Source organism: Peromyscus leucopus, chromosome 6 (genome assembly GCF_004664715.2).
Source record: "Peromyscus leucopus breed LL Stock chromosome 6, UCI_PerLeu_2.1, whole genome shotgun sequence".
In the NCBI taxonomy this organism is placed as follows: Eukaryota; Metazoa; Chordata; class Mammalia; order Rodentia; family Cricetidae; genus Peromyscus; species Peromyscus leucopus.
Window position 1 is genome coordinate 116030859 of NC_051068.1, and position 127854 is coordinate 116158712.

The window sequence follows — 127854 nt, forward strand, 5'->3', positions numbered from 1 at the left end:
GAATCTCTGAGTTTGAGGCCAGTCTGGTCTACAGAGTGAGTTCCAGCACAGCCAGGACTACAAAGAGAAACCCTGTTTCAAAAAAGGAAAAAAAAAAAACAAACAAACAACAAAACACGAATTGGTGATGGACTCCAAATTAGAAAACTCTTGAATGCTTAATAAACAGTATCAAATGTTCTAAGTATGTTGAAGTTAGAGATAATTATTTATTTTTATTTACTTGAGACAGGATCTCACATTTCCCATGCTGTCCTCAGCATGGTCTAGCCAAAGATGATCTTGAAAGTCTGATCCTTGTGCCTCTATCTCCCAAAGGCTAAGACAACATATATCAAAGATTTTTTTCTGTGTATTTTGTCCTGAGCCTTTTAAGATTAATTATGTATAAATTAGGAGGCAAGTAAGAACAATAGCACCTCACAAGTTAATGCCCTAAAAGCAAAACAAAGAACAAAATACATTTGCAGTAGATTTTCACCTCAAATGCAGCTCGGATTCCAGAGCAGATGGAAGTCCCTCCATTGGCCACTGTAGGCAAGGCTTCCAGAAGCTGGCTTCTCTCGGCATCACTGTTTATTTGGATCAGCTGACTTTTAATACTGGCCTGATGATTAAAGTGAACCATTCCTACCTGGGACCCATTTTCAATGATCTGCATTAGAAAATACTGTGCTGCTTGGTTCATTCGATTGAGGCGATCAGAAACCTGAGTAAAAAAGGATAAGAAAGAAAAAAACCCTTGATATTCAACTGGAAGATAAGAGCAGATCTCATAAAAGGAGTGCATGAAGTTTATTGGCAAGAATTGTCTACAACTATTCATCTGTACTATCGAAGAAAGCAATTGTGATTTTTTTAAAAACTAGTAAGTATATAAAGTGTGGTCATATATAATATGGGACACACTCGAAGGAGCGATTCCCAGTTGCTAAGTACCCAAGTTAGAGCTGGAGTTTGCATTGCAACCAAGGCAGAGATTCACACTGTAGTGGACAATTCACACACTAATCACTCCTGTTAAGGTTCATTCATAACCTAGGGTTCAAAACCCAACCTGGTCTCCAAACACAGTTGAACTGACCAACTCCTCAAAGGGGAAGCTTACTTGAGTTCCAGTTAACTCTGAGAAGGCCAGCCTACCCCACCCCCTCCTATGACCCTCTCCTCACTGCTTCTCCACCGTGGACGAACTGCCCTGGCTTTCTGGCAACTCACCAGCAACCATGTCTCTCTTAACTAGATGAATGCCCAGGAGGTACACTTCATGCATTTATTTTCTCTAGGTCCTCCCTGCAACCCATACCCCAATTTATTTGCTTGTGAACTTCTTGAACCAAATCACAACAAAAACTCCTACGTATCTCCAGCTTTGCTTTGCCTGCTTCTCTGCTGTTATCTTCTTTCTCTGCTGGTTTTATTGCATTTGTTCTGTGTGGTGAGTGTGTGGGTGTTCAAGGATACTTGTGCCCCAGCACACATGTCACGGCACACATGTAGAAGTGAGAGGACAACTTGCCTTCCACCATTTGAATTCCAGAGTCTGAACTCAAGTCATTAGGCATTGCTGCAAGTGCCTTTACCCACTGATTTGTCTTCTGCCTTCATTATTATTATTTATTATCTCTGTCTGTCTGTCTGTCTGTCTGCCTTTCCTCTGTGTGTGTGCGTGTGCGTGCTTACGCCATGGTATCCATGTGGAGGTCAGAGACAACTTTGAGGAGTCAATTCTCTTCTGATAATTGGACTCATATAGTTAGGTTAGTGTGGCAAATGCTTTTGCCTGCTGAGCATCCCACCAGCCCTGCTTTGCCTTTAAATATGGATCTGCCAGTACGCTGCCTGGGGTAGGCTTCTCATCTCTAAACCAGCAATCTCTTCTCTCCTCAGTGACATTTCTTGGCCCACTTGTTCTTCTGTCTTCCAGAAACTCTTGTGCTATGGTGGTTCACTTCACCAATCTCTGTTATTCTGTCAATAACCACCTCCCCTCACTGCTGAAGCTTTAATCTCTGTGGCAGCACGTCTGTTCCACTGCCACTGTGCAGACATTCTGAATGCTTTATCACATTACACCTGCTTATTTGTGGTTTATATCCATTTCAGCAGCTATCTGTTGGTCACACATATGTTATGAACTCTGGATTGGATGAGGTTCAGGATCCTAGAGGAACTCTTCATCTGATTGGGAGAGGCACAGGCAGTATCAATAAAATATACAGAAGCAGGGATATACAAAAGGCAGTGTTTGGAACTGGCCAAGGGTTAGCACCTACACAGCACTCACAAGCCCAGCCCTTCTCCTGGCAGAAATGAGTATCTCTCCTAAGTTCTGGAGGACAGGACTGACTTGTAGGTAGGTAATAGTGAGAGGGAGAGACAGCATTGATGGACTATAAAATATTTCCTTTTTTTGGTTTGTTTTATGAGACAGGCTGTCACTATGCCACCAAACCGGCTTTGAACTCGCCTAGTCTCCCAAATGCCATTTTGACAGGAACATACTTCCACAGTTCAGCCTAAGGGAACCAAGAACTTCTCAAGCACATGCACCTCTGCTCTCAAAGTCTAGCACAATGCCTGCAGTTCGCTGGATGATAAGAGAATGAAGGAATGACTGCATACAGCCATTTGTTCTTCACGGAGATGCTTTTCTTTTTATGTCTAAGGAGATCACTTGAACACTTGAGAAAGAAAATGATACCATGTTAGGCATTCTGCCAATCAATCCTGTTGCTTGAGCTAAAATGGAGTTTAAGCATACACTAATATAACCCTTCTCATTTTTTGTTATGTGGAGGATTCATGGTTGAAAACAATTTCATTTCAGTATCTTGTTCTCACTAAAGGGTATCAGAGTGCTTCTCATTCAGCCATACATTTTCTGGAACAAAATGGATACCCTTAGGTTAGCTATTCTTAGATATCTTTCTCTAAGTATATATTTTTTTTTCCAATATATTTCAGGTCATGATCTTAGGAAGTAATAGTACTTTATGACATCATACAATTTTTAAAAATCCACATAACAAGTAGTGTTTAGGGGGTTTATTTTTTGCCATTCGGTTATCTCTATTCCTACATTCAAAAAAAAAATGAGCCATGAACTTACAGTCATACTCCCAGACACATCAAGAACTAGGCATGTGATCCTTTCACTGATTCTCAGCAATGAGAAGGTGGGTGGAGAGGGTAGAGTCTCCATGGGCATGCTGGTAATAAAATCCTCAGAACTGCTAATTACATCCCATGTGCTTCTGTAATTGCACTTCAGATTATGTAGAGTTGGAGCTTCTCGATTGTGGTTTTCTTCTTTACAGAATTCAGTCACCTAAAAGTATAGTAAAATGTAGAAAATTACTATGCCATGTATTAAAAAATGAGCTGAAAAACAAAGTGAAAGTATATTCAGTGCTAGAATATAAAAGTAATTACGCTAGTCTAGCAAAGTGGCAGTATTCATTTCCTTGCTAAGCTCCATGACCTCACTAGCCATGGAAGCTGGCTATGTCAACAGTGCCAGGTATGACTCAAACCCAATTAGACAGCTGTTGCTTGCCACCAACATGTGAGTACCATTATTGCACCTTTATGCATTTCTTGCCATGCTGGTCTTTATCAGGGTTCACAGGTGTTGCAGCTGGAGAATTGTTTCCTTCCCTTGGCAGCTTGCATAGTATTTTCTGCAACCATGGAAGCTAGACTACAGGAGGGAGGCTCTTAGGTCAGATCCAGCTGGGCCATCTGATTCCTGTACCCTAAACGTGTGGTGTATTCAGCAATAGAGGCTAATTCTCAAGCCATGAAACAAAATCAAGGGCTATATCAATAATATATTGATTGGACTACCCTGACCAACCATTTTAAAGGAGGTTTATTCCACATGGTACTAGAATTTTTGTTATTCTGTGGTTCTTGTGTGGGGCACTGCTAGCCCAAGTGTCTTAACTTCTCTCTCTCTCTCTCTCTCTCTCTCTCTCTCTCTCTCTTTCTCTCTGTGTGTGTGTGTGTGTTGTGTGTGTGCATGTGTGTTGTGTGTGCATGTGTGTTGTGTGTGCATGTGTGTTGTGTGCATAGAATCCTATGTAAATAAAAATATAAAATAATATGATTTCTTGAGGCTCACTTAAACAACTATGATGTTGCTTATCTCTTGTCCCTCATCCTTACATACACAGATAAGTGTAGCTGCCACTCCTCAGCAAAGAAGCCTCTTTTTACAGAAAATGGAGTCCATTACAGAAAACCACAACTGGACACAATGCAGAGGTCAACAGATCATGTGGAGCTTAGCCCCAATGGATACATCTACATTACAGTTCCTATATCTATTGTAGAATATTTAACTATGTAAAAGTGTGTTACATTTATTTATGCTGTGGAATATTACTTTAACTGTGTAGAGATGTGTTACATTTGTTTATGATGCATTTGTTTAATTCTGTAAAGATGTGTTGCATTTGTTTCACTTTGCCTGCCTAAGGCACCTGATTGGTCTAATAAAGAGCTGAACGACCAATAGCTAGGCATAGAGAAGGATTGGGGGGCGGTTTCAGATAGAGACAATAAATAGGAGGAGAAATCTAGAAGAATGAGAGAGAAGAAGGAGAAGAGAACAAGGGAGAGGGACATGCCTGGGGCCAGAAGCCAGGCAGTTGCCAGCCAGACATGGAGACAGCAGGAAAGTAAAATATACAAAAAGAAAGATTAAGAAGTCCTAAGGCAAAATGTAGATAAAGAGAAACAAGTTAAGTTATAAGAGCTAGCAAGAAATGAGCCTAAGCTAAGGCTGAGCATTCATAACTAATAATAAGTCTCCATGTCATGATTTGGGAGCTGGTTTGTGGTCCAAAAGAAAAAGCTTTCTATGATCTATGACTCAGGAAACATCACGTAAAGGGGGTGGGAATATTGTAAGAGCAAGAATACCAGGAAGTCTGCTGTGAAACAGTCTGCTAGAGATGGCTGCATAAATAAGTCCTAAACAATGGCCACTTCAATGGACATGTTAATGTGGAAGAGGCAGACTTTCAAGGGGTCCTACCCCTAGTCAAAGAATTAATTTTTTCCCTAGGATGAGCCCCCGTATCAGTTGTCCAATGCAGAATGGTGTTCCTTGAATGACATCATCAACAAAAACAGACTCAGCAGGTTGTATTTAAATATATTTGTGCACAAACACACATGCATATACACATAATTATGTATGTATCAACAGTAATCAAAGACAAAGAGGCGATTAACTTGGGAATGGTTTGAAGGAGGTTTTTAGCTGGGAGGTTCAATTTCAATGGAAAACATTTAAACCAAATAAGCTGGGCGGTGGTGGCACACATCTTTAATCCCAACACTTGGGAGACAGAGCCAGGCAGATCTCTGTGAGTTCAAGGCCAGCCTGGTCTACAGAGCAAGTTTCAGGACAGGCTCCAAAGCTACACAGAGAAACTCCATCTCAAAAAAAAAAAAAAAAAAAAAAAAAGAAAGAAAGAAAATGAAAAAAAATGAGAGAAAGAGCAAAATGTGTTTAAAAAATATGCTTTGTTCAAGTGAAATATAATTAACACTTAAGTAGATTTAATATTATAATAGTTAACAATAATTATCTAGTTATTAATACACAGTAATGTGAATAAGATATAATAGTAGATGAGTACTTAACTTACTGTGTGTCAGCCAATGTTCAATGAACTCTACATTAACAGATTTAATCCTCATGTCATATTTAAGTTTAACTGGACCTCAGGTGAGTGTTTGCCTAGCATTGTATAATGCCTTACTTTCATCTACATCATCATAACTTTAAAATTAGTGAAATTAGACAAGCAACTGGCATACTTACAGAATCGATACTTTGCATGTACATTATGGATGCCTTTTCTGATTGGACTTTGTCAGGGAAAAATTGACAACTGTTTTCATATAATTTTGTGGTGGAATTAGTTCTGCAACTTCTGCTTGTACAGCTGTCTCCTTGGCATCTGTAGACTCTATTCACACCTGTGATACCTGCAGAACACCTGAAAATATGGAAGTGAATCTTAGAGACAGAAGGCATTTATTTGAAAAATGTTTATGGTACAGTATTTCTTGTGTCTACGCCATGACCTTTCCACGATGATGGCAAAGGCTAAGCGGGCAATCAGAGTAATCATCTGCTTTTCAAAAAATTGTAATGAAAAAAACCTAAAGGGAGGGCTCCAGATATACACAATGGGGTTCTCAGCTGGAATTAAAGCTGTGGGTCTTTTCTTTAGACATCCTCTGCTGGCCTTGTAACTGCTCACAGGAACCTGGATGAGAGAGCTTGTGAACCATTTATTCCAGATAGCTTGGTGTTCAGTGTAGTGTTCTTCTTTTTTTTTTTTTTTAAAGAAGATATCCTCTAAAGAGCAGAGCATCACAAAACTACATGTTCTGTGATTATTCATGAAGTATCTTTTTATCCAGAGGAAAATGTGGCTGGAATCAGAGTGAGGTACTGCCGAGAAAGGCAATGGAATAAAGAATGATGGGTTTGTGTGTTATTGCATGGGATGGGCATAGGCAGTGATCATAACAGATATACCAGGCTTTAATTGCAACTCATCTCATTGACTTGCAGTTCAAATTCAGCAGGTGAATTATAGATTTGATCTAGTCATTTAGGGAAGCTCATAAATACATCCATGATACTATTGTTCCCAAACTGAGGAACATAATGATACCATCTATATGACCAGTTGTAATAATATTCTGTGGCAGAAACGACATTTAGCAGCAGCATGACAGAAACAGAATGCACACAATCCCTTTTAAGACTTGGCAACAAGGCTCGTGCGGCAGTTAGTTTTGTGCCGCCGTTCACTCCACCTTGTGGCAAGTGCCCCAAACCAGGAGGATCTGAACACTGATGAGGCTGCTAACACCAAGTTTTAAATTAATTTCTCCCAACTGTTCTGGTCTCTTAATTTCAGAATTGAGATAGTGGTCTGTTATTGGCTATGATGCTACACTGATATTTTAAAATGATCTTTATAAATCTCCAAGAAGTTCTGAATTGGCTCCTTGCAGTTGCTTGAGTTCTTACCCGGCTAACGTTTAATAGTACTTAGCCACTTCCACCCATTATGCAATGTGAATGAGTTTGATGTCTCAGCATATACCTGGTCTAAGTGAGTTCAGGCCTCCATGGGAGAGATATGTCAATAAAATATGTCAAATAGCCAAACAAATGCTTGACATTGAAACTATGTATATTTTAGAGACAGTCATCGTCTTCAAGGATAATGGTCTAAAATAAGCATAAAATAGGCCTGTGATATTGCATTTGTTATTTGCTTTGGGAGAAAAATGAATGCTTGTCATTGGAAAGTAATATAGGGCAGTTAAAAGCCTATTTTTAAGGTCATTTCAGGATACTTAGGAGTCATGCCTTGTTGCTTCAATTTTCTTTGATGATGCGCTGTAGAATGGCTGGTCTTCACTGTACTCATCAAATACTCCCCAGCGAAGATGGGCCCATTCATGGACAAACACTTTTCCTATAAGAAATTTTTCAAATACATGATCATAATTCAAGTGGAGAATTAATTAATTAATTTATTTTGGTTTTTCGAGACAGGGTTTCTCTGTGTGTAGCTTTGTGCCTTTCCTGGAACTCATTTGGTAGCCCAGGCTGACCTCAAACTCACAGAGATCCGCCTATCTCTGCCTCCCGAGTGCTGGGATTAAAGGCATGCGCCACCACCACCCAGCTCAAGTGGAGAATTTTATAGCTCAAAAATTTCTGGGCCAGTGAGATGGCTCAGTGGGTAAAGGTGCTTGCCACCAAGCCTGAAGACCTGAGTTCAATCCTTGGACCCCATGTGTTAAGGGGAGTGACCTTACAAGTTGTCCTCTGATCCCCCTCCCCAAATGTGCACCACCCACCCACACACCCACACACACACACACACCACAGAGATTACATTTAGGTTTAGATTTTCTGTAACTCTTAAAGTTTATATTTTGTTTATAAAAGGCTTTTGTATTAGATGATATTACATTTCTGTATAGGATATTAATTTTTAATTCCATAGCATGTGAAATCAATGGAACATTTATGGAATGTGTGCTACAGTCACATTAACTAGGATTTGGTTTTCAGTTCTTGGGGAGCCAAAGGTCTCACATATTATAATGGTTTATGGCTTTCTAAATACCAAACCTGTCAATAGCCTAGTCATATATGCAGTAACTGTAGATATTTTGAGAGTGCAATGTTGGGAATAACAGCCTGAAGGGGATGATAATGAAAAAAGATTGACATATGTTATTATAGACTATATAGAAAAGAAAAGCCTTCATACTGGCTACTGCGTCAAGAATTTGGCAAATTTTGAGACTATTTAAACTTCCTGGAATAAGCACAGAGAAAGAAAACCACTTGTTTAATGCCACACAGGTAATAAATAAAGAAATCTGGATTCCGATCTAAGAACTTCTGTTCCAACGTCTGTTTAGTTCATCTGAGTATAGAGTTGCTTGCTGCAAGCATGTAATATTTTAACCAAACTCCTCACCTGAAGGTCCATATTCATTTTCTTTTTTCCCCAGTATGAAGTCGGGAGTCAAATGGATATATTCTGCTTTCTCTTCACACTCTGTGAACTGTCGGGTGTATGGCTCATCTCTGCCTGGGAGGGCAGGAGGTGCAACTTTAACATCTGCCTGAGAATGTTAAAAAGATCATTAAACTTGAAGAATCGAAGAAACATGTTAGAAAGACTCTGAATCAATCAATTTGCGGCAAAACTTGCAAGCACCAGAAAACATTCTGTTTTTTATTTTTGTTTTGTTTTGTTTGTACGAGAAAAGGTTGACACTTACATGTTTGTAGCTCTCCTGCTTTGGCCTCCCGTACTGAGGTCCCCCTTTCCAGCTCTCCGGAATTAATATAGATATATTTTTGAAAAAGAATCTTTTTTCTGTAGCTTCAAACAGGTATGTAGATGCTGTAGTCACCATTTCCTGTTGTCAGTGGGAAGAAGAATAGGTAGAAATGGCCAAGCAAGAATGGTGCCATGCCGCAAGCATTCATCTCAGGCATTCTCCCTCAAGTAGTTACTACCAAAGGAGCCATTCATCAAGACCATTCATCAGTGGTCCCTTCCCACACTTCTAATCTGCCAATTCAAAATTGGCTTCACCCTGCACTTGGAAAGGCTTCCAAATCCTCTGTCCTCTTATCTCAAAAGATGGCTAGCTGCTTTGTACCTGGTGATTATAGTAATTGATTCATAAGAACATATACTTTTGAGTCATTTATTTGTTTCTAATATTTGTATTACCACTTTCTGGTTGACTTATAGAATGCTCTGAAGCCCAGTTACCCTACTTTATTTAATGGACCCTACTTTATTTATTTAATGGACATAAATCTGGAATGAACTAAGAGGTATTCTAAGACTGCTTGATGTCATTCCTGATTTCAAGAAACTTGAGTCAAAAACAGCTTTAGCGAATGCAAGCTAAGGAGAATAGCCCAGAGGAGTCACTATCAGGGCGGGGCTTTCTTTCTTCACTCGTAAAAGAGGTAGGAAGAGTGGACACGTAGTGATGGGTAGAGTGGAAAATTCTATAGCACAGAATTGTTGCTCTGCTCCCAACGTGAAAATACCCAATTATCTCCAGGATCTTGAATTCAAAGTTATTGTAATTTGTAAGAGAATTTCTCTTTCCAGAGTTCCTGTCTAAGAAAGGTAAACAATGGGTGAAAAGCACTTAAGACTAGTTCCTTATAATCAGGGCTCTCAGAGGTAAGTAAAATATAAATAAATATAAAATAAAGGAAAATAACTAAAAGTAATAATATCTTCTCTCAGGAGTCATCTCAGTTTCCACTGCTGTATCTCTCAGGACAGATCCCTTTGAATCCCACATCAGAACTGCTCCTCAAGGCCTCCATCTTTCCCCCTGATCCACTCTGGAGTCTAGTGTTCTGACTCATATGTGTTGCAAGAAGTCAGCAAATTGATTAGTGAGAAGTCATGAGATTAGTCAGAAGGCCAGAGTCCAGAGAAATGAAAGTCCAGTGCAAGAAGGCTTTTAAGAACTCTAAAGCAATTTGGAAGTTGTTGAGCACACACAGAAGAAGGATAAAAGAATTCTCTCTTTCCCTGTACATACCCTCCCATTTTTAAAGAGAGCTATTTAGTCTGTCATGTTCTGCTGGAAAAGAGGGCTCTGTGTACATATGAGATAACAGTGTTCTGATGGTTCAAACTGAGTTATGGATTGAACCAGTAGGCTTGCTGTGTACAACTGTACAGGTTGTATATTAGCTAACTCTAAAGACTGCATTTCCTTTAGTCTCCATGGTCCGCCTGCTATCTAGCTTAGATAGCAATGTGTTCTTAGGTCATGAAGAGATGTCAGAGACTCTGTAGACAAAACCAGATTTAAACAATACCTACTCACAAATCCAGTCCTACAGAGAGTACTAGAAGGAAAACTCCAACCCAAGGAAATTAGCTGCACCCACAAAAACACAGGCAATAGGTAATCTCACGCCTGCAAATCCCCCCCAAAAAAAGGAAACACAAACACACTACTACCACCACCACCAAAACCAAAAATAACAGGAATTAACAATCACTGGTCATTAATATCTCTTAGTATCAATGGACTCAATTCACTTATAAAATGACACAGGCTAACACTAGTGGAAGCCCATGAACTGTGGACTGGTGGCTGTGGATACCCCATGGGACTGGACTAGGCCCTCTGGATACAGAAGATAGTTGTTTGGTTCAAACTATTTGGGGGCACCAAGGCAGGGGGATCAGGATCTGTTCCTGGTCTATGGGCAGGCTTCTGGAACCTCGTGCCTGTGGTGTGACACCTTGCACAGTCTTGGTGCAGTGGGAAGGGGCTTGGACCTGCCTAGGCTCAGTGTGCTGGGCTCTGCTGACTCCCCATGGGAGACCTTGATTTGAGGGGTGTGGGGTTGCAGGGTGGCTTGGGAAATAGGGCTGGGAGTGGGAGGAGGGAGGAGGGGGGTTGTGGATAGTATGTGAAGTAAGTAGAAAATTTCTTAATAAAGGAAAAAAAATGACACAGGCTAACGGAATAGATATGAAAACAAGATTCAGCCTTCTGCTGCATATAAGAAACACATCTCAACCTCAAAGACAGACATTACCTCAGAGCTAAGAATTGGGAAAAGATTTTCCAGTCAAATGGATCTCAGAAACAAGCTGGTATAGCTATTCTAATATCTGATTTTTATCTAAGCACACATTTTACATTTCAAGCTGGATTCAGATCCCTGTCTCTTCATCCTGGATGTCTAAAAAGCACCTCAATCTGAAACTACACTAAGCTAATTCCTCCCCACTACCCCAGACTGGTCCATCTCTTTACTTAGAGTTTTCCTTTCCAGCTGATAAAAATTCTACCCAAGTATTTAAGCCAAAGTTGTGAAGCTTTATTTTTTTTCCACTTAACATGTTCTCTCTACCTTTACCTTTCCCACACATGACTAAGTCAACAAAAAAAAATTGTCTTTGATACTTTCAAAATACATTCAGAATCATACACTTTAATCATTACTGCTACCTCATTGTTCTAATCAACATCCCTATTCACCAGCTACAGCCTGGGTTGTTCTGCACCCCTACACTACAACATATGGTGCATGGGATAAGTGCAAGCCTTCTATAGTTTAGGTCCTAGAATAGGCAGCAAAGTGTACATAACCTCTGCTAAGATCTCTTTTGTGGAGTCTCACATCACTCAGAGAAAAAGTGAAAATGTCTTTTATGGCGGTCTGGGCTCTGCCGCTGCATGTGGCCTTATCCCAGCTTCGTTTAAGACTCTCTCCCTTCTGCTTAATCACTGTTGTTTCTTTGACCACATAAGATGCTATCACCCCTATGAAGCTCTCATCGTTTCTCTTACTCATCTTGGGGTCTGCTCAGATGTCACACCATGAGGGAAGGCTTCTCTGGGTATCCTGTAGGAAACAGTTACTTATACTCTTGTTTATTGCAGCCACACTCTGCTCAGTCACCCTTTCCTGACTCTGCATACTCCACAGCAACCTACTAACATCACGTCTGCTATTCCATTCATTTTGATATCAGTGATGACTCTAAAAAAGAATACAAACCCTTATAGTTCTTTTTTATTTTAATTTACTAGTCCTTCCTCAAGGATATAATAAACATATAAACACACACAATAAAGAAATAGATTACAAAATCAGAATGAATCCAACTTCTAAATTATGCATAAGGAAACAAGATCAGAAAGGCCTCTGCTTGGTCTTAGATCTTATGACTAGAAGGTAGAATCCCTTCCAGAACCTCTAGAACCTTCATCTAGAGCATTGCCTGGTCTTGGATCTCATGACTAGAAGGTAGAATCCCTTCTAGAACCTCTATCTAAAGCATTTTAGAGACTTCCTCTCACTCTATGCATTCCAAAACTGTCTACATGGTTTTTAAAACTTCCCAAAGCATTCAGAGATTTCTATAGTAACTCTTACAATTGCTATTAACCTTTTTATTCTTCATAACTCAAGCAGAAGAAAGCCCATTTTTTTCTTACCTTTATTCGTTCAATTATTGTTTCATCTTCTGGCACAGCAGGATCAATAGCAATGATAACGTCTTCATAGCCATTCTCACTCAGCCTCACCAGGGAAGTGTCTGACTCCTGAAGCAGGTACAGGAGTAGGAGGAAAGCAAAACCCCTGGGGAGTCCCATCACTTCCTCCTGGTTGCTCACAGGCTTTTCTTTCTCTGTGTCTATTTCCAGGTCTATATATACTTCTCCAAATCACCTGCTGGCTGATTTAGAAATGCTGACTGTGTAAAGGTCAATGTTCAAATATGGGAAAATACCTGGCCAGATTATACAGCAGCTTTATTGTTTGGTAATGGTTAAAGTGATCAGAAGTATTATAAAACACAACACATTTTCTTCCTGAGACTTAATATATTGCTTCCCAATTTAATTTAATTTCCTAAATATACACATAGACTTTGTACTTTCTATAGAATGGGGTCTGGAAATAAAACCATAATAGAATGGATAATAGTGCTAAAGCTCTCCCTCCGTATTAAAGGGTAATTTAATTATTATCTAGACTGTCACCTAAGAAATAATGGTATAAATAGAAAGTTAGGGAGGATGTGATGAACTTGAAACTCAAAGACTGTAAAGGGTTTGATAAATTTAAGAAAATCTGATAAAGTCAAGTTATTAGAATAAGCAAAGAAATAACATTCCTAGCAATAAAGGAATAGAATTTTTTGTTTTTTTTATATCATACTTTGCCAGTCACTGTTGAGGGAGAGTAAACCATAGAAACTTTTAATTAACTAAGTTAGTTCTTTGGAAGTTTCATAATGTACATAATACACTTTTTACTCTTACCACATCTTCTTTTATCTCTCATCCACTCCTGTCAACCCCACCTCACCCCTCCCTACAAGTCCCTTTGCCACATGCTTATCTTTTCATTGCTTTAAGACCTGCTCAGTTTAACCGGGGCTATCTATGTGACCATGGCTTTGGAACTGTCCGTTGGAGGTTGGTGGGCTCATCAGTGGCACACAACTGAAGACAGTGACTGCCGAGGACAATTTCAAGAGCCATGCCATATTGCCTGCCTGAGCTAAGTTTCTGTTGTCCAGGATTTAGGCACTAACCAGGAACTTTTGACATGCCTGGACAAGTCCTGAATTATTAGAAAATAGCTTAACATTTCCTTACTAATGCTACAGTGACCACAATGTTTTGTGGTTAGGTTGCTTGGCAACTCAACAGTCCCCTGATCTTTTCCCAAAGAAAGTTTTCTGGTCTGCTTCTATAAAACCCACCTGAGAAAAATAAAATTTTGCAGCTTGATCAGTATACTGTCTTGCTGTCAATTCTTTGTGTCTCTTGTCCCTTTCATTCACCACTCCCCCTTCTAGGGTCTCTGCTGAAGATCCTGCTGGCCAGGACAAATGACTGCTTCTCGCTGAGAATTCAGCAATAGCCAGTAGCTAAGCTGGGAAGCATTGGGCCCCGTGAACCTCTCCCTGATCCCTGATTGACTGTTAACAGGCTTAGTCTTGTGTGGCCCTGTGCAGATAGCCACATCTGCTGGTAGATCGTAATTGCCATGACTGTGCCATGCTCTGAAGCCACTATTTCTTAACCATTTTACCTCTCTATCAGCGCTTTTATTCCTTCTGCCCCCTCTTTGATGTTCTCTGACTCTTTGAGGGGTCAATATAAACATCTTATTTAGGTCAGAACCATCAACCATCGTGTATTCTCAGCACCTTAAGTAGCCATGAGTCTCTGCATTCTCTCCATTCGCTGTAAAGGGAGGCTTCGATGCATATGGCTGAGGGTATTATTTGTCCATGGGTATACATAGATATTTAAAAGGCAGCTTCATACTGTGCCAATTTCACTAAACAACGTATCTTTACTTTGTTAATAATTCTCCATTCTGCTCACTTTGTATCTCAGACATTTTATTGAATCAATACTATTTTTCTTTGAAGAACCAACCATAAAGGAAGTGGAATTTTACTTTCCCATGTCTAATTTATCATGAAAAAGTTCCTTATATCTTCCTTCTAGAAAAAAAAATGCCAGGAGCGAACTGTAAAGGCTGAAAGCTCACCTGTAGGCCCCACTTGCCCAAGGAGAGATGGCTTCCCGGGGCCAGTTCATGTTTTCACTTCAGTGAACGAGATTGGTTGTCTCACAACATTGGTTGTACAGGATGTGCTTAATCACGTGGAGGCGGGAGATACATAGGCAGGAAGTATGTTAGGATGTGTGATTGCCTGCGATTGGACAAGAGGGAGAAGACCATAGCCTGTGGGTTCTGCCTTTATGAACACCTGACTAACATAATTCAGTGCCATTCTCTGGGAATCCTGGGTATGGACCTGGCCAGTGTCCATCTTCCCGACCAGTATTCAATAAAACTTGCTTTAACTGGGCAATTGTGGATTTGGTCTCTCTTGAAATTTTCAAGTTTAACAATACAATGGGGTATTAGTTTTTAGATTAAAAAAAATCTTTTTAAAGTTTTTTTAAAAGAGATTTTATTTATTTATTATGTATACAGCATTCTGCCTCCATGTATGCCTGCAGGCCAGGAGAGGGCACCAAATCTCATTACAGATGGTTGTGAGCCATCATGTGATTGCTGGGAATTGAACTCATGACCTCTGGAAGAACAGCCAGTGTTCTTAACTTCTGAGTCATCTCTCCAGCCCAGTTTTTAGATTTTTTAAAACATTTCATTCTGGGTTTTTCATTGTTACTTAAGGTGAGCAACATCAAGTTCTTTTTTTTTTTATTTAATTTTTTCATACAATATATTTTGATCATATTCTTCCCCTCCCCCAATTCCTCCTAGACCTCCTCCCCCAACCAACTTTATTCTCTCTCTCTCAAAACAAAACATGAAAATAAAAAACAAAGTCGGTCAATATCCAAAACAGATCTCATGTGTTTTTGTTGTTTGTTTTCTTTTTTTGTGGGTTTGCTGTTGTTATTGTTTCATTCTGGTATTTTTTGTTAACTGAATTCTTGAGGGAGAGTCAGAACTGTTGATTACCATGTTTGGGTAGAGGATCTCCCACCTTGACTTTTAAAGATAAAGGTTAGTTACATGTTAAGAGAGAAATAGCAAGAAATTTCGAATTATAGTTTAGGTCTCTACAATTTCATTTTTATTTCCTGGAAGATTTTTTTCTTTCTTGAAAGGGGTGCTGGATTTTAGCTATCATAACTTAATCACCATTAACACGTAATTTGGGTCGTAAGTAGGTCAGGCTTTACTGTGTGAGGCTTAGCTTCCTCACTAAGGAAGCTATCATGAAAATGTCCCCCTTCTTTTTATTTAATGTCCAGATTGCCCTCCTCTCTTCCCTTTGCTCTCTTCTCTTTGTTGCATTTTTAAGTCCTTTCATTTATGAACTCCAATCATTTTCTGTGCTACGAGGTAGTACAGAAGTTCTTTCTTTACCCTTCTCTCAAACCCACGAACTCACCCCCACCAATGTGAGGAGAATAAATTTCCAGAGCTCTAGAGTCTGATACAAGCACAGGGAGACTTTTCCTATGGGTCTAAGTGAGGATGGAATGCTGGAGGTGATTCCAGTTCCTCTTCCTGTTAGAGCTCTGTGCTCTATCAACTGTTCTATAGTGTTAGTCAAGTGGCACAAACACCCCAACCTGCAAGGTTTTTTTTTTTTTTTTTTTTTTTTTTTTTTTTTTTTTTTTTTTTTTTTTCTGTATACAATTGGGCAGGGTGGTGTATCTTCTGGTCTGTTTGTCTCACACCTCAGGAAATCCCCTTATTACAGTATTGCTTCTCCTTTTTCAAATTCTTCAAGAGTTTACCTGTACTTTGGCTTGGCACAGGTTGTACTCACTATTCAGACTCTTTGCAATTGGTTCTAACTCACAACTTCTAGTCTTATTCCCTAATATTACCAATAAGAAATTTCTCCTTCTGTTGAAACAGTCTATTTACATTTTATGAAAAGTTACTTTTGCCATTCTTGTTGGCTTAAATACACTTTTTAAAATATTCAGTTTTTTTAAATTTAATGTACAAGAATTTTTTGCCTGACTGTATGTATGTGGCTGGTTTCTGCAGAGGTCAGAAAAGGGAGTTGGATCTCCTGGAACTGGAATTGCAAATGTGAGTCCTGGGTCCTGAACCCAGGTCTTCTGCAAGAGCAGCTATATGCTTAACCTCTGAGCCATCTCTCCAGCCCTGTGCACACTCATTTTTCTAATCAGCTTCCTCATTTACTTCTGATGGAGGTTGGTTTTGTTGTGAAGTCTTTGGAGCAACTGGCCTGTCATTTCCCTTCTTTGTATTTCTCTATCTTGTGTATGACAAAGGGAATCTGTCCCCCCTCCCCCGCACCCCCATAGGAGGTTGTCAAGAGTTGGGATTTAAATGAGGGTCTGGAGATGTCCACAGTAAAAACATAGTGCTAGAAGCTGGTTTAGCGATCAGCTAGTGCAGCTAAAACTGATTTGAAGTTGAGAACACCGAGGTCTAAGAATGACAGCTGACTTAATGGTGAGACAGATGGGAGAGCCTGTATTTTATCCCAGGGTGACCCCATTTCACGTTTTTTTGTTGTTGCTATTGTTGAGGAAGCCTTCACTTCTCCTGATTCTCCCTGGCTGCTCCATTGCTGTCCCCTAAACACAGGGCACCCATTTCTTCTTAGAAGCTGGGAACTCAGTGGCTGCTACAGAAATATTCTAGCATGACTCTTAGATTCGTTTTATATAATTGGAAGAATGAAAAGACTGTAAGACCTATCCTAGACCAAAGTTGCCTGAAATAGGGTTTGTGTGAAGGGTTTCATTGTCCTCACGATCTGCACAATGCATTCTTTGTAGACCTTGGTAATCCTGCAAGGATTAGAGAGAACAAATATTTGTTGAGCTTTCCCCAGTCTAAAAGTTCTCAGAAAGTTAGTTTACATAAACTCACTCACTTTTCAGTTATTCTTTGAAGTACATATTACTATTTACCTTCTCAAATGTGAAACAGACGTGAAATGTGCCCACGTTTGCCTGTTTCTACACTGGGTATAATTGGGTATATCGTGCCCTGTTAGTTATATCTTGAGATGTGGTGTTCTACCCAATGCTCTTCAAATCTCTTTCATGCTCCAGTATGTAGCCTCTTCTCTCTGCCCATACCTGCAACTCTTTAGGGACTAGGGCTTTCATTCTTCTATGGGGAATGGATCTTGTGCTAATGAAGCTGCTTTATTCAAAGAACCAGAAAAATAGCTCCTATCTGCAGAACTGGTCTTCTGCAGTGCTCAGGTGTGGAATATGAGTGCCCTTGTCTCTGGCTAAAACGACTTAAGTGTAATAGCATTCCCTGAGGGTCAGCCTGGTGTGACCTGTGTGGGACTCTGCCTGTCATCTATTCCTGCTTGCTACTTCTCTTTGGCTGTTCTGTTTCTTCTACCCACTTACCATTTTTTTTCCCTCTGATAAATTCCTTAGTAAATTGGTTTTATATAAAGCTTTGTCTCAGCTTGCTTATGGTAAATCCAGAATAAGATAGGATGTCAAACTTTAATTATCAAATGATATTCATTAAGCACCTCTTATATACCACACAGTATGTGAAGTGCTTCACACACTAGCTTAGTCCTCAGAACAGCAATGCCCGTAGGTACCATCTCTCACTTTACAAATGAGAAAATTGAGCCTTCATTTCTTGTTCAGTCACACACCCAATAGGATTGAGAATTTAATGGGTGCCCTCATCTGACTCTAAGTCATCTTGTAACCTTTATGTTGCATTCCTCGAGAGTTCATCATGTTCTCTGTGAGAAATCCAGTTCATAGCTGGTCAAATCCTCTATCTGAAGAAGGCTATTAAAAGCAATGATAAAAATTCCAGTTAAAAAAAGTATTACATGTTTTTTTTTACATATGTGATACATTTATTTAATGTCTTATTTTCTGCAGTATTAATTTTGAAAATATTTCTATGAATGTTTCCTGCTTATTTTATTTTACTTTTTTTAAATTTTATTTCACAATACTATTCAGTTCTACATAATAGCCACAGATTCCCTTATTCTCTCCCTTCCTGCCCCATCCCCTTCCCCCCAGACCACCCCCCATTCCCACCTCCTCCAGATCAAGGTCACTCCCAAGGACTGGGATCGACCTGATAGACTCAGTCAGGCAGGTCCAGTCCCCGCCTCCCAGATTGAGCCAAGCGTCCCTGCATAAGTCCCAGGTTTCAAACAGCTAACTGGTACCACTGCCCAAATGCCTCCCAAACAGATCAAGCCAATCAACTGTCTCACCTATTCAGAGGGCCTGATCCAGTTGGGGGCCCCTCAGCCTTTGGTTCATAGTTCATGTGTTTCCATTCATTTGGTTATTTGTCCCTGTGCTTTATCCAACCTTGGTTTCAACAATTCTCGCTCATATAAACCCTCCTCTTTCTCACTAATTAGACTCCCAGTGCTCCACCCGGGCCTAGCCTTGGATGTCTGCATCCAGATTCCTCAGTCCTTGGATGGGGTTTATGGCACAACTATTAGGTGTTTGGCCATCCCATCACCAGAGTAGGTCAGTCCCGGCTGTCTCTCCACCATTGCCAGCAGTCTTTTGTGGGGGTATCTTTGTGGATTTCTGTGGGCCTCTTTAGCTCTTTGTTTCTTCCTTTTCTCATGTGGTCTTCATTTACCATGGTCTCCTATTTCTTGTTCTCCCTCTCTTTTCTTGATCCAGCTAGGATCTCCTGCTCTCTTTCCGTTGACCCTCGCCCTACATTGCTCCCACTCATGTCCAGGCTGTTCATGTAGATTTCATCCATTTCTCCGTGTCTTTCTTGGGGTCCTGTTTTCCAGATAGCTTCACTGGTGATGTGAGGAATTACTCAACTCTGAGATACCACCTTACGCCTGTCAGAATAGCTAAGATCAAAAACACTGAAGACACTTTATGCTGGAGAGGATGTGGAACTAGGGGAACTCTCCTCCACTGCTGGTGGGAATGCAAGCTTGTACAACCACTTTGGAAATCAATATGGTGCTTTCTTAGAAAATTGGGAATCAATCTCCCCCAAGATCCAGCTATACCACTCTTGGGCATATACCCAAAAAATGCTCAATCATACTACAAGAGCACTTGCTCAGCTATGTTCATATCAGCATTGTTTGTAATAGCCAAAACCTGGAAACAACCTAGATGCCCTTCAACTGAAGAATGGATAAATAAATTGTGGCACATATACACAATGGAATACTACTCAGCAGAGAAAAACAATGACATTTGCAGGCAAATGGATGGATCTAGAAAAAATCATCCTGAGTGAGGTGACCCAGACTCAGAAAGACAAACATGGTATGTACTCACTCATAGGAGGATGCTAGATGTGGAACAAGGATGTTTTATACTTATATTTTCGTCAAGATTTCTGAAACTGGTGAGAAAGCAGAATTTCTGTCTGAGGAATTCTACCAGACTTGGTCATGAAGTCCTCATAGTGATCCCTTAAGTATGTGTGGAGCATATGCTTTGTGATAAGCTCAGATGATAGGATGGCCTTTTCCACAAGGGTCATGGATGTTAGTGAAGAAGACTGACCTGTGAAGGCTATCATACAGGTGGATGAGTATCTTAATAAAAATGAATGGTATCAAGGAGGATGAAGCTAGAAAACACACCCGGTTATTTCCTGGGTGAGTCAGGGCTAGTGAGTTGGGGAGTGAGGACATTTAGGCTGGGCCATAAAAAGAGTGCAGGAGTTAGATTATTCTATTAACCCATTCCATTCTATTCTATTCTATTCTGGAAGGTACCAGAATTGTGCTTGAAAGAGAGGCCAGACTGTCACAGATGAAGAGACAGCCGACATCTCTACTTCTCCTAGTTAAATTTCAAACAAAGATCTAGATCCCCAAGCATGTACTCTGGTGGGCAGAGTACCATGAATTCCCTCTGATTGGTAACTAGAGTGAGTGGGGTTACTGTAGTCAATTATTAAAATAGTGCAGAATTATTTTGTTACTAAAATATTTTTCTCCATCCCATCAAAAGGATACATGAGTTATGAAAGATGATAAAAAATGGATATCGTTTTTGTTTCTAGTTTCAACAGTGTCGAAGATTTTTTTCCTGTGGTATTTATGTGAATTCAACTTTTTGCGTAGTGAAGTAGCAAGAACCATACTTTCATTACAAAAGAATCCAGTGTGGGTTCCTCCTTTGACGCAATGATTGTGACACTGGACCTGCTTTTTAATTCCAGTGTCCACTAGTGCATTAGGGACTAGACAGGAGTACTCACTACATACACTTGTTACAGACTCACTCAGAAAAAGTGATTTTAAAAAATACATTTGTTTTGGTATGGGAGAGGTTCTTGCAGATGTCAACGGCAACACTCTTTAAAGAAGAGTGCTCTGGCACTGGGGCTGAGAGTACAGACTGCTGTCTGAGGTTACCCCCATCTTTGCAGCACGGTTCTTCTCTTTACCCTCTCTGTACTTCCATTTCCTGGACAATAGGGCAGGGATAATAAAATCTGACTCAGAATGTGGCAAGACAAAAGTGAATTGAAGACAGGACTCTAAAGACGTGCCGGCATGGTGTTCAATGAGTAGAGGTTTGTCTCCTGCCATTGGGAACAGAGGAGCGCCATGTCAGGAAGACCTAACTCTACTGGTAAATTCTTGGAGGCTCAGTGTTGACTCAGGGTGATCCAGTCATGGGGAACCCACAGAAGCCTGACCAAGTGCTCACAGAAGATGCTGGTGATGATCACCCCATTCTTCCAGAAGCGGGAAGGAAAACAATTATTTCTGAAATAGTTGTCCTTATAAAATCTGCCCTCAGGAGAAGCTAGTAAACTGAGTGTAACCCGCGGGAGTTTATCAGGGCCCATGTGACCCGGATGAAGAAGAGGCCGCTCCATCACATCTAGGCTTCCACATGGTGAAGGAATTACTCAAGTTAGTTCACTCCAGCTGTCCTGTCCTCTGAAGGAGTGAGAACGGTTCTGAGGTCACATGAGGCACTCATAGGTCAGAGGCATTGGCTCACTAATAGAGACTGACTTCACAGGATCATAGCTTGCTCTCTTCCTGTGCACACGCTTTTTTAGAATGTGGTAGACATTCTAAATGTATTTTAGTTCCTTTTATCCAGTTCATGTCTGGCCTTGAAGAAAAAAAAACGAAAAACACAAAGCATACTGAAAGTCAAGAAACAATGTGAAGAGATGAGGAAGCATAAGAAACAGATGTAACAGGATGCAGCCTCCTGATCAGACCAAAATTCATTTATTTTTATTGAAAAAAATTTCATATAGATTTTGATCATGCTTCCCCCTCCCCACCTCTCAACTTTGTTTTTTCTCTCTCTTTCAGAAGAAGCAAAAATGAAAGCACAAGATACCCCAGAAATCCCCACAAAACACAAAAAGTAGAAATCAAAACAAACAAGCAAAAGATCAATAAGACAAAAAATGCAAAACAAAACAAAATTAAATAAAATGTCCACAAAATTACCATTGTGTTCATTTTGTGTTGGCCAACTGCTCATGGTCATGAGGCCTGCCCTGGAGTGTGGTTGCTAGGCCCAAACACTTTATTGAAGTTTTCCCTTTGTCTGATGATGTCAGTTTCAGAGAGCTTCTTGGTCAGTGGTGGACCCCATGTCCACTTCCGCCTCTTAGTGCTGGACTCCATCTGGCTTGAACCTGTGCTGTTGTGACTTCCTCCTTGGGACTTTGTGTTCACTTTCCCTTCTTCCTGATTGATTTCTTTTTTTTTTCTGATTTGAACTCGTGCAGGACTTACACAAGCTTTGGGTCTCTGTGAGCTCATTTGCATGTCAGTTTTGCTGTGTCTGGAAGGAAGTTTTCTGAAAGAGTTGTCCTTGGGGTCATCCACCACCCTCTGGCTCTTTTTTCTCGTTCCCTCACCCTGACTTTGTTCTGTTCTGTACAAGACTAATAACCTTAGTAAAAACAGATACATCACTATCATCTGGTTAATTATCTATGCCCGCTTTTTTTATTAAATGTTTTTTCTTACACTATATTTTCATCCTGTTTTCCCTCCCCCAGATTCTCCCTTGAGCCTGCCCACTTCCTTACATGGTGGTATAGGATGTAGTTGCAGCACTGTCCCCGATTATTTTGTGACACATTCATATATGTGTAGTTTAGGAAGCTTCTATAGAAGGTTTCCATACAATTTTTCACATGACCTTGGTTGTTCCTCCCCATATTCACCCCTCTTCCCTTCTCTTTCATCCCCCTCCCTATTTGAGCCTCCAATTCTAGTTCCCCTTTGTCTCTACATAATACTAAATTCTATTCCCCCTTCCTTGGGAGATTCCTCCTCCCCTGCTGGCCCCTTAGAATGTGCCATATCCATGTGGTTATTTACATCAAAGCACACATTTTGAAAGCTTAAGTGTTAACATCACATATAAGGGGAAAATATATAACATTTGTCTTTGGGGGCCTGGGCCTCACTTTTCGGCTTACACTTTACCCAAATAATGGTGTCCTTTGCTGTGCAGAAGCTTTTTAGCTTCAGGGGGTCCCATTTATTAACTGTTGGTCATAATGATTATGCTATCAGTGTCCTGTTCAGAAAGTCTTTTCCTGTGCCGATGAGTTTAAGCCTTCTAAATTCTTCACCCGTGTGCGCACGCTTTATCCAGCACTCACAGAGCAGGAGATTCTGTATTAATGACTACAAGTGATCAGAAAGCAAAGCTAACAAAAAAAAAAAAAAAAAAAAAAAAAAAAAAAAGATTCAGGGTGTCTGGTTTTATGTTGGGGTACTAGTCCATCTGGAGTTGAGTTTTGTACAAGGTGGTAGATATGAATCTATTTTCATTCTTCTACATGCTGCTATCCAATTTGACTGCACCATTTGTTGAAGATACTCAGACCAGAAAGTTAAAGCAATGATAAATATGCTAAACATAGTCCTGGAGAAAGTAATAAGTATGAACAGATGGTCAATATACTCAAAGTAATGGAAATTCTAAGAAATATTAAAAAGGAAATACTACAGGTAAAAGTTATTGTAAATGAAATTAAACATGCCTTTCATGAGCTTATTGGTAGATTGAACTATATCAGTGCAGATCTCACACAGAAAACTGAAGATATCAAACTGAAAAAAAATATATCCAAGGCATTATGACAGCTACAAGAGGCATACACCCTGCAGAATCCCAACTGATATTCTTGAAGAAGTAAAATTTTGGAGACAATGAAAAGATGAATGGCTTTTAGGGTTTGGGTTGGGGGAAGGATTAACAGAGCTCAGAGATTGTTTACGACAGTGACAATTTCCCATAGGATAGTACATTGACACGATGCACTTGTTAAACCAATAGGATGCAGAGCACCAAAAGTGAGCTCAAGTGCCAATTGTGGGCCCTGAGTGATGATGATGCCCTTGGATGTCAGCAGTGATCCCAAATGTTCCATTCTGGTGGAAAATGCTAGCAGCGAGGTTGCAAGCAGGGGTACATTGGAAACCTCTGGATATTCTTCTTGATTTTGGTGTGAACCTAAAGTTGCCTTTCATAAGGATCTATGGCTATGGATCACTGTTCTACAGAGAATGCTAATTCACTCTGAGTGATTTCCGTTTTGAAATCTGATTAACAGTAGTTCAATCAAATGCTGATTTCTTTTCCTTACAAGCAGTCCAGGGTTGATACAGTGGCTTAATGACACACCAGGGCAGGTTCTTTCCATATTTCTTAGGTTGGTGGCTTTTCACTCACGATGGTAACACGGATGCTATGCCTGGGGCCTCAGACCTACAGTATTATTCCGAGGAATGTGATGGCCCCAACAGTGCTAGTTCTTTTGGTAGAAGTTTTACCAAAATCCTTAAAGGATTTCAAATGTCAGCAAATATAATAGCGTGTATATTATGCTGTCGAGGTATAATTTGTGTATCAGCTGTAATGGACGATCACCTTGAGAACTTGTTAGAAATGCAGACTCGAAGGCATTAGCCCAGACCTAATGAACCACAGCTTTTATTTTAACAAGATTCCATTAATCACATTGAATTTTAATGTTGCTGGTGTTCACCATACTGATGGAATTGTCACACATCAGCTTTGTCAGTTTCACACGTGTGCATGTTCCTGATTACCAGTGTCAGCTCTGGGGAGAAATAATCCTTCATGCTTGGCCTCTTTTCTTTGCACGGTGTTCACATCTTTACATTTTTTAGTAGTCATGAGCTTGGTTGTTGGGACAGTGAGCTTGTGTATTTGTGTTTTATTATACTCAGATGCCTCTCATTCTCCTGGCTGATCCTTGCCACCTGATCCTTGCCACCTGTGAAGAAGTTTTATACATTGCTCCTCTTTCAGTGAACTAGTAGCCCAACTATTTGCTAATTATTGGTTGGGTTGCTTGTTTCTAAGCACTTTTAGCCCTCCCCCTCAATTTTTTTACACATGCTTCAAGGCAACACAATTTAAAGTCATCGTTGAGCTTATTTATAAGTGATAAAGCTTCACTGAGTCTAATGTGCACAGTTAGAGAAGACAAAGGCTACCTTAGGTTAACAGGAAAAAAGGGTGGTTTTGTTTGTGAAACAAGACATGACAAGTATTTTAGCAGCTCCACAACAGTCCATGAATGAACAGGTCATTCTGTGTAAAGTGTTCTCCATTCAGGAAACATAAAGGAAATCTCAGTTCAGGATTTAGGAATGGTAGGACCAGACCTGCACCAACAAGCCTGAAAGGGCCCTGGCACCCTGAAGTTCTGTCAGATAGAGTTAATAAGCTCCCTCCTGTGACTTGACAGCTCCTAATGCATGGTAGCCGATTCCTCCATGCTCCTTGTCACATAAAATATACTGAACTAAATTACACGATGTGAAGCTTCCCACTATTCCTGAAAGACAATAAAAAGTCAGGCATTGTCTTGTTCTGGGGATTGGTCTGGGACTCCCTAGGGAGAGTGCTTGGTTGGTCTGGAGATGAAGGCTGCTCTCTGAAGAGGCTTTCCTGGCCTCTACCTCCCACCCCTCTCACGGCACCCTCCCTTTTTCTCTCTCTCATTATCACTTTTAATGGAGCTCATGCTCAGACATTAAAGGAAGCCTCTCCTTCCCTCTGAGGCTCTATCATGTTTAGATAGCTCCATAACCTGCACTGTTTCTGTCTATGAGCTCCCTTCCACCCAAGGCCCACTCACGGCCTGGAGGCTTTTTCTTCATAGTAAACCTCATTAAAGTGAATTGTGCCAGTGACCTTAGTGAGTTGACTACCACTTTATCACCTGTCATAACAAATATGAAGTTTGAAAAGAATTCAGAGTTTCTAAAAGCTAAAATTAAAAGCTTTACAATGAGGTACTTTGTTCACAGCTATTAGAATAGCTGCCTATCGAAAACAAAATAAAGGGCTGTAACCCTGGATCAGTGGGGAAATAAAGGGCTGTAGCCCTGGATCAGTGGGGAAATAAAGGGCTGTAGCTCCTAGATCACTGGGGAAGTGCTTTCCTTGCAAGGCATGGTACCAGAGTTTAATGACCCCAGGACAATTGAACAAGCAACAAACAAACACTCTATCTGCAGTGGCATGCACTTGTAATCTCAGTGTTAGGAATGAGGAGGAGACAGATCTTTGGGACTCACTGGCTGGGCAGCCCAGTCTACTTGGCAAGTTCCAGGCCAATGAGAGACACTGCCTCAAACAAAACAAAACATAAAACAAAGGTGAAAAACCAACACCTGTCTTTGTCTCAGGCCTCCATCTACATGTATATGCACATATATGTATCTATCTGCACACATGAACACACATACTCATACACATATTCTATATCTGTATACATGTATATAGATATAGATATCTATAGAGAGATGATCAATAGACAATAGATAGATAAAACCAGAAACTAAGTAAGGGTACACATAAAGTAGTAGCGTTGTACATTTCTGGTAGAAGTATTGCAGCCATCCTAGACAATGTGTGGTGAGTCCTCACAATAAACACTAGCAGTATCACTTTTGGGTATACACCACAGCAAATGAAATCAGGAAGATGAACTGATATTTGTGCACATGTTCATAGCTTATTGACAACAGCAGCTGGAGTGTCCATTCATGGCTAAGTGGAAGAGGATATCTATGGTGGAATATTTTCCAGCCTTCCAAAGGAGGAAAATCTTCACACATGCTACACTGTGGATGATCCTTGAAGATTCATGCAGGCAAAATGACGGAGTCGTACAAGGACAAGTGTTGCTCATCCACTCACATAGAGTACTCTGAATAGTCAGACATAGAGGCAGAAAGGAAATTAGTGGTTGTCAGGGGCTGAGATGAGGAAGAGGGAGTTATTATTTAATGGAGATGGTGCTTCAGGTTAAGCAGATGATGAATAGGGTTGATGGCTACATAACAGTGTGAATGTGCTTAATGCTGTGGATATGCACTTAATTTGAGAGAGTGAAGGTTTAATATTTATCTGTTACATTACATGTTTATGTTAACTAGGTTAGCCCTTTCTTTGCATCTCGGCTGCCACAATGGGCTTTGCTATAGAGGCTCAAGAACTGTGGATCATGGATCATGAACTGAAAACATGACAAACATGTATTTCTCCTCCTTTCTCTACTCCTTCACCAACATCTGGAAATGATACATTTCATATTTTCATATTTCCCCCAAAAGAAAACTCACAACCTAGATTTGCTGTTTCATGCCATGAACAATTTGGCGTCCTTTTCTTATGTGACCTCTTCTTGGTACCTGATGTTGTTGCCATTGCCTCTTTTGTGGAATTGACCCTTGTCATTTTCAGAACATTCCCTAATTACATTTGCAACCCCCTGGCTATTCCTTTTCAGTTTGCTTCACGAGTCTTTTTCTTCTGTCTATTTTTAAAATTCTAACTCTTCTCAAGTACTCATGCTTGGCTTTTTGTCTCTGTCTAGAGAGTGATCTCACTTCTACACATGGTTTCAGCCATCTTCTCTATGCTAATAGTGATCAAATGCACATCCGGTCCAGGTTTCTCAACAGCAACCCTACACTCTAGAAGCTGGGGAGTGCTATTTTAAATTTGTCTCTAATGATCACTTAAATATTGGCATGAGGTAGACATAATGTCAGAGACATTAGGCTTTAGGCCACCCAATGCACATTTCATGTACTCTTTGAGAAAGTTATCTACCAGGAAATTTTAGAATCAACAAGATATGGGAAGTAAATAAGTGTCAATGAGTAATCAAACAATTTCTTGTCTGAACAAGCAGTGACTCACAACAAAAATCTGTGATAGTACTCTGTGGATGGGTAGTTTAAACTCTAGAGATAGATGAGACTGATAATGCAAAGTGATAATATAATTAATAATTCAGAAAGCAGTTTATCTTCCATTTTTAAAAGCTAAACAAGCCATTCATTAGAATTTTATACAGAGAGCAGATGAGAGGATTGATACACCTTAGAATTTGATCACTATTAAATGAATAACAAATACAAGAAATGCCTTGAAGTTAAAAAAAAACCAACAGGAGAATAATCTCATACATAAAACAAATTGTAAGAAAGATGTTATGTTTACAACTGGAAATGAGAATGATAAAATTGTCTATAAAACTTTTCATTGTGCCTTATTATATCTTTGCACAATAGCTCTCTAGCTGAGATTGCAGTCACCCCTGACAGAACTGAGTCTGTCTCCTGATTCCTCTTGTTATATTGGGCAACACCCTTGTGCTAACGCAAAGATGGTCCTGTCTTGTTGGTACATTTTACAATCCGTGAGCACTACCAACGTTTAAAGTCCAAAATCTTGGCAGCTTACTCAGAGCTCTTCCAGGTTTATAGCTTAGCTACTGTTCCACGGCCTCCTTACCTCTAACTGGTCTGTCTTCATGCTTTGGGGATGAATTGGTCCTACTTTACTAAGTGGAGTATTGTATTTGCTTATTTCCTTTTCTTCTTTGACCAGAATCTCCTTCTCCCGTTCTTTGAGGTTTTTGATGAGATGCTGTCTCATTGAAATTGTTTCCTCCTTTGTTTTCCTGTAATTAATCACAATATGTTAACTGATATTGCCTCTTTGTTGGCCTCTCATACTAAACTATAAGCCATTAGTAGGCAAGGAGGCATATAGAAGGAGCCTCTAGCATAAATTAATTCATAAACAGATATTATATCCCAGATGCTAGACCAGGCAGTGTTCAAACTGTTACAGGTTAACTATGAAATGACCCCCACAAGCTCATGTGTGGAACCAAAAGTAGCATTGTTTTATGAGGTTCTGGAATCTTTAAGAGGTAAGGACTGCTTGGAGGAGCTAGGTCACTGGACATGCACTTTGAAGATTATACCTTTTCCTTAGTTCCTCCCTGACTCCCTGGTTCCTGTCCACCACAAGAAGACTGCACCTTCCCACTGTCATGATGTTCTAAATGCATGGGACCAAGGAACAAGTGACCAGACTCTCTGAAACCACAAACCCAAACAAATCAGACTTTCTTCACTTGTCCCCTCAGGAGTTTTGATCAAAGCTATGAGAAGTAATTAAGACACAGACCAAAATCTAGGAAGTGGACTCTCTGCATAAAATTCCAATGAATGGCTTATTTAGCTTTTAAAAATGGAAGATAAATTGATTTCAGAATTATTAATTGTATTTTCTGAGTAATATGTAGATGGCATTCTTGGTTGCGTTTAACAGTAAACCAACTGAATTTATATGAATAAAGGCTATCAGAAACACATTACACAGCACTGCAGAGGCAAAGGTCGGGTTGGGAGTAACTATGGAAACTAGGGATTTGAGTAGAGTCAAGTTTCTGCCCATCTCCTGCCCTCTTGGTCTCACCTTTCATCAGAACATATGCCCAGAGACCAGTTCAGACCCTCATCACATACAGCTTTGCTGCCAGAGACACATGGGTCTTCTTCTTTGACTTAGCTCACAAAGTCCTCTAGAAGAGAGCTCTCTAGCCTTTTCTGAGTCACACATCCTCAATGAATGAATCACTTGTGTCCCAAGAAGAGCAGTGAGCAGCCTTCCCTGAGTCACCAGCCCTGAAAGAATCACCTGTCACCAAGAGAAGACACTCATCTGCTTGACTCAGGTCCACCCCGTGAGTCAACCATGAAGGGGAAGTCAGGGGCCCAAAGCTATGGGGCATGAGATCAATCCTTTACTTCTCAAGGTGAGGCTCAGTGCCACGTGAGCCTCATTCAAAATGAAGAGTCACGGGCCTTTGAATTTACTGAACCAGATCTGTATTTTTAAGTAGCTCCCCAAGTTATTTGCATTCAAACAGAAGTTTGAGAAGATGAGGCTGCATTAACCAGGAAGAGTCACTCTTCATTTCTCCTGAGGATTGAAAGTTCAGCACTGATGTCAAGTGGTGGGAGGAGGCATGTCAAGAAATGCTTACAAGGTCATCTTAAGTAATTGGAACAAAATATGACAAGTTGTGAAATTTTCTTTTGGAGGAATTCAAAAAATACATTTGTGGTTTATGTATTTATTTTTTTGGTTTTATTGAGATGGAGTCTCCCGTTATATTCCTGACTATCTTGGAACTCACTATGGAGATGAGGCTGGCTTTGAACTCAGAGATCCTTCTACCTCTGACTCCAGAGTGTGAGATTAAAGGTGTGCACCACTATGCCCAGTACAGGGATTTTTAATGAAAAAAAAAAAAGTTAGTATTTTCCTTTAGGATAATTTGTCATATATGCAAAGACATAGACATTCTAACTTCCTTTGTAATTTTTATGGCAGATTTATTTTCCTCAATTCACATGCCAGAGATTTAGTACTGGCTCTGAGAAATTGTCTGTACTAGTGGTGGACATTCTCCTGGGGTTACTCTCACTGTGTTTTTCCATATGATCCCACTTTACCTGTTGGACATTAACTGATAACTCCCATGGTGACCCTTGAGAGGAATCAATATCCCTTCAGTATCAGAGTGACCTCTGTCAGCTGGTCAGCCAAGTGTGAGAAACTGGGTCCTCTGTATGAAAGCCTCTGTAGGATGTCAAAGCTCTTTCAGGAAAGAATAAAGGGATGCATTTACATGTATCTTAAGCTAATACAGGTTTCCTGTATTTGCAATCTTCTCTTCTGGTGCATACACATATACATCCCACACGCATATACATATAAAGACATAATTAGGTCAATTAGTTTTAAAAATGGAAGACTTTTTTACAGAGTTCATTTTTATGTAAAGAAAAAATAGTCTTAACTGAAAGGCTTTTCTGGATTATAAAGCAGGCTTCTGCCCTGCGACAGAGATACACACTCACACAAATACTTACCCTTCAAGCTTTAAGACCAACTGTGTTCAAGTACTGAAAATATGGATGTTATATTATTAATAAGCCACTAGAAAACTGAATTGTTATGTCTTCCCCAGGTTTTCTGCCCTGTCAAAACCTTTTGTAACTACTTAACACTCTGCCACTTTAGATGTTGCCAACACCAAGAGAAAGTCAGTACACCCCATTAGCTGAGTCCTACCTCACTATCCTCTTATTGTTTGTGTCATTGAATATATATATACATACATACACACACATATGATTTACAGGACACTTCATAAAAAACATTGGAAAGAAGAAAGGACCATACTACAAAGGACTAAAGGATTAGATTCCATTGAGCTTGGCTAAATTTGTATATGGCTGGGGAGCTATATACTAACTTAAAGGAACATAGCTTGTCTAGCCCATGTTGAAACATTTACTCTTCATTTCCTGGACACATGGTTGGAATGTTCTGGAACAGCATCTGTTCATTTGAACTGTGACAAGAATAGAATAGCCAAGGGACACGCTCTGTCCAAAGATATCCTGAGCAGCAGCTAAGGGAAGTTAAATCCCTGAGAACCCAGAACTCAGCTAGACTGAAGATTAAGCAGGAATCAATACACAATCAATTTTCAAAGATTTATTTATTTATGTATTATGTATATGGGTGCTCTGTTTGCACATAGTGCCTGCATGACAGAAGAGGGCATTGGATCCCATTAGAGATGATTGTGAGCCACCATGCAGTTGTTGGGAATTGAACTCAGGACCTCTGGAAGAGCAGCCAATGCTTTTAACTGCTGAGCTATCTTTCCAGCCCCCACAATTCATTTTGTTGTCAACTTTTCCAATCTATAACAATTTCTGAAGTTATCTAGGGGATGATTTCTGAAGAATGAGATGGTCCCAGATGAGGACATCTTGGTGCTCAATCATTCAGCTACTTTATAGGCCAGTATGGAGGACTATTCACATAGGAAGTTACAAGAGAACCAACCTCAGCTGATCTGTTATTCCCTGTTGCTGTTTGTATGAGCATGTGGTAGCTACGCTGTTTGGCACAAATCAGGAGTCGCCTGATTTATGTAATAATGTCAAAAATTTTCCAGATAAGTGGTTTAGTTTAGTATACGGTTTTAGTTTATACAATGCTAATGACTTTCTATAAATGATATATTGTTTAGAATATGACTCTTTCTCAGTGTGTTTTGGCTTTTGTGTTACACAGATGATTTATTTGGTAGGTGAACAAACATGTGTTTGGTAAGCTATGTGTGTTGTTTTAGTTTGGAACACTCAAGACTCAAAAAAGTTTAGTTAGCTATTCTCTCTCTCTCTCTCTCTCTCTCTCTCTCTTCCTGCCTCCCTCCCCCTCCCCCTCTCTCCCTCTCACACACATACTTTGCCCCCTTAAAACATCAAGACAATCTATGCATTCAAACATTTAAACGCTGTATAATGTGTTACCAATAACCCGCTGAGAGACTTCTTTGGAATGAGAAAGGAGAGGAATGGAGAGTAGATGAAACACTGAAATTGCTTAGTGCTTCTTCTGTGACCAGCACCTAAGTTAAATACAGAAATGTATTAACTTTCCTAATTTACATGTTTAGCAAGTATATATGTATTTTAAATCCTTTATTATGTCTGTAAAAGTTTAATAAATCCAATTTCAAATAAAGAACTTCATCACATGAATAAATCAGAAATCACTATTATTGTTAAATGTTAAGATCATGTCCATGTGAGATCTTTCAAATGCCATTGCTATGAATGTTACTAAAATTTCAGTTACTTCCTTGTGATAGATATCTCACCTAAATTGATGTTCCCAAGGCTAAAGACTTTTATGGATCTTAACATCATCAGCTGCCTTCTGGAAGGATGGTTGCTTCTTTTAGTCCACGAGATATCAGGTAAGGGCATACCCCTCATTGCATTTACTATTATGAACCTTTAAAGATACTTTGTTGGTGGGAAAAGTAAAGAATCATTATTTAATTTGGTAACATAAATTTTGATGCTGCTGCTATTACTGGTCATTGCAGTTGCTCACAAAACACAGAAAATTAGGGCCAGAAGCTTTCCCCATTCTCAGATGAGGATATTAATGAATTGGTTCCGGTGCTTGTGATCTTCTGTTACTCCTGATTACCTTTGTTACTCACTGCTTATTACTCAGGGCTGTTAATGCACGACCAGGCACACATTTTTAGTACGTGTGTTTCTAGGTAGATCTGATTCAATCCGGAAGTAAACAGAGGAGGATACAAACTACTGATACAACTATGTTATCTAGCAGTTATGTTAGCTGGCAAATTCCATCAGCACGTTGCCCAGCATCAAAACAGAAAGCAAAGCAAACAGGCAAGCGGTACACGGAACTGTGACCATTGTTAGTAATGGAACTGTGACCATTGTTAGTAATTTGATTGACACACAATGCTAAAGTCAACAGCTATGCAGCCAACAGTTTCTTTTTGTGAGTCAGTGGGGATTTTGCTTTATTTTCCACTACCTGGTTGTTCATAAGTGTAGCCTTATAAAAAAGTATACATTATAGTCAAGTAAATGTCAACTATTTCTTCAAGTGGAACTCCATTAAATGTTTCATATATGTGGAAACATTAAGATAAAATGTTTCCTGCATCTGCAAGATTCCCACCATTGGGAACTGGGCTATCTGATAAAAATGATATCTATAATAACACTATTTAAAAATTCTTTCCAAGAAAGTAAATTATGATAAATACCAACTATAACTTGTGATTTATTGATGTCAAATAACATTTTAAAATGATTAAAGTTGTGTACTATTTATTCTGGAAGTAGCTTTCAATGATCTTGTCTCTGTCAGTGACCAGTCCACCTGCCTGGAAATAGGATTTGCAATCATAGAGATGGATTCAAATACAAATAGAGATGCATACAATAGTAGAACTGCCTGGTTTGAAGTGCTGAGGAGCTGTGTGACTTCAGTTTGCTGAATCACTCTTGGCTTTGACCTCCTCATTTGTCAAACTTGAACAATAACATCAGGAACCTCATAGAGTTTCTGTGAAGAAAAATGTGATATCGTAGCAGAGTCCTTGGGGCAGTGTCCTCCTGCACAGACTCGCTGTTCCGATTACTACATCTAAGCAATAATAAATATTATTTTTTCAAATAATTATTACTACTAAGGAAAGTAACTGCTGTTTCCCTCTTCATTAAGTTCATATTTCATGAATAGCATCAATGCAATTGTAACTCTGTTTCTGGACCAGCTTGCCAATGAATTAACTAAAAATGCTATTTGGCTGAAAGGAACAGAACACCTAAAAATCTGAGATATCTCCCACTGTTGGTCCAAGCTGGATTGGCTTTGTTTCCAGAAAGATAGAAGAGTACGTTGATTGAAGTGCCTGGTCTCCAGAGTCACTCTAACTTCAAGGTGGATGTGGCCCAGTCGCTTTCCAAAGGAGACCACAAGCAGTGCGTTTAGTTATAAATCCCAGTTGCTCATGGAAGCAGACTTGGAAAGACACTTTTCCTATGGGTGGCTCTATGCTTGTCCTTATTTCTTACAAATCTGTAGGACTATCTTAGCAAATATATTTCTTATACACTTCCTTAAACTTACATTATGGCCATTTCCTACATGTCCTACAAGCTTATTACTACAAGTCTTAAAGAAATTCTGTAGATCTATTTTACAAACTTACATAGGGCTACCATTAGCATATATCTAACTTAGCAAACAACTAAAGATTTCTTAACATCTATATTATCTTCTAACAAGACAGAATAATTTTCTGCTTTTAACTCTTCACTAGAACTATTAGAATCTTATGTAAATCATTTCTAAAGTTCAGAGGTTAGAGACAACTTTGATATTCTAAAAGTTCTTGATAGATTGAAACAAGCATAATTCTTTAATGGCTCTCTCTTAACACTGGGACTTAGTGACTTCTATTGCTATGCATTTCAGATGTTTTATAACAACTCTGTTAAGAGCTATGTCAGTTTACAGCAAACCCAAAAAGAAAGAAAAAAGAGAAGAAAAACCTTGTAAGGAATATTCTGTTTCTGAATTGCTTACCTAGTCATTCCATAACAGTCAATTTCCCAACAGGAGAAGATAGTTGTCTAAATTGGAGTTGGTTTCCAGACCTGCAGCTTTCAGCAGGTCTGAAAACATTGCTGAAAATTCATTTTAAAACTCTCAGCTATCTGGAAGCCTCTTTAACCTCCTACTATCCCCAGACTATAAGATGGAACCTTAATATCAAGAAAATTGATTTATCTGCCTTTCACACTGATAGTTTTTTATTAGCCCAATATTTCTTAGCAAGATTCAAGACCATAGACGTTCTTTCATGAAACATATCCTTCATTAGCTTACTGTGAGGAAGAGCATTTTCATGATTTAGTATTTTCACTTCATTAGCTTTAACTCCTGATGTTATCATTATTAGCAGCTGTGATATTTAGTATTGATTTCTTATAAGGAACTTTCAGGTGAAGCAACTCTATTTTTTAAGACAGATAGATTTTCTAAAGTTTGTTCCCGTTATAAAGCAGTCATTTCTTTTTGGATGCCTGTTTCCTTGTCTCCTTATTAGATTAGATTTGCAAAGGAATCACTCATTGCAGGTTGTTTGTTCCAGAGGTAAAGAACTTTTTTAAATTTTTTATACATTTCTTCTAAAACAATGTTCAGTGTATGACTGTTTTCTCTAGCTTTCTTAAAGGGTTTTAAAGTGGCTTGTTTGCTCTTATAGGTAGCTTTTTGCCATCCAACTACCATAAAAACTTTGCATAGCTATTAGGGAAAATAAGGTATTTTCTCAAAGGAGCTGGTAAAGCCAAAAAGCAGCTCTGAGTTCCGTATTCCTTTTTTTTTTTTTTTTTTTTTTTTTTTTGAGACAGGGTTTCTCTGTGTAGCCTTGGAGCCTTTCCTGGAACTCATTCTGTAGCCTAGGCTGGCCTTGAACTCACAGAGATCCACCTGCCTCTGCCTCCCGACTGTGGGATTAAAGGCGTGCGCCACCACTGCCCAGCCTTGAGTTCTGTATTCTTCTTCAATTTCTTTTTTCAGGGACTTAAAGTTCTTGTCATGTAGGTCCTTCACTTGCTTGGTTAGTGTTACCCCAAGGTATTTTATGTCATTTGTGGCTATTGTAAAGGGTGATGTATCTCTAATTGCCTTCTCAGCTTCTTTGTCCATTGTATATAGGAGGGCTACTGATTTTTTTGAGTTGATCTTGTATCCTGCTATGTTGCTGAAGGTGTTTATAAGCTTTATAAATTCCTGGGTGGAATCTTTGGGGTCACTCAAGTATACTATCATGTCATCTGCAAATAGGGAAAGCTTGACTTCTTCCTTTCCAATTTGTATCCCCTTAATCTCCTTATGTTGTCTTATTGCTCTGGCTAGAACTTCAAGTACTATATTGAATAAGTATGGGGAGAGCAGACAGCCTTGCCTCGTTCCTAATTTTAATGGAATTGCTTTGAGTTTCTCTCCATTTAATTTGATGTTGGCTGTTGGCTTGCTGTAAATTCCCTTATTATGTTTAGGTATGTTCCCTGTATTCCTGATTGCTCCAAGACTTTTATCATGAAGGGGTGTTGGATTTTGTCAAATGCCTTTTCTGCATCTAGTGAGATGATCATGTGGTTTTCTTCTTTGAGTTTGTTTATATGGTGTATTACATTGACGGACTTTCGTATGTTGAACTACCCTTGCATTCCTGGGATGAAGCCTACTTGATCATGGTGGATAATTGTTTTGATGTGTTCTTGGAGTCTGTTTGCCAGTATTTTATTGAGTATTTTTGCATCAATGTTCATGAGGGAGATCAGTCTGTAGTTCTCTTTCTTTGTTGCATCCTTGTTTGGTTTAGGAATCAGCGTAATTGTAGCCTCATAGAAGGAGTTTGGTAATGTTCCTTCTGTTTCTATTATGTGGAATAATTTAGAGAGTATTGGTATTAACTCTTCTTTGAAGATCTGGTAGAATTCTGCGCTGAAACCATCTGGTCCTGGGCTTTTTTTTGGTTGGGAGACTTTTAATGACTGTTTCTATTTCCTTAGGGGTTATTGGACTATTTAAATAGTTTATCTGGTCTTGATTTAACTTAGGTATGTGGTACCTATCCAGAAAAATGTCCATTTCTTTTAGGTTTTCCAGTTTTGTGGAGTAGAGGTTTTTGAAATATGACCTGATAATTCTCTGGATTTCCTCAATGTCTGTTGTTATGTCCCCCTTTTCATTTCTGATTTTGTTTATTTGGATTCTCTCTCTGTGTCTTTTGGTTAGTTTGGATAAGGGCTTGTCTATCTTTTTGATTTTCTCAAAGAACCAACTCTTTGTTTCATTAATTTTTTGTATTATTCTCTTAGTTTCTAATTTATTAATTTCACCTCTCACTTTGATAATTTCCTGGTGTCTGTTCTTCCTGGGAGACTTTGCTTCTTCTTGTTCTAGAGCTTTCAGGTGTGCTGTTAAGTCACTAGTGTGGGATTTCTCCAACTTCTTTATGTGGGCATTTAGTGCTATGAATTTCCCTCTTAGCACTGCTTTCATAGTGTCCCATAAGTTTGGGTATGTGGTGTCTTCATTTTCATTGATCTCTAGGAAGTCTTTAATTTCTTTCTTTATTTCTTCCTTAACCCATTGGTGATTCAGGTGAGCATTATTCAGTTTCCATGAGATTGTAGGTTTTCTGTAGTTTTTGTTGTTGTTGAAATCTAACTTTAAACCATGGTGGTCTGATAGAACACAGGAGGTTATTCCAATTGTTTTATATCTGTTGAGATTTGCTTTGTGGCCAAGTATGTGGTCGATTTTAGAGAAAGTTCCATGGGGTGCTGAGAAGAAGGTGTAGTCTTTCTTGTTAGGATGGAATGTTCTGTAGATATCTATTACGTTCATTTGAGTCATGACATCAGTTAAGTCCTGTATTTCTCTGCTAAGTTTCGATTTGGGAGATCTGTCCAGTGGTGAAAGTGGGGTGTTGAGATCTCCCACTATTAATATGTGGGGTTTTATATGTGGTTTAAGCTTTAATAATGTTTCTTTTACATATGTGGGTGCCCTTGTGTTTGGGACATAAATGTTCAGAATTGAAACTTCATCTTGGTGGATCATTCCTGTGATGAGTATGTAATGCCCTTCTTGATCTCTTTTGATTGATTTTAGTTTGAAGTCTATTTTGTTGGATATCAGGATGGCTACACCTGCTTGTTTTTTAAGACCGTTTGATTGGAAAGTCTTTTCCCAGCCTTTTATTCTTAGGTAGTGTCTGTCTTTGAATTTGAGATGTGTTTCTTGTATGCAGCAGAAAGATGGGTCCTGCTTTTGTAACCATTCTGCAAGCCTATGTCTTTTTATAGGTGAATTAAGTCTGTTGATATTAAGGGATATTAACGACCAGTGATTGTTCATCCCTGTTATTTTTGGTGGTAGTGTGTGTGTGTACTTCTCTTCTTTGGGGTTTACTGTTGTGGCTTTACCTATTGCCTGTGTTTTCAAGTGTGTATCTGACTTCCTTCGGTTGGAATTTTCCTTCTAGTGCTTTCTGTAGGGCTGGGTTTATGGATAGGTATTGTTTAAATCTGGCTTTGTCTTGGAATGTCTTGTTCATTCCATCTATGATGATTGAAAGTTTTGCTGGGTATATTAGTCTGGGCTGACATCCATGGTCTCTTAGTGTCTGCATTACATCTGTCCAGGTCCTTCTGGCTTTCAAAGTCTCCATTGAGAAATCGGGTGTTATTCTGATGGGTTTACCTTTATAGGTCACTTGGCCTTTTTCCTTTGCTGCTCTTAATATTCTTTCTTTATTCTGTACATTTAGTTGTTTAATTATTATGTGTCGAGGGGACTTTTTTGGGGGTCTAGTCTGTTTGGTGTTCTATAGGCTTCTTGTATCTTCATAGGCATTTCCTTCTTTAGGTTGGGAAAGTTTTCTTCTATAATTTTGTTGAATATATTTTCTGTGCCTTTGAGTTGGTATTCTTCACCTTCTTCTATCCCTATAATTCGTAGGTTTGGTCTTTTCATGGTGTCCCAAATTTCTTGGACATTTTGGTTCATGACTTTGTTGGCTTTAGTGTTTCCTTCAACTGATTAAACTATTTCTTCTACTGTATCTTCAATGCCAGAGATCCTCTCTTCCATCTCTTGCATTCTGTTGGTTATACTTGCATCTGAAGTTCCTGATCTTTTACTCAGGTTTTCTTTTTCCAGCATTCCCTCTGTTTGTTTATTTTTTCAATTTCCCTTTTCAGGTCTTGGACTGTTTCCTTTATTTGTTTCATTGCTTTTTCATGATTTTCTTTCAGTACTTTATTGTTTTCTTCCAGGACTTTATTGTTTTCTTCTAATTTGTTTGTTCTTTACTCTAGTTGTTTACATCTTCTTCATGATGTTACTCATAAGGCTACTTCTGCTTCTTCCAATTTTTGATGTTCAGGTCTAGATGTTGGAGGCGGGCTAGGTTCTGGTGATGCTGTATTACTCTTCATTTTGTTGTATGTACTTCTGCCTTGACATCTGCCCATCTCCTTGTGGTTCCTTCTTGGGTCTTACCAGTGTACTTGGTTCAGAAAGCGCTGACAGATTCAGGAAGTCTCTCTCTCTCTTGTTCAGATGGGAGTTCTCTTGTCCAAATGGGAACTCTGGGGCAGGATGGAAGCTCTTATCTGGACCGGAAGTCTCTGGTCCAGAAGGTAGGTCGGGAGCAGGATGGGAGCTGGGGGCCGGTCTCTAAGTCTCAGGAGGTGGCTGGGGTCTCGGACAGATGGGCGGAGGGGCAGGGTGCGGAGATTGCAGGGGCTGCTGGGGGGCTTGGAAAAGGGGATCCCTCCCGGTGGGGCTAGAAGGGGACTTGCCCGGTGGCCAGAACCTGGGGCCAAGTTGGGCAGGTCTTCCCAGAGTGGCTGGTGCCCAGGGATGGGGTCCGGGTTGGGCCCGGATACTCACCTCTGGTCCAGAAGGGAAGTCGGGGCGAGTTCTGTATTCTTACAGTCTTTCCTTGGAACTAACCTTCAAGAAACTCTTAGACGATTTCCCCCCTTCTTATTCTTTTAAGAGCCATATTTTAAGTTTACTATAAATGTCTTTTTGAGCTGAAAAGTTTTTCAGGACAATGTTGCCATCTTTAGCAGAAAAACTACCCTTTCCTAGAATGCATTTCTCTTATATCAGTCCATTGTTACAAGCTACCGTATGGACTTCATTTCCCATAGTTCTTTTTGGGTCTGAAAGTCAACTTCTAGTTCTCTTTTACCAGGCTTGCTTTCAAAGCTTTTGCTTGGAAGATTTGAACCAAGAGTTTTTATGTTTTCATTTATGGGACATTGGGAGATTTCTGTTCTGAGCTGGCTTCAACAGGTGTCTCTCCTTCATCTGACACTGGCCGGGATCAGAGCCTCACCTGCCTCATTAGCATGCATTGGGACCTGTGTTCCTTTTACCAACTTCCCTTAGGGCTTGTGTTTGCCTTAGCCAGCCAGTAAAAAATAAAAGCATTTACAAGAGAGCTTTCCCACAGCTCCTTCAGAATCTTTCACTGATAGATTTTCATGTCATTTTGTTTTATGTCATTTTGTTTGTTCCTTCCCCCCTCAGATGCAGAGCTTCAGATACCTCAGGCTGTGGCTCTGTTCCTCTGCTAGCTGCCTCTGGAGGCAGCTTTCCCCAGGTCTTGAACCTTCTGGGGAGGAATCTGTCCCTTTCTGTTTCTTCTTCAGAGAGTCTTTCTCCCTTACAGTTCCCAGTTTGGTCTCAGTTTATCCCCTCTGCCCGGGAAACAGTTTCCAACACTACAGTGTTGGCTTTCCCTGCTACTGAAGGTAAAGGCTTTTTGTCTTTCTGTTTTCAAGGTCTGTGAGGTTTGTGTACAGACTGAAAATCAAGCTTCTGCTTTTCTGGGTTTTTTTTTTTTTTGTTTGTTTGTTTTTGTTTTTTCGAGACAGGGTTTCTCTATGTAGCTTTGTGCCTTTCCTGGAACTCACTTGGTAGCCCAGGCTGGCCTTGAACTCACAGAGATCTGCCTGGCTCTGCCTCCCGAGTGCTGGGATTAAAGGCGTGCGCCACTGCCGCCCGGCAAGCTTCTGCTTTTCTAACAAGGGTTTTTTTTGCCATCTCTTTATCGCCCTACATTTCACCTGGCCCAGTCACCCAGCGGGCCGTGCTTCTTTGTTCACACGCTCACAGACAGAGCTGATTGCCTGAGGCAATCACCCCTTAGGGAGAATCACAGGTGATTCCCATACTAATATCTTCAGGTGATTCTAATTTTTGTCCTTCTGAGAAAGTTAAATGCTTTAATTTTTAAGTTTTTTAAGAGAGCTTCTAGTTTGAGAAAGATTAAGGCTTTTTAGAAAGATTTTTCCAAATTTTCCAAGAAAAGCTTTTAGTTTAAGAGAAAGATTTTTTTTTGCCTAAGAGAGACAGATCAACTTTTCTCAAAACTTTTGAACTTTAAGCTTTTTGGCTTCTTACACCCACATTTTTGCCTCAGGGATAAATCACTTTCTTCTGCTGCTTGGACTTAGTATTTCAGCTGTCTCTAGGCCAAAAAGCTTCCATAGGAATCTTTTTTCTGCCCAATAAGAAGAGCTTTTTTTTCTACCTGTAAAGCTCAAGGAAGATAACATTTTCCCCCAGTTTGCAATCATAGCCCCCAAAGTTGGATTGAAGACTTAGTTTCTCTGTCTAGCTGCCTAACTTACCTTAAGTCAGTTTTTTTCTACATGACCCCTCACTGCTAAGTTTTCCCTTACACTAATTACTACACTGTACCTTGTACTTGTTTTCACAGATAGGAACTGAGAAAGAGGTAGAAGATATAAATCTTTATAGAGGAGATTTTTTGTGCTGCAGCATCGGACATCCTTCCAGTCCATTTTTCTTTTCTCTCAAGGATAAAACCCCCTGCCCTATTTAATATTTATATTCCATTTCAACACTGGACATGTCCCTTTTCCACTGGCAGACCCTAACTCAACACTTTCACCAAAACTCCGCATAAATCTAAATATTACTATTATTTTCCTTTGTCTTTAGTCCCTGTTCATTTGTCTTTAGTTCCTGTTCAGGCACCATTTTGTGGGGTGGCTACCCACCAACCCCACAGTTCCCCCAGAGTTTTCTTGAGTGAGAGCAGCAGAAAATATTAGATAGAAAGTTTTAGAGTGTTGAGATAAACAGATAGAAAATTGCAGGATAGCCTCAAGAGGGCCTGGAACCTATTCCAATGGTCCCTGATTGTCTCTGCCCTAAGGTATTTATAGAAAGGCCAAGGGGTGGAGCAAAAGACCTCCCCCCAGCACAGCCAAGTGCAGATCATCTCAGACACCTGCACTCAGGTCTGTGGTCTAATCATCCTGTCTTTGCAGACCTGCAGGGTAAAGCCACTAGGAAACCTGAAAATGGGCTCCCACACTTCCCTGGGTCATCACCATGGCCTCAGGTGGCTGTGCAGACCACCCACATCTATATGGTCTCTGTCAGCAAGTACTATCCTGGGTCATCAACATCACTTCAGGCTGCAGCACAGACCACAGACATCCTCATGGCCTTTGGTGGTAACGCAGGCCATGGACATCAACACAGACCCTGGCTGCAGTAGGACCATGGGCTTAGACTTGACCCTAGGGACAGTATGGGCTTGGACAGGGTGATGTTAATATTAACTGTCACTTCATTGGCTTTGGAGATGCCTGTGAGGTTAGTTAAGCATACCCCTGGGTGTGACTGTAAAGCTATTTCCAGAGGTGACCAGGTCATGAGGACTCTGATCTAGCAAGTGGGTTCAAAATTTAAATAGAATATTGTGGTGAGAGATAGGACCTGGTTAAAAGAAGTAGGTCACTGGTGGCATCTTTGAGATTGGGTCCCAGACTTTAGGTCTCTGTCTCCACTAGGGGTTTGTTTTGTAGAATAAACCGAAGCTTGGAGATTCTGGTGGGACCAGCATGTGACGCCAGTGGGCATTAGAATCCTATGTGTGACAAGTTCGGCCACTGCTCCCCCCATACTCACCCCCGCGCCCCTGTCTAGTTCCGGGGAGGGGCGAATGCCTGGGGAATGGTCTGGTGAAGGTAAGGGCAATGGCTGCCACAGGGCCTGTGCCAGAGCACCATCCAAGTCTGCTGTTCTCATCCTTGCAGGCCTTTGGGAGGGTGGGAGGACAAGAACAGAGAGAAGAGTGGTCCAGGCAAAGGATCGCAAGTGGCACGAGGAAGGTTGATGCTGCAGCGGTATTCAAAGGACTTAGTGGCAGGCGGGACCACCGGGCACCATCGGTTTTATTAGCACCATCATGCTCACCCTTGTTTGCGCTCCATCCTGACTATCTACACAACAGACCAAGTGCATTAGTCCATTTACCCTTAAGGCGGGAGTCGCCGGAGGACTCTGGCTATGTGCCTCTCAGGCTCCACTGGAGACACTGAGGGTCTGTAGTCCTCCCAGTGTGAAGGCACAGGTCCCAGACAGCTGCTGATCAATGCCTCTACAGAAGACTGACTAACATCCTGTAGTCTGGGGGAACAGTTTAAGCACATCCTGGCCCATAAGCCACCAAAGGGAAGAGAGGAGGGGCAGGTTTAATTTGGCTCCCCAGGCCTATGATTAGGTCTCCCTTGGAAGTTTGCCTTATAGACATTTTGAAGTGCTCTGGGGAAAAGGTAAAAGGAAGTACAAAGAAGGAAGGGGGAGATAAGAAGTAGCTGAGATCTTATCTCCTTGCTGACTGCGCTAACGTTAACAGGTGTGGATCGGACTTAGGAGTGTACCTGTTGGGATTTCCAGGTTTTTGTATCCTGGAACAGTAAACTGAACATGAGTAGTGATAGAAATAGGAGTTTATTAATAAAGAAAGAAGTCCCTCTTGAGGGTAGAAATGGGCAAAGGAGCCAAGGAGACTGTTGCTCTAAAGCCCTGCGTCACCTGAGTTCTGTTTCTATATAGGTCTTTTATACAGCACTTACCTTGTCTGGGAGAGGTGGCTGTGCCACTCACATGTACTCTGTATTGTCACATGTAGCCCTGGCGAGGAGATGTGTCCAGCCTTTCTGTCAACTGGTTTCAAGCTTCTCATGTCTGTGAATCTGATGCTTTTCCCCCCATGCCTCTACTCTCCTGCCACAAAGCCTCAGACAACATGCTCAGTGGAAAACTAGCTAGCTTCAGGGCAGATGTAATAAGACGGTAGGTAGATGAGAGATGAAGGCATCGTTAGAAAGGACACGTGATGCCCAGGCATGGAGATGCCCCACAGAGATGGTGAGAATGAGCTAAGTAAAGAGACACAACTGTGAGGGCCACCATGAGCTCCCAAAGCCAGCCAAGTGGGCAGAAGGAACAACTCGAGGGTTTGGGGACTTGGATGGCTAGAATAGAATGGGTGCTGGAATTTGAGATTTCACAGGAATTTTGTCTAAGGTATTTGTCAAACCATCACATAACTACTCTGTCACTGAGTGATTGTAGGAGGGTTGGGAAGAGAATGTTGTCACTCAGTGTCTGTCTTAGATAAGGTTGGTAATGCCAGTGTAGAAAAGGGATGAGATAGCATATATCAAAGGCATAGAACAGAAGCATTAAAAAAAGATTATAGGAGTAATGTCCAGATCAAAAGCTTCATGAAGGAGTTTGGTGAATGTCCTATGAATCCTTGCCTGGTATGTGGTACTGGAGAGGAGCGACAGCTTCTTTTGATGCAAGTTGAGGCCAGTGAAGAGGATAGGGAATGAGTGCAGAGGGATTATGAGACAAAGTCATGATCCTAGAGGACAAAGGCCAGGTGGGGCATGGGCACTTATTAGAAAATCCTATTATTGACAATGTCCCTTATAAATATCATCCATTGGGAATTTAATTTTCCATTTGGATGAACTCAGTGGAATGTACTATGGAACAGTACATTCATGCATACATTCTTCATAGACAGGCAAGAGCTGACTTCTGAGGAGAAAGGGGATGAATGTCAGCAAAGAGGTAAGATAGAAAGTAGAGCCCAGGAAAAGAAAGCCATTTCTATGAACTCTGCATCATTGAGCAGCTTGTCATGGAATGGATCTGCATTATTACATGGATTATTATTTTAAAAGCTAAATTTTTGCAATGAGTAATCTCTTAGAAATTTCCCAACATGACCTATGGCAGCCATGGTTGCCAACTCTAGAGAGTTGGATCGGGACCTCAGACTCACTTGTTCATTGCAGCATAAGGTGGCCCTCTCACGCGGCATGTGGCTTAGTGCCCGCTTGCACTTTGCTCAAGAGAATTGCCTCCTGACCTTCTGATCACTGAGTTGGCAAAGCATCTGCAAGTACCCTTGAGAGATGACTGGCATCCAGTGTAACCATCCTGGCATGAATGAAGATCTTTAGAGAGAGATGCATGCCCTTTTGCCTTCCTCCCTCTCTTTGGTCATCAGTCTATGAAACTGATCCCCGTGCTGGCTAATTTTATGTCAACTTGACACAAGCTATAGTCACCACAGAGGAGAGAGCCTCAGGTTGAGAACATGCCTCCATGAGATCCAGCTGCAGGCAAGCCTGTAGGGCATTTTTTAGTTAGTAATTAATTTGGGAAGGCCCAACCTATTGTGAGTGGTAACATCCCTGGGCTGGTGGTCCTGGGTTCTGTAAGAAATCAGGTTGAGCAAGCTGTGAAGAGCAAACTGGTAAGCAGCATTCCCCTAGGGCCTGTGCATTATTAGCACAGGTTCCTGCCCTGTTTGAGTTCCTGTTTGATGAATAGTGCCATGGAAGCATAAGCCAAATGAACCCTTCCCTCCCTAACTTGATTTTTGGTCATGATTTTGGTCACCATGTTTGATGGCGTTTCATTATAGCAATGGTAACGCTAACTAAGATAATCCCCAGAGAAGTGGAATTTTCCCGGTCTCAAGTTGAGAAAAGGAAAAGGTTGGTTGGGGTCATGGTTCCAGACAGTGGAAGGACTTGTCTCCCTGAACCCAGTTTTGACAACTTGCAGACCACTTGGCATGAATGACGATCCTGGGTCACTGATGGAAAGGGCCACACCTTAACTTAGATTGCTTAATTACACATACCTCTCACCTTCTATGTAAACTAAACCCCAGGTTAGCACTTTGAGTATGGAATAGGGGGAGGGTGCTAGACATTTTTGCTTCCTGATATGCCCACATTTCTCTGTTTTTTCCACTATTACTTGTGCATCTAATTGTTCTAACATTTTCTTAAATTCCAGTTGTAATAAGGAAAATCTGAACGTGAAGAAATACACTTTGGATGTATGTAGAAAGAGTGGCCAGCTTTATTAGCAGCTGAACAACATCTGTGGACTTAACTGAGTACTGCTAAATAAGCTCCTGCTTATAAGGTGGTGTGGTGGTTTGAATAAGAATGGCCCCCAGAGTCTTGCATATTTGAATGCTTGGTCCCTTATTGGTAGAATTGTTTTGAGAAGGATTAGGTGTGGCCTTACTGGGAAGAGGTGTTTCACTGGGGGTGGGCTTTGAAGTTTCAAACCCCCCACCAGGCCCAGTCCCCACCTCTGCTTCCAACTTGAGACTAAGATGGAAACTCTCAGCTACTGCTCCAGTGCCATGTCTGCTGTCCTGTGGCCACGTCCCCATCAAGACAATACTATTAACTGACTGACACTGTAAGCCAGCCCCAATTAAATGCTTTCTTTTGTAAGTTGCTTTGGTCATGGTGTCTCTTCACAGCAACAGAAAACTAAGACAGCTGTTAATAAAATATTTGTAAAAAATGATGGAATATATTTTTATTTCTCTATCACTTGGCCTGAATCTACCTCCCCTTTCTTGTTTCCTACCTCTGTGGCTTTCAGCATCACTGACTTGCAGTTTCAGGAACATAGTGTACATTTCTACACCATGAAACCACAAGAGTACCATTTCTTCCTACAGTGCGCGCCCTCACTTCCATACATGTACCATCTTTACTCAGATCTTAGTAGTTAGTAGATTAACTAACTGCAATTGAATGCTATTTTTACTTGGCAAAGTTCCTTTAAATAAAAAATCAAGTTGTACCAATAAAAATCTATTGGTACAAGCAACATTTGGTTCTTCCGAAGATTCACAATTACCATTCAAAGATTGAGCAATGATTAAACCTTAGAATTTGGGCAGATGATTTTTAATACACATGGACCCAGATCTTGAGCTTCCCATATCACTATATTGCCCCCTACAGGAAGTCTAAAATACATTTTAGAAAAGTCTACAATGAAAGGAATGATTTATTTATCTCCTGAAATTTCAGTGCAAGCCTAGCGTCACCTGCATTTCCCCTAGCCACTTCCACATTATTTTTAACACATGGATTCCAGGAATGGTGCTGTTGATACTAATATCAGGGCAAGGAGGAGTTGTGTCTTCAGATGCGGGTGGCTCTTCAGTGGGGATGAACAGAGATACCCGCACAATGTTAGATATTTCTGATTTCAGATTGGATTTATCCACAGCCTGGATCGCAATGAAGATATCTGTGCCATTTCTAAAACTACTGTCTTCCAGCTCAAACTGAAAGATTTCCTCAGAGTTGGCCTCCTTGGGGATGAGATCAGTAGTGTTCACTTGGACTGAGGTATTGAAATTGTCTCTGAGATCAACAATACTTGTGCTTATTCGGATGATGTACTTGGAAGCTAAAATACAAAGAGAGAAAGAGAGAGAGAAAGAATGAGGGGGGATGGGACTTGTAATTCTCAAATCTTGAGCTTTAAAAGTCTGTTAGGGATTACATCATTATCTCATGAAGTTGCCATGGATAGACGGAACCAGTAAACATATTTACAAGGGTTTCTGCCTACTGTGTGTACTTGTTACTCTTAACAAAGTGGTGACTATAAAGTTATTCTGTGATTACATGCTCTTTAGAGTATGGGTTTTGGCTGAGGAAGAAGGCTGTTCACAGCCTGTTACTTCATTGTTTGGACAGGGGTTTTTGGTGCTAGTGTTCCTTGAACACTAATATGCTCAGAGAAGGGTAAAAAGCAGATTCCAGTTCATTAGGTGAGGCTGTTGCCCACACATTTCATAAATACATGCTAGAAACAGAGAGACTTAGGCTCCATCCCAGACCTAATTTCTACATTGATACTTTGAGAGTCAAAGTCTAGAGGACTGGGAGATTTCCTAAACACTACAAAACCTCATTTGTCATCCATTAAAAAAAATTAACAAAGCCGGGCGGTGGTGGCGCACGCCTTTAATCCCAGCACTTGGGAGGCAGAGCCAGGCGGATCTCTGTGAGTTCGAGGCCAGCCTGGGCTACCAAGTGAGTCCCAGGAAAGGCACAAAGCTACACAGAGAAACCCTGTCTCGAAAAACCAAAAAAAAAAAAAAAAAAAAAAAAAAAAAAAAAAAAAAAAAAAAAAATTAACAAAACCCAAAACAAAACAAAAAACAAAATCCCAAAGTTTTCTTTTCTGAGATAAAATATCTTCTTCCTTAGGTAGGTCAGCTTCCTGTACTTTTAAAATCTTTACTTTTAATTTCAGAAGCCATCCAAGATTCCTTGCCTCTGTCTCCTCCTCCCTTCAACACAGCTGCCAACCTCGGCTCTGCATCCACTTGGTTGGTCAGCTCCTCTTTAGGGCCTGTACCACATTCACCTTACCTTTCCCATGGTCATAATCATCCCCAGGAGCCGTCCAAGTCAGATTCACGAGGTTGTGCCCCTGGATGCTGGCCTTCAGGTCGGTGATTTGGCAAGGTGGAAAGAGGTCAGGAATGGGAGCCGAGGGGACATTAGAGGCTGTGAATGATCCCCCCGAAGATGTCCTGCTGAAGCACAGTTGTTTGTCTTGAACATTATTAGTTTCATTATGTGGAGGATTGAATTTTATTTCACCTGTGTTAAAAAATTATTCAAAATATGAAGAGTAACACCACGGGAAGGCTAGTGTTCCTGTTTCTTACTGGGTCTTTCTTTCCTCTCTCCTTTATCCTTTATCCTTCTCTCCTTCCACCAACAAACTCCACTTTAAAGTTTGGTGACAAGACACCAAATCGGGTTGCATAAGAAGAAAATGAGCAAAGGGAGGTCCACATTTCTTTACCTAACAGGTGTTTCCTGATTATAATAGGAAAAAACTAAGTTTTCTAACATTTGCCCTAGAAATATATTCCCTCTCTCATTTAATTAAAAACCATTTATTTAGTCAGTTATTTGTGTAAGAGAGGGGCATGTGGGGGTTAGAGGTCAAACTGCAGGGCTGGGTTCTTTCCTCCCACATGTGGATCCCGGGAATGAACTCCAAGTACTAGACTTGGCAGCCAGTGCTCCTATCCACCGGGCTGTCTCACTGGCCTCTCATTGTCCTGTCTTCTATAACGTCTGTTTAAATACTATCTCCGTTTAAACATGGCATTGCCTCAAGAAGTCGCTTATCACTTTGATAATGTTGTGAGTGCCATAGTCTCTCTCATTTATTTCCTACTTAATCTCCTTGGCCTTGGAGAATTTCCTTGATTGTTAATTTAGGCTATTTTTTACATTCTCCATATTTGTGTTTTATCTTTCTTACTTGATTACAATTTTTCATTGAAATAATTTATGTTAAGGGTTCCAAAACTTTATGCTTTTAAAAGAATCCCAATGTTCTCTCTTTTTATTTTGAGACAGTACCTTACATGTAGCCCCGGTTGGTTTCAAACTCAATGATCTTCTGGCCTCCATTTCTAGAGTGCTAACATTGCAGATATATGCCACCCACATTCAGCCCAATTGTCTCAATCAATACCCGGGGATTTATTCATGTAGGAATTACATAATTTGCTTTACATTCTTATATAAAATTAATTCTATACCTCAAAACTGCTATGGTTTGTGAAGTCAATTAATCTCTAAGAACTCATCTTCAGTAAAGGTATTCCATCCAGAATATGGAATTATTCAGAATTTACTTTTTCATAAATTCCACTTATTTAAAACTCTTTTTGTTGTTGGTTTTAATTTGTAAGGCAAATCCTAGACTCTTTTGCTCTTAGTACACTCTGATCTTGAGCAGGTGTTTTAAACCCAGAGTGGTGTGAATGGTCTTATTTATTAAAGATTTGTTTCTCCTATTTGACTACCTGTGGGCTCAGGGGCTTCCCTCTAAGAGTCTATTTTACGGTGGAAGAAAGTAAAGCACATAGAGATATTATATTTTATTTTGTAGATGCTGTGATTTGGAACCAAAGTGGTAAAAAGCTATGATCTGCCTAATTGGTTATCAAATGGGGGAGGGAGGATTTTGCCCTCTTACAGGTCAATGGAAGATGACTAGGGACATTTTTGAATGTAGTAACTTGGGGGTGAGGCTGTTACTGGTATCTAGTAGATTGATTAATTCCAGTGATGCAGCAGAATCCTTCAAGATGTAAGAGTGTACTCAACACAAAGGATCACCCAGCCCCAAACACCAATAAGAGAGGTGAGACTCAGAAATCAATAGTCATCTTGCATTATTTTTCCTTACAGGCTTAATGATTCTTCTAGACCTAAGTCTTTCAGTCAAGTCTCCAGATCACTTACCATCTTCAATCCAACCATCTATGTACATGGCTCCATTCTTCTGAGGTAACACTCTCTGCTTGTCTGCAGTAACTCCTCCCAGAGCCCATATTTTTATGCTGTATCTACCATTTGTATCAAAAGCTGTAAAAAACCTTGAGTAGACACCATCATTCTTGGTAGCATCAGCACCTTGACAAGGAGATGGAGGCATTCATGAATACCATAAAGGATACTTGACACCTGTATTTTCTTTTCTTTTCTTTTTTTTTTTTTTTTTTTTTTTTGGTTTTTTCGAGACAGGGTTTCTCTGTGTAGCTTTGCGCCTTTCCTGGAGCTCACTTGGTAGCCCAGGCTGGCCTCGAACTCACAGAGATCCACCTGGCTCTGCCTCCCGAGTGCTGGGATTAAAGGCGTGCGCCACCAACGCCCAGCTGACACCTGTATTTTCAATCCATATGTGGGTTAACATTTTGCAAACAGAGAAATTGAGCATTACTTACAAGGGACTATGACGCTTGATTATGTATAGAATGAGGCCTTACACTTCTCTACACTGTGTGTGCACATGTATATATACTTATGTATATATACTTAAATCTTCTCACCCTGAACTGTCATTTTGTACCTCTCTGTCATGACTGATAGCTTGAACTATCAACTCACTAATTATCTGTCAAGTCAAATCAGATTGCTGTATGTACATGATTGGAGAAGAAAAATAATTTCTCCCAGGGGATGTTTGAGCAGTGAATTCATTTACAAAATTCATTCTAATAAAGATACTCCTGACATAGTAAACAGACATCTTCTAAAAAAGAAATACAGAATTGTATTTCTTCCTTATAGATTTCTTAAATGCAAGGAAAATGGGCAGAGTTTCTCACTTAGGGATTGAACCTAACCTAAAGTTCACATGGATATATGAATCATCTAGATCTGTGCTGGAATTCATCTCAGTTGTTAAAATGTGACAGTATTTCTTCACCAGTAATAGAGGGATAGTAACACCTAAAAAGTATGCGGTGAACATAAAAATGAAGATATTTATGTTTATATGTGCATACATATTGAGGAGGCAATGGACTTGACAAAAAATGGCTGTTATTACCTTTCCTTAGTTTGGAAGGCAGACAGTTCTGTGCAATCTCCAATCCTATTGAATTCAAACCGTCAACGTACTTTGGCTTTGTAGAGGCTAAGACTGGACCCCTCCTCAGGTTGCCCAATGTTTTCAAACATGTATGAGGATGCTGTGAGCTCTTTAGCCAGCCCCTAGCTCCAGGTTCCCTACTCCATGTTCTTACCAGACCATGCCCATTAACTATTCCATAGTGGTGTCTTAGAAGAACTAATTTCCAGTTTCTTCGATGGTTACCTGCTCCATTATCCAGTAATTCCAGGGTCTCTGTTTTTCCATTCACAGATTCAATCAAGGCTGTGACACTGGCCCTGAGAATGGGTGAGGCTCCTTGGCGAATAGTTGCATACACTCTTACAGGGCTGGGGAACTTTTCTGTGTTCTTATTCACTATTGGGGTCACTGTAATTGGAGGCAGTGTCGCACTTGCTGCACGGGAGGTGACAGTCAGAGTGAGAGTTTGTGAGCTCGCTTGCAGGCTGTATTTCCAAGAGCCAACCTGACCAAAACAGATGCAGATATTCCCAGTGAGTAACAAAGACTTACAACAAATGCCTATGTGATCACAGTGTGTTGTGAGCACATCTAAAAAGATGTGGGTGTCCTTGGGACTCTGTCAGTCAAGGCAAACTTGAATGTGTTTGGACTAACTACACGGCTCCCACTGTCAAGACAAAGCTAGATAGGGATAATGAGGCCCAAAAGCTGTGTCCTCACTGATCACTACCTGGAGTTTTCAAGGCATGGGTTTCTGAAGGATAGAAAATAATTTTCATAATCCCAGAGCATCGAGGATCATTTGTCATCCTGACTGCTATGAAGTTCAATTGTTTCCCTTTTATTTGGGGACATAAAATTACCCACTTCCTCTCTCTTGACTTAAGTGGCAGACTGACCAAGAGTTTTCATCTGAAGTCAACACTCAACCCTCTTAAAAAAAATCTACAGTCATTTGTAAAAAAATTTTTGTCTAGTCTGCAAGGAAGCTGACACCATACCTTGGCAGTGCCTGGGACTTGGAAGTAGGCCATCTTGGTGGCTGTGTCTATGACAAAACCACCTTGTTTAGTTCCACTGGGATCCCAGAGAAGAATCTGAGGAGCCTGTGTTGTCCAGGTGACAAGAAATAACGTGTCCTTCCCCACTGTGCTGTCCACGATCACTGAGCCGTTCATCCACTGGTTCTTGTCGAGGTTCACTCCCCTGCTCTCCAGCTGTTGAGAAGACAAACGCTTTACTTCCTGGACAATCCAGCCTACAGCTCACAGTCTCAGCACCAGGTCCTGACCACCAGGAGCCAATGAAAAGGCTCCTGCATGTGTTCTTGAGTCCTTTGCTCAGTATTTAGGGTCATTTAGGATTCAGTTATCCATTATTATTCCAGTTTCAAGTTTCCATGGTATTTCTTTCTCCACCAAAAGACCACCTCCTTCTAAGGATTTATGAATCCCAAACTTCATACTCTCTGTTTCTCCTAGACATCATCACTTTTTCTCTGCTTGTCTGAGTCTTACTGTTCCTCCAGAATTTGGTACAAATGTTGCCTTCTTTATGAAGCTTTCACTGATGTCTGTCTCTTAGGACACAGGAGTCACCCTTTCCTATGAGCTCCGATGCAGTTTTCTCCCTGGCTATCCTTTGGTGCCCATCATGTTCTGCTTTACGAGTGTAAGCATCCCATCTCTTACTACACTGAACCCAAGGGGGACTGGCTGTACTCATTTCTTACCCATGGATAGATGATATAAATTAAAACGACAAATTACGGAGTTTAGCATCATGGCAGTCCTTATGAAGGTGTCTGAAATAAATTGGCGAACCAGGCGATTGCTGTTTGGCCTAGAATGGGGTTGTTGCAGAGAAGGGACTGGAGTGGGAAAAGGGTAACAATGCTTCTGTAGAAAGTGTGATTTTGAGAATTGTCTCTTCTGTAGTAATTCATTATCTCTAAATTGACACCCACTAGAAGAGGTAATGGCCAGGGAGCCAGGCTTTCTGGTCCTATGGGTAGATAGCGAGTGAGTCTGGATGTACAGGACTCTTGTTCTCATGGTAGGCTAGGAAACAAATCCAGCTTACCTTTCCATTTCCCTCCCTGTTAGTTTCTTAAATTAAAAAAAAATCATAGATGTGACTAGAAGTTTCTAAGCTGCTGAATTCCTTTTCTGGGGCACATCCCTTTCTTTGCAAAAGACGGCCTTTGAGTTTATTTTTAAGTTTCCTGCAGGAAACCAACACAGGAGCCATTGCTGTCTCCCTAGGTTGGAAACACAGGACGTCAGCTGGCCCCAAATCCTTTTGTTTTGAATCTCTCATCCAGGCTTTAATGTGCCACTGTTTCTTCGTGTTTACTCAAACTTGGATTGTGAATGTTTGGATTCACACTGGACTGGTTGTTTATTCTCTCTAGGTGAAAATTCCACATGCGGTTTCTGCAGTTACTCTAATAGAGCACTTTGAAATCCATTTGTCCTTCTCAGAAACAGTCCCAAGATATTTGAAAGATACTTTGAGCTTCTCAGCATTTTAGAACCAGACAAGCCCAGAGAAGCTTTCTGTTCCAGACTCAGAGGTAAGGTTCTTCACTCAAAGTCAGTAAATGGAAGACCCGGGATGAAGATTTAGGAGTCTGAACGGACTACACAGGGTTTCTGTAGTGCAAAGTGCTGCTCCTTCGCTACAGGAAAATCATGGCAAATCATAGGAACTCGAGCAATGGAAAAATAGGGCAAATCATGTCTGAACCCTTGTCCTAGAAAATGTATAGATGATCTGTTCTGAAGACAACACAAGCCAATCCTATTATGATCAGTACTTGTTAGCAAATGCTTATGAACAATTATTGGGCACTTTATATAAGTCATTTCATTTTCTTACAAAATAAGTCAGTGCCAACTGCCTCATTTAAACAAGGAAGGTTGCATTTGGAGAATAATGTTTGACCTAATGCTGAAGACTCTGACTTTCAATTAATACACAAAGGAGTGTAGAACTGGAAGCATCTAGTCTGTGAGCATAAGTAGACATGGGAAACCAAACAGTAAGAATTCCAACCTGGATGGAGCGCTGAGAGACAGCTCCATTTCCTGATGAAAGGGCTGCGAAAGCATCAACAAGACCATTGTTCTGAGCTTGATCAGAAGCATATGTCTGCAAACCTCCTAAAATGCAATTATGGTATCAGAAGTTATTTCCCAGGAGGCAAGTATTTACAACATTTTAGCCACAGCTAAAATAGCAGGATAGATAATACCAATCAATGTCAAATATATGTGCATATTAACTCAGAAGTTGATATTGATATCTATATCTATATCTACATCTATCTATATCTATATCTATCTATCTATCTATCTATCTATCTATCTATCTATCTATCTACCTATCTCTCTATATATGAGACATAGTCTCATATATATATTAGCTTCAAGCTCACTATTTATCTAAGAATGACCTTTACTCTAGCTTCTCTTACCTCTTCCTCTCAACCACTGGAATTATAGGTTTATACCACCATGCCCCACTGATACTGACTTTTCAATCCTAGTAATGAATAGTTTCAGAAACACCTGTCATGATGTTGCTTCAATTATCTGCACAAATCTCCAAGAGTATCTACATTTTAAAGGTCATGTGCTTCCACATGACAGAGTCCACTCTGATTGGCTTCCTATTATTTAAATGCAATTCTAACAAACTGGGTTTTAAACTTGTATGTCAAATCAAAAAAGATGCATGTGTGACAATACATTAGGAAATAATAGTGAGCAAAGGATCTGTTACAGAAAATTGGGACGTGTAGTGAAAGAAAGATTAATATACTAGGCCTGGAAGCTTGGGTATGGAGAATAAGTATAACTAAGGAAGAGGATAGGAAGTCTCTCCTATTTTTTATATTTATGTATTTGTGTGCGCATGTGTCCCTGCATGTGTGAAGGTCAGAAGATGGCTTGTAGCAGTTGGCTTTCTCTTTACACAGCATGGGTTCCAGGGACTAAACTCAGGTTGTGAGCTTGGCAGCAAGCATCTTTGCCCATGGAGCCATCTTGGGTAGTCACTTTTAAACTATTAATAGCATCCAAAGTCAGGGACAGTGTTTTATAGTGCTTCTGATGTCCCTCCTGTGTCCTTTTCCAGTTGAGTGAAAGTTTGCCTTGCTCCAAGGGTTGGCTGCTAGTGGCCAATGGTTACCTCATTCTCCAGAGGATTGCTTTACACCAGGACCATCCTACACAGAAAAAGGATTTTTAGGTCTGATCTGCTCTAACAATAAATGCACATTGACTGGTTGATGCAGCAATGCAAAGGGGAGTCCTCCTGTCTCTTGTGTTTCTAGTCTAGAGGCCTCTTGACTAGAGTGAGATCAGAGTGTAGATCTGCTTCCATCCTTTGCTATTTCCAGCTCTGTCTGCCCTCCATTTCTTTTCTTTTGAGAACTCTTCTTCTATAATCACATGTATCAAATTCTCCATCTCAGGCCCTGCTTCTAGACAACATGGGCAGATATATTAGGCTCCAACAGTAATAATTTATATTTCTAATACTATCCCTAAATAAAAGAAAATGATCACCCTTTCTGCTGAAGAAGCCAGGGCCAGATGACACCTGTCTGTGACATACTGCTCTTTTGTGGAGAAACTGCCTGTGCACTGCATGACTGAACTAGCCTTATGCTTTGTTCACCAGGCTCTTCCTCTCTCCCCTCCTTCTTCTTCCTGGCTTTCTCAGGTAGTTAAATACTTATAAGGTATCCGGGAAGGGCTTCCAAGTTGTCGCTAGGGTGTAGCACAGTTAGACTTTCTGCAGTTTGGCCTGGAGCCAAGACCATAGTGAGAATGGGTGGTCAGTTCTAATGGTCATTTGGGAGAAGCATAGCTCTTGGCTGAGATTACCCATCTCTCCTTATCTCACTTTCCCTGACTCCTCAGGTCACGGGAGTTCGGGGATCATTGGTAGAAACAGTGGTGGGTCTCTGCAGATCTTCCCTCACCTGTCATTTTGGAAAGCTGCTCAAGCTCTTTAGCAGCAGACGGTCCCAGAGCTACTGTATGGATGATGGCCCCACTCTTCTTCACCATGTCAAAGCAGGTGCTGATGGTGCTGTCCTCCCCATCAGTGAGCAGCACAATTTCAGAGCCATCAGTTGGATATTTCTTCTTAATCACCTTTAAGACACGATCAAGAGTGGGAATCAGTCTTGGGGTGGGCAGGGTGTTTGTGGAAACTGCATCTACGTGGGCAAGAAGGAGCAATTGCAGAGGGAACAAGTGCATGTTGGGAATGTTGGGGGAGCATCTGTCCACAGTGACACTGCTGTAGCAATTCAACATCATGGAACTCAACAGTGACTGTTTCCTGTTAGCCTGCCCAGAAGGGATGCTGGGCAATGCAGGGTGGTCCAAAAGACAGGTGGTTCTGGGAAAGGGCATAGGGCTTTTGAGTTTCCTTCATTTGGTCTCTTCCCAAGAAGCTTCGAGAGGTTCCAAGATGCCTTCAGAAAGCATAAGGAATGAGTTGAGGGACAGTGGACCCAGAAGAGATTGTAGCTTTAGACAAGATCGACTACATGCTGGTGTCATAGATTCTGACTGGACAGTGTTACCCAGATCACAGAAGTAGTTACCTTTTAATACTTCTTCTGATTAAAGCGACACTTTGTCCCACCCCACCCTCAACACACACAGCTTTTGTTGTTTGATTTTTGAAACAGGGTCTCATGTAGCCTACCCAGGTGTCAAGCTCTCTATATAGACAAAGATGACCTTGACCTTTGACCCTCCCACTCCCAATCTCCAAAGTGCTTCCTATAGTTGTATACCTAGATATACTTTTAATAGGGTATAGACGACAGTCCATCTCCCAATTCTAAATAAGATTATGAGGGAAAGAAAATTAAATAAAGGCACATGTGATCTATTCAAGAAGACCAGATTCTACACACCACTGAAATGATGGAAAGAGACCAAAACACAGGGCAAACAGTCAAGATCAAGTTCTGCAGCCCCCATTATCTGGATGATGAATTCAGAATGAGATTGTGTGGCCAGAAGGCTGGAGGGGAAGGTGCAGGCACAGGGGACTTGTCCCCACTGTATTCTCTATTTGTGCTGACAGGAGGCCACTACACAAGGCCACCTTGATGATATATGAAGGGCTGAGACTGTAGACATGGGAAAGAGCCAGTGCCTAGGGATCTCAGAGCTGTGGTCATAACCTTAATCTGACCAAAGTGCTTCTGGTACTAGGAAGTAAGATCTATGGCCCAGTTTGAATCTCTTTGTCTAATTTCTCATGACTGTGTTCTGTGGAGTAGGTTGGAGTTTCCATGTTTCCCACAGGGGGACAATGGTAACTGAGTTGAACCATCAGGTAAGAACAGGTGATTCTGCCATAGCATCCAAGAATGTGTAACCCAGTGGAGCTGATGGAGGAGGCTCATGAGACATACGGCAGACATGCACATAGAAAAGCTGAATGCCTAGGTGCAGAAAAAGACAGAGGCATGAAGAAGTGAATTAGTGATAACTCTGGAAGCCAGTATCTTTGTACCCCTCGATCACTGCTTTGTCCTTGGCCACAGAACTCAGTTTGACACCAGCCATGTATGGAAACACTGGACATAAAAATTTCATAGGAGCAAAAATCACAAACAGTTGTGAACTATTACAGAAGGAACACGCCTTACTGTAAATGCTGTTTGAAGCCCAGAGCATATGGACGTCCCTCCTGAGGATATTGTGGGTAAGCTTTTTGCCAGCAGGTCTCTGTCAGTAGCACTGTTGATCTGCGTGAGTTCCCTTTGTACGTAGGCAGCACTGTCAAAGGTCACCATGCCGACCCAGGACCCCTGCTCCACGGTCTGCAGCAGGAAAAGCTTGCTTGCCTGGTTCATTCGGTTAAGACGGTCATCGCTCTGCAAAGGCAAGCGAATAAAAAGGTTCAAGTTGACCCTTAGATGAACAGACCAACAACAGACCGGGCTAAAGGGTATTTGGAAGTGACTGCCCCACGTGAGTGTGTAAGCAAGCTGGATGGCCTGTTTTCCATTTGTACCTACTGTCCACTTTGGGTAAAATTTTAGAATTTTTGCATAAATAGCAAAAGACAAAAAGCTATATTAGGCAATCATTGGAATACAATGCATTAGTAATAGGTCTAAATAAGGCTTATATGGAACTCTAGACCTATGTGTGTTAACAAAATATGAACAATATTAAGCTTATTAATCAGATCTTTGCTTATAGGTTGACATTAATTTAATTTGACAGAAGATACAGTTGATACTGGGTCTGTGGAATGAGGCAATGTGAGCTCTCTCTCTCTCTCTCTCTCTCTCTCTCTCTCTCTCTCTCTCTCTCTCTGTGTGTGTGTGTGTGTGTGTGTGTGTGTGTGTGTGCTTCTCACCACCTGGAGCTCACTGATCACAGGTCCACAGGCATTTGTCTGTTTCTACCTACCCGGTGCTGGGATCCTAAGGGAGTTGGGGCCTTGAACTCATGTCCTTGTGCTTTCAAGGCAAGCACTTCATCAGCTGAGCTCTAGTTCCAGTCCAAGATGAGCATTTTTGACGACAAAGCTATTGCTGGGTTTGGACCCTCCCGTTGTGTTTATTTTCCAAGTCCAAATTGCAGGCCAGATTGTATCATACATGTACATACACCTATGATCCACATCCCCAAAATGAAGGCTCAGTGAACGTACCGTCATGCTCCCAGACTTATCAAGAACTAAACACAGAACTCTCTGTCCAATCTGCAGCAATGAGAATGTGGGCGTGGGCGGCTGAGTTGTCATGGGAGTGGCTTGTTGAAAGTCCTCAGACTCCTGGATGACTTCCCAAGTGCTGCGGAGGTTGCATCGTTGGTTTTGGGCATTTGGAGCTTCCTTATTGTGGTTTTTTTCTGTACAGAACTCAACCACCTAAAATTGCCAATATAATGATGCATATAACAGTCATATACTTGTCAAAATAACTAACAAAATAACCCCCTTATGTCTCCACCCTCAGGCTCCTCTGCTAGCTTATAACCATGGCTTTGTGTCACAATGGTACATGGCACTTCTGGGAAAATCACTCTGAAGTCAGGTTTCCATCCATGTCTTCAGCCTCGTTGGATCTCAGTGAACAACCTAACTGCTCTAAGGTGGTTTCCTTTACTCTTCAGATTTTCTACCCAAGACATCATCCTTCACATCACACTCTTCAGTATTCCTCTCTGTCCAATCTTATCTCTCCATCTTCAGACTACCAGACTCTATTTCATTACTTCTGAACCCCATTAATCAACATGCTGCATTCAACCTTGAACACGCATCATTCCAGCTCTCTCTAAAATCTACCTGGAAATCTTTTTTCTCGAACTCCACATCTTCATAATGACCTTATCACTTTCCTCTGGTGCTTCCTCACCCTCTTCACACATTTCCATACTCAACGTCAGCACTACGAACCCTGCCACCCAGTTCAAGAAACCAGGAAGTTTCTGCTCTCCTCCCTCAACAAAACAACCAAGAACTAGACATTTCTTCCTACTTATAGTTCATAATCCACCCCCCACCTTGATTCAGTGAAATCTCCATCATCCGCGTCCTCACAGTCCTCCCTTCACACTGTGAACATGACTAATCTGGCTTTCCACCTTGCTATTTCTCCAATTTCTTCACCCCACAGTGGTTGAGAACTCTTTCCTTTTACTCTGTTAAGACTAGAAGTTTCTAGCCGGGCGGTGGTGGCGCACGCCTTTAATCCCAGCACTCGGGAGGCAGAGCCAGGCGGATCTCTGTGAGTTCAAGGCCAGCCTGGGCTACCAAGTGAGTTCCAGGAAAGGCGCAAAGCTACACAGAGAAACCCTGTCTCGAAAAAACCAAAAAAAAAAAAAAAAAAAAAAGAAAGAAAAAAAAAAAGACTAGAAGTTTCTAAGACTTTTATATTTAAATTGTATGTGGTGTCCTATGTGTGTTGTGTGTACCGATATGTGTGTGGGTGCACATGCAAATGTGTTCACGTGGGTCACGTGGAGGCCTGAGGTCAATGTTAGGTGTCTTTCCTCAGTCACCTTCCACACTCAGTTTTTTGAGACAGGATTTCCCCGTGAATCTGAAATCCATCTATTTGGTGACATTGGCAGGCATTGACCTTCAGCAATCTACCTATCTCCATCTCTCCGTGCTGGCACCCTTGATTTCCATAGGTTCTGAAGATCTGAACTCAGGTCTCTGCACTTGATCAGCAGACAATTTTCCAGCTGAGCTGTGTCTCTGTAGCCCTATAAGACCCTTTGTGTGGTTCATGATTGCTCACACCCTACAAGCCTTGCAGCTTCTCACAGCAAACAGCAGTCACAAGGGTCGATTTTCCCTTCACTCCTCTCCTTCCTTCTGGCTGTGGAGTCCACGTCTTTAGTTTCTTCTGCTCTATCCTGTAGGTCTTCAGGCTTCCCAAGCTTCTTCGCCCCTATCCCTTTGCTCCCGATTCTTTACCAGGGAGATCCTTCCCCATTACTGCTTTATAACCCTGCCTTCGTTCACTCCCCAGATGTTTTCCTCATCTTCTAGCCTCCTAGAGAATGTCCATCCATTCAGTCCTCCATGATCTTAGAGTGCAATGGACATTCGGGCTATAAACCCAACAGACAAGGTCACATTAATTTTTCTTCCTCAAGAATTGGCCCTGGGGGACACTCAGTAAGAATTCTACAGTTTGCTTTCTGCAACCAAGATTATCCCAAAGAGAACCAACTGCTGATTTCCCCCTTAAAGCTGCTAGTATCTCTAAAACTGGATCCTCCCCTGAAGCACTTGGGCAAAACCAAAACCAAACTGACCTCACTAAACTCATGCAAGCACCAGGGAAAAGAATAAGGCACTTACAGAGTCAATAGTTTGATCATACATTATGGACGCCTTCTCATTTTGTTGCTTATCTGGTATGAACACACAATCTTTTTTATACAGTCCTGTTACTGGGTCCGTTTTGCACTTTCCTTTATCGACACAACTGCCTCCCTGGCACCAGCGAACTACATTTTTCCCGGAAATAGCTGCTGAACATCTGAAAAGAGATTAAGATTAAATGCTTAGGCAGTGGGTCCATAACTCACCTGAAATTTGTATGATTTTTTTTCATTGAACCAAGAAATTACATATCTTCATATAACAAAAGCACTAAGTTTATACCAGTCATTTATGTGGCTAGAAAGTATCAGAGGGGCTTCATAATTAGTACCATAATAGCCCAGTTAGGATCAAAGTCCTCAGGCTCCTCCAATCCAGTCTCCTCATTCTAGAAAATTGAGAGTCTGCTTAGCTTCCCCGCAGGACTTGCTGATATCTTCCCTGTGTTTACCTACTTGTCCTGATTCTTTATTCCAAACAGTTTTTGTACAGTGACTGTATGTTCATTGATAATTAATTTTTTATATTATATGTTTATGGAGTTTGTTATAAATGGAATACTTACCGCCATGCTTCATTTTTAAATTACAGATTTGAGTATATAAATAATAAAAGTGTAAAAGAATATTTGAGAACTCATAAAAACTATAAAGAGAAGGGAAAAACATGTTTCACCATCAGAAATAAATGACTACTGACTTGTTGGAAGATTTTATGTATGTCAGCATAACAGTGCTTTGTTTTCTGATTAAAAAAATTATTGGGCTGGCATATTTAAAATCATAATATATAGATATGTAGTGTATTCTTGCACAATGTGGTTTTAATTATTTATATCTTTTGACATTATATGAACTCACCCTAACTTACTAAATTTACTTTTTCTGTTAACTTTTAAATACCCAAAATAAAACGTGTGTAAACATCAAATTTCACATAAAATTTTGAGCATATTCTAAAAATCTCTTGATAAGGCTTGTCTATCATTTACTTAAAATGTTTTTTTAAACATGAAATTAGTTGCTCGAGAAACAGGAAAAAAATGAGAGCTCTTGTAATTGTCATCTTCTGGGGAAGTTGCTTTGACTTCTGACTCTGAACTCCATGCCTGGGAGCTGTCAACTACATGAGATAACCTGCAAAGCAGAGATGACCTCATCTCTGTCTAACGTGAATCTCTCAATTTCTAGTAAGTATGATCATTTTGTATGTTTATTAGTTATTTTTATTTCTTATTTTATGAATCAGATATTCTTTGTATATTCTTCTATTAGTGGTTCATTTATTTTCAATTTTCTTTGTCTTTGTTTTTAGTTTTTTTCCCTTCCTCTCAAAGACTCTTGTATCCCAGCCTTGCCTCAGACTGGCTCCGTAGTTGACAATGGCTTTGACCTCTCACCCTGCTGCTTCCACCTCCAGCATGCTGTGGTTACAGGTGTCTGCCATCACAACTGGCTTTGAAGGTGCCACGGTGAGTCCTATGATGCTAAAAGCTTGACTTGTTTTGTTTTTGTGAGCATATGTTGTTTTCTGTTTTCCCTTTTACTCTATTTAGTTAATGTAAAACAAAATTCTTAATTTATGGGTAGTCATATTTTTTCCCTTTTTCTTTTAATTATGCCTTTCTCTAGTTTTGTTTTTGAGACAGGGCTTTGCTATGTAGCCCAGGCTAGCCTTGACTTCACATCCTTTTGCCTCAGCCTCCTGAGTGCTGAAATTATAAACATGCCACTGCAATCATCTATTATTTTAATTCTTAAATGCACAGAAAAACTTTCACTACATAGAGATCTGAACACATAGCAAGATTTTCACTGCATGTAGATTTGATATTAATATTTATTAATTCGAGATGTATTAATACTAATAATTTACATGCTTAGACCTCAGTATATAGATATGTATAATTTGCATTGTGTTTTTTTATTTGACAAGTTTATCCAATTGTACGAGATTCTATTATTTTTCCCATAGTTAAAATTTTTCTTTATATCTTAAGAAATCTCATCTCTCCTCATAGATCTTATTCAAATTCTGTTAAATTCCTGTGTGTAAATTATTGTCAATATACAATTTTTTATTTAATTCAGTTTTGAAATATCTTTAACAATTGACAAGTAAAAGTCCATTTTATTATGACCCTTTTCCAGAAATAATCTTGCTGAATGAATGCTGGCGTCTTTGAATAAGATACAAATTCATTTTTTTACTAAATTACATAGAATTCATAAACCAACTTTTGTTGACTTTATACACTTCATGGATTGAAATCCTCCCTGCATTTGTTTTCTTTTAAGCTTTTCAAAATCATTTTGTAGTTTTCTCCAGGTTTATCTTTACCATTTCTTACTGAGTTTTCCATTGAATTGCTATTTTCAGTGGAGTATTTTCCACTGTATTTTGGGATGAGTTATTGCTAACATATGGAAAGCACGTGGAACGACCCTTTTGTATCATGTCCCTCTGTTGACTTCCCTTGACAATCTGAACTTCATTTTACTACCTTGGGTTTTCTAGGTCCCATATTCATTTGTGCAAGCGCCATCCCCCCCCCCAACCTTGTGTACTGCCTCAGTTTTGTGTGCCATTGAATTGGATACAACTTCCTGAAGAAATTGAGACAACTGTGATCATAGAGGCTACCCTTGTCTTCTTGCTGAGGCTGTCCCTACCATTTCTCTATTAAATATGGTATGGTCTGTTGGATTGCATACTCTATAATATATGAGAAGAGTAACTTCTGGACAGCTATCATGTTTTGATTACTTCTGGGCCTGCAATACCTTAAAAGTTTGTTTGGAAGACAAGGGACAATGAATATTATTAATATGTTTAGATAAAGGTTTATTTTATTTGATTTTTCAAGACAGGGTTTTTCTGTATAACAGCCTTAGCTGTCCTGGAAATCATTTTGTAGACCAGAATGGCCTCTGTCTCCCGAATACTGGGATTAAAGGGTGACCCACATGCTTGACTTGACAATTTTTTTTTAAAGAGGGCATGGCAGTCATGTAGGCTGATGTGCTCAGTAGCTGTGGAAGGGTGAATAAGTTGATAGATATTTCTAGATCTCAAAAAGCGATGTGCACAAATCAGCCTTGCTCTTAAGGGAGGACGCAGTAGCTAATGGTGTGGAAGCTTAGAAAGGAGAAGTAGGACAAACAGACCATGGTGCCCACTGGCTGAGATTTGAATAGTCAAACCGACCTGTGGTCATGACAGCACAGTGACTCTGGATATGGTCTGTGTGACAGAGATCACAAGCAGAGGCACCTGGCAGGCTGCACACCGCCACGATTCACAAAGTAGGAACTCAGTTAGCAGGACCACTTGATATAAGACAGAAAACTGGTATTTTAAAAGTAACTCAAGGAAAAATTGGTTGCACTGTAAAATTATTTGGTAAAGCGAAGTCAAAATGTACACACCTTACTGCTTCTGTTCTTCCTTTGGAGATGTAGAATTTCTCCTCATTGTTGTATTCATCAAACACTCCCCACTGGAAATGAGCCCACTCATGGACAAAGGCCTTCTCTGTGAGAAAAAAAGTCAAACAGCTGAAGATAAAAAATGTGGTAAAATAACCTCACACTAGAAAATAATTCTTCTAAATGCTTGTTTTGCTTGGCTTTATTCTTTATTTCTAAATAAAAAATTGGGAGCTTGCATGCATTCCTTATCATGACCTAATACGACAAGTATGCAGTTATGTAGAATACACACATTTATTTTGGCTTGTTGTGTGTTCATGGGGTGATGATTGAGAGCGGGAGGTTATCTACACTGGTCAGGCAGCTGCCTCATCACGCAGTATGTGGTCTTGTGGAGGACATGCAGGAGAAGAGAGGAAATGCCTTGAAGTACAAGAGTTAAGTCCTTAGCACCGTGTGCGAGTGATTAACAACGCCAGCTTTTTCCTGCTGTTCACCTCTGTGCTCTTTAGTCACAGTTCATTTCTGAGTATTTTGCTCTAGGCCACATCCTCCTCCTTTGACATCTGCTTTCTTTGGTTGGCACCCCTCACTGTCTCTGCAGTGGTAATGACCACTCTTCTCTCAAAACCAAGCTTCCACCTAGGCCGGGTGGCCAGTGCCTGTAACCCTAGCTGTTCAAGAGGCTGAAGCAGAAGGATCATTAGTTCAAGGCCAGCCTTGGCAATATTTTTGAGATTCTGTCTCCAACGCATTAAGAAAAAAAAATCAAGCCCTGATCTAGCCAACTGCCACCCTAACATGCTCAGAGAAGACCAGACACTCCTCTTTTGTAGTTTCAGCCTATCTCATTATGGCCCTTAGCATCTTATTCTGTCATCGCAGCTTATCTCCATGAAGACAGGCAATATTATTTCTCTCCTGTTGTATCTGGGCACATCATATCTAGAAATTATTTGGTGTCCATTAAGTATCTGTTATATTTGGATGACTGTTAGTGACTTATGTGCATCTTAATGTTTCTGAATTATAATTCCAGGTAGGCTGAGTTTGGAGAGCTAGGCAAGAGGGGCATGCTGAAGAACTCCAATCTAGGCTCTGCTTTCAAGTTCTAGAAAAGAAGTAACTGTTTGTCAAGGCAGCAGAAGATTTTGAGGGCAAAGGACTGGGGTCATGGTATATAAAGAATTTATCTAAAGGAATGGTGTGATATCCAGCTGTGGCGGTTAGTATGAACTCAGGACTGGAAAAGCATAGTTAGACCAATTAATTCAACACATACTTATTGGACCATAGGTCAGGAATCTTCTGTTCCGGTTATGGAAATGAAATGGAATAGTGTAAAACAAAGGTGCAAGGTTCAGACCCTTCTAATCAGTGTGGAATATATGGGGGGTGAGGCAGGCAGCACCATGGCTCGCCCGTTTCCTCTGCCTTGCCTAAGTTAAGAAAACCAACCTGGTTGTGAGGAGTCTAGTCTTTTTTAGATACGAGTTTTCCAACGCTAGTTATTCAACAACACTAGTTATTCAACAACTAGCCACATTTGTGTATATGCATAAAGCTCATGTATGTACTTGGAATATTTCCTTCAAAGATTGCTCTACATAGCTCATATTGACATAATATAGTGTATTTTATAAGGATTGAACTTTTTCTTTGTTTGGTCCTTTTGTTTAAGGGTCTCCCTGTGTAGTCAAGACTGACTCATACTCAGGATCCTTCTGCCTCAGCTGTCTTGGGGTAATTGGTGTGCAACACACACACACAGAGGTGGGGAGGGAGGGAGGAAGGGGGGGAGAGAGACTTTTGGGAGATGACAGTAGGACGATTCTGTCTGCTATCTAGAGAGTGGTACCCCATGCAGCACTACCTGAAAGCTTGTTAAAAAATTGGAGTGTGAACCTCTCCTGAATCCTACAGAATCAAGAATCAAATTCTGCTGAATAGGGAACTCAAATCAGAGCCTGAGCGCACTATCGTCATCTGGTGGCTATCTTATGAACTGCAGGAAGGAGATTTTGTTCAGTCGAGTGAAGCTCATAGATCCACAAAAGTCTAATGCTTCATGCCATGTCACTGAAATAACCTGCCACTATAGTAAAATGTCACACATATGCAAGTTCACAAACTGATGTTATGTTATAGCTCAGAAATACATGGCTCTGACTCCTTGTTTTAAATGAAAAGGCATGCTTCACTGGCTTTATTTCTGGTTTCCTTGTCACCTGTAGGCTTACTCCGAAAGGGAATACAGTAGTTAATACACAATTGCTGTGTTATGTTACTTGCTGAAATGCTTTAGCTGAGTCCATACCTTGTGGTCCATACTCTTTCAGCTTCTTTCCTGCTAAGAAGTTAGGGGTCAGGTGGATCCTGATTCCCTTTTCTCCGCATGCGCCTACATGCTCAGTGTGCGGCTGGTCTTCACCTACAGGGCTAGTTGGCGACACCAGGATATCAGCCTGAAAGAGAAGAAAAGATGATCACACCATTTCAGCAAACAAGTTGGCCTTACTCACAGGTGGGGGATTTTGGCACAATTCCATTTCATTTTATACTATTTTGCCTCAAATAAACAAATGAACAGAAACAAAAACTAAATTTCAAGAAAAAGATGTCAAAAAGAACTTGTTCTCACATTTTTGAAGGTTTCGAGTTTGGGCCTCTCATAATCAGGTTTTGTCTTCCAGTTTTCAGGAATCAAAATGGCAACATTTTTGAAATAAAATCGTTTCCCTGTAGCTTCAAACAGGTATGGGGAGGCCCGAGTCACCATGTCCTGGAGGAGAGAGAGCATACATAACATCACTGAAAACAGACTAAGTAACAAGTCATTTAAACATGCATCTGTATTTTCCTTTCAAAAGCCTAGCTGGGCAGGGACATGGCTTCCTTAATAACAGCGACCGATCTTCCTGAGTGTCAATCATACAACAGAACAACGCTGAGCAATATACTCTAGGGGCAGATGCTAATCCTGGCTCCACCTCTTCTTGAGGGACATTAGGCACTTTCCAATTCTAAGTTCTGATTTCACCACTTACAGCATGAGAAACGTTGTTGTGACTACTTCACAAATGACATCACATATTGACACTAATGTGGACATTATTTTAAGATGTGTTACATTCGTTTATGCTGTGGACTATTTGTTTAATGATACAAAGATGTGTTGCATTCTTTTATGTTGCATTTGTTTAATTCCATAAAGCTGTGTTACTTTGCCTGTCTGAAACACCTGATTGGTTTACTAAAGAACTGAACAGCCAAAAGCTAGGCAGGAGAGAGGAATAGGCGGAGCTGTTGAGCCAAGAATAAATAGGAAGAGAAATCTAGGGAAAAGAGTGAGGAGAGAGGAGGAGAAGGACGAAGGACAGGGAGAGGGAGAGGGAGATGCCAGGGGCACCGACTCAGCCATACAGCTAGCCATGGAGTAAGAAGGAAAGAAAGATATATAAAATAAATAAAGGTAAAAAGCCCAGAGGCAAAACATAGTTAAAGAGAAATGGGTTAATTTAAGTTAAAAAAAAAAAAAAGCTGGCTAGAAACAAGCCAAGCTAAGGCTGGGTATTCATAAGTAAGAATAAATCTTTGTGTATTTATTTGGGAGCTGGGTGGTGGGTCTCCAAAGAGTGAAAACAAAACAAAACAAAACAAAACAAAAAAACTACAGCACACACTAGGAAGAAGAATGTTTTCTTAACATTAATGCTTGTTCACTATCATCTAGAGCCCCCATTGCATTTGATCCCTCAACTATAAATAAAGCTTGGAGAAAGAAACTGAGAACTGGGGGTGTAATTCTCCGGCTCTCACACCACACAGCAGTGGAGACAATATGACATACCTAAGAATTTCATAACAGTTAGGCTAAATCTAATGTTAAATACTATGGCAGCATTCATTTGAGTGCAGTATTAAGAGTTAGATTTAAGGAAACAGCATCATTTAGTATTTGCAAACTGTGCATAGCTTTATTCATAGGAAAGAAGGAGCAGCAGTAGTATGCATCCCTGCAGACTCCCTGGGTGCACTATGACAAGATAGTAGAGAGAGTATATAAATGATGCCATAGAAAGAAGGTGTTGGGTCAGCTAGGACCGAGAACAGGCGTTGACAAGGAAAGAGGAGAACTCTGGTGTTCTGAGATGGGCAGGGGATGAGAGTCAGTGCACAGAGAGGAGATCAGAGGTGATGAGAGGAAGACTGGGAAGTGGACCTTGCCTTGTGCAATATGGATAAGCCAAGTCCAAGTCTGCAGAACGCAGACAGCAATGCTGTGTGAGTGGAGGCAGGAGGGTGAGAGGTGAGACCCTGGAGTCGGTGATTACAGACAGCAGGTTAAGAAATGTCTGCGTTACAGGGGAATGGGAGAAGAGGCGTGGGGTGTGTGTGTGTGTGTGTTTTAATGGGAACGGTTATAATTTGAGGATGTTAGTGGGACAGGATAATGCAAAAAGGAAAGAGGGCGCACTGCAGGAGCCAAGTCCTGGCTGGAGTGGCCTGAGGAGACTGTCCAGTTGGAGAGGATGTGGGAGGAAGACAGTCCATAGTGGGGAGGGGAGGCTGGGCTCGGCTAATGATGCAGAGCTGAGTCTTGTGCCTGCCCTTCTCAGTGGAAAAACTGGGGAAATGAATTTTTTTCTCCAAGCCTAACCCATTTCAAATAGCGGCAATAATGATTCCCTTTCTAAGTTAGAAAGCGTGCTTAGTGCTTTGCATTTCTATCCCCCAAAGCCCAGATTTTAATAAACACTGGGAGAATTTAACATGCTATCATTTTCCCAAATTAAAAAAAAAATAAAATCACCAAATGATTGGTGATTGGGTATAAACCTGACTGTGTTTGAGTACTTGACTATGATTCCACTGGTAAAATGTGACTATTTGATGCCTTCCAGAAGAAAGAGCAAGTGGCATGAAGTAAGTGCTCTTGTCTATATGCTTTCATAGAGGCATGTGTCACCTGTTCTGCATTCTGAGAGCATGACATCATGTCCACATAGACTTTAAACTCTAAATGAAGAAGGGTGTGGGACATTGTGTACTGGACGAGCCAGCATTCCCCAAGGACAAGCATAAAGCATTGATGGCAGCTGGATTCCCGGTACCTAACATAATGGAGTGCTTGGCAAATATTTGTCATATAAATGAATAAAAGAGACTAATTGACTGACTGAACAAATTATTATGATGAATGACAAACTGGTATATGAGCGCCAAGCCAGTCTCTGTGCATTGAAGAGACACTCCAAATACTCCCATTGTCATTTGTGTGTGTGTGTGTGTGTGTGTGTGTGTGTGTGTGTGTGTGAGAGAGAGAGAGAGAGAGAGAGAGAGAGAGAGAGAGAGAGAGAGAGAGAGAGAGAGAGAGAATAAATTTCATCTGTGGAATGTCCTCCTAAGGATTCTGCATGGACCAGTGGCAGTACTGACAGGAGCTGGAAGTGGTGGACGGAGTGGCTGTAGAACCCTACTCCACACACGGAAGTGGTGGACGGAGCAGCTGTAGAATCCCTATTCCACACACAGGTAGGAGATCCTTGAACACTGTCTTGCTGAAGCTGAGCTGAATTAGGGGATGTGTCCCAACAAGGGATCTGGGTAGAGAATCTCCCCTCAAAAAGATTATTGGAACAAAGGCTGAAGAAGAGTCAAGAAAGGCAGCTGCAGTCACGGGGGAGGACATGTTCCCTGAACTCTTCGGACCTGGGATATCCAAGAGTAGGAGCTGGCTCTTTCTGAGCAGGGACCCTCAGGACACCATCATACTTAACTGTTTTCATGTTGCCCAGAAGAAGGTAGTGAAATCCAACTTAGCTCACACAACTCAGTCACTCTTCATATTAGAAAGCCAATTTAATAACTGTGGTAAGACATGAATACTTTTCAGGAGGAAACTCACCAAAGAGAGTGAGGGCAAGCACCCTGAAGGCTCAAAGCTTCACGAAAGGCCCAGTTGCTGTTATTGGAGATAAGGTGCCAGTTTCTCCTAGCACAGCCCTGAAATATACTGGCCCGAGACAGCTGTGCGTCTCTTCTATTTTCTACCTTGTTTCTTTCTCTCAGTATTTTCTTCATTATTGCTGTGGTCATCAAAAGCTCACCCCAGGTTCCTGACAACTAATCAGTTTCAGGCATGAACTTGCTTGCACTGAAGATGGTCGGAAGGCCCTTAGGTTAGGCAGGATGGCTTCCTGGGAAGCGGTACCTCCCTCTATCCCCCACACCTGTTTGAGTTATACCCTGGCCAGGAATCCTGGCAGACAGATGGTTCTTCACCCACACTCCACTTTTCCAAGTTGGCTTTGTGAGGCATCCTTGGGCATCTCCTGGACTTTAGGAACCCTCCCTCAGAAGGGGTAAAAAGGTGCCTAATGGAAGAGGGGCTCAGGGGACCCTAACCTTCACTGCCCAGCTGTTGGCTAGGTATATTAACAGTCACTGCCTCCCGTTGTGCTCACTGGTGACCTTACCAGGGTCCCATGAATAGTTCGCATCCAAGTGTCACACAGACAGTCACTAAAAAAGGGCCCCTAAACAAAACTAGAGGTCATGACTCTAGGACAGGGACTGTGAGGGAAGCTGACGGGGATGGGAGAGAACAGAGGGTGGGAGTGGCTAGTCACAATGCATGATATAGATTATGAAATTGTCAAAGAAGAACATTAATTTTTAAATGCTAAAGAAGAAACTAAAGGTAACATACTGCCTAATAATGAAATGCATAAACAAATTAAACTAAAATATGAAAGAGAGTAACAAATACAAACATAAACAATTAAAAATACAATAAAGTAAAAGCACTGCTAAAACAAAACAGCAAACAAACCCGCAGGTAACTGGGAAGCAGCGCCAGGAACTACAGTTTATTAAGCTCCTACGGTGTCTTAGGTACCAGTGTGCATTTTCATACGCAACCCCCCAGGCTCTGTAAGCGAATGACTTATTAGCAACCCATTTTGCAGAGGATTCTCACCCATTCCACAGCACTGACCGTGGATGTGCTGTGGGCAGACCGAGGACTCCAGAATGATCTGTTGGAAAGTGTTTCCTCTTGTTTTTAGCTACCTGATGACAGTTTGGATGACTTTCCCAGCTTTTCCAGGACAAAGAGCTTCTGAATACCTTTCTTCCCTTTACAGAAGAGGTGCCAAGGTGTGCCCATGCCCACCCCAACCTGTGGCAGCTCTGAGCTGACCCCTTGCTTCCAGGTTGAAAATATGCAGCATCTCTGCCCATTGGAAGGGTTAAGTTAGAACTTGTGCCGCAGGCTCCTCTGTAGCATCACAGGTTAGTTACAAGTAGAATAAAAAGAGGGTATGCTATGTGCTGGTGGTAGCATCCTGCAGAGGAATTACCTGCTGTGCAGTTACCAATGTCTGCTAAATGCAGCTGAATTTGCCTTTGCATAGAACAAAACAATTTTCAGTGACAACCTACAGTCAGAAAATACAGATGTCATTTATTAAGTGCCAACAGCACATCTAACTTGGATTTATGTGCATTGCATTCACCTTGTTTCTCATGAAAATCATGGTGGGTAAAGAGTTACTGCTTTCCTTTTATAGATAAAGAATCTGAGATCCAGACATTAAAATATCTTGCCAAGTCAAGCAACTGGAGCCAAGACAATCATGTTCTCTTTACCACAATATTATGCTTATTGATGATTTAATTACTATTAGCTAAGAATTGACAAAGCATAGAAAAATGCCTCTTAGAACACACCTTGATCTGTTGAATGAGGGCTTCATCTTCTGGCACATTGTGGTCGATGGCAATGACGATGCCTTCATAGCCATTGTTGTTGAGCTGGATGAGGGAATTGCTCAGAACCCCTTCCAGAAGGTGGAGGATCAAGATGAAGACAGGACTCTTCAATGATCCCATCATGTAGATTTCCCTTTGGAAAGGACTGGTTGTACAAGTGTCTTTACTACTATATATATATGCACGAAGTAGAGACACAGTTTTCTCCTTATCAAAGGTGATTTATTGTAGGTCTTTAACCTCTTGACCCTAAATAGTTCTTTACCACATTTGTCTACAATGTAAGAGTAAGTATTGTTTAAAACCAAACTGTGTACTTTTGTTTCTATTTAAAGGGAATGTTGGGATTGCCTTAGGCTGTGCCAGATGCTTGAGCAAGGGTGGGGGAGCCTACATCCGGTTCCCAGAAGCATGCATGCCAGAAAAGCAGGTTGGCCATTGGAAGATATGTTTACTTACAAATATTTGTCTAGTCAGGGACACTGATCCACCCACCACCACCCTGGACCCCACCTTCCCAACTTGACTTTAGTGCATTTAAGTAGACTTTTGTTTCCTGTAAGGCATCTCTCCAATTCTTTCTCCTGGTGGACTTCACTTTTAATCTCAGCAATACTGGAATGACCTCAGCATCTCATGGCATGCTCCTTATACAATCTATATACACCAAAGCAGCAGTGAGTAGTTCAGATGTTACAAAATATTTTATACTAGAGAGAAAAGGTAAAACTTTGATTTTATTTTTCAAAACAAACTTCCACCAGTTCCTTTAGTACCCCATTGCTTCTCTTCCATACATCTCCTACCAGCCATTAAAGTTTAAACCAACAACATGAACTTATTTTGCTGAAATTAAATGTCACCTTGAAAAGCATAAATTATGGGGTATCAGCTAGATTCTTTCAAGCTCACCAAACTTCAGATGAAAATCCAAAGTGGCCCACCATATCCCTGACTTCAAATTACTGGGAAATAGCTTTTACCCAAACTTAATTTGGTCTTCAGATAGACAAAAGCATGAATTTTACCTTGTCTGTCCATTTTTTGGGCATTTGGCTCATAACAATTAATTTAGTATTTATTGCGAACGTACTAATAAACAATTGAAAAGGAAGAATTAGAGTAGAGGTTTAAAGTGATTGTCCACATGATCAAAGTACATGTTCATAGGAAAGGATAACTGCATTTGTCGTGCCTACAAATACAAAGTGTAGATCCAGGCCAGAGAGAGGACTGTGCATAAAGAAAGGCACTTGCTCTCAAGCCTGACAACCTGAGTTTGATCCCTGGCACTCTCTTGGAGCTGGGACAAAAGAGACTCCAGCAAGTAGTTCTGTGACTTCTACATACATGCCTTGGCATAGGGACACACACACACACACACACACACACACACACACACACTCACTCATGCACGCACTCAATTATGTAAACAAAACAAAACAAAACCAACAACCATAGATTCTAAAATATCTGTCTCCAAACTACAGGTTTGCCTATTTTCCCTAGGAAAAAAAAGCCCAAAGGTAAGTTTAGGATCTATTTGAGAGTTAATCTCATATAAAGGAAAGGAAACTGAATCACAGAGGAATGGGAAGCAATGAAAGGAGAATGTTGTGGGGTATTTGAACACTGTATGAAGGTGTATTTGCTGTGATTGGTGTAATCAAAAGCTGAATGGCCAATAGCAAGGCAGAAGGTATAGGCAGGATTTCTGAGAAGGGAAAGGAAGAGGAGGAGATAATTGAGGTGCAGAGAGGATGCCAGGAGACATGGAGAGGAAATAGAAGATGCAAGATGACAGGAAGGTAAAAAGCCTTCCTGATGTTTAAGGAAATGGTGATTGCAAAAGATGTCGGAGTGACCTGAGGTGGTGGAGATACTTGGATCTATAACCTGAGTTATAGTGGATGATGACTAATGTGAACAAGTGACTGAGGGTCTAGCAGACACACAGAAGCAAGAAAACCTGAAGGTTCACTAAGGTGAATCTAATGTTCTCTACGATGAGCCACTCAATCTCATCATGTTTTGTTCCAATACTAAATAAAGAGGTTGCAGCTGTGGTGTGTGTGTGTGTGTGTGTGTGTGTGTGTGTGTGTGTGTGTGTGTGTGTGTATCTGTCTGTATGTCTGTCTACAAGCTGAGAGCAAAGGCAAGTTTAGTCATTCCTAGAATCTCAAGTTGATGACTAATTATTATAATTGCCTAAAGTATGTGAAGTAGGACAGTTGTTGTGAGTGTGCTATTAAAACCATAGACAGGTTCATCAGTGTCTTTCTGAAATGTCAAAAGTTAATCAATAGAGTTAGATTGACAGGCTACACCAGTTTCACTGGGTACAGTTTATCAAGTTCTCCCAATTTTTCTTGAGACCATGGCTGTCAACAATCACAAGTTCTGGAATGCCCATCTTAATTACTAATGTTAACTCTCAGATCACACACTGCACTTCATATAGTAATATATACCTATCGGTATGTGTTTTAGAATAACTACCAAGGATTTAAAGAGGCTACATAGAGAACAAAACAGTCTCATTCAAGGCAGAGTCAGAAGGCTGCTACAGAGGCAGAAGAGCCACTGAAGATACTTAGACAAGATGCTGATAAACCCTACTGAAGAGCTTGTAGACACTGAGGCACTAAAGTACAGGAACTTTGAGGTGAGTCACAGGCCAGGTCTAAGTGTACAAATGGGTGGGTGGATGGATGGATGGGTGAGTGATGGATGGATAGACAAACAGCAATTAAAGTGGATTATGTCAAACAGTGGAGACTACTGAGCTGAAGCCCCTGGGGAATAGTCAAGAGTTCTCTGTCTCTCTGTCCTTTGACACATGTCCCTGGTGATCAGACAACAGGTCCATGGCTACATCACCATCACAGTGCTAGGTGTCCCTCCCTCCTTTCATGGGATCCAAGTGAGGATGTTGCATCTCATTCATTCTGATGTGCTTGGTAAGTTCTTGGTTTTTTTTTTCTGATATGGTTTTTAAACACCCACATGCCCATGTGTTCTTAATTATTTCGATATGTTCTTAAGTAGTATTTTATTACTTGCACAAATAAGTTGTCAGCTTGTGCCTTGTGGTTCATGCTGGACAGACAGCAACGTCCACATGTGCAAACAAGATACAGGTTTATTTTCCCTCTGCCTTTGCACTTAGAATGGAGCCACAGTGGAGCCTTTAGCTGCACTGTCCTTGCTGCATTTTTGACAACAGTGGTTCCTGTGAGGAGGTCTCAGTCTGTGTTTGTGCCTTCACAGATTGACTAGGCCTTCCAGCTGGCCCCTGCCACTGTTCTCTCACCTATGACACAGCAGACTCTTCTAAGCGTCTGCCAGGTAAGGGCCTGCCCTGGCATGGCCACCACTGTACAGGCTGTGGCTGCTCTTCTACTCTCTATGGTACCCACCAGTGGCCTGTTGCATGCAGAGGTCTTGGCTCAGATAAAGTGCTGCAACATGGCACCTGGGATCTGGCTTTCTAAGCCAGCTCTATGAGTCAAACAACACAAATCTCAAGTGCAGAGAGTTAACTTTCTAGGGGATGACCTTTTTCCAAACAAGGAACATTTTCTGCCTTCCAGGAGGATCCTTTCTGAGGCAAAGCACTCGGATGACAATTCCTGTCTGACTCCTATTGTCATATTGGTTAACATTGCCTGGTTTTGAATGTCTCATGAGTATGAATTCAGGTTATGAAAATTTGTGTCTGGCCATTGTGATACAGCATGTTCTATGTGAAATTCAGTCATGTTGTTTTAAGTGGCAGTGACATATTTTCTTACCATCATATTCCATTGTGAAAATGGGCCCCAGTTCATTTTCCATCTGCTGTTGCTGAACTTTTGTGTTATTTCCAGTTGGGGCTAATGTGACTAAAATGGTCATAGATAGAAGCATTGATTTCAACAGCATATATTTTAAAATCTTAACCGCCGGGTCTTAGGGGAACATATATCTAGTGTCAAACTCTCCTTTGACCAATACTCTAGTCAAAATCTGTAGCCTTTTCCATGAGGGGTTCCTTCCTTGTAGGATCTGGGTTCAACTTGAATTCTGCTAAGATAGTTGAGGGAAAATCTCATGCTTGGCACGTGGTTAACCTCAATATCTTATCTCCCTGGTCAGCCATCAGCAACAATTCCGTGAAGTCAGTTTGGACAGAAACTCCTTATCCTTTATGCTAACTTTCAGGCAGTGTTCAGTGCTGAACTCACCTTGTTTCTTGGTTTTAAATCCCTACTTGTCCTCATTGGAGTTAAATAGAATCTCTCTTCACCACTGCCAAATGCCATTTCAATGGTGGTTGTATGAATTACCTCAGCCGCTCATAGCATCTTCAACAAATGTTTATGCCTAGGATGTCTCAGTGGGACATTGTCAATGGTATTTTTATAGTTTAATTTTATAATTATTTACTGCTATACAAAAATAAATCAATTTTATATATCAACCCCAAATTCGATGATCTTGATGAGTTCATTTGTTTCTAGCAGTTTATAGGTTTGTTGTGGGTGTATATGTGCATGATCCTGTCATTTGTGATGTGTTTATTTTTAAAAATCTTGTATCATTTGACACTTCACTTGCATGCACGCATGGACCTGCAGTGTAGTGTTTATTACAGATAGAAAGAATGGATATCTTTTTGCTGCTTTGCCCAAACTCAGAGTGACCATTCAGAAAATATTCCATATATCATCATGAAGCACGCTTTTACCAGAGATATTTCATAGCTAACTATACTTTCTTAAGGAACTACCCTTCAAGTCTACAAAAAAAATATGTTCTTAAAATCACGAACACAGTTAGCATGGTGGCTCATATCGGCTATCCCAGCACTTGATGGGCTGAGGGAGGAAGACTGCTACAAATTCAGAGCAGATTTACAGTGTAATGCTTTCCAAGATAGCCTGAACTGGAGTGTGAGACCTTGTCACAACCAACCATGAAAACAGTCATGAATAAGTCCTGAGTGCTGTCAGATATTTGTGTATCTCTACTAAGATGATGACATCATTTCCCTCTATACTCTGGGAATACAGATTACACTGATTGGCTTTGCAGAGTTAAAGCACTCTTGCATCTTAGAATAAATCCTGCTTTTCTGTGATGCAGTATTCTTTTAAATTGACTGGTAATTCAGTAGGATCTTTGCATTTGTGTCCAGGTGAGAGCCTGGTACGGGCTTCCCTTCCTGTAATGCCTTGCCAGCTAGTGATCCCATGATTGATCCAGCTTCACACGTATCCTTGAAAAGTCAGGATTCTTTTTCCATCCTCTGGAACAGTTTGTATGATTACCTCTAGTTTATTAAGTTTCATTTCATTCTTGTACCTTCATCATCTATGTTGTGAAATCACATGTTTTAATGATCGTCTGTTTCCAAGTATTTTATAACTTTAATTTTGAGTTCTTCTTAGAGTATCAATTAAACAGAGGTATACTGCTTAATCTCCAGACATCCAGGACTTCTCTCAATGATTGTTTGTTGATTTGTAATTCCACTGTAGTTGGAAAACATGCTTAGAGATTGATTTTTAATTTATTTGTCAGTGTGTGTGATGTTAAGTGTTTACATGCACCTGTGACTTGTATGTGTGTAATGAAGGTCAGAGTTGACATCCAGTGTCTTTCCTGACTGTGCCCCACTTTGCTTTTTGAGAGAGGGTCTCTTCCTGAACTGAGACTTACAGATTTGGTTAGACTGGCTAGGCAGCAAGCCTCCAGGATCCTCCTGTCTTCCCAGCCCACATACACAGTGCTGCAGCTAGAAGCATGGTCCACTATGGTGCTAGGCAGGAATCCAGACTCTGGGCCTCATGTTCTCGTGGTGAGCACCTTACTGATTACATTCTTCCTGTAGTCCATAGTTAGAGATTTAAACCTTTTAAAATTTGTTGAGACTTGAATTTTTCATCAGCTCAGGTGTATTTTGGTAAAATACTTCATATACATTTGAAAAAAATGTGTATTCTACAGTGGTTGGGTATATTTTTCTATATGTCAGTTAATCCAGGGTAGTTAACCATACTAGTCAAATCTCTGTTTTATTAATTTGTTTTCTGTTTGCTCTTTTAGTTATTGGGGGAGAAGTGTTGAAAAATAAAAACCAACTTAATTATAGATTATCTCCCTCTATTACCTCATGTTAGGTTTTGTTTTAAATGTATTTCAAGCTATGTTATTTGTTGCTTACAAATTTAATAATATATATTTTCTCTTTCTAGTAACTTTACTTCCATTATGACTTTTCATATTATTTATACTATATTGTTGTTTTAATGCAGAAAGATTTAAAAATCAAAGCAAATATAATGTAGTTAACGCAATGTCTTGCATCTTCAATTAATTAAATAATTTTTTTTATACTATTCACTTCCTTCAATTTATCTAGTAATTGGTTTCGGAAGAATAGATGGGCAAGTAGCCAACAGGTTGAAGCAAGCTAGTGATTCATATCAGATGCTATTAGGAAAGGGTGCCCATGGATTAAAATAAAGATGTCAATGTTAATGTGTTAATTCAGAACTTTTTGTCACACAAAGGCTTAATATGACTCCTGCCTCCACCTCCCTCATTTCATCATTTCTTGATAATACCAATTAATTCCTCAGAAGAAAGCACCTATACATTGACAATGGGAAAATATGCGAATGTTTTGAAGGGTACTAGTCATCAAAGTTTAAGTGTATAGTTTCAACAGCAATTCTGCTTTTGGGAATCTAGCTTACAAACACACTAGGTTAACAACTTTTCATACATGAGAGACAAGTTCACATAGACTTATGAAATTATATGTATAAGGATGTCTCTATCACAAAGCCTTCCTTATCTTAGTGAGAAATTGAACAGACTAAGTGTCTATTAATAAAGTAATATTACTTAATGTTTGCCTTATTACACCTTATTCATTCATCTTCAAATGTTTATAACATCCATCCTTTGTATAACTGAAAGATTATGAATAATAAATACTGGACTGGAGACCATCGTTTTGAAATCCTAGCCTGTTAATGTAAGAATGGGAACCACGTCTTCTTTACTGATGCTCTGTTCTCCCTTTTCCTTCTTCTGCCTCCCACTTTCTTTCTCCATTATTGTCTTCACACTCCTCTTCACGGGGAGGATTAAGGTAATGCCAGTGCATAAGTTATTCCTTTTGGAGTTTTGTTCAGTTATATTGCATCTGCTTCACAGAACCAGGAAGATAAAAAAGCGATTTTCTACCATCCTGCCCCCCCTGCTGTGTTCGGTGCTCTTGAGCCAATTGTGACTTCTCCAAAGTGGCTTCTTGATAAGACTCACCAGACAGCAGCAGGAAGAGGGAAATAAAATTAGCTGCCATCTGGGTCCCTCTCCACCCATCCCAGGAACCATCCTGCAGATAAGAGCATTCCAATTGAAGGGCACATGGGTTTTATAGAGCAGGAATTTCTCTTTTGGTCCCTAGGGACACACTGCAGTCTCCTCCCTGCATATATGTTCCCAAGAACTTCTCTGTCATCATAAACTTTGTGACCTGTGTCCCTAACTTTTATTTTATCTCTTCTCTATCTTCATGTCTGATCTGTATGCTTTTGCTTCCTGTAACACACACAAGAAAATTCTCTCCGATCTCACCACTTCTCGGACTTCACATCTGCCTTAATCCCCCGTGTACTACATTCACAGATCCTAACACATAATGCAGTGTACACCCAAATTTATATTGTATACCATCTCTTTATTTCCTTTTCAAAAATAGCTTTACTGAGACATTCATGTGTTATACAGTTCACCCTTTCAAACTGTACAATCCAGGGAGTTTTAGTTCTTTCAGAGTTGTATAGCTATCACTACAAGCGACTATACAACATTTTGTCACCCCCTCCAAAACACCATTAGAGGGCTGGAGAGATGGCTCAAAGGTTAAGAGCGCTGGGTGCTCATCCAGAGGTCCTGAGTTCAATTCCCAGCAACCACATGATGGCTCAAACCATGTCTGTATTAAGATCTGGTGCCGTCTTCTGGCCTGCAGGGATACACACAGGCAGAACACGGTATACATAATAAATAAATGAATCTTTTAAAAAAAGACCATTAGAAATCATTCTTTCCTCCGCTACACCATGCCCTCTCTTCCAAGACCCAGACTTCACAAGGCCAATTGTTTACCTTCTATATCTACATATTTACCTATTCTGGACACATTGATAGAATTCTTATCTATCCATAGTCCTATATCCTTTGGCTAACATCGTTTCATTTCTATCTACCCTCCATTATCTCCAAATTCCAGTAACCGCTGTTCTACTCTTTACTTCTATGGCAGAGCAATTGTCTAAATTCCACATATGAACGAGGCCTTTTGACCTCAGTGCAGTAGTGTCTTCCTTCACCTGGCTTCACTCTCTTATGTAACATTCTCCAGTTTCATCTGTGTGGCCACAGATGACTTTCTCTATTTTATTGCTACAGTATTCTCTTGCATATATGTATCACACTTCCTTTATCTGCTTGTTTGTCAACTGGTGGGTTGAATCAATATCTTGGCTATTGTAAATGATGCTATAAATATGATATAATACTGATATCTCTTTAACATATTCATTTCATTTCCTTTGTGTCTGTATCTAAGAGTAAGACTATTAGATCATATAGTAGTCTAAAATATTTTGAAGAACCTGTATATTTTTTCCATAATAGATATTTTTATTGCTTAGATATGAAGTGTCTCCCTAACAAAGCCTAATATTTTGGGAGCTTGGTCTCTATTTGGTGTTGCTATTTTGGGAATTTCTGGAAAGTTTAGAAGCTAGGGCCTACCTAGAGGTGGTAGTTTATGTCTTTGAGGGTGGTATCTGCCCCAGGCCCCTTATTCTTTCCCCTTTTCTGCTTCTTGCCTGTCCTCAGAAAAATGGCTTCTGCCACACTGTGGCTGCCATGATGCTTTGTCATACCACCTGCCTCGAATCAATGGAGCCAAGGCTGATGGACTGAAACCATGGGTTAAATTGACGTTTCTCCTCAGAAATGCTTTTCCAGGGATTTTGTCACAGCAGTTTAAAGGTAACCAACATAGACAATCACTAACAGACAAGTAAGGTTGTTGCTGTGACCAAGCCTAGCTTATTGGTCCTTAAACCTTTGGAACTGACCTGTGGGAGCAATTTAATAAAGTTTGGAGCCTCAGACTGCTGTAGGTGGAGTTTAGTGGGTGATTCTGGTGGTTGTTCAGAAGGTCAGAACACTGGTATATATACATATATATACACATATATACATATATATACACACACATATACATACATACATATATATGTACACAACACACACACATACATACACACACACACACACACATATATATATATATATATATATGACTGCTCTCACTCACCCTCTCTCTTCCTTCCATCATAACTCCATCCCTCCCTCCATCTCCCTCTTTCTTTTATACAAGCACTCTCTGGCTGGCTTGGCCAACTTGGTTTTTGCCAAATAGCCTAAGCTGGCCTCTATTTATGGCCATTCTCTTACCTTAGCTTCCCATATGATGGGATTATAGGCTTGCCTAGTTTTACTTGTTTTCTTAAATTTGAGTGTCTGCCTTGTGTTGCTATAACTAAATACCACAGATTGGATAATTTATAAAGGACAGAAGTTTGCTTAGGTCATGGTTTGGGAAACTGCAAAATCCTGAAGCATGACACTATAATTTTCTTGGCATCTGGTAAGGATCTTGTTGTTGCTTCACAAAATGGTAGAGGTCATCACATTGTTATCATCAAATAATTTTTTATAACAGATTATAATCCATTAGCCTTCAATGAAGGAAGAATACATATGATCTAATCAACTTAAAAGTTGTACCTGCTACCACTTCTTAATACTTCAGAGTAGGTATTAAATTTCAACATAGTTTTGCGGGGGATGTTTATCCTATAGTATCTCTTAGTTACTTAGTTACACATACAGTGTCTTAGTTACTGTTCTATTGCCGTGACAAGACATCATGGTCAACACAACCCAACTTATAAAGGAAAACATTTAATTGGGGGCTTGCTTACAGTTTCATAGGGTTAGTCAATAGCTGTCATGGCAGGAAGCATGATGGAGGGCAGACAGGCATGGTGTTAGAGCAGTAGCTGAGAGCTTATATGCCAATACACAGGCAGGAAACAGGGCAAAAATGAGACTGGACTGGTGTTGACTTTTGAATCTTCAAAGCTCATCCCCAGTGACATGCCTCCTCTAACAAGGACACACCTCCAAATCCTTCTCAAACAGTTCCACCAACTGCAGACAAAGCATTTAAATATATGAACCTATGGGGCCATTTTATTTAAACTACCATATACAGAAACCCTTTAGTGTCTGTGGAAGATTGGTTCTCACCCTCCCTGAGGATACCACCTGTAGAGACTCAAGTTCCTTGTATAAATTATATTTGAATATAATGCACACATATCTTTTTATATGCTTTAAATCTTTTCTAGACTTTTTTAGGCCCCATTTAGCTTAGCTACTGTGTAAAGAGTTCTTACATTGCACTGTGTAGGGATAATAAGAACAGAGCTAGCGCATGTTCAGCACAGATGTAGTTTGTTTCTTCAGATATACAACTGATGCACAGTTGGTTGAATCTATAGATGTAAGAACTATGGATTGGAAGGCCTGACTTCCATTTGGGAATAGTTTCTACCATTCTTTATATTGCCTCTTTACTCTATTGATCATTAGATTTGATGTGAACATGATTTTTGGTTCAAGATAATTGCAATGGTCAAATTTTTCTTTTGAAGTTACATCCAGAATATCATTGCCCAAACCCATGTAATGCTTTTTCTAGTAGTTTTGGAGTCTGGTTCTTATTCTAAGTCTTTAATCCATTGTAGACTTGTTATGTTTATATATGATGAGAGGTAAGTGTTTAACTTTATTCATTTGTATATGGACATCCATTTCCCCCAGCAACACACCTAGAGGAGATGATCCTTTTTCCACTGTGTATTCTTGGTTGTAAGTATGTGGATGGATTCTCAGCCTTTCTTTTGGTCTCTTTTTGTCCTTTATGTCAGTACTTTGTTGAATTTTCTAGATTTAGCCAGTGCCTGTGTATGCATGTACGCACTTAGAACTCATGTATATAAAATCATGCTGTCTGCAAACAGGAAGAGTTGACTTCCTTTATTCTAATTTGGGTGTTTGCCTACCTGCCTGCCTTCCTACTCTCCCTACCCATCTTTCCCTCCCCTCCCCTCCCCTCTTCCCCTCCCGTCCCCTCCTCTCCCTCCTCTCTTCTCCCCTCCCCTCCCCTCCCCTCTTCTCCTCCCCTCCTCCCCTCTCCTTCCCTCCCTCCCTCCCTCCCTCCTCTCTCTCTCTCTCTCTCTCTCTCTCTCTCTCTCTCTCTCTCTCTCTCTTTCTTTCTTTCTTTCTTTCTTTCTTTCTTTCTTTCTTTCGCTTCTTTGCTCTGGCTAGCACCTGATGTACTATGTTGAATAGAAGCAATAAAAGCAGGCAACTTTATCTTTTTCAGACAGAATAAATGCCTTCAACTTGTTTCAGTATAATGCAGCTGTGCATTTGTCATTTATGGCTTTTATTTTATTAAAATACATTCTGTGTTTAATTTGAGAGATTTTGCTATGGAAGAAAGAGTTTTATCAAACGCCATTTTTTCCTGTGTTCTTGAGCTGATCATGCATTTTGTTCTTACTTCTCTTAGTATAATTGATAACATTTACTGATTTGGTTATAGTGAATCACCTTTGTATTCTTGTGGTAAACCTAACTGGATTTGTGAATGATCTTTCTTATATGTTGCTGAATTTCATTTGCTACTATTTTATTCAGGAATTTTGTACCTATATTCATTAAAGCTATTGGCCGGTTGCTTTCTCTTCTGTTATTTTTTTTTTCTGGTTTGTACACCACAGAAGTAATCATCTCATAGAATGTGTTTGGACATTCTGTTCAATTTTTTGAAAGCTAAAGAAAAAATTTCTGTAGATCCTTTATGTATTTGTGTAGAATTCAAAAGTGTAATTTTGGAGTAGTTGGAGGGGAAGAAAATACGGATTCTTCATATTTAGGGGGAAGAATCAAAATAGAGACACCATCAAGTCTTAGTCCTTTCTTTGATGGGACACTTTTTATTACTGACTCAATTTCTTTGTTTACTGCTGGTCTGTTTGGATTTCCTGTTTCCTCATTAGTTGATTTTGGAAGAGAATTTATCCATACTTTAAAACTGATATTTATTGAATTTTTGTTCTAAAGAGCATACATTGCTGAAGCTAAGATGTTGAAATTCCCTTCTATTGTGATATTGTGGTCTCTCTCTCCATTCAGAACTATGAATCTTTTCTTTATATATAATCCTGCCTTCAAATCATAAAACATTTCATCTTTAGTACCAATCATTAATCCATTTAAAATCTTTTCATAGATTTTACTTTTTAAAAAAGGATTCCCACTGTTTTCTTTCTTTCATTGAGTTTTTAATTATTTATTTTAAGTCAACATTACTTTCAACAACATCCACATTAATTTACAGAGACATCAATATACATTTATGCCTAGCATGCAGACTCAGCTACACATGTTTATACTGAGAACATTTAGAATCATTTGAGCTCATCTTTGATACAGGGGATATTTCTACCCTTATGTACATCGGTCCTTCCTTCCCTTCTCTCTCTCTCTCTCTCTCTCTCTCTCTCTCTCTCTCTCTCTCTCTCTCTCTCTCTCTCTCTCTCCTTTTATTGAAAATAGATTCTTTCCCCATATAAGCTATCCTGACTACATTTTCCCCTCCCTCTACTTCTCCCAGTCTCTCCCCACATCCCCTCTCATCTGGATCCATCATTAGTATTGCCTTCATATATTTTAGCAAGTTTCCATTGCACTAGGTTTCCATAGCAACCTTCAAATACCCCTCAAATATGGCTGTCTCTCCCCATATTTCCTCCCTCAACCTCCTCTTCCTTCTCTCTCTCCCCTCCAGGTGCTCTTACTGCTGTCCTCCCTGGCTTCCAGTCTCATCCAGAAACTCATTTCTACTTTCTGTAGACATCCAGAAAATCTGTTCTATTTTCCCCTCCCAGGGATACCCATGTGTCCTCTCAAGTCCTTTCTTGTATACCTCCCCTGTCTGGGGCTATGGATTGTAGCTTGATTATTATTTACTTAACAGCAGATATCCACATGTAAATGAATACAAACCATATTTATCTTTCTGACTCTGGGTTAACTCACTCAGGATGATTTTTTTTCTAGTTCCATCTATTTGCCTAAAATGTCATGATATCGTTTTTTTAAACAGGTAATACCCTGTTGTGTAAATGTACCACATTCTTTTTATCAATTCTTCTGTTTAGGGACATCTATGTTGCTTCCAATTTCTGGCTTTTATGAATAGAGCAGCAATGAACATGTCTGAGCAAGTGTCTTCATTGTAGGATGAAGTGTCCTTTGGGTATATGCCCCAGAGCGATATAGCTGGATCTTGAAGCAGATTGATCCATATCTTTCTGGATAACTGCCATGCTAATTTCCATAGTGGCTGTACAAGTTTGCACTCTGAAGAGCAATGAATGAGTGTTCCCCTTATTCCAAATCCTTGCCAGGATGAGCTGTTACTTGTGTTATTGATCTTAGCCATTCTAAGAGGTGTGAGACAGAATCTCAAAGTCATTTTGATTTGCATTTCCCTGATGGCTAAGGATGTTGAACATTTCTTTAAGTGTTTCCCAGCCATTTGAGTTTCCTCTATTGACAATTCTCTGTTTAGATCTTTACTATATTTTAAAATTGGATTATCTGTTTTGTTGATATCTAGTTTCTTGAGTTCTTTATATACTTTGGATATTAATCCTCTATTGGATGTAGAGTTGATAAAAGCCCTTTCCTATACCTTAGGCTTCCACCTTCTCCAAATGATGTTGTCCTTTGCCTTACAAAAAGTTTTCAGTTTCATGAGGTCCCTGTTATTAATTGTTGATCTTAGTGCTTGTGCTATCGGTATTCTGCTCAAAAAGTCTTCTATTGTGTCAAAGAGTTCCAGGCTGCGGCCATTTTCTATTAGGTTCAGTATATCTGGTTTTATGTTGAGTTCTTTGGTCCATTTGGATTTGAGTTTTGTGCAATGTGATAATGATAAGTATGGATCTATTTGCATTCTTCTAAGTGCAGTTTGATCAGCACCATTTACTGAAGATGCTCCCCGCTCCGAGTATATTTCTGGCTTCTTTATCAAAAGCAGGTGTGCATAGGTGTGTTGATTTATGTCTGGGTCTTCAATTTGATTCCATTGTGTGTGTGTGTGTGTGTGTGTGTGTGTGTGTGTGTGTGTGTGTGTTTCCATATGAAATTGACAATTGTCCTTTTAGGAACTGTGAAGAATTGTGCTGGTATTTTGATGGGAATTGCATTGAGTCTGTAGATTGCTTTTGGTATGATGGCCATTTTTACTATGTTAATCCTGCCAATTCATGGGCATGGGACATATTTCCATCTTTTGATATTTTCTTTAATTTCTTTTTCTTTCTTCTGTCTGCTTTTTTTCAGCTTTTTTTTTTCTTTTGGTAGAGTTTCTCGATGTAGCTCTAGCTGTCCTAGAACTCACTATGAAGAACCAGGCTGGCCTCAAATTCAGAGATCCACCTGTCTCTGTCTTCTGGAGTACTGGAATTAAAGGCATGGGCCACCATGCACAACCAATTCTTTTTCCGAAGACTTGAACTTTTTATCATACAAGTCTTTCATGTGCTTCATTAGAGTTACACCCACATGTTTTATATTATTTGAGGCTGTTGTGAAAGGTGTTGTTTCCCTGCATTCTTTCTCGGTCCATTTGTCATCTGTATGTAGAAGGGCTACTGATTTTCATGAGTTAATTCTGTGTCCAGCTGTTTCGCTGGAAGTGTTTGTCAGCTGTAGCTCCCTGGTGGACATTTTAGTTCACTACTGTTTTCTTTTTAAAAGTTTGAAAATTTTCTCAAAATTCTTCTTCTGATAGCATATCATCATTATAATAGTTGTTATTATCTCATTGTCATCTATTTCGAGATCTAAAGAATTGTTTTACTTCTACCAACAGATTTACTCCTTACTGGTATGTTTTACTTCTGTGTGTGTGTGTGTGTGTGTGTGTGTGTGTGTGTGTGTGTGTGTGCATGTGCAGGGTTGTATGTATTTTTTTTAGAGTTCTGTTCTAGTGCTAGTTTAATTATTAGTCATCTTGTTTCCAGAGAGCCTTGGTATCAGGCTTTTTCAGGGCAGACTAAGGAATTGCCCTCAGTTCTAAGACATAATCTAATTAGTAATGTGGTCTCTGCTTGGCCAGAGACAACCCAGTGTGAGTCCCTCCTTTCTCACACAGATGCAGTGGAGTCTTCCGCACCTTTCCCCAGAATGAGACAGTAGCTGAATATTCTCCAGCTCTTTGTCTTTCAGCCATTTTTCTCCCACACACTTCCTGGGTAACATGAGACTCATCTTGTGAAGTTCTCCCTTTGTGCTACCTGCTTTCTCAGATTTCACTTTTCAGTTTGCAGCTACACCCGTGTCCTGAGAGCCTACTTTATTCACCCCATAAAACTGTTGCTCTCTGCTTAAGCACTGTCTAATGTCTCAAAATGTGAGCGTCTTCCAGGGAGAGCTGACTAAAATCAGATCTCACCTTGATGGACTCCCCGTTGATGTGGCAGTTTCTCTCTGTTTGCTAGTGTCCAGTGTCTTAAAGAATCTTGTTTCACGGAAACAAGAAAATTCATCTGGAAGAAGCAACTTCACTCATTAGTGTCTTTGGATTTAAACTTTGAAAGAAATAATTTAGCAGGTTCAATACATCTTAGAATAAACACATTTTAATAGCAGATAAACAAAGACAAATAAACATTTTGGGGGTAGATTTTTCTGGGAATAAAATGCAAGGTGACAGTGCCTGCTTAGGGGTCTTCTCAGTTGCTGAGCCTATGCTCTGTCGATGGTCTATTAGAAGCTGGCATCTCCTGCTTTTGTCTGTCTTCCATTGAAATTTCATCTTTCTTTGCTAGCACTAAAAGCTGAGGGCAAAAGTGAGAAGTCTTTAATCCTTAGAACTCAGTTCTATCTACTGTATAACCATTACCATTCTGTCATTTAGAGACTATGCTGTTTGCTGTATTATTTTCATTTTCCCAGACTTCTCTGCCCCAATCAGATAACTGAGTATCTAGCTCATGTTTTCCCTCCTCTTATAATCTCAGGTCAAATCTTTAATGTTGTCATTATTCATGTGGTACACAGCCAGTGGCTAATGCTTCAAGCTTCCTCCTTCTCCCTGTCCCAATTTTCTGTTTTTATTTATTTATTTATTTATTTATGATCAACAGGAGCTTTAACACAGATGTGCTTTATCAGTGGCTAGGATCTGTAATTGAGTATTTTCCTCTTTCTACTGCATCTCTCTTGTTGCCTCCACTTTTCCCTCCTGGTCCTGAGTACCATTTTCTCTCTCCACTTCATGAGATCAACCACTCTGCGTGGCATGGGTGTTAACTTTACATCTTCAGTGTCCTTAACTTTTGTCTCTGCCACTTTGCTAATTTCCAAACCAAAGTCAGATATACTTGCTTATACTCATTCTCACAAAATGGGGGAAAAACAGAGTCCTTTAGTCTTTCTTTCCTTTTCTTTTCTTGTGTTTTAGTTTTTTGAGACAGAGTCTTGTTGTACAGTGCAGTCTGGCCTCAATTCTCTCTCCTTCTGCCACAGCCTCTTTAATGTTGGGGTTCAAGTACACATCAAACCCACAAGTGGCTCTCTCCTGCTAATGGATCATGGCAGAGTGAAGTCTCCCCTGGCAGCTCTCATGCCCTTTTCAGTAGGCAAAGTAAAGGGATAACTGATAACTTGACTCTACATTTATACAGCTCTGCTATCCTCCATCAAAGAGCCTTGATCCTGATCCAGTTCCATGGGGCTCTTCAGCTATCGGTTCACAGTTCATGTGTTTCCACTAGTTTGGCCCTTTGTCCCTGTGCTTTTTCCAATCATGGTCTCAATATCTCTTGCTCTCCCTTGCAGATTGGCCCTCTGGATAAGTGAGGCAGTTGATTAGCTTGAACTGTTTAGGAGGCCCCCAGGCAGTGGAACAGGGACCTGTCCTTGGTGCATGGGCTGACTTTTTGGAACCTAGGGCCTATGCTGAGACATTTTGCTCAGCCTTGGTGTGGGGAGGAGAGGACTGGACCTGCCTCAACTGAATCTACCAGGCTGGGCTGACTCCCCAGGGGAGATCTTGCCTTGGAGGAGGTGGGAATGGGGGTGAGTTGGGGGGGAAGGCTGGGGGGGGGGAGGAGGGAGGACAGGGGAATCCGTGGCTGATATGTAAAATTAAATTAATTATAAAATAAAAATATATAAAAAACAAAGAGCCTTGATCCACCCTGATTCTGTCTTTCTGTCTGTAAAATAAGAAAAACACCTGAGAAATTGAGCTCCTTACCCGAAGCCCCATCTCTGTATTTTACCAGTCAATCTGAAGCCACAGAGAAGCAAATGCTGGCTATTGGGTGTAGCGTCAATGCAGGGCAGAAGGACGCAGCTCCACTCTGGGACCTGGGCTGGAGAGGCTCCCAGCTGTGGAGATTTAGGTACTGGAAACTTAGACGGCAATGGCGGACACGGGCAGTAACAGGAATTCTGGGAAAGCAGCTGGAGCAGAGGGAATCCCTGGCTGTTTTTCTCCCACTCTGCCAAATCTCTCACTTCTGGCTTCATGTTACTATTCAATAATATTTTTTAAAAAGAGTAAGTAACTTTCGATGGTTTTTATTCTGTGTTATCTCTGCTGTCTCCTTTCTCTGCCCTTGATGAAGAAAGGATTGTAGATTCTTATTTAACTAGAGAACATAATTTGCTAGTTGCTTCTAAATGTCTTTCTTTCCATGACCTCTTCTTTCAAATAGAGTAAAACTGTATGGTGTACATATTAAAATTACTTCAGAATAATGTTTTTTATTCTTTACTTAAAGCCTCATGAGAGCTGTAACCATTTTTATTCAAGTATTTCCAAGGTAATAACTTCAAAGCTGCTTCAATGGGACTAAAATCTTACAAACAATAAACTCTGGTGACCTCTGTCACAGATCAGCACCAAGGAGTAAGGACAATGGCCACACTCTAAGGTCTCCACTCACAGTGAGGAAGGGCCTGTCCAAGCATTGGTGGTGGAATGAGAGCCATAGCGAACTTAACCAAAGGAGAAGACATGAAGAGCCTGTAGTGGAGACCTCAGCTCTATCACAGCTTGGTTGTCAGTTATAAACATGCATCCTGCTCTGCACAGATAAGCAGAGATGAGAAATTAATCAAAGTAACACGGTTGCTTCATACAGTCAATTACACTGCCTAATTCAGACCCAACCTCCTTTTCTGTGCCTGGGATATTTTTTCCCTCAACTTTAATAAAACATGCTTTTCTTGACCCAGATTTGATTTTGCCCTTACCTTGCCTTTCAAGACATTACCTTGAACAATATTTTTAAAAATTATTTTTCCATAACTATAAAATTACTGTTTTCTAACCATTCCCCCCAAATGAGTATTATAAAAGCTGGCTTTTTGAGGGGGGGTGTCTGTCTGTTATATAAAAACCTGAACCATGATTATATAAATGCCCAAATGCATTTCAACATAGTGTTGATGCTAATTTGATTTTGTTGGCATTTTTTATGAATGTAAAGGCCATGGGCATCATATCTAGGAAGGAAGGTACTATGCACATTTGTTCATAGCAATTTTGTTCCATTCTCTTTCTTTAATTCTCTCTTTTTCCTATTTAAAGTGCAGTGTGCTGCAACTATAATAAGGCAGACCATTGCTATCAAACCTACTGCCACTAAAACTCCTTTCAGTATTAATTCATCTCTGCTAAGTGCAGGAGCAGAATTTTGGGAAACAGACAGCGACACCAGGGCAATGTTAGATACATCTGACTTCAGGGAGTTTTGATCCACTGCTCTCATGGCCACATACACTACGTGGTTTTCTTGCATTTCTCCATCAGGTTCATGTTCAAGTTCACTGGTGACAAGCTTCGGTGAGAATGTAAATATCTCCCTTGTGCCAGCTTGCTGAGGATTTAGCTCTGAAGTGTTCACTAAAATGGCATTGTTAAAGTCATCTCGAATACTCTGTAGATTTTTACTCATTCTTATTTCATAGCTTGTAGCTGAAATTGAAAATACATATGGGAAAGTTTAGTCACTGAGTAAAGTTTTTTTAGTTTATTAAAAATGAATAATGAAAATGGTCACAAAAAAGTCAAGCTATAAGGGAATATACAACTGAAAAAGTACTAAATATCAAGTCATAATGTAAAGATTGATGCTAAAACCTGTGCCAGGAGAGCTTGGTAATTTTTAAAAGCAAGATCCAGCATAATCAAGATGTCATCCTCCCTACAAGTTATTATGTAAATTTTAGGTTGCTTTATTTGAGCTGTCTCTAGGTCTTGCTTTAACTAGTGAAACATTTTGTAAAGGTTATACGGAAAACTATTGTGGGATATTTGATCACACTGTGTGAAAATGTGTTGCTGTTTTATTCTGCTTGGTTTAATAAAGAGCTGAATGGCCAATAGTTAGGCAAGAGAGGATAGGTGGGATTTCTGGGAGAGAGAGAGGAACTTGGGATATTAATCAGGTGTGCAGATTTCACCATGAAAATACATAGGAAGTCGGATGTACATTATGGAGAAGAGAAAACAGCCACATGGCAGAACATAAATTAATATAAATGGGTTAATTTAAGTTATAAGAGTTGTAAACAAGTCTAAGTTGAGGCCAAGCTTTTATAATTAATAAGTCTCCGTGTAGGGGCTGGTGGTCCAAAGAAAGTCTGACCAGAAAGCTTGCTACAGAAAACAATAAAAATGACCACACACACACACACACACGCACACGCACACGCACACGCACATGCACACGCACATGCACATGCACATTGAAAATGAAATACTGTTTGTAGAAAGTTAGTTGTATAAAAATGACAACAAACCTACCCTGGCCCTGATCGAAGTTTTCTCCAGGTGCTGTCCAAGAGAGGATTACATCCTCTTCTGCTTTTATGGCTTCCAGGTCAGTAATTTTGCATGGTGGAAACATGTCAGGATGGGGGCCAGCTGGAACTCCCAGCACTGAGAAGGAGCCCCCAGAACTTACTCTACTGAAGCCCCACTGCTCCTCCACACCTCTGTGGCCAGTTTTTTTTGGAGCATTCATTTGAATATTATCTGAAGCACAAAGAAAAAGCCAAATATCAAATTACAAACCTTCTGAACAGCCTTGACAGATTGTTGAGACATTCATTAGAACAATTGAGTTTACTTAGTCAATAATGCGCTCATTCATCCATTTATTCCCTCCATACATATTCTTTGGGGGCAGATTGCTGCCCTATGAATCAGACCGAACAGTCTCCCTCATGAGATTTACAGCCATGGCAGTCATATCAGCAAATAGATATTTATAAACTGTGACTAATACAGAATAATAAAAAGGCAGGGTGCTCTGCAAGACCACATCATTTATGGTGGTATTGAAGTAACATTCAAGTTTCCCAAAGGCTGAGTTGTTCAGGTAAGAAGTGAAGGAAGAAACATCCTGGGCAAAGAGAACAGCTTGCATGAAAACTTACATGCAGGAAAGGTGCAGGTTAGAGAGACTGAGCTAAGGAAGAGGGTGGCTGCAGCTACAGCTCAGAAGTAATGCATTTGCCTAGCATGCAAGGTGCCCTGAGGTTCAATCCCCAGCACTACAGACAAACAGAGAGTGGAAGACCCTGAGATGAGACAGAAGAACAGTAATAACCGACCTCAGGGATTAGTGTAGCAGGCTTAGGGTTTAATCCCAGTGCTGTGGGAAAGCAGGGATGGCATGATCCATCATTTTGCCTTCTCACAGGTCCCTAGAAAATGGATCAAGCTTCAGTAAGCAAGAGGCCACTTAGAAAGAGCCATTCGATAGTCACCAAGAGAGAAGTCAGTGGCAGCTTTCAATCGTGACTTCAGGGCGAGGCAAGAAAGGGTAGTTTAGTAATTTGCAGACAGCACGAGTTGATGATAGATTTGAATGTGGAGTGGTGAAAGAAAAGACTCATAAGGAGCAAAGAGAACCGGTTTTGACAAGTTTTCTTCTGAGCTCAATACACTTGATTTAGCATGCACACATAAATAATAAACAAACAAATATTTTAAAAGTAATTCTTAAAATAATTTCTAATTGGTGTAATTTGATAAGAGAAGATGGCCAAGGAGTCAGAGACCAAAAGTTAGGTTTATGATTCCTCTAAAATAGAACTAATTAGATATGGGTTTTAATATTTAAAAACATTTAAGCTAGATTGAATAACCTTAAAATTATGAATTTGGGGGTTTTGGCATATAACTGTTATCAAAACCATATGAATTAATGAAGCTATCTAGCAATGATTTTTAATAATAGTAAGTGGTATTCACTGTGTGTCTACTATGGCAAGGTATTTTTAAATTATATTGCTGTATTAAATACTTCATTCCCCTAGCAAGGCAATGAGGAGGGTGAATTATTTTGCCATACACTTATTGCTAATGAAATGGAGAGACACAGAGTTACGCTGCTCTCCGTCACACAGCCATAAACGGAGGAGCTGGGCCTCAAGCAGAGGCAGTGCCATTCCAGAAGGGAGGAGGGAAGACCTGGGAGGTGGGGGTGGCTCAGCCAGGGAGCATATGCCCAGGGTGCACAAGTGTTTGAGGGCCATTCCCAACACTGCAAAAACAAAAATAAAAACAAAACAAACAAAACAAATCAAAGCCACTCAAGATGAGAGGGGGGAGTGCGAGGGAGCGAGCTTGTCTCAAAATCCTCCATTTTTAGAAATAAAAATGATTGGAAATGGCCCCAGAGATTGCTTTTAGAGACATCACAGCATAGGAGGTTTCTGTTTTATTTTGGACGATGCTTCCTAACAGGAACTAAAATAATATTTTTCTAGAAAGACAGTGTATACCTCCTATTTATTTTGGCACTTTTATCTGAAGGGTAGCAGAACCTCTGATCAGTTGTCTATAATAGCCAAGCTCATGTTTATTCAGAAATTCACTTCCTGCATTGATTTCTGGGGCTGTTTGCATCATGCTTTCAACTTTTTGCTTTTTGTCTAAGTTTCTATAAAGGAAATATGGGACCCAATAAATTGTAAGGAGTCTCTTTGTTAGTTATTGCAATCAAACAATCACAAGACAGTATTCAGAATAAATTACTAAAGTAATGAGAGGATCAGTCTGTAGGAACTGCCTATTTTCTGTATTCTCTACCACAAATCATTAAGAATTGAAAGAAGTAGTCAATTGAGAGAGAGAGAGAGAGAGAGAGAGAGAGAGAGAGAGAGAGAGAGAGAGAGAGAGAGAGAGAGAGACTGGGGACTGAATCTTGGTTCATGCCAGGCAAGTGCTCTACCACTTAGCTGTAGCCACAAACCTAAGCATGGTTTGGAAATTTCATGTCTCTCTCAGTTTTTTTCCCTTCTTCCCTCTCTCAGTCCTGCCTCTGCCTCCTTGTCTCTCCTTCTCTTATTTCTCTTTCCCCCATTCTTCCTTTATCCTCTCCCCCTCATCTCCATCTTCTGATTACACACACACACACACACACACACACACACACACACACACACGAAATAATATTGCACACATTCACAGTGCAAATGGTTCTTACCGTTTGCTATATAACCTGGCACATACATAGCATGGCTTCCTGGAACAGAGTGGTCTAGGGTGCTTATGCTGGGAGAGTGATGGACATGCACTGTCAAGCTATATCTACCACTTACAGCAAAGGAGAAAAAATACCTGGAGTAAATTCCATCCCTTTTTATAACGTCAGCACCTGTGCATATAGACAAACATTCTGTGTTAACATGTCATCAGAGTTGATTGCTAATATTTAATGAGTTATTAAATATGTATTCTTCTTTCTGTAGACAGCAAAGAGCTCTGTGCTCATTGATAAGCACTAGGGGAAGCTAGAATGTCAAACACATAAGATTGTTCCTTCCAGGAATGAAAGACCTGTTATCCACCCAGAAGGCTGGGAGCAGGTGTGCTTTCTAGTCTGGTAACCTTTGTGCTATCTGTGTGGCTAGACCCTCACCCAGACTCTTATCATAAGTTTGTTTTTCTCAGTCTGTAGAAACTTTCTTTATGGGATTGTCACATGTACTTCATGACGAGTTTCAATGTAGTCAGTCATGTCTGATCTTTATTTAGCTTATTTTGTTCCTCAAAGAGATTTATGTGTGCCTTGTTGTGCATACAGGTTTGAGTTCAATGTCACCAGAAAAGTTTTCATCAAATTGTGCAGTGCTTACATGTGCCTAAAACGACACTTTGTGTCAGACTATTGAATCTGAACTGAATTGCTTTTTTGCCTCCTGCAGATGGTGTCTCTGTAGGCTGCGATGGTCTCATATCCCCATCTCTGCAAAATTACTTCCAACTTGGCATATGTTACTGTAGCTACTTTTGATATTATCATGCAGTTTAAAATGCATCATAATTTCTTCCTGTGATTACTTTGTCTCTGAAAAGTTGTTTTCTAAAGCTGAATAACCTATGAACATATCACTCTGAATGCATCCAACCTCATTACACCTATTTCAGAGATAACACTTTAAAATCATCTTGAAAGCTTTCTCTCTTATGATCCAAAATAATAACAGAATATATTGTACTAAAATATATTTACAATTAAAAAACCAATAGTAATTTCTACAGAAACAAAGCATTCTTAAGATTATTTATGGTCATATGGCCATACTTATTCACCCCTTTGAAATAAAAATCTGTCTCCAAAAGATAAATTCAAATGCACAAACATAAATTTTCTTGTAAGTTCAAGAGAAGCGTTTGTTTAATAGTCTTGAATGAAATGCTAAACAGCTTTGGTTGTTGATAAAAAAGTATGCAGCTAGTTGATTTCCTCAATAGAGGACACACGGCACTGCCATTTAGAGTGTAAGAGTTCCCTGAGCTGCAGCTAGCAGGCTTTGGTTCCCGCCATTGTGCCTTGCCGTAGGGACACTCTGAGAGCCTGCCCTTCCTTGCATTGTGATTCTCAGAGGGCAGCACAATCCAGAGTTGAGTCCACAGCTCTAGGCAGAAAGATCTGGACCCCAGGACGGCAGTGCACTCAAGGCAGCCTGTCACACTGGGTAAGCAGCCTGCCGTATCCCATGGTCATATCAGTTCTCACATCACACCTCAGGCTCCAAATGTTGACATTGTGTTATTATTAAAGTGCTCCAAAACCAGCTCCCCCTACCCGAGGGACAAGCCCTGCCATGTGAGAAAACTGAGGGGTCTGTTTATATAAAATAAGTGGTAACCACCTTACTCATGAAGATTTAGATTTTTTTTTTGTCAGTGGAAGAAGAAAATCTTGGCATTTAGATGGTCTACCTTTGTTGAGAAATTGCAAAGGGAGATTTGTCCACCCTACAGGCTTGGTGGCCACCTCTTCTCCTACCGTCAGAAGGAAAGGGGACAGAACCTTCTCTAGGGAGTCAGAGAACTTGGGTTTAAGTTAAGGATCTGTACCAGGACAGCTTTGAAGCTGACTGCCTCTGAACCTCAGTTTTATATCTATAAAATGGGTGGGTAACCGCATCCTCTCATGTACATCCCTCCCAAAGATGTGTGTTCAGTGGAAGCAGAGGACCGTTCCCAATAGAGGAGGGCCAATCTTTGATCAAGAGTCATGTGAGCAACTGGGTTCCTCTTTAAACAAGCTCTCAAGAATCGGGTAGGATTGACTAGGAAAGCGGTTGAGTGAAGGGATTTCCCAGGGGTTAGGAACACCTACCGAACTTCGCCACAGTGCAACTCCGTGCGACTACTCCTTACCTGCTCCATTATCCAAAAGTTGCAGCACAATGGGATCTCCAGCCTCTGGCTCGACTGTAGCCACCACAGTGGCATTAAGAATAGGATACAGACCCTTCCTCACGTTCGCATAAATTATCACCGGCTGAGGAAAATAGGTGCTGTCTCTTTCCGCAAAGGCTTCCACAGTGGCTGGGGATACGGCCAGGCTGGAGGCTCGGGAGGCCACTGTCACTTTCAGGGCTTGAGGAGAATGGTGTGTGTTGTTCAGTATATAAGTCCAGTGCCCAGGCTGCAACACAAGGTGTTGTTTTTGTTAATCGTGAAGAAGAAAAAAAATCAACACTTTATTGATGCTGAATTTTTTTTCAATTCAAGAAAAGACGTTAGGACAGGTACTGTTAGTTAAGTGGTATCTAGTCAGCCACTGTCACTGTCGGGCAGCTCCAGAGGGTAAATACATCCTGAATCGATTTGAGGACACGTTTTGCCTCCCAGTTTTAGGACATCATGGCAGTCACCTCAGCATCAAAGGACTCTGCACTGATCAATCTGGACTTCTTTATTCAAAGTTAAATAGTTCTTTTTTAGAACTGGTAAGATTATATAAATTAAGTGGACCATTGTGGGATCCATCAACATCCTGGGCTAATATAGAAGCACATTCTTCTTTTGTTCCATACCTCTCAAGCCCCAGAAATTTCAAAGAACAGAAAGTACCCATATCACTAGAACATAACCTACTGTCCTGAACAGTTCAGAGTGGTACAGTACCTATGCCCAGGGATTTTTTTTAAAATTCTGCTCCCTGTCATCCTCTTGTTTATACAAGCCACCTGGAAGAAACAATATTTGAAAGAACAAACAAGACTGAGATTTCTATGTAGCAGAGTGGTTCCTTTTGACTAAGCTACACCTGTCTCTTTTGTTAGGACTCCTCGGCTGCCAATGTTTAACCTCTGGAAATAACAGAAAAGAATCAGCAGAAACTCAGTGGATCAAGGTGAGACTCGAGAAGACGGGTTTGGTTTTTCTATCATCATAGAAATACAAGAGACAAGAGTCCTGAAGTAGGTATGGCATTCTGGGCACAGGAAATAGATCATGGGAAGGCTCAAAGACAAAGTGGAGCTGTTGGTAATTCAAGATGGAAGAACCTGAGAGTAGCACCATAGGCTGAGAGTGAGTGATGGGAAAAGAGGGAAGCGGAGAGGCCCAGTAGATAGGCAACAAGGGCTGTTCAGGACAGCACCGAGAGCAGGGGCTGGACCACTGGACCTCCACAGGAGGCTGGGAGCCAGCATGAGAATCCCGCAGACCTGACTCCTCATCAAGCACTGCCCTTATCTGCCCACTCCCATTATTGTGTTGTTTTGAGTCGGGGTCTTGCCGTGTTGCCCAGGTTGGTCTCAAACCTCAGACTCAAGCATTTCTCCCACTTCAGCCTCCCAAATTGCTAAGTGCTGGGACGATACAGATGTTCCACCTGGCCCAGTTTGGCAGTGGCCACTTCACTGGATTCTGAGCTGGCAACCTCCAGTCTACCCATCAGTGGACCCTTCTGAGGCCTGCCTCCTGCTCAGAACTCTGTGGAACTTTTATGATGAAATGCCAACAATTTTGGTTGCCGCTGGCTTCTGCCCAAGCTCCTACCCTTCTCCAAAATATGTCCTTCTCTGTTCCTACTGAACTTTTCTGCAAATTGATTGTGCTCATCTCACATAAGGGCCGTGGATGCCACCTCTCTTTGTTGCTCTCTTGCCTGACCCTTTCATCTGGATTGGAAACACCAAAGAGAACCTTTTTGATCTGGAGGTTCCTGCCACATGTCTGCTAGTGATGCCATCAGTTCAAAGGCAGACAGTGAGAGGGGAGACCTGGGTGCTTGACTCAGGCCTCCCTGGGAGATGGCAAAGTGTGTGAGTCCCATGGAGCAAGGCTGGCCAGAGTCCTCATTGCTAGGGAGCTTCCTAATTCCCATCCTCATGTATGTTCTAGTGGTACCTGGTGCTTAGTCCTAATCAGGGTGTTTTATTCTAAGTGCAAGACCCAGAACATAGTAGGTACTAAAAAATTTACACATTTTATTAGTAATATTATAAAGTCTATATAGGTCTGCTCCCAAACATATAGGAAATTATGTTTATATGGCTCTCTCTTTTTTCTTTTCTTTCTTTCTTTCCTTCTTTCTTTCTTTCTTTCTTTCTTTCTCTCTTCCTTCCTCCCTCCCTTCCTCCTTTTCCTTCCTTCCTTCCTTCCTTCCTTCCTTCCTTCCTTCCTTCTTTCTTTCTTTCTTTCTTTCTTTCTTTCTTTCTCTCTTTCTCTCTTTCTCTCTTTCTCTCTTTCTCTCTTCCTTCCTTTCTTTTTTGTTTTTTTGTTTTTGTTTTTTTGAGACAGAGTTTCTTGGAACTCATTCTGCTACCTCTGCCTTCCAAGTGCTGGGGTTAAAGGCATGTGCCACCACCGCCCAGCCTGGATATCTCTTATAAAGAAAGATAGAGGTTTCAAAAAAACTACTAATGCTGTAGAGAAACATTGATCTCCATTGTGAACATAACAGTTTTATCTAGTACTTAACACTGTGGACATGATTTGATTGCTCCTCTTAAATTTTTAACATCCACAAAAATATTTTTATAATGTTTTGACATGTCAGCACCTTTCCTTACACAACACATTTAAGCATGTGACGCACTTGCAAGCTCTACACTCGCCTGAGCACCATGAGTTGTGAACAGGCTTCCGCACTGACCTTTGCAGTTCCTGGAAACTGAATGATTGCTGTCCGAAAGGCCAGATTGATGACAAAGTCACTGGTGTTGTATTTTCTTCCACTAGGATCCAATAATACAATCTCAGGAGGACCACTGGTCTGCCACATGACTACAAAAGTTGTGTCATTGCCCACAGCGCTATCCACCGTCACAGATTTTAAAAGTTGGTGCTGGGGTTGCACAGTTTTGCACACGCTTTCAAGCTGTTAAAGAGAAAGTTTCTAGTGAACACATCACATTTCCTTTTTTTTTTGCCTTGTGTTTATAATGAAAAAATGAATAGGCAATATGTTTAATTCAGATGTGTATTGTACACATAAAGATCAAAGCAAAATATTGTACATTGCATAACTAGTTATAAAATACCTTCTTACAGTTAGTGCAAGTACAATGCATTATTATATTTGTTTGTGTGTGACTGGGTCTCGAGTAGCTCAGGCTAAACTTCAATTGCTGATCCTTCTATCTCTAAATACAGGGATTATAGCTTCATGCCCCCAAGCCTGGCTTCACTGTCCATCTGTTTGATTGTTTCCTTGTGATGCTGGGGATTAGACAGGAGCCTGCACCTGCCGGGCAGCTGGTCTGTCCGTGTGCTGCACACCCAGTCGGCTCCATCACCCTTCAAAAGTGATGTAGCTGTTCTCCTGCATCTCCCGTGAAAAAAGCACTGGCTTTACACTGCCAATTATGATGGTGAGCGCTCAGAAGATTGTGTTTGTTGATATGCTTAAAGGGTTTTAATTCGTATAACTGTATCTTTATGTTTTTACAAGTTCTAGTAAGAAATTAAAAAAAAAACAGTTTTAAAAATTGTTGGCCTGCAGGGATATGTGCAGGAAGAACACTGTATACATAATAAATAAATAAATCTTTAAAAAAAAATTGTATGGTGGTTGCATTTTTGTTTTGTGAGGAGGCTTAATGATATTCTCCTTCAGGGTTCCACTCACATTCCTGTCAACAGCATGACGCTCTCACCAGCATGTCGTCTTCCATCTTTTTGGCATTAGCCATTTTTGTGGGACAAGTGAGATATCTCGATGTAGTTTTAAATCTTTATTACTCTGATGATTAGTTATTTTAAACATCTTTTCATAACCTATGGGCTGTTTGTAAGTTTCTTTTTGAAAAACATCTGCTTGATCTGTTGACTATTTGTACGTCTCCTTTAAAAAACTGTCTACTTGGGTTTATTGCCCAGTTCTCGCTGGGGTTTTTTGGTTGTTGTTTTGATTGTTTTTCTTTCTTTCTTTCTTTTTTTTTTTTTTTGAGACCTGGACTCACTATGTAGCTCTCTGACTCTCCTGGAACTTGCTCTGTAGACCAGGCTGGCCTGCAACTCACAGAGACCCTCCTGCCTCTGCCTCTGGAGTTATATGGGATTAAAGGAGTGCACTGCTACATCCAGCTTATTGCCCACTTTTAAAAGCTGGGCTATTTTTGCTTTTTGCTAGAGTCCTTGGAGTTCCATCTATTTTGAATATTGGCCACTCATTAGAAGCACAGTTTTTAAATGCTGCCTCCTTCCATGGGCTCTGTCTGTGTTGGGCTGATTGTTTCCTTTGCTAAGCTTCTTTTTAGTTTGATGTAATCGCCATTAGTTGATTTTCGTTATTTCTTTATTTCTCATGCTTTGAGGATCTTATCCCCTGTCCCCATCTCCCCCACAAAAACACCCTTGTTCATCCTCAAGTGCTGCACAATTTCTACCATGTTATCTTCTATGTCAAGTTTACAAGGAAGAACTTTATCTATGTTGACTTGGGTTTTGAAATTGCTGAGCGATAGGGGTCTGCTTTCATTCTTCTGCCTGGGAACATCCAGTCTTTTTTAGCAACGTTTATTGAAACGTTTGTTCTTTCTTCACTGTATATTTGCGCCCTTTTTGGTCAAAATTCAGTTGGCTAGCTGAGCACAGTGACGCACACTTGTAGTCCTAGCATTTGGAAGCTGATGGAGGAGGATTGCTGAGAGTTTGAGGCCAGCCTGGACTAGTGGGCTACCCTAAAGAACAGTTTTGTTAGGTAGACTACTATCAGTGGGCAGAGTTTTTCATTAGCACTTAGACTATCTCTGGAGGCCTATAGAGATTCTGTCCAGATGTCTACTGTCTGCCAGGCTGGGAAACCTTCTGTGATGCGTGTTTCCCTTTTATGAATCTTCACTTTATCTTTGACCTTTGATCACTTGATTACAGTGTTTCTTAGGGCATGTATTTGACTTCTAGTGGTGGGACTATTACCAACTTTACTGTGCATATATCAGCTGCGTGTTAAATATTTCCTGACAATAATTCACTGAGTTCACTGTTTACATCAAGCATAACTTGGCAGGTTTACTCACCATCTGTGAGGAAATTGCAGGTGAAATTCTGTTTGAAACATTATTCAGTTATGCCTAAACCCTTTAAAGTATTTAAACTGAAAAAAATTAATGGTAGCTTGATTAGACGACATTTTTGTGCCCCAAATCTAATAAGTTGTGCTAATTAAGAGGCAATCTAAAACTGAGGCTGGTGGCTTATGCCTGTGATTCCTGTAGTTAGAAGATGGAACTAGGCAGACCAGCAGTTCAAGGCTGGCCTGGGCTACATACAGTCTAAACCACGTAAACCCTGTATCAAAATAAAACACACACACACACACACACACACACACACACACACACACACACACACACGGCAGGGTAAAGATATAGAAATTTCTAAAACTTTATGAAATAATTAATATTCCTCATAAAAATGAGAAACTGTAAAGATGTGGAAGCAGCCAGAGTGAAACAAAGTGTGGCTGAGGGGAAATTAATGGAACTGAAAAAATGAAAACACAGCTTCTTATTTTTGTTTTGGATCTTGCCCCACCCCACCTATCCAACCCTACCCAACCCCACCCCACTCTACCCTACCTCTAGCTGCATTTTCAGTCATTAAGAAGTCATTTTATGAACCTGGAAAGCTGAAATGGTCATTACAGGAAGGAACTATGGAAATGAGCCACACAGACATGAGGTAAAATGACTCTAGGCTCTGGGGACACCAAGAAGCTCATTAGAACCTTCTGCACACAGAGAGTTACAGATTCAAAGAATAATGTGGATGGTACAGTCCATCTGGTCTGCCCCCTCTACACATAGAAGACTGAGGTTCTGACCTGTAAGCTTTGCTGGAAAATGTCCCCTGTTCCAGAAGAGATCCTACTGAAAGCTTCAGTCATTCTGTTGGGATTAGATTCATCTGGAATGAAGAACTTTAAACCTCCTGAAACACATGATTTGAATGCCAACTATTAAGATAGATAGATAAAATAAAGATTGTATCTCCTCTGACACACTGTGTCCATGTTAGTGTGATGGTCTGGAGTTGGTAGGAGGGTCCTTGGCTCATTGTGAATGACATCTCACACCACTATGAGGCAAGTGGCCATAGGGAGGTGATTTTCAGTGTAAGTTCATGGCTGTTTCCTCAGGCTTTAGTGTTCTGCCCACTGTAGAAGAACTCAGGAGATACTCAGTGGGTAGTCTTAGATCCAAAATAATTCCTAAATGATGCAGATTAAATGCTAGTCATTGCATTGCTGTGCATTTGCAATTATATTCTGAGAACACCATTTTAAAAAATTCCAATAAATCTTAATTTTCAATTTGTTTGATTAAATTTTTTTTTTGGCTTTTTGAGACAGGGTTTCTCTGTGTAGCTTTGGAGCCTATCCTAGAACTCACTCTGTATCCCAGGCTGGCCTCGAACTCACAGAGATCCACCTGCCTCTGCCTCCTGAGCGCTGGGATTAAAGTCATGTGCCATCACACCTGGCTTGTTGGATTAATTTTTATGGAATGTAAGATGAAATTATTCTTTGCCTTGTCTAGAAGAAAGCAGGCATGTATCTTACAATGCTGTTTGTGTGTCTACTCTAGAAGTTGTTACAGTTAGTCAATATGATTTTAGCTTCACAAATATGCATTCTCAGGCTGCTTTAACAAATCATAGAAATACTATTTTCATTAGATGTACAAAACTCCAAATCTAGAGAAAACATTCTAAAATTGGGAAAAATTTTAGCTAGTTTGATCAATGATTTGTGTGTTTTAAGAGAAATCTTTCTCTCACCTTTTTCCTAATTAAGACATGTAATCTGGGTTTCATAGCTGAGCTTTGTGCATTCAGCTTTAAGGGTATGCTCTAAAAGATGCCACTTTGGGAGGTTTTACCTGTAAGATGTGATAACTCCTCCAGTTTTCTGACTGCAGAGGAACCCAGGGCAATGGAGTGAATGGTGGATCCGCTGCTCATGGCGGTGAGCAGGCAGTTGTTTATGTGTTCATCTGCCCCACTGGTCACCAATATCATGACAGAGCCATCGGTTCTTCCGTTCCTCTTCTCAATGACCTGAACATAGACAGCCACCCGTTACTTAGAAGGAAATGTGATTTAAATTGTCTGACTTAATAGAGGAATTCATTCTCATGTACAGTTGCTACCAGTGTTACCTACAGCTCTTCAAGGTCTCCTATGTTCTATGACCACCTCCCAGTTGATCCTCACCTCACTCTATCACAGCACAGTTGTACAGACTTTGCCTCGGAGAAGATATTGTACAATTATGATATGAGACCCTTGCTTGTGAGATCCAGCCAGTGACCAGTAAGAGGGCTGAGAGCAGTGGTTCTCCACCTTAGCTACACCCCAGATCAGTGACATCAGAACCACAAGACGTGAAATGTGGGCATCATGGGTTTGTTTTTGTTACTTGGCATGCCTGAGACTGAATCTAAAGTCCCATTCACTCTGCCACTGAGCTCCATTGCCACCTCCTATTTTTCAATCAAGCAGTGTCAGTGGGCAGCTCAGGTTGAACAACTGTCACCTAGGGGCGGCAACAGTGCTAGCTGATGTCTTGCTTTCTATCAGATGCTGATTTAGATCAGTTCTGCCAATTCTGAAACATACATCTGGTCTTAAGTGTGTGTGTGTGTATGTGTGTGTGTGTGTGTGTGTATGCACTGGTGTGTGGGTCCACACGTCTATGTAGCATGCATCTTAAATGGTTCTTATTAATAAAAACAAACCAAGGGGCGAGTTATTGGGGTGAATGCTGGAAGATCAGAGAAGCAGAACAAGCCACAGCCACCTCACCTCGCCAGTTCCTCAGCTGATCCTGTTTCCTCAGACTGGAAGTCTCCAAATGCATCTCAGCTGAACTGCTGCTCAAAAGTCTCAAAGCTTAACCAGCTCTAGTTCCTGGTTGTCATGCCTCATATACCTTTCTGCTTTCTGCCATCACTTCCTGGGATTAAAGGCGTGAGTCACCATGCCTGGCTGTTTCCAGTGTGACTTTAAACTCACAGAGATCCAGATGGATCTCTACCTCCCAAGTGATAGGATTAAAGGTGTGAGTGCCACCATTTTCTGGCCTCTATGTCTGTCTAGCGGCTGTTCTGTTCTCTGAGCCCAGATAAGTTTATTAGGGTGCACAATATTTTGGGGAACACAATACCACCACACATCTATGTGAATATTAACTTATTTATCTTCTCAGACCCTCTTGGTTCTTATCTTTGAAATCTGGCATGTCTGTAGGCAGAGACCAAAAATGCTCATTTTGCCTTGAAACATACAAGGATAACAATTGCCACAGCTGGGGCCACTTCAGAGTAAACAGGGATAGTTTGGAAAGACTCTAGATGGTGCTTAAGTCCGTTAGCCAAGCTCATTGTACTTTTTTATTTACTCGTTCTTTCAACAAGCAGCTCTTAATTCATTATTATGTTGGTTGCTTTGTTGAGCTGAGGGAGTGCAAAGGGAGTAAGAAACGGGTCCTGACTTGAGGAATGATTCATCATTCCTCTCTAACAGCTGAGGATGCTATGACCATGCTACAAGAGAACACCCCGTTTCCAAAAACAAACAAACAAACAAAAACAAAAAAGCCCCAAGCCTGAGATTCAAAATGAAAAAGCAGGTAGTGACAGCAACTGAGCTCAGGGGCCTCTACCTCAAAACCCCTTTTAACGCCTGCACAGGTGTCCGCTCCTTCTTCCGTGGACGCGGTGGTGGGCAGATAGGAAACCAGCAGCCTCCGGTCATCGGCACTGTTAATTTGTTGCAGCTGGGCTCTGATTGCTCCTTTGCTATCAAAAGTGACAATGCCCACAAAAGTATGAACTTCAACAACCTGCATTAAGTACAATTCAGCTGCTTGTTGCAGTCGAAGGAGTCTGTCTGCCTAGGTCCCCAAAAGAGAGAGAAAAGGAGAAAGTGACATTTGATTGGTAGACCCACGATGATGAAGAATTCAATTAGCAAAAGTGTCTGTTCGTTCTTTACAGACACTGTGCAGTTCTGTGAGTTGTAAAGAGTGGCACATTTTTTTCAGTTAATTGTGTACTCAACACACAATTCAGCTAATTGTGTGTTGGATGTGCAGGAGAGAGTGCTGAGGAACTATTCACAATTAAGATGACATACTCTCAGCATTTCACTCCAACTCAGAATTTAACAATGTATGATGTCAACTGAGAACAGGTTTGTAACTGATTCCTTTTTAACTCAGTCCAAGTGAGCAGAAATATTACAAAGGGATCTGGTAATAGAGAGGTGTGGTAGTCTGCAACACCAGTGTCCATCCCTCTGCTATGGTGGCCACTTGAGGCTGGGCACTTTATCTATAGAGTGAGCATAATATTATGTTTATTGGTTATTATAGTTGCTAAAGAATTGCCTTTGATATGTACATGACATGCACTAATCAAGGATAGGGATAATGCTACCACTAATTCATTAAGGTCACTTTTTTGATGGCTCTGAAGGGAGGTAAGGGAGTGAGCAGCTGCTCATAGATGGCTGTGACCTCTGCTTCTTGAGATCTCCCTTGTTATCCAGACCCACCTCTCACACTTCTTAGGACCCATCACCAATCTAATGTCTCATAGATACCTCAAACTAGACAACATTTTAATTTAGTGCCCTCCACCCCAAATATTACTTCTCTTACAAGCTTGGAAGAAGGTTAGTATGGTGGATGAGACATGGTCCTTGAATTCTGCCTCAGCCTTTCGTAATTATGTGGGCATGGAAAACATTACTTCTTTGTAACTTTGGTTCCTTTCGTCACAGAGCACAGGGACTGAGTAGGAATTCAATAGCTTTTGTTTTCATCATGGTGGTTGTGCTGTCTTTCCCAATCATAGCCTCTAAGGGTCACTAGAGTGACTAGTGACTAGTGACTAGTGACTAGTGACTAGTGACTAGGCTAGGCAACAGCTTTAAACTGTATCTAGGTTTTAGGAAAGGGTCTTGGGGGAGAAATGTTACAATTAGCGGCAACATTGGGTTGCTAATGGGGTTAGGGACTCTGTGTGGATTTCACTTATGTCACCATAATTTCTGAGCCTCATTCTGAGTTTGCCCTACCCATTCCCCAAGAAAATAAGATACCTTGGACTCTTCAAAACCTTTTGTTCCTTCCTGCTTCATACACTGGAAAAAAACAGAGCTAAAACCTGATAGGGGAAACTAAAGAGTGGTTTTCGGTCCTTAGGAACCAGTGCGTTACCTCTGCCATCTTCCTGGACACGTCCATCACTAAGCAGAGGACTTTGTCCCCAGCCTGCATGAGGGAAAACGTGGGAGGAGGAGGAAGCTCAACCCCACTCATGGGGAGGCTGTGATTAAGGTCAGAGGAGCCTGTGATTACGTCCCAGGTACTTCTGAGGCTGCACACTTGGTTCTGTAGGTTTGGGGCTTCACGGTTGTGGGTGCTTGCGTTACAGAATTCAACCACCTGGAAAAGAACAAAAAGCATCCTTCCCAGACCAGAGACACTTGTGCCCTCCCTAGGCCACAGGGAAAAGGAGGACAGAGCTGGCAGCAAGGTCATGGCTTCCTTTTCTCAAAAGTGGCAGCAGCGAGTTTGCAAACAACCCTTGACACCTTTTGCTTGAAGTAGTAGCACCCTGTGGTCACAGAAGCAATCTCTTGTAGACGTTTGTTTATGCTGAGAAAACAGAGCAGACTGTGTATATATACTTCAGTCTTAAACAGAACAACTCCTTCTCCTCCCTTGCATGATACTGTGTTGAAGAAACACCCTAAGAGATGTTATCCTGGCCAGCCCATTCTGTGGAATTCCATTATGTGACACTGCATCTATTCCACGGATCAGTCAACATATACTGATCTAGTTCAAATATTGATCTCTGTGAGGGTAAGATGAGGGCAAAACAACTTAAATCTACTTCCTGAAACCCTTTTCCCATTTAGAAATCTAAATGTAAATCATTTAATGGTAATCAACCTATGCAAGCATCCCCCCTTTCAAGTTATAGTTGTGACACTGCAGGGGAATGCCTGTCTATTCTCAGTGGCTCCGGCCCTATAAAGAACAAAGATTAGAGGCACGGGAGCTTAGAGTTTGAAAGAACTTTATAGGTTCCCTGGTCCCATCTCTGACTCCACAGAGGAGGAAGCTTAGCTGGGTAACACCCGCTTGGTTTTTCAGTGGGGTAGAGTCAGGAGCACACCCGTGCTGCTTCCTTTAGTGCTTTTTACCCCTACACTTCGTGACTGTAGCAAGGGGATTTTGAAATTTTTGTGACTGGATATATTCGAGTAGGCTTTTGCAAAGGGTTACCAAGATTTTATCTACTCACAAATAACATGGGTCAAATATCAAAAACTGGGTTCAGGCCAGGTATAAAAGTTATAAATTAGAAAACAGAATGGATAAAGGCAAGAACTAGAAACAGTCAAGTTCATGTTGCAAAGGATTCCTACCATCGATTAAAAACAGACTGAAGAAACAAGTTAGAAAAAAGGAAGAAAAGATGGGAGTGGGGGAAGGAGAAAGAAGAGGGAGGGAGAGGGAAAGTGGACAGATAGAGAAAGACAGATCCAATGTAAGCACAATCAGTTAGCCATGAAACAGGGAGAATACTCCAGGAAGACATGTACCCAACACACTCCCAGCCTAGCAGACAGAAGATTTACAGATAATGACTTTCAGGTCTTTGGAAAGTGCAATAGACAAATGAAGCCACACAGGCTGTCCCATTAAACCTATCAACCAGCCAACTGCCTTGTAGTGGGTAGCCATTCCAGCTTGGATCTGGAAGTTTCAACCCCCACTGAGACTCTGGCAACTGTCACACCTACGAGGCAGGGCCAAAGGAGGCATCTGGAGACCCGAGACCCGGATGGGCGAGTGCTCTCTCTGTTCCTGGACCCTAGACAGTGGAGGTTGACTGAGCAGAGCTCCAGAGAACACTGCTGGACTGTGATACACCTTCCCAAGACCCCGGAAATCTACCTATCCCTTCATTTGTAAGTCACCCACTAAATAAATCTTCCTTTTAACTACGTGGAGTGGCCTTAATAATTTCACCAATAGTGCCTCCTTTCTAACTCTATGCTTTCTCCTAGTGCAAGGTTCTGGTGACAGTGGGGACAGTTTGTCATGTGCGTGACATTCTTCTTAAAGAAAATGAACTGGCCAGAGAGAAATCCTGTAATAGATTACTCTTAAATATCATGGTTTTGTTTGTTTGTTTTGTTTTGTTTTTGTTTTTCAAGACAGGGTTTCTCTGTGTAGCTTTGTGCCTTTCCTGGAACTCACTCTGTAGCCCAGGCTGGCCTCGAACTCACAAAGAGCTGCCTGGATCTGCCTCCCAAGTGCTGCGATTAAAGGCGTGCACCACCACTGCCTGGCAAATATCAGGTTTAGAATGGAGTTACACATTCATCTTTTTAGAGTTAATATGAAATACTAGTTGACCAGACTTGGGTGCAAAGCTGAGGATCAGTTCACTTTCCTGGGCTAGCTTGCTTGTCTTTTGAAGTTCTAGATTTTCTCAAAACAAAGGAAAGAGAGCCTTAAGTGAGAGGAATACAGTTATTTGTTCCATCATTCTTGCAAGCCTCATACCTCTTCCTATGAAATGACACAAGAAAGGAATGCCAACACATGGGCAGCTTGTTTTGTGGCCTCAAAAGTCCTCTTTTTAAATACTCTCCCTGGAAAGTGGATTTTTGCTTTTAAAAACAATCTGTATTTATTATCATTTGGAGGAGACAGATTTTGTTCTTTTTGTTTTTAATATGTAGGAGAAAGACTAAATTAACTGTAGCCCCCCCACTCTAGTATAGTGACTCTTAATTATTCTGATATTTACCTACATCAAGCATATCTGTGTGTCTTAGAAAGACATGACAGCCTATAGGAGTTTGTCATTCCAAGGACATACTTACTGAAGATAAACTTTGCATGAACATTATTGATCCAGTTGCATTCTGGGTGCTGTTGTAGAGGAATGTGCATCCTTCTCTGAAAAGCTTACTAATGATACAGCCTTCCTGGGGACAAAGGCCCTTTTCACACACAAAAACTCCAGTGATGTCAGATGAACACCTAAAAAAATGGAATGAGAAACTAGGAATTGGGTATTTTTAGAAATATGTTTTTTTCTTGATTATCTTTCTAATAGTTTGTTTCAAGGATTATAGCTCAGTAGATATGTATAAAAAATTTTAAGCCGGGCGGTGGTGGCGCACGCCTTTAATCCCAGCACTCGGGAGGCAGAGCCAGTTGGATCTCGGTGAGTTCAAGGCCAGCCTGGGCTACCAAGTGAGCTCCAGGAAAGGAGCAAAGCTACGCAGAGAAACCCTGTCTCGAAAAACAAAAAACAAAAAACAAACAAACAAACAAACAAAAATTTTAAATGTTCTCTTACAGAAATTTATTAACTTAGAAATACAGTCTCTCTGTTTTATTTTATAGCCTTGAATTTGGACGAGGGAGTTTTGTATTGCCAAAACCTTTAGCAACCAGAGTGAGACAAAGCAGGACAGAGCTCAGAGGGACTCTAGGAGAGGGAAGACCAAGGAAGGACAGGGGCAGTAACATACCAAGCCAGTGCCCCATTGGATATAAGGGGAAAGAGAGTGAACTTGTAATGGACAACTTTGGAAAGATTCCATCTTTACTAAAATATTCTGAACATTGCTATCTGAGTGAGAAATGGTGCCATTTAGAAGTGATACTGATGACGCATGTCTACCAGCTGAGGATGCTCTCTGACCCAGAATTCTTGGAAGACTTTTTAGATATATAGATTTCCATGCATAAATATGAAATAGCACATGTATGATGCTGTGAGGGACAGTGATAATTACAACCAAAAAACGTTGCTATTAATCTCCATGTCCAACAAGAGGGGACTGATTGAATAAGTTATGGCATAACCACACAATGGATCACTAATTATTTTTAAAAGGGGGAGGAAATATATATTCATATCTATTTGAATTTTCTTGATGAGGCAAAATAAATAAGAACTGAATCAATATTGTTCCTAGAAATAGAAAGGAGACAGTGGTAGATGGTGAAGAACATACTGTTTATAGTTCACGGAGGAAGCAAAATGCAGACGGTGGCCAGCGAGATGCTGAGGAACACGACTTTCCATTGTTCATATTTGAATCACATAAATATTTGCCCATCTTAAAATTCAATAAAAAGTAAGGATAAAAAAAGAAGAATTTATTCCTTACTAATATTTACTTGCCATTAACTTATTTTTATTTATTTTTTAATAACATAATAGCTAAATCAAGATAAAAATGCCTACTTTCTTATCTATCATTTTAGTTTTTAGCCTTTTGTGACAAAGTCTTGCTATGTAGCCCTGGCTGACCTGGACCCCACAGTGTGGACCAGGCTGACCTTGAATTTGTAGCACACATTCTGCCTCTGTCTCTCTAGTGCTGAGGTTATAGCAACAAATGTCAGTGTGTGTAGCCACTTACTGTAAAAATTATTCTAAAGCCCTTCTAGTTTTTGAAATTTTCAACGTATTCAATCAGTAGTGAATTTTAAACATGAGAGAAAACACTGACCTTGTGGCTTGAATTTCATTCCGCCCATTCATGTAGAATGGCTTGTCGTTGTTATATTCATCAAATACACCCCAGCGGAGATGGGCCCATTCATGGACGAACACCCTGCCTGTAGAAGAGAGAGTTTTGGCTTTCTGAATGCCTAAAATCTCAGCAATGGGCCTTGCTAATCAACGTAGATGCAGTATCACCTGACTACACTCTTGTTCCAAAGAGTTGAAGTCAGATTTTTGGTCCTTTTCCTCCCTCTTCTCCTACCTCATCCTCTGCCATCATAGAAAAGGCAGCACGAAAATGTTTGCTCCCAGGACTGTGAGGAATCATCTGCTTGGCAGCAGTGGCAAGGAGTCCCACCTTCTCCTCCCCCTGAAGCTGTCTAACAAGTTTTTCCTTAGCTTCATGCAAGCAGCCCAGTAGATTAAGGACTTAGAGGGAAGAAGTACATCTTTGCAATCAAATAACTTTTCTAAGGTTAGTTGCTCTCCTGTGGGACGTTCCCCAGTCTACATCGATGACTGAAACCAGGGAAGAAGGAAGAGTCTGAAAAGATCACAGCATCACCACTCCAGCCTGGATGCTCCTTTTTCCTTTACCCTTTCTCTAACCCTTGTTCTTGGAATTCTCATTCTTAACATCAAATCCTTCACAGTTTTATCTTGTCCTCTCTAAGATTTCTTTCCAAGGTCAGCTCCGCAGTTAATTGTTCTCCATGGAAGCTTTCCAGGTCAACACCCTTGTCTAACCAAAGCACACATTCCCTTTTTCTGAATTAGTTTAGGTTCTGTAACTCGGGACTGCCTGCTGACTGAGCCAGGCTGTGGCACATTGTGCAATGTTTGCATCTTGGGAGGAAACAACCACAGCTGAGAGTAATAAGGGAAAGTATGTGCTGACTCATGAATCTAGAGACACGGATGAAGTCATATGCAGGGCCAGAGAACATCAATCTCATGGTTAGTTGCCAGAGAGGGGAAAAATCTAATTTTTAAGAATTTTGTAAAACATCCTGATAGATTGCTTTACCTCCTGCTTGCTAAGCAGGAATAACAAAATGTACTTAGTTTTAGATTTCATAAAAAGATAAAAATCTTTTAAAGGCCCTATTTAAAATAGAACCAAAACTGAAATTGCAGATTGAAGGTAGCACTGGGTTGCCTGACCTGTTTTACTAGTATCTCCTTCAGACCTCACACATGGTCCCCAGTCTACAGGCTGGGGCTGGTGACTGTAATCTTTCTCCTAAGTGTCAGACACTGATATCTGACCACAGTTAGACATCTGTAGGACAGTCCAGTGTTCCTCACCATCATCTTGCCTAATCCAGACCCATGGCTTCCCCTTTCCACTGCGCCCATTTCCCAATGCCTTCCTTGTTCTTGACGTCCATGCACACCTCTGGTCTTCCACTCTGCACCCAGCCAGCCAGAACTCCTTTCTGGAATTCTCAGCACTTAAGGCCACTCAGACTTCATAAGAAAATATTTTAAATGAAATTGGAAGAGCACTTGGGGCATGGAAAATCCTTGTTGCTTGTATTCCAGGCTCTGGTCCTTTCCACCTTGCTGCCTCAACTCAAGCCTCCTGAGCACACTGCTGCAGTGTTCTCCTGTACCCTTCCACATCCAGCTTCTCCTTCATTGACTCTAGCAAGCCCAGTTATGCACACGGACAGATGCACCTTCTGAAAATGATATGGTGCTGTTGTTCCCATACACACGATGAGCCTTCAGTGGGGACTTCCTAGTGTGGATATTCCGCAGCGCTCCTATCACCTGGCTGTTGGGTACATGTTGGCATTTCCCTGCATGCCCAGCCTGTGCCCTGTCAGTGGGTCTAATGTTTCCCTCAAAAGCCTTGAGTTCCTCTGCAACCTCAGTACTTTTCACATGTTTCCTGCTACTCTCTCTTCTTTTCACCAAAGTGCTGTTAACTCCTCCTTTGTAAGACATGTCCCGACAACCCTTGGCTTGGTTACCTTCACTAAATTCTCAGAGCACCATTCTATCTAACCAGGTTTTTGGTCTTCCTGGCTCATTCTGCCCCTCTCCTTCCATGTGCCTTTGGTCTGCCTCCACCTCAAACGGAAAGTCCTTGACAGGCTGAGGGTTGTATGAGATCTCTTCTGTACCAAACACAAAATACTGTGCTGTCACAGGCTGTGTTTTTATGATCAGAACTTACCTCTTGAGCCATATCCTGCTGCTAACTCATCATTTAGCAGGAAGCTAGGGGTGAAATGGATGTATTTCCCTGCTTTTCCACACCCTCTGTGTTGTAGCGTATATGGATCATCCCCGTGTACCCCATTCTGCTCAGTTACTATGACATTTGCCTAAATTAAAACAAATACATTTTAAAGAAATTTAAGCTATAATTTTACTGTATGTAATTATACACAATTTTAAAACAGATTAAAGGCAAAAGGAATAACTCGGGGTTAGAGTTTAGATATTCCGATAGCTAATTATTAGCTAAATTCTTTGGCACTTTCAGAAAGATCTCTTTTAAAAGTTTAGCCAGTTTCCATGGAACTTCTTTCTCTCCTTTATTACCCTCCCATTTTCCAGAACAAAATATTCTCAGACATCAACACTGTAAAATTGTGATATTATGACACTATAAAAGCCATAAAATCAAGAACATTTACTAGTATTTACACATCATCCAGGACTGCACAGTAAAGAGTTACAGCAGTTTCCAGTGAACTCTCCATGGGTAGTCTATCAGTGCGGGCAGCAGGACATTGTTTGTGGAGCCTCTTCTGTACACTGTATCCCCATCGTTCATTTCCATAATCAGATGGAGAAGGATCCTTCACTAACTGTTTGCTTAACTGACATTGTGATGTTAAGGAAAATTGTATCCAGGACATTTGATCATACTACATATGCTATACTTATACCTCTCATAGGATCAGGGTACCCAGTTGTATCTCAGTTGTATTGAAGGTCAAGTTCCTGAATGTAATCTTTATAGAGACTGCATAGCTTGGTGCAAACAGTGTAGTTTTTGAAGTTAGATAGATATTCAAACTGTCAGTAATTATTAATTATTTGCATGGAACAAAGTCCTTAACTTATGTGAACATAATTATTAATTTTTTATAATAGCAATTAATGAGATTGCATAGGCAATATATATGTATATATACATATACAATATACATATATATATTGTATATATATACATGCCTCAATTGAAGGTACTCAATGGCAGCTTAATAAACACTAGATTTTCCCCACTTTGTTCCAGTTCCCTACTTATCTTCATGCCAAGCACTGTCAAATGCTTCTATCTGATGAAAAACCAAATGCTTTTGTAAGCCTCTCAACATCTTCATGCCTTTGGGCTACAGTCTACATTTCTAGGCCATTCAATTTCTGAGACAATCTTCAAGGGAGAGCTAAGAATTAAAACAGTCTGAGGAAATTTAAACCAAGTGACACAGATTAAAATAAAAGTCACGTTTTCCATGCCCTAGCTCTCCTAATGGCACTGTAGCTACAGACACCAAGCCCTCCACTGCTGAAGCCCTGAGCTCCTCTCCATGCTCCGATGCTAGCTCTTCTCACATACACGTAGGACTCTTATTCATAGTAATTTTCAAAGTGCTTTAGCATTTTATAGGTGCATACCAATGAATATTTACATATCATCTGCAGTTTATTAATGGTCTTCAAGGTTAAGTTATTCTGTTGTTAGAAAAGAAAATGGAGCCACGTTCTCTTTATCACAGCCTTTTGGCTCACTTCTCTCCATTCTCCTTTGAATCAGCATGTAGGCCTTAGTTAAAGGCAAAACATTCTCATTTTGACCACAGTTGCATCTTTACATGCATGGATGGCTCTCCGCATGGACTTGACGGTTCCCAGCACAATGACAAGTGAAGACCACCAGAGTTGGGTTGTGCTGGTCCCTGCTCACCCTCAGCAGCATAAACCCAACTTTTTCCTTGACTAAAAACTGAGCCAGGATCTTGTGCATTACAGAATAGAGATGACCTGAGAAGCAGATTCATCAATGGCACATGACTGAGTTTGTGACTGAATAATTTACACTTATATTGTGTTTCCATTTTTTCTTCCTCATAATCATTTATAAAGGTCTATGGGATGAGGTCCATACACTTTCTCAGCAATACTCTTTGCAGTAGCATACCTCTGTCTCACTACCAATGACAAAGTATATTTTGAAAGTTTTTCACCCTTAAACTGAATTGGGCTCTTGTAAGAGAATCCAAAATCCTTACCTTTTCATAGGATTCTTGTTTTACTTTGCTATAATTATGAGCTGTCCAAGTGGCAGGTATTAAAATCTGTATATTTCTGAAAAACACTCTTCTCTTGGTAGCATTGAACAGGTAAAAGGAAGCTTCAGTTATCATCTCCTGTAACCAAACAGAAGGAACACTGCCACATGTAAATCCTTGATTCTCTGATGACACATAAACACATAAACAACAGTGAACAACATTCATTTTGAATAAACCCATGAAGGTTTCCTTGGAAAAGACATCAAATGGCTACCTGAAAGAGATTTTTAGTACACCGATTATGTGTTGGAGCTTGCCCTCATGCTTTCCCCAAGTTTCTGAAAGGGTTTTAAGCTTTTACTGAACACATCTTTATGTCATAGCTATGGGCATGTTCAGGCCTGTACCTTTTAAGGATATTATTTTCACTTTAAGCAATACCTAACAAAGAAGCTCTTAGGTAATGATCCTCCCATACCATGCTGTAGTAAAAACTGTCATTTATTTTATAGAACACTGGGAGAAAACAAAGAATATTTCTCTCTGGCAGCCTACATCGACTTTCTCCCTTGAGAATTCTCATTCTTGACATGAGACACCATAGGATGATCTTGACACACCCCCCATCCTCCTCTATCATTCAAACATCCGGCTTTCTTTCACCAAAGCCAGCTTTAATTTCTCTAAGCTGTTCTCCAGAGAACAGTCACATATGAAAACTATGACCAAACCCTGAAGCCAACAGATGGTGACTAATAAAAAGATAAAAGAAATCTCTATGAGTGGGACTACACACAACTGTGTGATCTAGCCAAAGCGCCCACATCATGTTATCAGCATTGTCTTTAAGAAATACTGGCCTCTGTACTGTTCAAGCTCAAACCTGGTGGAATTAACTTCCTAAAACCGGTAAGAGGTCTGAACAATGGGTTCATGGTATCAACCGCATAACTGCCACTCACCTTAATGTTTATAATCAGGTTCAGATTCTCGGGTACCCGAGGGTTAATCGCAACAAGCAATCCGTCGTACCCATTGTCTTGAAGCTTCACTGATGCTCCCAGGAAAAGAAGTTCTGGACTTAGGGCAAACAGAAGAGTCACAAGTCTCAGCCTGTGGACAGGTCCTGTGTTACCCCTGTGGGTCATGTTGTAGTGAAGCCTCTGGTATACTCACAGGGAGCCTGCTGGGTACCTTGAGTCAGGTGATCAATGTGGAAGCAGATGGCTTCTTCTTGAACTTGGAAGGCCTTACAATACATGATGAAGGAGTTGCCTTCTCTGAAAAATCCGGGGTGGATCTATCTGGGGCATGTCTCTACAAGTTCTTCTCTAAGGCAGTAGCACTCCCCTGTTCTGTGGCTAAGCTTCTTTTTGAATCATAGTTAGAAAAGAAACTTCCACCGCTTACTAACTTCATATCTTCTCAGAAGGAAAAGGGGAGTGGGGCAAAAAGGAGCTTCGGAGCAAGGGCCTGGCAATCGAACACTGAATTCAGTCTGCTACAGTCCACCCAGGGACCTCAGTGATTTTCCTTCCCGAGTCCTTGGTGACTTCCTCCATCAGCACACTTCCCTTCTGCACTCAGGACACTGTGCTCATTGTGAGATTGATTCCCTTGCTTGCTTATTTTGAAGATTTGGAAATCTTCCATATGCCTGTCCCTAGAGCCCTGGGCCAGGCAGTCCGGGCAAGCTCTGAGCTGATGGCTGGGGTTAGGAGACCAGATACCCCCCAAGGGAGGGCAAAGTGCCAGGAACTTGGATGCTGTGCAGGCCAAGGCCTTTCGCCTGGCCCCAGTGCCCTTTCTCCTGGTGCCAGGGAGAAGAATGGATTTCTTTCTAAGCAGGGCTCCCTTTGGGATAAGGACTTGATTCAGTCAACCTGTATCTCCTGTAACATCACAAGATGAAGTAACAGGCTTCCCAAATATTTTATGCCTTGTTTATGATCTCTGATAACAACACAATGCTGTGGAATTTGCAGTTGAATCCTTTTAAATGTCATTCCTTGAGGCAGACATCATTTTTACTCCTGTTTTTCAAATTCTGATAATTAGCCAGTGGGGGAAGGAAAATATGCTTTTATTGAATGGTGGGTTGTATTATCCCTAGCTCATGAGTGACTGTGGTGGCTGAATAAGAAATGTCCCCCACAGACTCAGGTATTTAAATACTTGTTCCCAAGCTGGTGCCCCTGTTTGGGGAAGCTTGGGAGGTACAGCCTTTCACTAGAGGTAGGCTTTGAGAGTTTAAAGCCCCATGCCATTTACAGTTTACTCGGTCTACTTTGTGCTTATGTTTGAGGAGCTCTCTCAACTTCTTGTTCCTGCAAACATGTCTGCTACCCTCTGCCATGGCATACCACTATAATGTATTCTTGTACCTCTGGAACCATAAGCCAAATGAACACTTTTTTTTCTTTTTATTTATTTTTTGAAACTTTTCTTCCTTAAGTTGCCTTAGTCATGATTTTTTAAAATATTTTTTTATTTTATTTTTTAAACTTATTTTATAATTTAATTTAATTTTACATATCAACCACGGATTCCCTTGTTCTCCCCCCTCCTACCCCCTTTCCCCCAGACTACCCACCATTCCCATCTCTTCCATGGCAAAGACTCCCTGAGGGTTGAGTTCAACTTGGTAGATTCAGTCCAGGCAAGTCCAGTCCCCTCCTCCCAGGCTGAGCCAAGTGTCCCTGTATAAGCCCCAGGTTCCAAACAGCCAGCAGATGCACTGAGGACAAGTCCCGGTCCCACTGCCTGGATGCCTCCCAAGCAGATCAAGCTAATCAACTGTCTCACTTATCCAGAGGGCCTGATCCAGTTGGGGGATCCTCAGCCATTGATTCATAGTTCATATGTTTCCATTCATTTGGCTATTTGTCCATGTGCTTTTTCCAACCTTGGTCTCAACAATTCTCACTCATACAAACCCTCCTTTTCACCAATTGGACTCCTGGAGCTCCACCTGGGGCCTGGCTGTGGATCTCTGAATCCGGTTTCCTCAGTCATTGGATGAGGTTGCTAGCAAGACAATTAGGGTGTTTGGCCATCCTATCACCAGAGTATGTCAGTTCGGGCTGTCTCTCAACCATTGTGGAGGTATCTTTGACATCATGAGGTTTGCAGGCAAATGGATGGATCTAGAAAAAATCATCCTGAGTGAGGTAACCCAGACTCAGAAAGACAAACATGGTATGTACTCACTCATAGGAGGATACTAGATGTAAAACAATGATGACTAGACTGCTACTCACAACTCCAGGGAGGCTACCTAGAAAACAGGACTCCACGAAAGACACAGGGATCACCCAATGACAGACAAATGGATGAGATCTACATGAACAACCTGGACGTGAGTGGGGGTAATGAAGGGCAAGGTTTGAGGGAAAGAGAGCTTAGGGGAGCGGGAGATCCCAGCTGAATCAAGAACAGAGAGGGAGAACAAGGAATAAGAGATCATGATAAATGAAGACCACATGAGAATAGGAAGAAGCAAAGTGCTAGAGAGGTCCACAAAAAGCCTTAGTCATGATATTTTATTATAGCAACTGTATCAAAGCTAAGGCTCAGAAAACCTAAAACCCTTTAAAATTGGTAGTAATTACCATAGTGCTGAACTAAGAGTGAGGGACTTCAACTTGTGATGTTTATCACTATATCATGTTTTCTCCTAGTTATTAATTTATATTTACAAAATGTCCTTCCATCAAAGGCGTTCCAACCTGTAGCCTATGGAGCTATGTAGATGATAACATCTGTGTCAATGTCAAAAGGTTGGACCTGCTGACTAGCTCCAAACACAGCGATGGCTATTGTGAATCTTCTCCAAAACCAAGGGAAAGCTTTGTTTCAGCAGAGAGCACAATAGGAGACCTTCAGTCACTTGTACATTCTGCCTGATTGTGACCTATTTCTGAGGGCTGCTACCAAGTGGAGGGTGTCAGGCCAAGAAAAAACCCTACCAGTGCTATCCATGTGGAGGTCACACTAAGTCTGTGTTGTGCTCTAATGAGCATCTTCAGGATAAGTTTATTTCATTCTTCTTTCCCTAAAAACTGGAGTCTTATGAACCAGGGCTTTGGGCTCCTGTCTTTGGCCTTGCACATCATCATGATAGCATGTAGTCTTTAGCCAGTTCGTACCATGTATGCATTTCACTTACTGTATTAGTCACTTATCCTGTTTCTGTGATAAAATGACTGACATAAACAATTATAGGAGAAAATATTTATTTTAGTTTGTGGGTATCTAAGACTTTAGTAAACATTTTCTTGATTCCATGAGCTTGGGAAGAACACCACAGTAGCAGAATGTGCCATTCAGGAACATTATTGTTTCCCAGCCGACAGAAGGCAGAGAGGTGGGGACTGAGGAGCTAGCATAATCTTCAAAGGTGTGACTTTGGTTACTGGCTTCCTTCAGGTCGGCCTCACTTCCCACTGTATCCAGAATTTTCCTAGATAGTACCACCAGCAGGGGACCAAGGATTTAATACATGAACCAGTGAGAGATATTTCATATTCAAGCCATAACACTTTCTAGGATCCTCATTTTCAAAAATAAATATTATTAACATCTTCATTTTACAAATTGGGATCAAAAGTTTAAACAGCATCTGTAAGAGAGAGAGAGAGAGAGAGAGAGAGAGAGAGAGAGAGAGAGAGAGAGAGAGAGAATGACATCCACCATTTAGGCTGGTTGATAAGAGTGTTCAAATGTTTACAACAGTCCTTAACATACAGAAAGTGACATTTAAATATTAGCTATTACTGTTATTACTGCTGTCATGACATATAACTCTTTTTTCTTCCTCTCACTAATGCTTACTGCTCACAGACTCATGTACTATGGTAAATGCTTATGATCTCAAAGAACCAGGCTGGATCCTGTCCCCAGGGAGCTCATAGCCTAGCAGGACAGATGCCAACTTATGTAGGGTAAGCCTCAGAGGCACGTGAAACACATTGGGAAACATCTCTCTATGTCTCAAGACAGGACAAAGGGAAAGAGTCTTCATGTAAGTTGAGCTGGGAAGGATGAGTAGATGGTAGGTGATATAGAGAACATGGGGATGGGGGAATCTCCTGAGCAATCACCCTGGAGTGTAGGGCCACAGCCAGAGAGCCCAGTAATAAGGTGCAGAGCTAAGAGCCAGTTGCAACATTGGGAGATAGGGAGGAGATATTTCCCTGATGGCCTTTTCCTGAGAGTCTCAATTTTACTGTTCACCAGCTTTTCCTTCAAATTCCAGCCTGAGTGTCTCCATGCTATGAAGATATCTGTACTCTCCTTTGATGCACTATCTTGAGTCCATTTACATCACATACTGATGTATTCCTGTGGTGGCTGTATGAGATAAAGGACATGTTTACTTTTTCTTGGTACTTTCCCAGCACCTAGCTCTGTCAAATCTGAATAAATATTTGTTGAACAAACAAATGCATTCAGGAAAAATAAGAGCTAGATCATGAAGATATAAAACGCACGCCCCTATCTCTCTTTCCTAGAAAAAGTGCCTTCTGTTCAAGAAAGTTTTCCCTTTCATTCCTGCCTGACAGACAGCTCTTAGGTCTGTGTTCCTTTGGGTGTGCTGGAGAATAGAATGTGGTTTACTGTGTGGCTGCCAAACTTGCTCACCTGCAGCTCACATCACACCTTGCCTTCTGAGGCTGCTTCGCAGTGTGGGTTTTTTCCACTGGCTTATGTGGCAACTCCCAAGGGCAAGCAGGGATGGTGACTCAGTGAGCAGGACAAAGCTCTTCATTTTAACTTTCCTTCCAGTTTATTTTTTTATGGCAGTCTCTTGTGCTTTTAAGAAAAAGTAATCCCACCAGTAAAGCAACATGTATAAAAACGAAACCTATAACTCATCAGAAGTACTTCTTGACATCACTTATAGAAATCACTCACTGGATGAGAGAACAACTGAGGACTATGTTCAGTCTCTTTTAGTTGGTAGTTAACAATGGCTGTATCGGGATGCAGGTTTGCAGGGTATTCACTATACTGAATACATGTAGCTTTGCAAAGAATACCTTAGGTGGATAGTCTTGTCCAGCTTCACCTGGTTCAACCCAAGCAGGTCTTCTGGGGCTTTGCTTATTTGCACTGATAGTTTAGGCTTGGCACCCATTCTTGTCTCTCTACTTTCTATCTCCTTGGTTCTGGACCAAATCTTCCCTCTGGTCACTGTCCTAGATTCCACTTGTATCATCTGTTCCCAGGATTCCTAGCCACTCATTCATTTTCTGAAGGATCCTTGGGAATCACACCCACTTCAGAAACATGGATCTGCCCTCTGGAACTCTGTTTGCTGTCAGCATCCGTACCGGGGCCAAGCCAGGTACTGAGATCTTTCTACTACTTTCTCCTTCACCTGGCTGCCTCTACAGGAGATAAAAACAAAACCAAAACCTGGGGAAAGCGACTTGGCCAAGTAATTAAAAATCAGTCCTGAGCAGTGTTCTGTTCTGATGAAGTGACTCTAAGTGAACAAGTGTTCTTTTTGTGTCCATAGAGTTGATAATGTCTGATGAAGTGAAAAAAAAAAAAAAAACCTGGGAATTCAATTTCCAAGGGCTCATTTCAGTGTTGTGTGAACTGTACCATTCTGCTCTGCTTTTATCTGCTTTCAAGAAAATAAGTTATTCTATTTCAGTAACTCAAGAATCAAAACCCATCTTTGTTCACAGTCTGGTGTGCTGGCCAGCTTGGCCTTTGAGGACTTTGTGTTTCTTTTCATGGAGACTATTGGCACACAGCGATGGGCAAACCAATGAAGTGTGTCACAGATGTCAGAGAAGAGAGCAGAACTGAAGTCTTTAGTCAAAAGCTTTGGACCCTTTCTTCTCACTTTGGTTTTGACCGTCCCATTTAAGAGGAGAAAATACAGGTCTCTGTGGCAGAGATACAAAGCTCATGCAGCATTTACAAAATTTATCAAGTTAGAAATGAGACAAATGATCAGCCTAAGAATGTAAAACTTTGCCAAGGGATCAGATAAGAAATTCCGTGCCTTCCTGATGATTTTTTCTTTAAATTTATCTTCATTTTCAAAGTCAGGGGACATGGTGGATCCATACACCCGTGGAAAGCCATTTGGGCTTGAGTCTTCACTTTGTCAAGCCGTGGTGATGGAGAGGATGGGGTGAAGTGAAGCAAGGGCAGAGATGAGCCCAGCAGCAAAACAAGTGGTTCTCACGCCTGCTTACTGAGGAGCTGGTGACCAAGAGTCCCAAACTGAGCGGACAGGGACATGTTTCAGGGCAGACGCAGGCACTGAATTTGGATCCTGTGGAGAGTTTCCCACAATAAAGACCTTGGAGCTTCAGAAATGATTAGAACCAATATGTTTGTGTAGTGTTTTTTAGGTTTAAAAAGAATTTCTTATATTTATTTACTTAGTGTGTGAGGTTGTGTGTGTGTCTGTGTCCGTGGCGTGGTGTGTATGTGGAGGTCTGAGGACAGCCTGTGGGAATCACTCCTCTCATTCCACCATGTTGGTCCCAGGGGTTGGACTCAGATCCTTAGGCTTGGTGACAAGTGCCTTTGCCCACTGAACCATCTCACTGGCCCTGCAGTTTTCAAAGCAGTTCCCCATACCTTACTTCACAAGGCGCAGGAAGTTATGACTTGCCCTTTTGACTAAATTAAAAATCAAATATAGGTAGTTATATTTTCTAAGGGACATTTAATGAGATCTGCCTTGAGTTCAAGAGTAGGACTGAGGTCATGGGTTCTCTGAGTAATTCTGTGAAAATCAGTAGAATGTACCATGTCGTGGGAACAGCAGGAAGTGTTGGTTGCACTCATTCTCTATGGAAGTCTGATCACACCAGTAAAACTCTCAAGGCTTGGATCCAAACGAAGAGATTCACTTGTTTAGAATTATTTTCCCTACATTTCTTGCTAACTTCACTGTGGAAACAAACAACTTATCAAAGAGAATGAGAGAGAGAGAGAGAGAGAGAGAGAGAGAGAGAGAGAGAGAGAGAGAGAGAGATTGAGATTATTTTTGTCAAAATGAATAGCTAATAAGAATTACTATTAATAATTTAATACAGAGAATTGGAGAAATGGTATTAAATAGTACTCATTTGAAAATCAGGCATAAAATTAGATTCTATTAAATACTGCTACGTCTGTTTGAACTTGGTAGAATATAACATCATGTTTTGGATATCAGATGTTGTTATTATTACTATAGATATTTTTTAAAGGTGAAAAACAGAGCAGAAGCATAAGGGGATTTTTAAAAGAGATGAAAACTAACCAGAAGGACTCGGAAGCAGTACACAAAGGCAGTACAGTTTCTTTCTACTCTCCAATTCAGTTTTCTTTCTGCTCTGACGCTGCCCTCAATGTGTCCCTGACATCCCAGGGCTTCGCCAGATTCCCTGCTGTCTCTAATCATACCAAGAAGCAGTAGCAGGTCATATGTGTTTTCTTTCCTCTATTTTTGTTCTTAGTATTTCATTCCACCCAGCCACTCTTGTGAACAGTCAGCCAAACAGTTTTAAAAATACTTCTCAGCATGTATCCTTTTGTCCCAGAGTCCCCCAAAGACCATCAAGAGACCAAATCCGATAGAAAAGCAGTCTTTTTACTGTTGAGAGTTAACCCAGGCCTCTCCATCTGTCTGATGCAGCAACAGAGCAGAAAAGACCCTGAGTAGCAATGGGGCAGAGTTTTTAAAGTGGGGGGGGGGCGTGGCTTGGGGTCTACAGACAACATAGGAACAGATTCAGGATTGGTTTATGTGAGTGGCAATCATGTTAGTAACTATTAATTGGCTAGGGTTAGTTGGGGGTTACAGTTATCCATTTTTGGGCAGGCTTGGACAGGTCCCAGGCTTTGTCCTTGAGCTGCCACAGAGGCTGGCTGGACTAGCATGTACTGACTGTGGGCGTTGGCTCAGTGGCCCAGGCTCAGTGTGTCCTATCTCCCTGTCCCTGCTGGCAGGGGCATCAGTGATTGTCTTTTGTTCATGGCCCTCCCAGAAACTGAGGGCATCTGCTTGGTCCTTTCACTTTATCACAGGCTGATTCAATTGTCCCCTTTATTAGATTTTAACAGGATTGGGCCTGGGAGATGACAAGTGAACACAAGAAAATCACCTACTGCAAAAGCCAGTTAGAGTGGAGTATGCTGGGCAGTGGAAACAGCAAGAGAGGCCCTGCCTTAGCAAAGTGCAGCCTGTCCTCTGCCTCCACCAGAACTACTGTGTTCCCAGTGATGGGCTGTAACCTGGAGCTGTATACTAAAAATATGCTGTCTCTCCTAAGCTGCTCTTTGGTCAGGGTGGTTTATCCTGAAACAGAGAGAACTAGAACAGCTTCTTAGATCTTGAATTCACAGCCTCAGGCAAACTGAGAAAGTCCTTCATGATGCAGGGTACTTAGATCTCTAACAGAGGTACACAAGTCAACATTTACTGATGACATCATAAAGAAATTTATTTTAAACCAATTCTTTTTGTAGACACATAATTGTATTTCTTCTTAAAGGTGAAACCAAATTTGCATATTGAGATGGACACACGTACTTGTCTAGCAATCCAATTCGAAGATACATTCATTTGACACTTATATGCTGAGAAATGGCAGTGGGAAAATAAAATCATTGTTTCCCACACTTAAACCAGCACTGGCAGAACTGCCTTCAGTGAAGGACCATTCTTCAACAAGCAGTAGCAAGCACCCACTGTGTGGAAAGAGTTTTGTTCCTTCCTCCCCACTACTTCTCAATGTGTTGGCACTTAGAGATGGGGCCTTTGGGGATTGATTAGATTACAGGTGTAGTGTCCTCATGATGAGACTGGTGCCCTTAGAGAAGATAGGTGACATTTTGCTACTTCTCTCAATACAAGTGAGAATAAAGCAAGAAGGCATCCATCCATCCACAAGCACCAGAAACAGACATCTCATCAGCAGCCAAATTGGTTGATTCTTGATTTTGGACTTCTGAGATTCCAGAAATGTGGTAAACAAGTTTCTGTTGTTTAAACAGTCTGCTATTTTGTTATGCTTGGCTGAATACCTACTAACACTCTAGTAACATCTAGTAACCGTGATGTAGATCTGTTCTGTGAGAACTCTATGAAAACCCAAAACCCTGTTACTTTGGTGTATTCTCCAGGGCCAAGTGGTCTGAGATATATTGTGTTATCACCTCAAAACCAAAGTCCTTTCACCTTGCTTTCCTTTAGGTACTGTTGCTGACTAGGGTCCCTCATAGTGTGCACTCATCTGGACCCAAGACAGGACCTTAAAATGCTGGAATTCACATGTCTGGCACCTTATTGGAGTGACTGAGATAGTGAGAATTTGGCCAGATTTTGCTTTCCTATAGGTTAATTAGATTTTTTTTTTTAGCTGCTAGCTGATTTCTAAGAGGAAAAAAAATAACTTGCAAGACCTCTTAATGCCACATTCTCCTCGTAAATTTTTCAAATAAGGTAATTAGGTTCCATTTTTGTGCGTTTAGGGATTAGGGAATTACTTGAAAACCATTTTTTTGAGAAAATTTATGTCACCACCAAGCTGTCCTTTAAACTGCTTTTTTTATTTTGCCAAAATATGATGTGCACTCATCAAGTATCTTGAACCTATTTGTTGCCCTTACATATCTGTCCATGAGGGAAATAGCCAATGCGATGTACTGCTGCTGCCTATATTCACATGCATGGCCAATGAGTTCAACACATACTAGACACTTGTTTAGATTAAGTTTTATATCAGCGGTCTACGTACCATAACCTGTTGGTCAAATCCAGCCTACTACTTACTTTTATTAATAAAATTTGATGAAAGCACAGCTGCATTGTTATGTGTTCTCTATTTCCCCATGGCTTCTTTTGTGCAACAATGTGGAATTAAATACTATAACAGGGGCAATATGATATGGAAAAGCTAACATTACTATTGGATCTTGAAAGAAAAAGTATGCTCGCCTTACAGCTTCATTATATGCAAATCCTTGAACTGTAATCTTATAGGAAATGTTTGGAGAAACTGAGGTATTGTGATGGCCTAAAGAGTTAGTTTTCCGTTTGTTTGATTTGTTTAGTTTCTTTCAGTTGAATAGTAATAGAGCACAAAATTTCTATTTGCTTGGCAATCTCATACTTACAATCTCAGGAGGCCTAAGGATCTGGGCTTTCAAAGTCACCCTAGGCTGCATAAACAGTATGAAGCTAGCCTGAACTACACGAAACCTTGTCCTAAACCACCAAAACAATGACAAGAAAATGAAATCTTATTTTGTAAAAATGCACCATCAGGTCCTCCTTTTTCTTCACTAAGATCTTGTTTTGCTGGTTCAGCAGTCTAGAACTCGTAGCAGCTTTATTATATGAAGTATTTGGGACCTGAAGGGTATTTTGGAGAACATGCTGGCTCTATCACTTAAGAGGGAAACCCCTG

The 127854-nt window shown here is 40.8% G+C and overlaps 3 protein-coding genes across 3 annotated transcripts in view; all 3 read right to left on the minus strand.

Moving 5' to 3' along the window:
• Clca4 (chloride channel accessory 4) overlaps positions 1-12751 on the minus strand; it is a 22213-nt gene extending 9462 nt beyond the window's left edge. Inside the window, exons 1-7 of the mRNA XM_028876896.2 lie at positions 12571-12751; positions 8848-8988; positions 8541-8688; positions 7412-7520; positions 5840-6017; positions 3113-3331; positions 482-709 (exon numbers count right to left, since the gene is read on the minus strand). Of these exons, the coding sequence (XP_028732729.1) occupies positions 482-709; positions 3113-3331; positions 5840-6017; positions 7412-7520; positions 8541-8688; positions 8848-8988; positions 12571-12729 (1182 nt within the window). The 5' untranslated portion in view covers positions 12730-12751. The remainder of the gene's footprint in view (positions 1-481; positions 710-3112; positions 3332-5839; positions 6018-7411; positions 7521-8540; positions 8689-8847; positions 8989-12570) is intronic.
• Positions 12752-46984: 34233 nt separating this feature from the next.
• Positions 46985-72751, minus strand: Clca1 (chloride channel accessory 1). Its single transcript, XM_028876796.2, has 14 exons — positions 72567-72751; positions 67474-67614; positions 67150-67297; positions 64830-64935; positions 61378-61558; positions 59209-59427; positions 58193-58420; positions 56498-56672; positions 54562-54668; positions 52506-52721; positions 51745-52006; positions 50388-50558; positions 48486-48719; positions 46985-47511 (listed from the first exon to the last, which is right to left on the minus strand). The coding sequence occupies exons 1-14, from the start codon at positions 72729-72731 to the stop codon at positions 47123-47125; spliced, it is 2742 nt and encodes a 913-aa protein (XP_028732629.1). The 5' UTR covers positions 72732-72751; the 3' UTR covers positions 46985-47122.
• Positions 72752-89999: 17248 nt separating this feature from the next.
• LOC114698248 (calcium-activated chloride channel regulator 2) lies at positions 90000-117931 on the minus strand. The gene is made up of 14 exons (XM_028876795.2): positions 117388-117931; positions 116423-116560; positions 114355-114505; positions 112174-112282; positions 110527-110686; positions 107837-108064; positions 106277-106507; positions 104493-104670; positions 103436-103542; positions 100262-100486; positions 97531-97801; positions 95345-95515; positions 92653-92883; positions 90000-91821 (listed from the first exon to the last, which is right to left on the minus strand). The coding sequence occupies exons 1-14, from the start codon at positions 117571-117573 to the stop codon at positions 91379-91381; spliced, it is 2829 nt and encodes a 942-aa protein (XP_028732628.1). The 5' UTR covers positions 117574-117931; the 3' UTR covers positions 90000-91378.
• Positions 117932-127854: the final 9923 nt, after the last annotated feature.

What these genes read in the sequence shown, in the direction of transcription:
- Clca1 (XM_028876796.2), bottom strand. Translation starts at nt 72,731, where the DNA reads ATGATGGGATCATTGAAGAGTCCTGTCTTCATCTTGATCCTCCACCTT. An exon ending in AACTCGAAACCTTCAAAAAT is followed by an intron (nt 67,298 to 67,473) that starts GTGAGAACAAGT and finishes CTTCTCTTTCAG; the next exon opens with GCTGATATCCTGGTGTCGCC. An exon ending in GGAAGAACAGAAGCAGTAAG is followed by an intron (nt 61,559 to 64,829) that starts GTGTGTACATTT and finishes ATCTCTTTTCAG; the next exon opens with ATGTTCAGCAGCTATTTCCG.
- LOC114698248 (XM_028876795.2), bottom strand. Translation starts at nt 117,573, where the DNA reads ATGACCCACAGGGGTAACACAGGACCTGTCCACAGGCTGAGACTTGTG. An exon ending in AGCAGGATATGGCTCAAGAG is followed by an intron (nt 112,283 to 114,354) that starts GTAAGTTCTGAT and finishes TCTCTTCTACAG; the next exon opens with GCAGGGTGTTCGTCCATGAA. An exon ending in TTTTCCAGCAAAGCTTACAG is followed by an intron (nt 100,487 to 103,435) that starts GTCAGAACCTCA and finishes TCTCTTTAACAG; the next exon opens with CTTGAAAGCGTGTGCAAAAC.